The sequence below is a fragment of the Ixodes scapularis genome, unplaced genomic scaffold (genome assembly GCF_016920785.2).
Source record: "Ixodes scapularis isolate PalLabHiFi unplaced genomic scaffold, ASM1692078v2 PGA_scaffold12__126_contigs__length_90152505, whole genome shotgun sequence".
Classification (NCBI taxonomy): Eukaryota; Metazoa; Arthropoda; class Arachnida; order Ixodida; family Ixodidae; genus Ixodes; species Ixodes scapularis.
In genome coordinates, this window is record NW_024609838.1 from 4742839 (window position 1) to 4887017 (window position 144179).

The 144179-nt window shown below is 47.9% G+C and overlaps 2 protein-coding genes and 1 pseudogene across 4 annotated transcripts; all 3 read right to left on the reverse strand.

Moving 5' to 3' along the window:
* Positions 1 to 27470: 27470 nt before the first annotated feature.
* Positions 27471 to 79812, reverse strand: LOC8036023 (receptor-type tyrosine-protein phosphatase kappa). 3 transcript variants are annotated; one of them, XM_040205556.2, is made up of 30 exons: positions 79634 to 79812; positions 76466 to 76536; positions 71393 to 71618; positions 68779 to 69084; positions 65174 to 65470; positions 64751 to 64995; positions 60343 to 60415; positions 58156 to 58262; positions 57189 to 57393; positions 56126 to 56222; positions 54021 to 54273; positions 52686 to 52725; positions 51282 to 51387; positions 51115 to 51194; positions 49715 to 49890; positions 48497 to 48584; positions 48338 to 48414; positions 48083 to 48119; positions 47756 to 47853; positions 47545 to 47661; positions 46765 to 46913; positions 46498 to 46633; positions 46199 to 46348; positions 44478 to 44577; positions 43444 to 43520; positions 38524 to 38652; positions 36813 to 36941; positions 35762 to 35913; positions 30024 to 30159; positions 27471 to 27604 (listed from the first exon to the last, which is right to left on the reverse strand). In XM_040205556.2, the coding sequence occupies exons 1-30, from the start codon at positions 79791 to 79793 to the stop codon at positions 27530 to 27532; spliced, it is 4092 nt and encodes a 1363-aa protein (XP_040061490.1). In that variant the 5' UTR covers positions 79794 to 79812; the 3' UTR covers positions 27471 to 27529. The 3 variants fall into 3 exon arrangements, with proteins under 3 accessions (XP_040061490.1, XP_042145319.1, XP_040061491.1); XM_042289385.1 differs by having other exon boundaries at positions 47545 to 47679; XM_040205557.2 differs by lacking the exons at positions 71393 to 71618; positions 76466 to 76536 and having other exon boundaries at positions 47545 to 47679.
* Positions 79813 to 80407: 595 nt separating this feature from the next.
* On the reverse strand, positions 80408 to 119201 carry LOC120836583 (tyrosine-protein kinase receptor Tie-2-like). The gene is made up of 12 exons (XM_040205554.1): positions 118832 to 119201; positions 113716 to 113794; positions 104494 to 104560; positions 103550 to 103692; positions 99837 to 99886; positions 98790 to 98954; positions 97636 to 97764; positions 90457 to 90723; positions 88983 to 89114; positions 87381 to 87539; positions 83836 to 83988; positions 80408 to 80556 (listed from the first exon to the last, which is right to left on the reverse strand). Exons 1-12 carry the CDS (start codon positions 118878 to 118880, stop codon positions 80408 to 80410), a joined length of 1542 nt encoding a protein of 513 aa, XP_040061488.1. The 5' UTR covers positions 118881 to 119201.
* Positions 119202 to 142119: 22918 nt separating this feature from the next.
* LOC115329603 overlaps positions 142120 to 144179 on the reverse strand; it is a 14112-nt pseudogene continuing 12052 nt past the window's right edge.

A 144179-nucleotide genomic window follows, 5' to 3' on the forward strand; every position in this document is an offset into this window, starting at 1 on the left:
CCCGATGATATAGACTGCGGTCTTTAATGTGCAGCTTTGCGATTTTTTAATCCTACACGACACGATCGCATCGACCCGGGGGATCGAAAGCATCTCCACGATCGGCCATCTACGATCCACGATCATATTCGAGGGCGCTGTTTAAAGCGCATGCTCAGAATGATATCACAAAATTAGGCTGCTGAGACCGGCAATCTTGATGGTGTGGAATGGACATTGCAAAAGAGCTGCGGAAGCTCGCCAAGAGCACGCGCTCAGCAGTCGCGCACACAGCCATGGCCGCCACAAAAGCGCCTTCATTGCTGCGTCCGTGTGTTATGCAGGAGCACTCTCTGGCTAACTGCAATATACCAATATACCAGGGGAGAAATTTATCCTCTGCGGCCCGATGATATAGACTGCGGTCTTTAATGTGCAGCTTTGCGATTTTTTAATCCTACACGACACGATCGCGTCGACCCGGGGGATCGAAAGCATCTCCGCGACCGGCCATCTACTATCCACGATCATATTCGAGGGCGCTGTTTAAAGCGCATGCTCAGAATGATATCACAAAATTAGGCTGCTGAGACCGGCAATCTTGATGGTGTGGAATGGACATTGCAAAAGAGCTGCGGAAGCTCGCCAAGAGCACGCGCTCAGCAGTCGCGCACACAGCCATGGCCGCCACAAAAGCGCCTTCATTGCTGCGTCCGTGTGTTATGCAGGAGCACTCTCTGGCAAACTGCAATATACCAATATACCAGGGGAGAAATTTATCCTCTGCGGCCCGATGATATAGACTGCGGTCTTTAATGTGCAGCTTTGCGATTTTTTAATCCTACACGACACGATCGCATCGACCCGGGGGATCGAAAGCATCTCCGCGACCGGCCATCTACTATCCACGATCATATTCGAGGGCGCTGTTTAAAGCGCATGCTCAGAATGATATCACAAAATTAGGCTGCTGAGACCGGCAATCTTGATGGTGTGGAATGGACATTGCAAAAGAGCTGCGGAAGCTCGCCAAGAGCACGCGCTCAGCAGTCGCGCACACAGCCATGGCCGCCACAAAAGCGCCTTCATTGCTGCGTCCGTGTGTTATGCAGGAGCACTCTCTGGCTAACTGCAATATACCAATATACCAGGGGAGAAATTTATCCTCTGCGGCCCGATGATATAGACTGCGGTCTTTAATGTGCAGCTTTGCGATTTTTTAATCCTACACGACACGATCGCATCGACCCGGGGGATCGAAAGCATCTCCGCGACCGGCCATCTACGATCCACGATCATATTCGAGGGCGCTGTTTAAAGCGCATGCTCAGAATGATATCACAAAATTAGGCTGCTGAGACCGGCAATCTTGATGGTGTGGAATGGACATTGCAAAAGAGCTGCGGAAGCTCGCCAAGAGCACGCGCTCAGCAGTCGCGCACACAGCCATGGCCGCCACAAAAGCGCCTTCATTGCTGCGTCCGTGTGTTATGCAGGAGCACTCTCTGGCTAACTGCAATATACCAATATACCAGGGGAGAAATTTATCCTCTGCGGCCCGATGATATAGACTGCGGTCTTTAATGCGCAGCTTTGCGATTTTTTAATCCTACACGACACGATCGCATCGACCCGGGGGATCGAAAGCATCTCCACGATCGGCCATCTACGATCCACGATCATATTCGAGGGCGCTGTTTAAAGCGCATGCTCAGAATGATATCACAAAATTAGGCTGCTGAGACCGGCAATCTTGATGGTGTGGAATGGACATTGCAAAAGAGCTGCGGAAGCTCGCCAAGAGCACGCGCTCAGCAGTCGCGCACACAGCCATGGCCGCCACAAAAGCGCCTTCATTGCTGCGTCCGTGTGTTATGCAGGAGCACTCTCTGGCTAACTGCAATATACCAATATACCAGGGGAGAAATTTATCCTCTGCGGCCCGATGATATAGACTGCGGTCTTTAATGTGCAGCTTTGCGATTTTTTAATCCTACACGACACGATCGCGTCGACCCGGGGGATCGAAAGCATCTCCGCGACCGGCCATCTACTATCCACGATCATATTCGAGGGCGCTGTTTAAAGCGCATGCTCAGAATGATATCACAAAATTAGGCTGCTGAGACCGGCAATCTTGATGGTGTGGAATGGACATTGCAAAAGAGCTGCGGAAGCTCGCCAAGAGCACGCGCTCAGCAGTCGCGCACACAGCCATGGCCGCCACAAAAGCGCCTTCATTGCTGCGTCCGTGTGTTATGCAGGAGCACTCTCTGGCTAACTGCAATATACCAATATACCAGGGGAGAAATTTATCCTCTGCGGCCCGATGATATAGACTGCGGTCTTTAATGTGCAGCTTTGCGATTTTTTAATCCTACACGACACGATCGCGTCGACCCGGGGGATCGAAAGCATCTCCGCGACCGGCCATCTACGATCCACGATCATATTCGAGGGCGCTGTTTAAAGCGCATGCTCAGAATGATATCACAAAATTAGGCTGCTGAGACCGGCAATCTTGATGGTGTGGAATGGACATTGCAAAAGAGCTGCGGAAGCTCGCCAAGAGCACGCGCTCAGCAGTCGCGCACACAGCCATGGCCGCCACAAAAGCGCCTTCATTGCTGCGTCCGTGTGTTATGCAGGAGCACTCTCTGGCTAACTGCAATATACCAATATACCAGGGGAGAAATTTATCCTCTGCGGCCCGATGATATAGACTGCGGTCTTTAATGCGCAGCTTTGCGATTTTTTAATCCTACACGACACGATCGCATCGACCCGGGGGATCGAAAGCATCTCCGCGACCGGCCATCTACGATCCACGATCATATTCGAGGGCGCTGTTTAAAGCGCATGCTCAGAATGATATCACAAAATTAGGCTGCTGAGACCGGCAATCTTGATGGTGTGGAATGGACATTGCAAAAGAGCTGCGGAAGCTCGCCAAGAGCACGCGCTCAGCAGTCGCGCACACAGCCATGGCCGCCACAAAAGCGCCTTCATTGCTGCGTCCGTGTGTTATGCAGGAGCACTCTCTGGCTAACTGCAATATACCAATATACCAGGGGAGAAATTTATCCTCTGCGGCCCGATGATATAGACTGCGGTCTTTAATGTGCAGCTTTGCGATTTTTTAATCCTACACGACACGATCGCATCGACCCGGGGGATCGAAAGCATCTCCACGATCGGCCATCTACGATCCACGATCATATTCGAGGGCGCTGTTTAAAGCGCATGCTCAGAATGATATCACAAAATTAGGCTGCTGAGACCGGCAATCTTGATGGTGTGGAATGGACATTGCAAAAGAGCTGCGGAAGCTCGCCAAGAGCACGCGCTCAGCAGTCGCGCACACAGCCATGGCCGCCACAAAAGCGCCTTCATTGCTGCGTCCGTGTGTTATGCAGGAGCACTCTCTGGCTAACTGCAATATACCAATATACCAGGGGAGAAATTTATCCTCTGCGGCCCGATGATATAGACTGCGGTCTTTAATGTGCAGCTTTGCGATTTTTTAATCCTACACGACACGATCGCATCGACCCGGGGGATCGAAAGCATCTCCACGATCGGCCATCTACGATCCACGATCATATTCGAGGGCGCTGTTTAAAGCGCATGCTCAGAATGATATCACAAAATTAGGCTGCTGAGACCGGCAATCTTGATGGTGTGGAATGGACATTGCAAAAGAGCTGCGGAAGCTCGCCAAGAGCACGCGCTCAGCAGTCGCGCACACAGCCATGGCCGCCACAAAAGCGCCTTCATTGCTGCGTCCGTGTGTTATGCAGGAGCACTCTCTGGCTAACTGCAATATACCAATATACCAGGGGAGAAATTTATCCTCTGCGGCCCGATGATATAGACTGCGGTCTTTAATGTGCAGCTTTGCGATTTTTTAATCCTACACGACACGATCGCATCGACCCGGGGGATCGAAAGCATCTCCACGATCGGCCATCTACGATCCACGATCATATTCGAGGGCGCTGTTTAAAGCGCATGCTCAGAATGATATCACAAAATTAGGCTGCTGAGACCGGCAATCTTGATGGTGTGGAATGGACATTGCAAAAGAGCTGCGGAAGCTCGCCAAGAGCACGCGCTCAGCAGTCGCGCACACAGCCATGGCCGCCACAAAAGCGCCTTCATTGCTGCGTCCGTGTGTTATGCAGGAGCACTCTCTGGCTAACTGCAATATACCAATATACCAGGGGAGAAATTTATCCTCTGCGGCCCGATGATATAGACTGCGGTCTTTAATGTGCAGCTTTGCGATTTTTTAATCCTACACGACACGATCGCATCGACCCGGGGGATCGAAAGCATCTCCACGATCGGCCATCTACGATCCACGATCATATTCGAGGGCGCTGTTTAAAGCGCATGCTCAGAATGATATCACAAAATTAGGCTGCTGAGACCGGCAATCTTGATGGTGTGGAATGGACATTGCAAAAGAGCTGCGGAAGCTCGCCAAGAGCACGCGCTCAGCAGTCGCGCACACAGCCATGGCCGCCACAAAAGCGCCTTCATTGCTGCGTCCGTGTGTTATGCAGGAGCACTCTCTGGCTAACTGCAATATACCAATATACCAGGGGAGAAATTTATCCTCTGCGGCCCGATGATATAGACTGCGGTCTTTAATGTGCAGCTTTGCGATTTTTTAATCCTACACGACACGATCGCATCGACCCGGGGGATCGAAAGCATCTCCACGATCGGCCATCTACGATCCACGATCATATTCGAGGGCGCTGTTTAAAGCGCATGCTCAGAATGATATCACAAAATTAGGCTGCTGAGACCGGCAATCTTGATGGTGTGGAATGGACATTGCAAAAGAGCTGCGGAAGCTCGCCAAGAGCACGCGCTCAGCAGTCGCGCACACAGCCATGGCCGCCACAAAAGCGCCTTCATTGCTGCGTCCGTGTGTTATGCAGGAGCACTCTCTGGCTAACTGCAATATACCAATATACCAGGGGAGAAATTTATCCTCTGCGGCCCGATGATATAGACTGCGGTCTTTAATGTGCAGCTTTGCGATTTTTTAATCCTACACGACACGATCGCATCGACCCGGGGGATCGAAAGCATCTCCACGATCGGCCATCTACGATCCACGATCATATTCGAGGGCGCTGTTTAAAGCGCATGCTCAGAATGATATCACAAAATTAGGCTGCTGAGACCGGCAATCTTGATGGTGTGGAATGGACATTGCAAAAGAGCTGCGGAAGCTCGCCAAGAGCACGCGCTCAGCAGTCGCGCACACAGCCATGGCCGCCACAAAAGCGCCTTCATTGCTGCGTCCGTGTGTTATGCAGGAGCACTCTCTGGCTAACTGCAATATACCAATATACCAGGGGAGAAATTTATCCTCTGCGGCCCGATGATATAGACTGCGGTCTTTAATGTGCAGCTTTGCGATTTTTTAATCCTACACGACACGATCGCATCGACCCGGGGGATCGAAAGCATCTCCACGATCGGCCATCTACGATCCACGATCATATTCGAGGGCGCTGTTTAAAGCGCATGCTCAGAATGATATCACAAAATTAGGCTGCTGAGACCGGCAATCTTGATGGTGTGGAATGGACATTGCAAAAGAGCTGCGGAAGCTCGCCAAGAGCACGCGCTCAGCAGTCGCGCACACAGCCATGGCCGCCACAAAAGCGCCTTCATTGCTGCGTCCGTGTGTTATGCAGGAGCACTCTCTGGCTAACTGCAATATACCAATATACCAGGGGAGAAATTTATCCTCTGCGGCCCGATGATATAGACTGCGGTCTTTAATGTGCAGCTTTGCGATTTTTTAATCCTACACGACACGATCGCGTCGACCCGGGGGATCGAAAGCATCTCCGCGACCGGCCATCTACGATCCACGATCATATTCGAGGGCGCTGTTTAAAGCGCATGCTCAGAATGATATCACAAAATTAGGCTGCTGAGACCGGCAATCTTGATGGTGTGGAATGGACATTGCAAAAGAGCTGCGGAAGCTCGCCAAGAGCACGCGCTCAGCAGTCGCGCACACAGCCATGGCCGCCACAAAAGCGCCTTCATTGCTGCGTCCGTGTGTTATGCAGGAGCACTCTCTGGCTAACTGCAATATACCAATATACCAGGGGAGAAATTTATCCTCTGCGGCCCGATGATATAGACTGCGGTCTTTAATGCGCAGCTTTGCGATTTTTTAATCCTACACGACACGATCGCGTCGACCCGGGGGATCGAAAGCATCTCCGCGACCGGCCATCTACTATCCACGATCATATTCGAGGGCGCTGTTTAAAGCGCATGCTCAGAATGATATCACAAAATTAGGCTGCTGAGACCGGCAATCTTGATGGTGTGGAATGGACATTGCAAAAGAGCTGCGGAAGCTCGCCAAGAGCACGCGCTCAGCAGTCGCGCACACAGCCATGGCCGCCACAAAAGCGCCTTCATTGCTGCGTCCGTGTGTTATGCAGGAGCACTCTCTGGCTAACTGCAATATACCAATATACCAGGGGAGAAATTTATCCTCTGCGGCCCGATGATATAGACTGCGGTCTTTAATGTGCAGCTTTGCGATTTTTTAATCCTACACGACACGATCGCGTCGACCCGGGGGATCGAAAGCATCTCCGCGACCGGCCATCTACTATCCACGATCATATTCGAGGGCGCTGTTTAAAGCGCATGCTCACAATGATATCACAAAATTAGGCTGCTGAGACCGGCAATCTTGATGGTGTGGAATGGACATTGCAAAAGAGCTGCGGAAGCTCGCCAAGAGCACGCGCTCAGCAGTCGCGCACACAGCCATGGCCGCCACAAAAGCGCCTTCATTGCTGCGTCCGTGTGTTATGCAGGAGCACTCTCTGGCTAACTGCAATATACCAATATACCAGGGGAGAAATTTATCCTCTGCGGCCCGATGATATAGACTGCGGTCTTTAATGCGCAGCTTTGCGATTTTTTAATCCTACACGACACGATCGCGTCGACCCGGGGGATCGAAAGCATCTCCGCGACCGGCCATCTACTATCCACGATCATATTCGAGGGCGCTGTTTAAAGCGCATGCTCAGAATGATATCACAAAATTAGGCTGCTGAGACCGGCAATCTTGATGGTGTGGAATGGACATTGCAAAAGAGCTGCGGAAGCTCGCCAAGAGCACGCGCTCAGCAGTCGCGCACACAGCCATGGCCGCCACAAAAGCGCCTTCATTGCTGCGTCCGTGTGTTATGCAGGAGCACTCTCTGGCTAACTGCAATATACCAATATACCAGGGGAGAAATTTATCCTCTGCGGCCCGATGATATAGACTGCGGTCTTTAATGCGCAGCTTTGCGATTTTTTAATCCTACACGACACGATCGCATCGACCCGGGGGATCGAAAGCATCTCCGCGACCGGCCATCTACTATCCACGATCATATTCGAGGGCGCTGTTTAAAGCGCATGCTCAGAATGATATCACAAAATTAGGCTGCTGAGACCGGCAATCTTGATGGTGTGGAATGGACATTGCAAAAGAGCTGCGGAAGCTCGCCAAGAGCACGCGCTCAGCAGTCGCGCACACAGCCATGGCCGCCACAAAAGCGCCTTCATTGCTGCGTCCGTGTGTTATGCAGGAGCACTCTCTGGCTAACTGCAATATACCAATATACCAGGGGAGAAATTTATCCTCTGCGGCCCGATGATATAGACTGCGGTCTTTAATGCGCAGCTTTGCGATTTTTTAATCCTACACGACACGATCGCGTCGACCCGGGGGATCGAAAGCATCTCCGCGACCGGCCATCTACTATCCACGATCATATTCGAGGGCGCTGTTTAAAGCGCATGCTCAGAATGATATCACAAAATTAGGCTGCTGAGACCGGCAATCTTGATGGTGTGGAATGGACATTGCAAAAGAGCTGCGGAAGCTCGCCAAGAGCACGCGCTCAGCAGTCGCGCACACAGCCATGGCCGCCACAAAAGCGCCTTCATTGCTGCGTCCGTGTGTTATGCAGGAGCACTCTCTGGCTAACTGCAATATACCAATATACCAGGGGAGAAATTTATCCTCTGCGGCCCGATGATATAGACTGCGGTCTTTAATGTGCAGCTTTGCGATTTTTTAATCCTACACGACACGATCGCGTCGACCCGGGGGATCGAAAGCATCTCCGCGACCGGCCATCTACTATCCACGATCATATTCGAGGGCGCTGTTTAAAGCGCATGCTCACAATGATATCACAAAATTAGGCTGCTGAGACCGGCAATCTTGATGGTGTGGAATGGACATTGCAAAAGAGCTGCGGAAGCTCGCCAAGAGCACGCGCCCAGCAGTCGCGCACACAGCCATGGCCGCCACAAAAGCGCCTTCATTGCTGCGTCCGTGTGTTATGCAGGAGCACTCTCTGGCTAACTGCAATATACCAATATACCAGGGGAGAAATTTATCCTCTGCGGCCCGATGATATAGACTGCGGTCTTTAATGTGCAGCTTTGCGATTTTTTAATCCTACACGACACGATCGCGTCGACCCGGGGGATCGAAAGCATCTCCGCGACCGGCCATCTACTATCCACGATCATATTCGAGGGCGCTGTTTAAAGCGCATGCTCACAATGATATCACAAAATTAGGCTGCTGAGACCGGCAATCTTGATGGTGTGGAATGGACATTGCAAAAGAGCTGCGGAAGCTCGCCAAGAGCACGCGCTCAGCAGTCGCGCACACAGCCATGGCCGCCATAAAGGCGCCTTCATTGCTGCGTCCGTGTGTTATGCAGGAGCACTCTCTGGCTAACTGCAATATACCAATATACCAGGGGAGAAATTTATCCTCTGCGGCCCGATGATATAGACTGCGGTCTTTAATGTGCAGCTTTGCGATTTTTTAATCCTACACGACACGATCGCGTCGACCCGGGGGATCGAAAGCATCTCCGCGACCGGCCATCTACTATCCACGATCATATTCGAGGGCGCTGTTTAAAGCGCATGCTCAGAATGATATCACAAAATTAGGCTGCTGAGACCGGCAATCTTGATGGTGTGGAATGGACATTGCAAAAGAGCTGCGGAAGCTCGCCAAGAGCACGCGCTCAGCAGTCGCGCACACAGCCATGGCCGCCATAAAGGCGCCTTCATTGCTGCGTCCGTGTGTTATGCAGGAGCACTCTCTGGCTAACTGCAATATACCAATATACCAGGGGAGAAATTTATCCTCTGCGGCCCGATGATATAGACTGCGGTCTTTAATGTGCAGCTTTGCGATTTTTTAATCCTACACGACACGATCGCGTCGACCCGGAGGATCGAAAGCATCTCCGCGACCGGCCATCTACTATCCACGATCATATTCGAGGGCGCTGTTTAAAGCGCATGCTCAGAATGATATCACAAAATTAGGCTGCTGAGACCGGCAATCTTGATGGTGTGGAATGGACATTGCAAAAGAGCTGCGGAAGCTCGCCAAGAGCACGCGCTCAGCAGTCGCGCACACAGCCATGGCCGCCATAAAGGCGCCTTCATTGCTGCGTCCGTGTGTTATGCAGGAGCACTCTCTGGCTAACTGCAATATACCAATATACCAGGGGAGAAATTTATCCTCTGCGGCCCGATGATATAGACTGCGGTCTTTAATGTGCAGCTTTGCGATTTTTTAATCCTACACGACACGATCGCGTCGACCCGGAGGATCGAAAGCATCTCCGCGACCGGCCATCTACTATCCACGATCATATTCGAGGGCGCTGTTTAAAGCGCATGCTCACAATGATATCACAAAATTAGGCTGCTGAGACCGGCAATCTTGATGGTGTGGAATGGACATTGCAAAAGAGCTGCGGAAGCTCGCCAAGAGCACGCGCTCAGCAGTCGCGCACACAGCCATGGCCGCCATAAAGGCGCCTTCATTGCTGCGTCCGTGTGTTATGCAGGAGCACTCTCTGGCTAACTGCAATATACCAATATACCAGGGGAGAAATTTATCCTCTGCGGCCCGATGATATAGACTGCGGTCTTTAATGTGCAGCTTTGCGATTTTTTAATCCTACACGACACGATCGCGTCGACCCGGGGGATCGAAAGCATCTCCGCGACCGGCCATCTACTATCCACGATCATATTCGAGGGCGCTGTTTAAAGCGCATGCTCACAATGATATCACAAAATTAGGCTGCTGAGACCGGCAATCTTGATGGTGTGGAATGGACATTGCAAAAGAGCTGCGGAAGCTCGCCAAGAGCACGCGCTCAGCAGTCGCGCACACAGCCATGGCCGCCATAAAGGCGCCTTCATTGCTGCGTCCGTGTGTTATGCAGGAGCACTCTCTGGCTAACTGCAATATACCAATATACCAGGGGAGAAATTTATCCTCTGCGGCCCGATGATATAGACTGCGGTCTTTAATGTGCAGCTTTGCGATTTTTTAATCCTACACGACACGATCGCGTCGACCCGGAGGATCGAAAGCATCTCCGCGACCGGCCATCTACTATCCACGATCATATTCGAGGGCGCTGTTTAAAGCGCATGCTCACAATGATATCACAAAATTAGGCTGCTGAGACCGGCAATCTTGATGGTGAGGAATGGACATTGCAAAAGAGCTGCGGAAGCTCGCCAAGAGCACGCGCTCAGCAGTCGCGCACACAGCCATGGCCGCCATAAAGGCGCCTTCATTGCTGCGTCCGTGTGTTATGCAGGAGCACTCTCTGGCTAACTGCAATATACCAATATACCAGGGGAGAAATTTATCCTCTGCGGCCCGATGATATAGACTGCGGTCTTTAATGTGCAGCTTTGCGATTTTTTAATCCTACTCGACACGATCGCGTCGACCCGGAGGATCGAAAGCATCTCCGCGACCGGCCATCTACTATCCACGATCATATTCGAGGGCGCTGTTTAAAGCGCATGCTCACAATGATATCACAAAATTAGGCTGCTGAGACCGGCAATCTTGATGGTGTGGAATGGACATTGCAAAAGAGCTGCGGAAGCTCGCCAAGAGCACGCGCTCAGCAGTCGCGCACACAGCCATGGCCGCCATAAAGGCGCCTTCATTGCTGCGTCCGTGTGTTATGCAGGAGCACTCTCTGGCTAACTGCAATATACCAATATACCAGGGGAGAAATTTATCCTCTGCGGCCCGATGATATAGACTGCGGTCTTTAATGTGCAGCTTTGCGATTTTTTAATCCTACACGACACGATCGCGTCGACCCGGGGGATCGAAAGCATCTCCGCGACCGGCCATCTACTATCCACGATCATATTCGAGGGCGCTGTTTAAAGCGCATGCTCACAATGATATCACAAAATTAGGCTGCTGAGACCGGCAATCTTGATGGTGTGGAATGGACATTGCAAAAGAGCTGCGGAAGCTCGCCAAGAGCACGCGCTCAGCAGTCGCGCACACAGCCATGGCCGCCATAAAGGCGCCTTCATTGCTGCGTCCGTGTGTTATGCAGGAGCACTCTCTGGCTAACTGCAATATACCAATATACCAGGGGAGAAATTTATCCTCTGCGGCCCGATGATATAGACTGCGGTCTTTAATGTGCAGCTTTGCGATTTTTTAATCCTACACGACACGATCGCGTCGACCCGGGGGATCGAAAGCATCTCCGCGACCGGCCATCTACTATCCACGATCATATTCGAGGGCGCTGTTTAAAGCGCATGCTCAGAATGATATCACAAAATTAGGCTGCTGAGACCGGCAATCTTGATGGTGTGGAATGGACATTGCAAAAGAGCTGCAGAAGCTCGCCAAGAGCACGCGCTCAGCAGTCGCGCACACAGCCATGGCCGCCATAAAGGCGCCTTCATTGCTGCGTCCGTGTGTTATGCAGGAGCACTCTCTGGCTAACTGCAATATACCAATATACCAGGGGAGAAATTTATCCTCTGCGGCCCGATGATATAGACTGCGGTCTTTAATGTGCAGCTTTGCGATTTTTTAATCCTACACGACACGATCGCGTCGACCCGGGGGATCGAAAGCATCTCCGCGACCGGCCATCTACTATCCACGATCATATTCGAGGGCGCTGTTTAAAGCGCATGCTCACAGTGATATCACAAAATTAGGCTGCTGAGACCGGCAATCTTGATGGTGTGGAATGGACATTGCAAAAGAGCTGCGGAAGCTCGCCAAGAGCACGCGCTCAGCAGTCGCGCACACAGCCATGGCCGCCACAAAAGCGCCTTCATTGCTGCGTCCGTGTGTTATGCAGGAGCACTCTCTGGCTAACTGCAATATACCAATATACCAGGGGAGAAATTTATCCTCTGCGGCCCGATGATATAGACTGCGGTCTTTAATGTGCAGCTTTGCGATTTTTTAATCCTACACGACACGATCGCGTCGACCCGGAGGATCGAAAGCATCTCCGCGACCGGCCATCTACTATCCACGATCATATTCGAGGGCGCTGTTTAAAGCGCATGCTCACAATGATATCACAAAATTAGGCTGCTGAGACCGGCAATCTTGATGGTGTGGAATGGACATTGCAAAAGAGCTGCGGAAGCTCGCCAAGAGCACGCGCTCAGCAGTCGCGCACACAGCCATGGCCGCCACAAAAGCGCCTTCATTGCTGCGTCCGTGTGTTATGCAGGAGCACTCTCTGGCTAACTGCAATATACCAATATACCAGGGGAGAAATTTATCCTCTGCGGCCCGATGATATAGACTGCGGTCTTTAATGTGCAGCTTTGCGATTTTTTAATCCTACACGACACGATCGCGTCGACCCGGGGGATCGAAAGCATCTCCGCGACCGGCCATCTACTATCCACAATCATATTCGAGGGCGCTGTTTAAAGCGCATGCTCAGAATGATATCACAAAATTAGGCTGCTGAGACCGGCAATCTTGATGGTGTGGAATGGACATTGCAAAAGAGCTGCGGAAGCTCGCCAAGAGCACGCGCTCAGCAGTCGCGCACACAGCCATGGCCGCCACAAAAGCGCCTTCATTGCTGCGTCCGTGTGTTATGCAGGAGCACTCTCTGGCTAACTGCAATATACCAATATACCAGGGGAGAAATTTATCCTCTGCGGCCCGATGATATAGACTGCGGTCTTTAATGTGCAGCTTTGCGATTTTTTAATCCTACACGACACGATCGCGTCGACCCGGAGGATCGAAAGCATCTCCGCGACCGGCCATCTACTATCCACGATCATATTCGAGGGCGCTGTTTAAAGCGCATGCTCAGAATGATATCACAAAATTAGGCTGCTGAGACCGGCAATCTTGATGGTGTGGAATGGACATTGCAAAAGAGCTGCGGAAGCTCGCCAAGAGCACGCGCTCAGCAGTCGCGCACACAGCCATGGCCGCCACAAAAGCGCCTTCATTGCTGCGTCCGTGTGTTATGCAGGAGCACTCTCTGGCTAACTGCAATATACCAATATACCAGGGGAGAAATTTATCCTCTGCGGCCCGATGATATAGACTGCGGTCTTTAATGTGCAGCTTTGCGATTTTTTAATCCTACACGACACGATCGCGTCGACCCGGGGGATCGAAAGCATCTCCGCGACCGGCCATCTACTATCCACGATCATATTCGAGGGCGCTGTTTAAAGCGCATGCTCAGAATGATATCACAAAATTAGGCTGCTGAGACCGGCAATCTTGATGGTGTGGAATGGACATTGCAAAAGAGCTGCGGAAGCTCGCCAAGAGCACGCGCTCAGCAGTCGCGCACACAGCCATGGCCGCCACAAAAGCGCCTTCATTGCTGCGTCCGTGTGTTATGCAGGAGCACTCTCTGGCTAACTGCAATATACCAATATACCAGGGGAGAAATTTATCCTCTGCGGCCCGATGATATAGACTGCGGTCTTTAATGTGCAGCTTTGCGATTTTTTAATCCTACACGACACGATCGCGTCGACCCGGAGGATCGAAAGCATCTCCGCGACCGGCCATCTACTATCCACGATCATATTCGAGGGCGCTGTTTAAAGCGCATGCTCACAATGATATCACAAAATTAGGCTGCTGAGACCGGCAATCTTGATGGTGTGGAATGGACATTGCAAAAGAGCTGCGGAAGCTCGCCAAGAGCACGCGCTCAGCAGTCGCGCACACAGCCATGGCCGCCACAAAAGCGCCTTCATTGCTGCGTCCGTGTGTTATGCAGGAGCACTCTCTGGCTAACTGCAATATACCAATATACCAGGGGAGAAATTTATCCTCTGCGGCCCGATGATATAGACTGCGGTCTTTAATGTGCAGCTTTGCGATTTTTTAATCCTACACGACACGATCGCGTCGACCCGGGGGATCGAAAGCATCTCCGCGACCGGCCATCTACTATCCACGATCATATTCGAGGGCGCTGTTTAAAGCGCATGCTCACAATGATATCACAAAATTAGGCTGCTGAGACCGGCAATCTTGATGGTGTGGAATGGACATTGCAAAAGAGCTGCGGAAGCTCGCCAAGAGCACGCGCTCAGCAGTCGCGCACACAGCCATGGCCGCCACAAAAGCGCCTTCATTGCTGCGTCCGTGTGTTATGCAGGAGCACTCTCTGGCTAACTGCAATATACCAATATACCAGGGGAGAAATTTATCCTCTGCGGCCCGATGATATAGACTGCGGTCTTTAATGTGCAGCTTTGCGATTTTTTAATCCTACACGACACGATCGCGTCGACCCGGGGGATCGAAAGCATCTCCGCGACCGGCCATCTACTATCCACGATCATATTCGAGGGCGCTGTTTAAAGCGCATGCTCACAATGATATCACAAAATTAGGCTGCTGAGACCGGCAATCTTGATGGTGTGGAATGGACATTGCAAAAGAGCTGCGGAAGCTCGCCAAGAGCACGCGCTCAGCAGTCGCGCACACAGCCATGGCCGCCATAAAGGCGCCTTCATTGCTGCGTCCGTGTGTTATGCAGGAGCACTCTCTGGCTAACTGCAATATACCAATATACCAGGGGAGAAATTTATCCTCTGCGGCCCGATGATATAGACTGCGGTCTTTAATGTGCAGCTTTGCGATTTTTTAATCCTACACGACACGATCGCGTCGACCCGGGGGATCGAAAGCATCTCCGCGACCGGCCATCTACTATCCACGATCATATTCGAGGGCGCTGTTTAAAGCGCATGCTCACAATGATATCACAAAATTAGGCTGCTGAGACCGGCAATCTTGATGGTGTGGAATGGACATTGCAAAAGAGCTGCGGAAGCTCGCCAAGAGCACGCGCTCAGCAGTCGCGCACACAGCCATGGCCGCCATAAAGGCGCCTTCATTGCTGCGTCCGTGTGTTATGCAGGAGCACTCTCTGGCTAACTGCAATATACCAATATACCAGGGGAGATATTTATCCTCTGCGGCCCGATGATATAGACTGCGGTCTTTAATGTGCAGCTTTGCGATTTTTTAATCCTACACGACACGATCGCGTCGACCCGGGGGATCGAAAGCATCTCCGCGACCGGCCATCTACTATCCACGATCATATTCGAGGGCGCTGTTTAAAGCGCATGCTCACAATGATATCACAAAATTAGGCTGCTGAGACCGGCAATCTTGATGGTGTGGAATGGACATTGCAAAAGAGCTGCGGAAGCTCGCCAAGAGCACGCGCTCAGCAGTCGCGCACACAGCCATGGCCGCCACAAAAGCGCCTTCATTGCTGCGTCCGTGTGTTATGCAGGAGCACTCTCTGGCTAACTGCAATATACCAATATACCAGGGGAGAAATTTATCCTCTGCGGCCCGATGATATAGACTGCGGTCTTTAATGTGCAGCTTTGCGATTTTTTAATCCTACACGACACGATCGCGTCGACCCGGAGGATCGAAAGCATCTCCGCGACCGGCCATCTACTATCCACGATCATATTCGAGGGCGCTGTTTAAAGCGCATGCTCACAATGATATCACAAAATTAGGCTGCTGAGACCGGCAATCTTGATGGTGTGGAATGGACATTGCAAAAGAGCTGCGGAAGCTCGCCAAGAGCACGCGCTCAGCAGTCGCGCACACAGCCATGGCCGCCATAAAGGCGCCTTCATTGCTGCGTCCGTGTGTTATGCAGGAGCACTCTCTGGCTAACTGCAATATACCAATATACCAGGGGAGAAATTTATCCTCTGCGGCCCGATGATATAGACTGCGGTCTTTAATGTGCAGCTTTGCGATTTTTTAATCCTACACGACACGATCGCGTCGACCCGGGGGATCGAAAGCATCTCCGCGACCGGCCATCTACTATCCACGATCATATTCGAGGGCGCTGTTTAAAGCGCATGCTCACAATGATATCACAAAATTAGGCTGCTGAGACCGGCAATCTTGATGGTGTGGAATGGACATTGCAAAAGAGCTGCGGAAGCTCGCCAAGAGCACGCGCTCAGCAGTCGCGCACACAGCCATGGCCGCCACAAAAGCGCCTTCATTGCTGCGTCCGTGTGTTATGCAGGAGCACTCTCTGGCTAACTGCAATATACCAATATACCAGGGGAGAAATTTATCCTCTGCGGCCCGATGATATAGACTGCGGTCTTTAATGTGCAGCTTTGCGATTTTTTAATCCTACACGACACGATCGCGTCGACCCGGAGGATCGAAAGCATCTCCGCGACCGGCCATCTACTATCCACGATCATATTCGAGGGCGCTGTTTAAAGCGCATGCTCACAATGATATCACAAAATTAGGCTGCTGAGACCGGCAATCTTGATGGTGTGGAATGGACATTGCAAAAGAGCTGCGGAAGCTCGCCAAGAGCACGCGCTCAGCAGTCGCGCACACAGCCATGGCCGCCACAAAAGCGCCTTCATTGCTGCGTCCGTGTGTTATGCAGGAGCACTCTCTGGCTAACTGCAATATACCAATATACCAGGGGAGAAATTTATCCTCTGCGGCCCGATGATATAGACTGCGGTCTTTAATGTGCAGCTTTGCGATTTTTTAATCCTACACGACACGATCGCGTCGACCCGGGGGATCGAAAGCATCTCCGCGACCGGCCATCTACTATCCACGATCATATTCGAGGGCGCTGTTTAAAGCGCATGCTCACAATGATATCACAAAATTAGGCTGCTGAGACCGGCAATCTTGATGGTGTGGAATGGACATTGCAAAAGAGCTGCGGAAGCTCGCCAAGAGCACGCGCTCAGCAGTCGCGCACACAGCCATGGCCGCCATAAAGGCGCCTTCATTGCTGCGTCCGTGTGTTATGCAGGAGCACTCTCTGGCTAACTGCAATATACCAATATACCAGGGGAGAAATTTATCCTCTGCGGCCCGATGATATAGACTGCGGTCTTTAATGTGCAGCTTTGCGATTTTTTAATCCTACACGACACGATCGCGTCGACCCGGGGGATCGAAAGCATCTCCGCGACCGGCCATCTACTATCCACGATCATATTCGAGGGCGCTGTTTAAAGCGCATGCTCACAATGATATCACAAAATTAGGCTGCTGAGACCGGCAATCTTGATGGTGTGGAATGGACATTGCAAAAGAGCTGCGGAAGCTCGCCAAGAGCACGCGCTCAGCAGTCGCGCACACAGCCATGGCCGCCACAAAAGCGCCTTCATTGCTGCGTCCGTGTGTTATGCAGGAGCACTCTCTGGCTAACTGCAATATACCAATATACCAGGGGAGAAATTTATCCTCTGCGGCCCGATGATATAGACTGCGGTCTTTAATGCGCAGCTTTGCGATTTTTTAATCCTACACGACACGATCGCGTCGACCCGGAGGATCGAAAGCATCTCCGCGACCGGCCATCTACTATCCACGATCATATTCGAGGGCGCTGTTTAAAGCGCATGCTCACAATGATATCACAAAATTAGGCTGCTGAGACCGGCAATCTTGATGGTGTGGAATGGACATTGCAAAAGAGCTGCGGAAGCTCGCCAAGAGCACGCGCTCAGCAGTCGCGCACACAGCCATGGCCGCCACAAAAGCGCCTTCATTGCTGCGTCCGTGTGTTATGCAGGAGCACTCTCTGGCTAACTGCAATATACCAATATACCAGGGGAGAAATTTATCCTCTGCGGCCCGATGATATAGACTGCGGTCTTTAATGTGCAGCTTTGCGATTTTTTAATCCTACACGACACGATCGCGTCGACCCGGGGGATCGAAAGCATCTCCGCGACCGGCCATCTACTATCCACGATCATATTCGAGGGCGCTGTTTAAAGCGCATGCTCACAATGATATCACAAAATTAGGCTGCTGAGACCGGCAATCTTGATGGTGTGGAATGGACATTGCAAAAGAGCTGCGGAAGCTCGCCAAGAGCACGCGCTCAGCAGTCGCGCACACAGCCATGGCCGCCACAAAAGCGCCTTCATTGCTGCGTCCGTGTGTTATGCAGGAGCACTCTCTGGCTAACTGCAATATACCAATATACCAGGGGAGAAATTTATCCTCTGCGGCCCGATGATATAGACTGCGGTCTTTAATGTGCAGCTTTGCGATTTTTTAATCCTACACGACACGATCGCGTCGACCCGGGGGATCGAAAGCATCTCCGCGACCGGCCATCTACTATCCACGATCCTATTCGAGGGCGCTGTTTAAAGCGCATGCTCACAATGATATCACAAAATTAGGCTGCTGAGACCGGCAATCTTGATGGTGTGGAATGGACATTGCAAAAGAGCTGCGGAAGCTCGCCAAGAGCACGCGCTCAGCAGTCGCGCACACAGCCATGGCCGCCACAAAGGCGCCTTCATTGCTGCGTCCGTGTGTTATGCAGGAGCACTCTCTGGCTAACTGCAATATACCAATATACCAGGGGAGAAATTTATCCTCTGCGGCCCGATGATATAGACTGCGGTCTTTAATGTGCAGCTTTGCGATTTTTTAATCCTACACGACACGATCGCGTCGACCCGGGGGATCGAAAGCATCTCCGCGACCGGCCATCTACTATCCACGATCATATTCGAGGGCGCTGTTTAAAGCGCATGCTCAGAATGATATCACAAAATTAGGCTGCTGAGACCGGCAATCTTGATGGTGTGGAATGGACATTGCAAAAGAGCTGCGGAAGCTCGCCAAGAGCACGCGCTCAGCAGTCGCGCACACAGCCATGGCCGCCATAAAGGCGCCTTCATTGCTGCGTCCGTGTGTTATGCAGGAGCACTCTCTGGCTAACTGCAATATACCAATATACCAGGGGAGAAATTTATCCTCTGCGGCCCGATGATATAGACTGCCGTCTTTAATGTGCAGCTTTGCGATTTTTTAATCCTACACGACACGATCGCGTCGACCCGGGGGATCGAAAGCATCTCCGCGACCGGCCATCTACTATCCACGATCATATTCGAGGGCGCTGTTTAAAGCGCATGCTCTCAATGATATCACAAAATTAGGCTGCTGAGACCGGCAATCTTGATGGTGTGGAATGGACATTGCAAAAGAGCTGCGGAAGCTCGCCAAGAGCACGCGCTCAGCAGTCGCGCACACAGCCATGGCCGCCATAAAGGCGCCTTCATTGCTGCGTCCGTGTGTTATGCAGGAGCACTCTCTGGCTAACTGCAATATACCAATATACCAGGGGAGAAATTTATCCTCTGCGGCCCGATGATATAGACTGCGGTCTTTAATGTGCAGCTTTGCGATTTTTTAATCCTACACGACACGATCGCGTCTACCCGGGGGATCGGAAGCATCTCCGCGACCGGCCATCTACTATCCACGATCATATTCGAGGGCGCTGTTTAAAGCGCATGCTCACAATGATATCACAAAATTAGGCTGCTGAGACCGGCAATCTTGATGGTGTGGAATGGACATTGCAAAAGAGCTGCGGAAGCTCGCCAAGAGCACGCGCTCAGCAGTCGCGCACACAGCCATGGCCGCCATAAAGGCGCCTTCATTGCTGCGTCCGTGTGTTATGCAGGAGCACTCTCTGGCTAACTGCAATATACCAATATACCAGGGGAGAAATTTATCCTCTGCGGCCCGATGATATAGACTGCGGTCTTTAATGTGCAGCTTTGCGATTTTTTAATCCTACACGACACGATCGCGTCGACCCGGGGGATCGAAAGCATCTCCGCGACCGGCCATCTACTATCCACGATCATATTCGAGGGCGCTGTTTAAAGCGCATGCTCAGAATGATATCACAAAATTAGGCTGCTGAGACCGGCAATCTTGATGGTGTGGAATGGACATTGCAAAAGAGCTGCGGAAGCTCGCCAAGAGCACGCGCTCAGCAGTCGCGCACACAGCCATGGCCGCCATAAAGGCGCCTTCATTGCTGCGTCCGTGTGTTATGCAGGAGCACTCTCTGGCTAACTGCAATATACCAATATACCAGGGGAGAAATTTATCCTCTGCGGCCCGATGATATAGACTGCCGTCTTTAATGTGCAGCTTTGCGATTTTTTAATCCTACACGACACGATCGCGTCGACCCGGGGGATCGAAAGCATCTCCGCGACCGGCCATCTACTATCCACGATCATATTCGAGGGCGCTGTTTAAAGCGCATGCTCAGAATGATATCACAAAATTAGGCTGCTGAGACCGGCAATCTTGATGGTGTGGAATGGACATTGCAAAAGAGCTGCGGAAGCTCGCCAAGAGCACGCGCTCAGCAGTCGCGCACACAGCCATGGCCGCCACAAAGGCGCCTTCATTGCTGCGTCCGTGTGTTATGCAGGAGCACTCTCTGGCTAACTGCAATATACCAATATACCAGGGGAGAAATTTATCCTCTGCGGCCCGATGATATAGACTGCGGTCTTTAATGTGCAGCTTTGCGATTTTTTAATCCTACACGACACGATCGCGTCGACCCGGGGGATCGAAAGCATCTCCGCGACCGGCCATCTACTATCCACGATCATATTCGAGGGCGCTGTTTAAAGCGCATGCTCACAATGATATCACAAAATTAGGCTGCTGAGACCGGCAATCTTGATGGTGTGGAATGGACATTGCAAAAGAGCTGCGGAAGCTCGCCAAGAGCACGCGCTCAGCAGTCGCGCACACAGCCATGGCCGCCACAAAAGCGCCTTCATTGCTGCGTCCGTGTGTTATGCAGGAGCACTCTCTGGCTAACTGCAATATACCAATATACCAGGGGAGAAATTTATCCTCTGCGGCCCGATGATATAGACTGCGGTCTTTAATGTGCAGCTTTGCGATTTTTTAATCCTACACGACACGATCGCGTCGACCCGGGGGATCGAAAGCATCTCCGCGACCGGCCATCTACTATCCACGATCATATTCGAGGGCGCTGTTTAAAGCGCATGCTCACAATGATATCACAAAATTAGGCTGCTGAGACCGGCAATCTTGATGGTGTGGAATGGACATTGCAAAAGAGCTGCGGAAGCTCGCCAAGAGCACGCGCTCAGCAGTCGCGCACACAGCCATGGCCGCCATAAAGGCGCCTTCATTGGTGCGTCCGTGTGTTATGCAGGAGCACTCTCTGGCTAACTGCAATATACCAATATACCAGGGGAGAAATTTATCCTCTGCGGCCCGATGATATAGACTGCGGTCTTTAATGTGCAGCTTTGCGATTTTTTAATCCTACACGACACGATCGCGTCGACCCGGGGGATCGAAAGCATCTCCGCGACCGGCCATCTACTATCCACGATCATATTCGAGGGCGCTGTTTAAAGCGCATGCTCAGAATGATATCACAAAATTAGGCTGCTGAGACCGGCAATCTTGATGGTGTGGAATGGACATTGCAAAAGAGCTGCGGAAGCTCGCCAAGAGCACGCGCTCAGCAGTCGCGCACACAGCCATGGCCGCCATGAAGGCGCCTTCATTGCTGCGTCCGTGTGTTATGCAGGAGCACTCTCTGGCTAACTGCAATATACCAATATACCAGGGGAGAAATTTATCCTCTGCGGCCCGATGATATAGACTGCGGTCTTTAATGTGCAGCTTTGCGATTTTTTAATCCTACACGACACGATCGCGTCGACCCGGGGGATCGAAAGCATCTCCGCGATCGGCCATCTACTATCCACGATCATATTCGAGGGCGCTGTTTAAAGCGCATGCTCACAATGATATCACAAAATTAGGCTGCTGAGACCGGCAATCTTGATGGTGTGGAATGGACATTGCAAAAGAGCTGCGGAAGCTCGCCAAGAGCACGCGCTCAGCAGTCGCGCACACAGCCATGGCCGCCATAAAGGCGCCTTCATTGCTGCGTCCGTGTGTTATGCAGGAGCACTCTCTGGCTAACTGCAATATACCAATATACCAGGGGAGAAATTTATCCTCTGCGGCCCGATGATATAGACTGCGGTCTTTAATGTGCAGCTTTGCGATTTTTTAATCCTACACGACACGATCGCGTCGACCCGGGGGATCGAAAGCATCTCCGCGACCGGCCATCTACTATCCACGATCATATTCGAGGGCGCTGTTTAAAGCGCATGCTCACAATGATATCACAAAATTAGGCTGCTGAGACCGGCAATCTTGATGGTGTGGAATGGACATTGCAAAAGAGCTGCGGAAGCTCGCCAAGAGCACGCGCTCAGCAGTCGCGCACACAGCCATGGCCGCCATAAAGGCGCCTTCATTGCTGCGTCCGTGTGTTATGCAGGAGCACTCTCTGGCTAACTGCAATATACCTATTGCTATATTACCCAAGCATCAAGGAGAATGCAAGGAATGGTGTTCCACGCGCCGCACGTTCTGGCCTCAGCAGTAGTAACTGTTCTAAAGCAAATGCCTAAAACAAATGGCATCTTGCACGCGCCTTCGTCACCCCTTTATTTTGGTTACTTACTTCAGATCTTTTATACGAGAAAGCCGTGCGCGTGCAGCGCGTGGAACACCATTCCCTGTATACTCCTTGATGCTTGGGTAATTTAGCAATATACTCTGTTTCATACTTAGCGTGGAACGCTGTCAAAGCTACTGATGCGATCATGGGGCTTCATCTCGTTGATCATTTGGACGCGTTCTCGCGCAAACAAAACAATAAATGAAGCCACGTGCTCGCGCCAGTAGCTTTGACAGCGTTGCACGCTAAGTATGAAACAGAGTATAGGTCTATTGCTCACGAGCGCTGGCTGGACATGTGATTTAGCACGTGCGGACTGTATTATTTTTGTTTTGTTTTGCAAGCAGTCGAACGTTTATAGCTGTTTTCTCCCGGAGAATCCTCAACGCTAACAACAACAACGCACGGAGTAAAACAATGGTAAAACCCTAGGGCGAATCCCTAGGGAAAACCCTAGGGTGAATTAACCTTTCTTTTTTTTAGACACTCGTGTCATCGTTGCTCGGCCGACGCTTTTCGACCTCCACTCCGCGGTGGTGTGTGTTGGGGTCGTTTTCGCCGGCCGAAAACTACCTTGTGTACCGCCGGAAATACCGTCAGCCTTTATATCATGCCGGCCGCCGTCGTCCTCGGCGGTTGTCACGTCTTATGTCGCACGACCACGGGATCGCACGCCTGTACAACGTGCTCATGCAGGTGGAAGCGGGCAGGGGTCGGAACTGAACCTGCAGGATACGCAGGTTCGGCAGCGCGAGCCGTCGCCCCACACGCCCCATGAGCTGCTTTGCGCTGACACACTCGACCACCCAACCGTCGATCAACGGGAGGGGGGAGGGGGGGGGGGGGGGGAATTGTAGTTCGGTGTTTATGGCGAATAGACCTCTCCGGAAAATTCCAGATCTTGCACCGAGGGGAATCGCGGGGGTGTTCGGATGTATGCTTGTGCCGACTCGAACGTTTCGTATATCCTCGTAGCGGCAAGAATAATTCTTTCTTATCACTAAAAGCTCAGAACACACACGCACACACAAAATAATAATAATAATAATAACAATAATAATAATAATAATAATAATAATAATAATAATAATAATAATAATAATAAAATGAACGAAACAGAAGGCCATCACAAACTCTATTTTGCTTTCCTTCTTCTTTCTCTGCGTTCTGAAATAGCGAACTGTTAAACCAACGCAGGCCCGTAGTCCGGAATTTTTTTTGAGGAGAGGGCACTTGTTTATGCCACGACTTCCAAGAAAGAGCGGGGGGGGGGGGGGGGGGGGGGGTTAGGGATACAAGGGCATTACCGGGACTCCGAGGTCTTTCTCAGCAAAATAGGCGATGATCCTATAATTTGCGGGCTCGTTACCATTCCAGAGGCTTCTATAATCGTCTTCCCGACACTGCCACGAAGATTGACCAGCGTCCTCGTGGCGGCGAAGTCGGAAGCGCAGCAGCGACATTCCCGTCTTTGCGTGAGTATCGGGTGCCGACTGTTGGGTGCGGCGCTCCTTTGTGATGCTCCCGGAGCCGGTCGTTTACGCAGCGACCCGTTTGGCCGTTGTATGCAACGCCGCAGGACATACGCAAAGAAAGAGGTGTTCTGTCTTGCTCGTGGTGAGCCTGTTAGCATGTGTTTCTTGGTGCAGCGGGGTGGAGGGAGACCCTCTCTGTTTACCGACTTGCACAGGTCTCCCAGCCTCGGTTTGCATGTGAAAACTACATCTGCGTCCAATCTGGAGGCTATGGACTGAAACCGGTCGACCATCGTGTGCGTGTACATAGCTCGAACCGACGTGTTTGTAAACAGCAAGAAAAAAGAGCCTCCCGCTTGACAACCGAGAGCCGTCCTGGAGCTCCCCCTCCCACGCACACACACACCAAAATTCCGGGGGGGGGGGGAGGCGATACGATAGGGAGTTATCGTAGATCGTTTTCGCCGTCCGGTAACGGCCTCCGCAACCCGCGGCGGTACACGGAACTCTACAGTCAAGGCCATCGGCACGAAGGCGCAGTATCGGCTTCTTCGTTGCGGAGGGCTTAGCAGAGGGAGGAAATGCGGTGTACCGAAACTTCAGAGTCCCCACAGGTAGAAAATATTCCGTCAAAGTACTCGTAAACGTTTTATTTGAGGATTCCATGACGACGAGTGTATCTTTTGTCGAGAACTGAAAACAGCAAAGTATGGGCCTATTGCCGGAGCGAGTTGATCTATGATTAAACCATTCGATATCGATGCATCAGCATGTTTCAACTTTCAGCAGCAGAAATTCAAGCTTTCTTTCCAGCTACACTATCTACTAATTTTGAAAATAAAAAGAATCTAGTCCCGTTGTGATGGCCAACATAGTTTCACGGCCCTCTGGTATCGCGCAGCAGATGGCGATGCAGGAAAACCGACAGAACTAACTTTTCATCGATTTCCAGCCACACCGGCGGCGCAAACGAGCCTTTGACTAAGCGTTGTAGATGACAAAATCAAGTCAGTGTTACCACTGCAAGATATCTGTTTTGTCCTTGATACGTAAGAACTCAACTTTATGTAGAGTATGCAAACCAGCCCGTGTCGCTGGCGGAGATGGTCGCTACAACACTTGGCAGGGACGAGCGCGGTCTCGCGGAGGCGTAGGGTCCGCAGGCGCGCAGGGCACGTGCAAACGAAACCTGACACGTGCCCGGTTCTTTGATCTCCGGACGCGTGATCCCATCTGGTGCAACTCGGGGGGACCCCAATGTACGCGACTCCTCGGTGAGGACCGGGGCGGGAGAACTTGAATACACAACAATATCAGCATTATGATAAATTAGGTTACGAAAAGTTACGAGCGGAAACAGCTATTCTCACGAGAAAACTTGCCCTAACCATGCGAACGTAGCCCATGTTCATCGACGGTGTTGCGCTAAGTTCGGTGCGCGTGCTCTATTCACAAAATTTCCCTAGCACAGTTGAGAGGATGGCGTCCGGGACTGTCGCCTACGAAGCCAGTGGCTCTAATTAAGTTTGGGAGTTTAAAACAGGAAAGAGAGCGCGAACGAAGTTTGGGGCAAGGGCACCCGACACCGGCGAAGCCTCTCATCCGGGACTTTGACTCTAACGCACCAGCAAGGGGGAAAGCGCAAGTAGCCCTTTCTTTTCCCTCTCCTCTCTCGCCCTCAAAATGGCGCTACCCACGATAAAACGGTCTGCCAGAATATGGCGGCATTGTTGCCTACTGTATACATAAGAAATTTTGCTATATAGTGCTGTATACGATTGCTAACCTGGAGTTTTTAACGTGCATAACGGCCGCACACCTGCACGATGCTCACCACGATCGAAACGGTCAAGGATGGAGATTGAACCCGGGATCTTATGGGTTGTGCTGCGCGAGCTTACGTGCTCCGACCGGCGTTTCATCGCCGCGATTTCATGATCGGAAACATTGAAGACGACGAGAGGAGTCCTGCAGGTGCGCACCTTCGTGACACACGCTTACCACCACCGTCAAGCATCAAGGAGAATGCTGGGAATGTAGGTACACGTGCCGGACGCGTTCGCCTTCCCCGTACAAAAGATTACAAGTAAATAACCGAAATAAGGCTTTGGCGATCGTGCGAGCAAGATGCCATTTGTTTTTCGACTTTTGCTTCAGAACAGGCACTGCTGCCGACGCCAGCACGAACAGCGCGCGTGACCACTCACAGCACGCTCCTGGGTGCTTGCGTAATTTAGCAAAAGGTCTATTCATGAGCGCCACCGTGTAAAGCCACCGCGTGCCTGCGGTGCCACGCTGGCCACGCGCCACGTGCAGACCTTCCATGACGCTCGTCCCGACAGCAAACTTCTAGTCGCAGCCAGCCGACGACAATCGCAGTCTCAGCAGCGGCCAGTCCAAAACCTGGAGGCATCGATCTCCAGGGTCCCCCATGCAGTGTACATCTCTTCGTCTTCCGAAGGGGCGCCCCTGCAGACATCTGTGTCGCGGTTCTTGGGCCAGCTCGCTCCGCTCCCGGGAGTCGAGCACGGACTCGGGGAGGTCCTGCCGTGGGCCGTGGACCACTGGTGCAAGCCCCCATCGTCGCCGATTCGTGGGAACGAGCATTCCAGGGGAACTCGACGCTTTCGCGCCCGAAAAAGAAAGCCTTCCATTTCTCCCTAAGCGTCTTTCACGAGGACATGAAGAGGTCGAGGGCCCCCTTCGCCACATCAGAAGAAACACAATGCCTGCACGTCTAATAGGCGTGCAGCGTGGAGCAAGACTCCCGCACTTCATACCTGTTATGTCTATCAGCATCGGGCGGGAGTAGCAAATCTTCAGCATTTCTAATGGGGCTTCAAAGGCCTCGAACTACCAAGAAGGAAACACCACGAGCCCAGCGTGACTATACACGAAGACTGGCCCGCTCCTGGACAATGTATATGAGGCATGATTAGAAAGCAGGCCGGCCTCGAAGTCACACTGTCTCGACACTTTAAACATGCTTCACAATAAAGCTTTTTTTATTTTTTTTTTTATTTTTTGTGTAACATGGAATGTTTTTGGAAACTGTGACACACAGATTATACGCATATTTCCGCCGTAGCGTGTTAATAAAAAAAGAAAATGCTAGGTTAAACTTATAAAATGTACTGGTGATACCCAATGACATAAATGAGAAACGCCCCCCCCCCCCCCCCCCCTTAGCCCCGATTAGTCAATTGAAAGAGGGAGGAACTGGAAACAGAGCGTTTATTTAAAGCGCGTCGCTTCGACGACAGGAAACGGTGCCCTCTACTGGAAGTTCGAGTAGGTGTCAAAGGTGTCCAAGAAGGCAAGCGCCAGGTCGTAGCAGAAGGCGTACTGGTTCTGCAAAGACATCAGGGATCAGAAGGTCACTACGCAAATCGTTGTCACACAACACAAATCCAGCCTTCCGTGAATTTTTTTTTTTCCTCCACTTGCGACGAATTTGGTGGTGACAAGAAGACTATGCTCGTTCTTCACACGTGCATCAAGAGACATGACATTACGGATTCCGCACTCTTGAAGGCTAGCGTTCTGTTTGGCCCCTCGTGTGCAATCACGTGTCGCGTAAGTACTGTAGCGTAAGCAAGCATGAAATTAGCTTTGTAGAGGAAATATTTGGACTTGCTTCCCCCTTCCCCGCTTTCCACCCTTTCTCCCTCCCCTACCGTCTCCTCATAGAAAACATTTGAGTGATGTCAGTTTGGTCATTTAGCCGCCCCGATTCACACGCTTCACTGCATGCTCCACGGGCGGTATCTCTCGACAAGAGTATGTTTCGATTATAATGCAATTAAATGCTAAGGTGCAAGCGAGCTGGACAAGAAGGACCAAAATAATCCCTGGAGAAGGGGAACAAGAGGGACAAAGGACAAACACAAATCTTCAAACACAGCTATGTGACTGGTGCGCGACCGAAAAAATCCGCCTGGTCCGGGTATCGAACCCAGGACATCTCCACTACTGCGTTTTGCGAAAGTGACATAATGTTAAAATGACATTTGTTTGCCATGGCACGCGCTGACAGCTTTCGGTGCAACGGACGACGTCTCGGCCTTGAGACCGGCGTGGCGCAGAACCAGTCATGGGCACGTTACCAGTAAAAAGTAACAGAGTTACAGTTACAGTTACCTAAGGGGAAAAAGTAACCCTGTTACAGTTACAGTTACGTAAGGGGAAAAAGTAACCCTGTTACAGTTACCGGCTTCAAGAAGTAACCTGTTACAGTTTTAGTGACTGAAAAACAGTAACGTGGTTACTTTAACGTTACAGTACAAAAATTGGATAAAAAAATCACGAACCAAAACAATAATATTTTATTTATTACACTATAGTGAAAAGAGAGGTAACCTGAGAAATTATAAAAAATTGAACCGAAAGGCGTTTCTTTTTTGCGTCATTCGCAGTTTCAGTATTTTGATGTGCATAATTTATTTTTAATAATTGTTATATCTAAGGATCAACTGTTTTTTTCAAAATTGTCATCGGCCCGCGTCAACAAAACGTTTTCGTTTTTTTTGTTTTCTTTTTGTGTCTTTTTTTTACTCCGAAACGAATGCTATGACACAGATGGTCACATAACTACTTTATGGGATATACTCGGAAGCAGGCCTAAACATAGCAGGTCACACAGCTTCGAAAGAATAAAGGGAGAAAGGGAGGCCTTCTGACCCGTCTGTGTCCGAAACGCCAAATGCAGAAGACCAGGGGGGCTATGTTGCGCTTTTTGCACTCCCAGGAGACTAGGGAGAGGGAAGTGACGTCAACAACGCAGCAAATGCAGATTGGATGTTGATTTTGTTTTCTTCTGTCAACATCCAATCTGCATTTGCTCTAGTCGTTGACGTCACTTCCCTCTTCCAAGTCTCCTGGGAGTGCAAAAAGCGCAACATAGCACCCCAGTCCGCATACACGCATCGAAAACAGCTGTTTCTTTCACTCAAGACACGTGTTTTCCGGAAATCGCTTCAGCTGGTGCACTTCATAGGTTCCACCACAAAGCGTCCTTCCATTAGAGTGTTTCTTGAGGCTATCAACGAAAAAGGCAATTACACTCGAACCTGCCTTCCTGTTTACTCGAGCGGCTTTGAAGAGAATGAACAAGTAAAGCAACGCCGGCTCTCTGCACAATATGGGGACGGCTCCCTTGAAAACTAATAGGGAAGAGGAAACAACAACCGGCTGGGAGTAAAAACGACAGCACGGACATATCCGTCAAAGGGGAAGGGACAGGGGGGGGGGGGGGGGGGGGGGGAGGGTGCTGACACAGCTCAGACGGAAAACTCGGAGACATATTGTACAACCACCGACACCCGCAGATGGTCCTACCAGGTGAAAGAGACGTTGTTTGCCGCCCCTAGCACCGCGGGCGCCGCCTCCTTTATCTCCCGGTTTCGTGCCGACTCGCCCGTCATCCATTCTGGGTCGTGGGCTAAACCAGGCAATTTGTTGTTTGTTTGATGCGTGGCCACACTTCTTGTTGTTTCTTTTTTTGTCAACGAGGAGTTTTGAGAAAAATACTTCGAGATGGCGATTTCACCATGTCCGCGGCAGTGGGATCTGATAAATATAGTTAAAAAAAAGTAACTTTAACGGCCTAAACAGTTACAGTTACCCAAAAGAAAAGTAACAGTGTTACAGTTACAAGTTACCATTATTAAAGAGTAACGCGTTGCAGGTAAAAATTACCGAAAAGAGTAACTAGTCATCGGTAAGGCGTTAGTTGTTAACTAGTTTTTGCCCAAGACTGCGCAGAACTTACCGAGTCCACGATGAACTGGGGCCGACTGGCTCGGATGGTCTGCACCGTGCGAAACACGTCCAGCTCTTGCTCGAGCTTGAGCTGCTCACAGACGATGGCCGATGCGCAGAAGAGCCCGGACGCCCTGCATCCGTCCCTGAAACACACACAGGCGATGCACCGAGCGGTTTATTATTATTTTAGGGGTAAAGTAAAAAACTATTCAATATCGTCGTACTCGGATAGACGAGCATTTTGCTGTTTCGCCGTCGTCTGTGAATGACGCCATTACGAGCAAAAAAGGACACACACCGTACAAAAAAAAAAGTAAAAAAAAAAAAAGCTTTGTTTGTCGCAGGACACGTCCCAGTGCATGGTCGAAGCACATGTTTGCTTCATACTTGCCCGGAACATGTCTGCAAACAGACTTTTGTACGATGTTCAAGAAATGTAACCGTGGCCTAAAGCTTTTTTTTATTGTTGTTTTATTAAAGATTTTTATGCTCTGCTTAAATTTTCGTTCGGCGGTTCCTGTTACTCGCAGGTGTGCTGAGTGCACTATTCGCGACTCCGACTGTCTCTATAGACCTTTTCCACAAGGGCGCCGCCATCTTGAATTGTCGTCATTTCCGGTATGGGCGAAAACATTGTTTTGCCGTCGCCACGCCAATAGAAGAAATTTAGGATATAAGCCTAACCATCACACATTCTCGTTTTGACTCCCCTCTATTTTTTTGCTAGATACAGGTTGAAACGTTTTATTATTTTGTCGTCGCCCATACTGGAAGTGACGACAATTCGAGATGGCGGCGCCCCTGTGGAAAATGTCTATAGGTGGCGCCACAACTTTTCTAAAAGGGCGGATATAGTGAGGGTCGGAGATTCGCGCTGGTATAGCAGTCGTTTATCTTGTTTGGTGTGTTGGGTTCGCTAAACGACACACGTATTCTCGCTTATGCGAGGAAGCTGGGAGTGACACACGCAGGTCGTCTCTTCTTCATAGGCTCAAGAAATAGACCCTTTACTGTTATGGTCAAACTACGTAACTTCGGGATAATATGGCGCTTATTGGGGCTATACATTACCGCCATTTTTATTAATACCAATAAAGTAGAGGTGTGTTAGTGCGTAGGTTTTCAAGCTCTAATACAAAACGTTGCTTACGTTTTGCATTCCAAACGCGCGAACATCTATGGCAATCCAAAGTTTCAACATGATCATCGCGGGAACCAAGTGTAGTATATTTAATTGACGAGTTATAAAGTCGAAATAGTCTCAAATAAAGTAAAATTCTCCAGCTATATAGTTTGACAGATTCACGTAAAATGACATCAATTTTCTGGCCGAGTGGGCTAACGCGTCTCAGCTCGGAGCGTGGAGCCAAGGATGCAGTACCCCCTGGGTTCAATTCCCGCCCGCTGCCCGTTTCGATCTGGATGAGTTTCGCACCGGCACGCGATCGTGGGGTCACTACTGCGTGGGGAACGTTAAAAGACCCCAGGTTAGCGGCTGTACTGCACTGGCACGTCCTAATCGAGTGGCCGTGGCACTGGCTACATTTCTCATCTACAGCTAAGAGACAGGTCACCCGTTGAGGCGTACCACCATCAACGCTGTATTAATGCAACTCTGTTTTTTTGTTTTGTTTTCGCGGAGATTGGTTGCAAGTGAGAACTGCGTTTTTGCCTGGCGAAGAGGAAAGCGGGCGGAAAGGCGGATACATTTGCAGACGATCAACTCTTTCGGCACCTCCTCGCAGCTCGCATACCAAATGCAGCCCCTAAACCACGTGACCCCCGGCTGAACCCAACGTTACTAGATTACCTCAGTTGTGGAACTCCCGCCGAGGGGGGGGGGGGGGGGGGGGTACCACCAATACCACTTAGAACACTTCTGAGTGGTATGGGTACCACACCTTCACTCACTTCAGTCCGCTTCCCGTCGTTTGAAGCGCCATCTAGATTTTCGTTTGCGAACTGTGATCCCGAAGCGCGCGCGCGAAGAAGCGTTCGCGCGCTTCGGGATCTCGGAGGCCATGTCCTTAGCATGCCTTCGCGCGCGCGCTTCGGGATCTAGGAGATACTCCGAAGCTATGTCCGTAAGGGGTATTCACACGAGGGAGAAATCCCGGGGATTTCTCCCCGGCATGCGCATCCCACGACGAAAACGTTAGGCTTTGCGATGTGCAAAAGCCTCGCGTTTTCATCTCGTGATATGCGCGTGCCGGGGAGAAATCCCCGGGATTTCTCCCTCGTGTGAATACCCCTTTAGAGTACGGTGGAACGCCATCTAGACGCTGCGCCTCGAAATGTACGTATTTATTTACAGAATACCTACATCGCCTCGTGGGCATTATCGTAGGGGGGGGGGGGGGGGGGGGGGATCACGAAATAACAAATAACAGTGATTTTCACAAACAAGAAAAAAATACATCATTGTCTGAGATACTGACCAGCTCCTGTTGCAGCAGGTTCCAGTCTTTGATTGTTTGAACAAAAAAAGAACTACCAAAATTGTTTGTTTTATAACAGTACTCAAAAACCTTTTCAGAGTTATCGAACCGCGCTGACATGTTACTTGGTTTATACAAATACTCATTTCTATCAATGCCAGTTTCATTATAATAAATCCGATGAAAAAACTTCAACCTTAACTTATACCTTCTAGTGTTTAATGATTCCCATCCCAGCATGGCTTTTATTTCAGAGATACTTGCATAAGGCTTATAGTTATTGCTGACAAATCGTGCCGCTTGATTCTGTACCTTTTCTAATTTTTCGATAAGATAATCTTGGTATGGGTCCCAAATGATGCATGCATAGTCGAGTATCGACCTAACATGCAAAATATAAAGAGTTTATTTCACATCTGTTGAAGCGCCCTTAAAATTCCTCCGGATAAAATATAACATTTTGCTTGCCTTTGCTATTGTATAGTCAATATGATTGTGCCATTTAAGTGATTGGGTGAAATTAACTCCTAAGTATTTACAGTCGCTTACTCTGCGGATTATTGCATTTTTAATGGTATAGCTGGCGGGAGACCTTGATACATTTTTTGTGAAGCTGAAATAATTACATTTTCCAATATTTAAACTCATTTTCCACTTATCACACCAGTGTTCTATTTTATCTAGGTCGCTTTGCAATATTTCTATGTCCATTGTTGAATATATTTGTCTATAAACAACGCAATCGTCCGCAAACAACTTAATCGGCGATTCAATGTCAGTTACAATATCATTAATATAAATTAAGAACAATAATGGTCCCAAGACACTGCCTTGGGGTACTCCTGAACTCACAGTTATAGGTAATGACTTGCTACCATTTAAAACCACGCACTACTCTCGGCCACTTAAGTAATTTTTTATCCACTTTTGAATATTGTTAGTTATATTTAAAGATGCTAATTTCTTCAGTAGTAGGTGGTGTAGTACAGTATCAAAGGCTTTACGAAAATCAAGGAAAATTGCATCTACATTAGTATTGCTGTCAAGTGATTTTGAAATGTAATGTTGAAATTCTGCCAGTTGTGTGTTACATGAACACCCTCTGCGAAAGCCATGCTGGGAAGGGGCAAGAAATTTACAGGATTCCAGGTAATCAAAAACTTCACTATATATAATATGTTCCAACAATTTGCAACTAATTGACGTCAAAGATATAGGCCTATAATTTTCTACAAGTTTTTTATCCCCTGACTTGAAAACAGGAATAACATTTGCTACCTTCCAATCGTGTGGAACTGCCCCAGTTTCAAGGGAAATTTTAAACATGAGACATAAATACTGGGCTATAATATCTCGACACTTACAAAGAACAATCGATGATAATCCATCAGGTCCGGTTGCCTTCGAGGTATTCATTTCACGCAAGAGGCAAGTAATACCGTTAACATCAATTTCAATATCTGCCATTGTGTTACCAGAAATAACAGATACTGGTGATTCATCGCTGGTTGTTTCTTGAGAAAATACTGATTTGAAGTAAGAATTAAAACATTCCCAGTGTATCCCATCGAATACACTGCAGTTACCAAAGCAGCCGTCCGACCCGTCCAACGACGGAAGCCGAGTCGTGGTGAGTGACGGGTGGGTACTACTCGCGCAAGCAGCGTCTAGTAGCAGTTCCGGAACTGAACTAATCTAACAACGTTAGCTGTACCCTTCATAACGGGCGGTAGCTTGCGCCACCTAGCCTAGAAATTAAGAACCAAAAGTATGATTTCTTTCTTTCGACGATTTCCCGATCGATTAGTTGGAAAACAAAACAAATTTGTCGTTAGTTGTTTATACAGCAGGAAGTTAGTCTGCCAGAACATGGCGACATTGTTACCCACTGTAGATGAGCAATTTAGCCGGTGCAGTACGACTGCTAGCCTGAGGTTTTTAGCGTGCACCACGCAGCAGTGATACATGACCGCACGCCGGTACGATGCTCATCCAGTTGGAAACTGCCAGGGGTGGGGATTGAACCCAGGATCCCTGGGGTCTGCAGCGCGAGTTTGTGCTCCACGTGCTCTGAGCTGGTGTCATTAGTTGGAAACTCTCTTCAATACAGGCTCCCTACTGCAGGATGCCCCAAAAAAGAAGAAAAAAAAGAAGAAGAGGCACCGCTGTCTAATTGAATGAAACATGTCAACAACAACGCGTGTGGTCCAACTTCAAACCAAGTTTGTTTTGGAAGGCAGGCGGGTGCATATCCCCCTTCGGGAAAAGAAGTGCCCCTTCGGGGGTGACAAGACAAAGGCGATCGTCTCCGAGTGGAACCATTGTCTTGAATCCCCTTAGGCGGGCGGTGGCGTCGCGTGAACGTGAGGCCACTCGCCTCTCTTTCCCAGACGTCCTCTTCGCACATCTAGCCCACCAAGAAGAAACGGCGAGAGTGACATTGCGGACAAAGAAATGGCGGCCCATTTCATCCTCTCCTTGTCGACAGCAGCTTCATTGCCGTGGAGTTGCTGTCGGCACGGCGCAGTAGTGTTCATAAATTTCTGAGTGATTCCAACTGCTCGATCAGGGTGACACGCTCGATGGGCCTGACCGGTAGCTCAAGTTGTGAGCAGCGCCCCTCGCGAGCAAATTCGAATATTTTTAGGTCGCGTTTCGACTGAGCGTTTTTACGCTCCCTCACGTTGCCGAAAGGAGCTACGAAATAAATAAATCAAGAACAAAACAGTCGAAAGGAATGCATTCTTGAAGTACCGTAGGACGCTAAAATCACAAGCTGCCGATTCTTTTTTTTTTTTTTTTGTAAGTTTTATTTTTGCGTTTGAACAGACGCTATCATTCGAAAACGCATGATGAAACGCTACATGCGGAACGCTCGTGCATGATGGAAGGCTACAGCGCCCCTGACTCGCACCCCCTGACCGAGTCAGGGGCGAATTCAGAAAAAGGGAGAGGGGGCGACCCCCCCCCCCCCCCTAAGGTTTTCAAGGTCAACTTTGGTTTTAATAAAACGATCTATCTACACAAGCCAAAAGTTAGTCTTTGGTGAGATATCAAACATTGGGTGTACAAAGTAGATATGGGAAACGTTTTCCCCGTTCTTCTCCTCTCCACGCGAAAACGCAGCGCATGCGCACTTGCGACCAATCTCCGCCATTAAATTGCAAACGCTCTAGTTTCTGCGCACGCGCAGTGCTGACACCTGGTATGAACAAAGGCAAAGCCGCCGATCCTTCGAAGCTTTGAGTGACTTTCGTGGCGATCTACAAACACGACCATCCCGTAAACGTGCCCCCCAAATGCCCACCGACACTGGACGACGACCGTCTTGGAGTCAGTGTGCAACTGCCAGCGATCCACGTGCTGCAGGACTTCGAGGACGAGGTCGCAAGAGGGGGGAACTGTCCTGGACTGCGTCCAGGTGTCCAGGTGGAACTGCTTCAGCACCTGTGGCGTGGTCTGGACCAGGCAACCATTCCCAACGTGAACAAAACGGGACATATACGAAAAGGGCCAAAAGTATAGTCTACAAGTGTATAGATAGTATGCAGCACGATGCCTGGACCGCGTCTCCGACTGGTGTGTTTCGCATCCTATTCCACCCACGCGTCGAAAAAGGTCCCGAAGTGGCTGCAAACGACGTCACAAAAGCCGCAGTGTCACGCTGTCGGATCTCGCGATGCCGATGCTTGCTCGTAAAAGACGCTTACCTTAGCGTCTTCACTCGGTGTGGCATCATCGGCAATAACTTTGTCTCCAGAACGCTTTCAAGCTCCACTGCTTCTTGCGCGCGCAGGGGTGGCGTCACGTCAGAATGTAGAACTCTGATTGGCCCTGATTGGAAGGATAGTGGGTAGACCTCAAGGCAGCTAGCATTGAGCTCTACCGACTATCCTTCCAATGAGAACCAATCGGAGTTCAGTCTCCAATCGGAGAAGCAGACGAACTGGCGCTCCGCTCTAGCTTTATGTGGGCCTTTCTTGCTCGTGCTGGTCTAACCGCATGACATCAGTGTTACGCGATTCAGTATGTGACGTCGGTTTCACTTGACATCACGATGTCATGTCATCTGACGTCATCGTGCCATGTGACGTCACAGTTTCCCCGCTAAATTTATTGGGAAAACATCTTAGTTAAATTCCGAAAGAAAGTGATACTCCCTGAGGAACCCGATCATGTTCTATCGCACCTTCGCTGTATGATGTGACAAAATAACTAAGCCAAGCGTTTTTTTTTTAATTTTTAAGTGAAATGTTAGGTATTTCTCATGATCCGTCGTATCTAGGGAAAGAACATACTCACAGGCTTTGTGCGAACAAAATTCAACACTTCGGTTTCAGTTTCTGGAATGTGCTTACCCCCGTCTCTGCAACCTTGAGTGTCCTCACGATGAGGCTCTTGAGGTCTTGAGATCCGGCAAGTTCCACGCTGACCTTCTGGTACTCCTGGACGCTTCCTTCGGCCTTGGGCCAGAACACTGGACAAGTCTGCAAGCGAGAGCCCGGTGAAGCTAACACAGTTTTCCTCGTGGTTCATCTTGAACATAGTTCAATGTTTACGCGATAAAATGCAGTAAGTCGTCAGATCAAACTGTATGCTCACACGAAACATATATACCACAGAAGTAATAAAACAAATGGTTTCTGAACACAATTTCCCAGGATTATTATTTGCCCCGAGCAATTAATTCGACGGACCGCTTGGTGTTTTAACCATCGCAGTTTTCTGTAAAAAACCTAAACGAAGGCGAACGTAGCGCTTGACTACGTTTTACACCCTTAAAGAGTCTTCCTTTTAGGCACAACTGCGAGTTGCCATGGCAACTAAATGTTTAATGAGCTTGACTGCTGCTGAAGATCGGAGTCATATCTAGATGTAAGCTCTTGCAACATTTCTGAACGAAGTTAACTGCTACACTTTGTGGGGGGCCGGATCTAAAAAAAAGGGTGTCGTCTTACACCCTTTTGCTCCATATAATGCACCCTTAAACTTCAGTGCGACGTAGAGTTCACTATAGTCGAACAGACGTCCCAAATTTTACGAAGGGCTTGATAGCGGTACGATATAACTTATTAAGCAGCCAAAGTATGTATTAAAGCTCACATAAAGAAAACACCAAAGTTTTGCAGTAGGGCCGCAATTTTTTTTTGTTGTTGTAGTCAGTAACGCCTACATTAGCTATTTTAATAAGTTGTACCACACGGCTATCAAGCCCCTCGTAAAATTTGGGGCCGTCTGTTCTACTATAGGGCGCTGTACGTCGAATTGATGTTTTGGGGTGTATTATATGAAACAAAGGGTGTAACAATACACCCTTTTTTATGAGAGTGTATTTAGCCAGTATTTTATTATCATATGTCGCTCTCTCGCAGGCGCTTTCGCTCGCCCTTTTGGTTGCCTCAACATAGCAGGTGGTGTTCTCCAAACGACGGAGGGGCTTGATTCAATAAGACCTAAAAGATAAGGCCTCCTGGTGACGTCATCGTTAGTGGCTCCCTGATTCCGCACCGAGCGGCAAATGCGGGACGCAAGCTCGTCTGCTTCTTTTGCATGGCTTCAAGTGAGGTAATAAGGCCGAGCTCTGATTGGCTCCGATTGGAAGGACAGTGGGTAGACCTCAAGGCAGCTTGCTTTGAGGTCTAACCACTATCCGTCCAATCAAAGCTCGGCGTTCTGACGTCACCACCAAGCGCCGCAAAAAAAGGCAGACGAAAAAGCGCTCCGCATAAGCTGAAGCTCAAGTGGTATTGGTTAAAACCTCAGACACACTGCTAATACACCATACAAAAATAGCCTGCAGACGCTGGCTGACGCGTGTTTCTTCCTTTCATGACCACCCTGTCAAGATTGGCCACACAAAAACTGCTTGCAGATACGTTCGAAGCATGCATACGGTTGGAGCGAACTTCGAGCATGCTTGAGGCTGGTCTGCTGGTAATTGTGTCTTCGTGTCTGCAGTCAACAGGGTGTCTTTTGTACGATGTAGGAGCAGTTCAACCGTGGATTTAGGGGGGTTGAGTGGAGAGGGTAGAAGGGTAGCGGCAAGATTTGTTTTCTTTTTCATCTGACCTCGTCTTCTAGTGGGCCCAGCGTGACGAGGGTCTTGGCGCCGCTCGCAGCCACCATCTGCCAGAAGTCGTCCACTGTTTCCGGAAGTGGCATCTGTGTCACCAGGTAGGCCTTCCTCCTCTTGAAGCCCTGCAAGGCCACGCCGAGTGTTGCGTCATACCAATCAAGAGCTGCCGATGAGACGCGGTAAAGAGAGTGTGCACGTCTCGACCAGATTATTTACTCCTAATCGAAGCTTATTTTCAACTCAAACCGAAAAGATTATTTCTTGGGCAAGTTTTTATTCGAACGCCCAGTTTTATTTAGTCAAATACAACTGGGCGTTCGGTTATCCTTACCGAACGCCCAGTTAGGCAGAAATCTGGAAATTAAGAATATTCGTAAGCAAGAGCCTGAAAATTAAGATATGTGCCAATCATGAGCTCAGAAAGGTCTACAGCAGTGTTCTTTAAATGAGGGTTCGTAGACTCTTGGGAATTCGCGAAAACACGTTTAGGGTAAAACTATGTAATAAAACGATTTCTGTTTTAACACTAAAAAATTATCACATTTTGGTGTGTCAGTTTTTTTTTGTACGGGACAGTAGAACAGGTCTGTATTACACTAGCGGTTAGTTTTTTTTTCGTATCTATGGACGTTTTTGTTGCTTTTGTTATGGGTAGGCTTATAGACGTTTCGCTTCGTAAAGGGAGCCTCCATCTTGAGAATTGCGGCACCGACGATGCCGTATAGCGGTTTAATTCTTGAAAATACCGGCTGGTATTGGCAGAACAGTTGTGTTGGATAGTAAAACCCGCTTATATCAAACTCGCAAAAAAAGGCTACCAGTTTGATATGGCGGGTAATTCGATATAAATGTTTTAATGAATTTGACTCTCAAAAATCCACTTTCTGCAGACATATTACACAATGAAATAGTCCTGCATCTGCTGTTGGTTTTTCTTAATTGCATCCGCGATAACGATATTTTTCTGCTCTATCGACGGACTCCAAAATGCTGAGGCCGCTGCCTTCTATATTCGCGCATTAGCGCCGAACTATGCCGAGAGCACGGACCATATCCGAGCAGGAGCCCCTTCAACGGTGCTCTGCAAGTTGGTTTTCCCCTAAGCATTCAGCTGCGTTGGGGGAAAGCCAGCTAGCAGAGCAAGCAGGCTTTTTTTTCTTCTCCAGGGTGGCCGCGTCAACCGCCCAGGAGAAAAAATAGGGAGTTTTAGTAGACCGTGTTTCCCGCTCCGCTAGCCCTCCGCTACGAAGAAACCGCCACTGCGCCTGCGCGCCGATGGCCTTGGCTGTAGAGTTCCAGGTAGCGGAGGGGCTTAGCGGAGCGGGAAACACGGTCTGCTAAAACTCGCTCATAGTATTATCTTTTTCGGACGGAGTGGGGAGAGGGGGCACGGAGCACCCGCTTCCCGGTCCCTCCGCAAGATTTTTCTTCCAAACAATCAACGAAACCGTCCGAAAAAAAAAAAAAAGGAAGAAAAAACAGCGTGTTTTGCAAGCTGGTTTTCTCCCAATGCGGCCGTCGTGTTGGGGAAAGCCAGCTTGCAAAGCACAACGGCGTTCTTGTCAGTTCGATATATCGGTAGTGACTGCTACTTTGTTCAATCTAACCATACTTTTTGTTGTATATTATCACTGTAACATTGCTGTGCACAAATATTGTTCAATATAAGAAATAATTCGATGTAAACGGGTTCAATATAGTCGGGTTTGACTAGGTTATAGTGTGGGTAGGGGAGGGGGACTTAGACTCGGCTAATATGGGCTGCAGTAACTTGGCTAGAGCTTGGCCGGTTGAATCGAGCTGACTAATGCCAGGCCATTCCCTTGCCTCCTAGAAATAACGGGAATGAAGACGGAGGAATGTTTTGATTGAGTTTCACAACGAAGGAATATATATGAGCAGATGAGTGTAATCTATGCAGGTAAGCTCTCGGCATTTGATAGCTGCATCTTGAGCGGTGGTACGTTGACGCTTTCGTACACCTCACACGCCCTGGAGTAATAGCTTGGACTGATAACCTAATCGTAACGCGGGCATCAAGTTGCAATCGGTTCGCTTAACTTAGACGAGTTTTGAGCAGAAACGCGATGATGACTCTGATACAAGGCCCTCGCTATTCACTCTCGCAATCGACTTACTTCATAAATCAGGATAATTGGGAAACAGATGAAGCTCAAAAACATTGCAGCCACACTTGCGCTGTAGCTTCTTGTGCTCATCGCACACTTTCCGTGATTGTCCTTATACTTATTGAAGTCATTTGTGCACCCAACAACGATGCAGTGATAGCCGTAGATTTTCAGAAATTATAACACGGTTAAAAAAGTACTCGTAGCTAACTCGCGCACGACATTCGTATCCGAGCCTTTTTACCCGTAACCTCGGCGGTTGCATACACAGGGGCGGATGCAGGAATTTCCTGAGGGGGGGGGGGGGGGGGGGGGGCAGGTGTCGGTCAGCGTACCATATTTTTAGTAAACCCCTCACCCTCTCCTTCGTTTTACGCCCTAAAATTTACACAAGCAGAAATCAAGAGGGGGGTCAGGACATCCAGACCCCCCCCCCCCTCTAAATCCGCCCCTGCGCATACCTTGTTAAGCGGGCAAAACTGGCCACTCCTCGCCCAAGCGAAAAGGCGGAAGTAATGTTTTCAGTTTCGTTTTTGACCCGATCTCCTGAAGGTCATTCTGGTGGTATCCCACACCACCTGGTAATAGTCACGAAATTGCGGAGGCAGAGCAAATTGGCTAAGAAGGGCAAAGGTAGGAATCATACTTTTGGTGTTAAATTTCTAGGCTAGGTGGTGCAAGTTACCGCCCGTTATTGGAAGTACAGCCGTTCCGTTAGCATCCATCCATCCGCACCGGGTCGAGGGGAGGGTACTTCAGTTGCGCGCTGACATGAGGTTATGCGAAAAGGGTCTATAAATAGCGAGCAAAATTACCGGTTCATTCGAGCCAACCGAGATGCTCCCGCGGTTCAGCCGCTTCTCCGAGCGCACCGGTGCAAAGCGGGGAAGCTTGAAGCACAGGCCGATGCAAAGCAGTGAAGCTTGACACGCGTGCGCAAGAGCCATGCGGTGAAGCTTGACGCGCTTTGCGCCGGTGCCATGCTGTAAAGCTTGATGTGTGCGCGCCGGTGCAGAGAGGCGAAGCTTGAAGCGAGGCATGCGGGACGAGTGTCATGGCTTGGATTGGATACTGTTGCCTAGAAGGGGAAGGTGTGAAACCCTTTTTGAAATTTCGAAATGACGCATAGACTATCTTCCATCAGTTGGTCATGCACCATGAGCACGCATTCATGACAGAGTGAGGGAGCAGGAGCACGCACGTCGGTGCAGGAGTGTTGACGATTGGGCTAGTTGGTCATTCATATTAGCGGAAAACAAACAGCGCAAGGACAAGGACAGAGTAGAAGGCGGTAGACACACACAGCGCTGACGCAGGGATGGGCACCTTGCAGTCCATTGCCCCACGTGCGGGTGCAGGCCAAGCTTTAGCAGCGTTTCTATTTTTAAAAGACACAGAAACGTCTTTGAGCGCGAGACTCTCGACACCCTGGCCATTGAGGAAATCGCCGATGACTGCGTGAGCATGCCGTCCGTCACGGTCAGCAAGAAAGAAAGGCAGTTTTTGCAATGAGGCACGGACCCTGTGAAAAGGAATAAGAGGGATATATGTCGGTGGTCGGTTGTGGGTTGGATCAGGGAGGTGTAAGTGACTAAATTTAATATTTTAAATTGATTTAACTTAGTAGTGTCGTGTAAGTATTTAGGTTCATTGATTGACATTACTTTAGCTGCGATTCTTCGAGGTAAAGTGATGAAGAAGTATAAAGTCTCGGTAGACATTCAGCGGAGATGGCTCCTGCTTCCCGTTGTGGTACTTTGACCGATGACGTGGCTTAACGCGCCAATTGTAGCTGGCATGATCGGGGCCACTGTTTTAAGCTTAAGTTTGAAACTTAAGTAATTGACAACTTCTACTCTGAACGAATGCGTTCCACTTCAGAGCATACGCGAGTGTACTTGATATAGTATGATCAAGTCGCCGTGAGTATTCACAGCGCGCGATTTGTTTAGTTGATGTTTGATTGATTGATTGTTTGATTACTACACTCGAATTGTGCGTGGGTGCCGCTCAGACTTGAAGTGAAACGAAGTGTTTAGAAGTTTTCTAGCCCCTCCCGGTTAGCGCTCCCTTTCAAGAGCGACCTCTGCTGTCCACTTCTTAATGCGAAAGCATTAACTGCCCCTTGGAGCGAAGCCGGCGTTGTCTGTAACCGTCTGTAGCAGAAGAACAAAACTTAAATTCCCATCCCCAATAAAACGCAAAGAAAAGCACAGCAACGCAGATGCCTCGTCATGGAAGCCGTCATGAAGCCGGCAGGGCTCACCGCGCCTGCGCAGTGGACGGAGTGCCGTGTGCGATAGGACGACGGGGTGCGCTGCTAGTAAGAATGCGAAAGCATTCCTACAGTTGAGCAGTCTTAGGTGCCTGCCGAATTTTACTTTTCGTTTTTTTTTTCGCTCAAAGAGGGAGATTTCTTTAGCGCACACTTTCGGAATGAAACACTCGACGAGCAGGATGTCTCATGACCCACGTGATCACAAAACGCTGCATATATAACCTGACATCTACGTGTATAGACCTTTTCCCTATACTCTCGTCCCCATGTCACCTAATAGGCATATCTGGTATGGGCGACGAAAAATTATTAAAACAATTCATCCTGCAAATAGTAAAAAAACAAATAGAGGAGGGACAAATTGAAAACGTGTGACGGTTATGCTTTTATCATAAATGTCTTCTATTGGCGTGGTGACGGCAAAACTATGTTTTCGCCCATACTGGAAGTGACGACAATTCAAGATGGCGGCGCCTTTGCGAGAAAGGTCTACTGAGGTCACTCACGTCGACGTAGACGGCGTTGATGTAGTCCGTCTGTCTTCCGTCGGCTGTGGGGCGCAGAAATGGTCTCCGCGTGTCCGCTGCAAGTGAACGTTTGACGGCGTGCAAAGGCATTTACAAGGTACGAGTGTAATGCGGAAATAGAAAAGAAAAGGCTATTTCTCATAGCGTCACAAATTTTTATCGCTTCTAGAGTAGAAACGCACCCTTAAGTTGACGAATTGGGCTGGTGAATAAAATAAATATAGTAGAATATTCTTTTATGCGAGCCCATTGTTTTGTACAAAAGAAGATTTTGTATGCAGCTTAGCTGGCTGATAAACTTTTTTTGTTTTGTTCAGAAAGTGGAAATTGAAAAAAAAAAAACAGAAAAAAAACAAAAAAGGAATCCTATTGTTTCACGGTTTGTCAAAAATTCCACATTGCATGGAAAATGTTATCTTTTTCTAGCTGTAATTTGCAGCCCGATACTAAAGTAGTATAGTACTAAAATGCAGCGCGAATTAATGAATCTAGCGATCGTCAAAAAAAAAAAAGTTCTAAAAAAAAAAAGGAATGAGCGATTTGCATTTTTTGGAACACCTGTGAAATCATAAAAACAAATTTGACGACCGTTAGTATCTCATTCATTATAATACAGCGCCAACATGCCAGACGAAAGCTTTTCGGAATCTCTGCTTGGAAAGGGGGAGGGGTATTGATTTCACTGCGTCATATGATCCCCTGACCCACTAAATGAGCTCATACTGACCTCGAGACTGTACCCGCGATAATTCATTCAGTTCTTCAACAAAGTGAAGCCTTGATCTTTATTTAGCCAGGGGCTCTAGAATCGCCGAACAAGAAGTTGTAGCCAAAAGTTGGCGGAGCACATCGTTTACGTAGACCTTGGAGAGATAAGTGCGGCGGCGTCGTTGCAAAGAGTCCAGTTGGCGCGCTCCGTAAACTTCGGGCCCAACATTCTGTTCGACGAGCCAAGGGCCCCAGGAGGTTACATCCTCCGGAAGAGTTCACGACACATATTGCTGGCCACGTACCGGCAAGAATGTCTGGAGATCGGTTTTTGGACGCGTTCCTCGGATCCATGGCTCCCTTGTAGTCATGGTCGCCCGAAGGAAGGCATGCCCTGGCCAGTTCCTTTGGAGACGCGGTAAACGATTTCAAAAGATATTAAAAAAAATAGTTTTTAAATTTATAACTATAATGCGATTCAATGCAAAGGTGCAAGCGAGCTGGAAAAGAATGACGAAAATAATCCCTGGAGAAGAGGAACAAGGGGGACAAAGGACAAACACAAATCTCCAAATACAGATAGGTGACTGGTGCGCGACCGAAAACATCCGCCTGGTTTTATCAACTGCCTTTCACCCTTGTTGGTGTTAGACTGGTGGCAGCTGATAAAGCTTGTTTGCTCTACTGACTTCTAACCCCTGGTTAGCTCAGTTGGTAGAGCGCTCCCCTGGAAATGTAGAGATCCCAATTTTGATACCCGGACCAGGCGGGTTTTTTCCTTGTCGGAAACCAGTCGCCTAGCTGCTTTTGGAAATTTCTCTTTTCTCTTTGTTCCTCTTGTCCCTATTCTCCAGAGATTATTTTCTTAGTTTTTTAAACAATTTCGTTTTATATATTGAGGGTGTTTCAAAATCATTGTTTAGTTTGCACTATTTTATCAATGACAATTATGAATCAACTAACCCAATCAAAAATCGTGTTTTAAAGAGCAATGACCAAATCCCTCCTGTGAAAAACACGCACCACACAGAAAAAAAAACTGAAATCATATTGGTCTTTGCCAAAAGGCATATTAAAAAATAACGTTCAATAAAATTATTAATTTTTTATTTAGTAAGTTAAAAGGTATGCCTTCGATTAGAAACTTTGATGAGATAATAGAAATTCACTACAGTCCGCTGCAACTCAAGAAGGTAGGGCGAGAGAAAGAAAGGCTGGGGAGGAGGAAGCAGACGGAACGCTAAAGAGAGACGGAGGTTTCTTCCTCTCTTCTCCAGCGTTCCGTCTGCTTCCTCCTCCCCGGCCTTCCTTTCTCTCGCCCTACCTTCTTGAGTTGTAACGGACTATAGATCAATCCACTTTGCCAAAGTATTACGCACGCAAAGCATTTTATTGCATTCCCTAGAAACACTAAAATTTGAAACATGTTTGATAAAAATCAGCTTCAAAAAACGGGTGCGATTTTTGAACCTGATTTTCATCAAATACGTTTAATTATTCCCAACTGGCCCAGTTTGCTTCTTTTGAATTTGGACGCGTTTTTAAGTTTCAGTTTGTCATCAAAGCTCATCTCCGCGTCAGCAGTCCCGCTCCCTGTGGCCAAAGCGTACAATTGTACCACCTCGCTTTTCCCTTGTGTAACAGAGAAGGAAGAATGGTGCGAGCCGGCAGAATAAAGCGCCGCGCTGTTCGAATGACATTGCAAGAACAAGCTTTGATTCTTGAGTTCACCTCCGTCATGCAAAGAATGCGCGGCTGCGCACTCTATAGTTGCGTGCTTTGATCCCAGGGCAGCACGACCGCCGGCGCGGAGATAAGTTGTTTATTTAGGAATTGTATCTAAAGAACATTTGAATTCATCTTGGGCAGCTTCACACTTATAACCTCTGATGGCGCTTGCTTGGTTGGAACTGACGGCATCTACCCAGCGAGGATAATTTCCTCAGACAGCGGCCATTATCACAATACAGTTGGACAGATCGCTGAAGAAATCTGACCATATTGAAGCAGGAGGTGTGAGGCTCACCTCCATCTCTAGGTCAAGGATGCTTTTCTTCGAACCCGGGGCTTTGGACTTGAGCTTGTGGTACGAGCTGACAAAGTCTTTGACCGCGAGCTTGTGGCTTTTGAAACAGAGGATCTCCACCAGAGCCATATACGCAAACACGTACTGCTCCTGCACGACCAAAGTCGGTCCGTTACCAAATATTTTTGAGCACATAGACCATTTACGGATGAAAGGTTGGCGGTAAGATTTACGGTATACATGCACACGGTGAACTGAACAATGTACGCCAAGCATCCCGCTGTAGAGGGCAAACTCACCAGCGACTCCACGAGGTTGATCCTGTTCTGGCGCATATGGTGAAGCTGGCTGACCAGGTTTACTTCGCCTTCAGCTTCAGCTTGCGCCAGCATGCTGTCTACCAGGATCAAAGTACCTGTCCTACCAATGCCTCCACTGTCCGCAAAAAAAAAAAATTCATAATTTAATTTTAAAGGCAGGATCTGGGGAGTGTCGTACAAGGAGGCATCAAACATAATAAATCTCGGCGGTTAGCAGTTTGTAAGACGTGCAGTAAAAAGCCTGACCTGCAGTGAACCACGATGGGATGGTCATCGCGGGGCTCGAAGTCCCAGATCCTTCTCAGAAACGGCAGCAGGGCGTCCGGGTACAGAGGGACGCCATGGTCCGGCCACGTCATGAAGTGGAACTGGACCACGGTTCGACACTTGTCCTCCTACAAGAAAGAAAAGGGGAACCCGAAACACAAGGACTACGATAATTAACCTTGCTCAACATGGTTATTTAGGGTTAGCGACAAGGTCACTATAGTCAAAAATGCAAGTTAAAAATGTGCCAGAAGGTCCTTTCACAACAGCATTACCGCAAGCCACTGTTCCTCCGCGATGCACAAAGAATCCGCTACCGAGGATATTGCGCATTTATACTTCACGCTGACGTCATATGACTCCCTATGGCTACTGCTTTTCTTGGTTGGTCCACGGGGTGAATCGATGCCCTAGCTGTACGTGGTGATGTTTATACGGCACATTGTGAACCTGTATCCCACTAAGCTCACACAAAGAACAAGTCCGTGTACCGAAATGCCTCAGCGAATATGAGACAGGTGCAGAAACACATATTTACCCTTGGTTGCGTTTTGTATTTTTGTCCGTAAGAATTCCACTAACAAAGTCGTTACGACCTGACAGCGGGTTCATCTTAAGCGCCCAGTTGGCAATTCTACTCCACCAACATGCGACAAAAACTATCACTTAGACATCCGATGCATGGGAGGCATCTTTTGGGTGGTATAGGTCAGGTACGTGTTCAGAAGGTGAAGACGCGTTTCATTAAACGGTACTGACCAGAGCGAGTTGGAACTCCCGCACGATGAAATCCACCTGCATGTCCGTCTTCATCAGGGTCACCGTGTACTTGCCGTACTTCTGGCTGGCGTCCGGCCAGTACTTCTCGCATTTCGTCTGAAAGTGACCGTCGCGCTAATTTGGGTATACGGTCGTACAAAAATCCGTCGCGAAAACGTTAGGAATTGCCAGGGACAGAATGAATGCTCGCCTTTTCCTGTTCCTTGAGGTTGGTGAGCATCACGACCTTGCAGCAACCTTCTTCCCAAACCATCCTCCAGAAATCGGAGACCGTGGACGATTTAGGTCCTTGAATAGTCAATATGAACGTTTGTCATCAGGAACAAAACGTTATTTATCTCTGCCGCTGGATAAGATTTCCGCGTACAATCGGACACAAACCAAAGCGACACGGATCCGGTATGCACGAGTATACCCGACCGTTGCCGGACAACCAAGCATGGTTGTCCGGTAAATTTAAACATAAGCTCGTGTTGTTTTTGTTCGATCCGTGTTGCATGAAAAAAGATTTACGAACCTTGAGTTGCGATGTATTTACGTGAGCACTTATATCCCTGCAATGTGAAACAAAAACATTAAATTTTACGGTGCTGCTTCATCACGTAATTATAACGTGACATATACTCGACGCAAACCCGCGCGACACTTCTTTTTTAACATTAAAATTCGCGCAAAATAACAAGATTGTTTGAAATATAACTTAAGTTATGTTAAGTTCGGTAAACGCTAAAAGCTCAAACATCAGGTCAAAGGGCTAAAGAATCAAACTAACCGGCACGTAGTTAGCATTGATGTAATCGCTGTGGTCGACATCGGGGAGCTTTGACAAGATCACTCGCGAGTGATCATCTGTAATTCATAAAAAAAAAAAATGTGCATCCCAGCAAGACAATAAAAGATAACAAAAAAAAAAGAAGGAAGTTATTCTTACATGGCAGAATATTTCCGTATCGATTCTTGGATTTATTTTCCTGTTTCTTGGCAGTGTCCCATGGATGAAGCTGTCCTCTTGGCGATGTCTGTGCTCGAGAATTAAAAAAAAAAAAAAAAAAAAAAAAAACTAAAATTCTGATTGTTACGAAATTTTTCTTTATTTACGTTGTTTTTTAGGTATTAGTTTCTTAAGGAATCTCTCGTGTGGCACAAAAGATATCTTAAACCGACAAGGGTAGACCCTCTAAGGTCATGCAGATAGCTCTTTCAAGCAAGCTGAATTAGTCGACACTTTCTACAGGAAGTTTCAGAACGTTATTACGTTGAAAAAAAGAAGCACAAGACGTACACACATGCTAATGAACGCAGTGCAAGTGAAAGTTTCTTGAGAAACAGTGCAAGAAAATACGGACTTATTTCCTATGCGCGGGAGGAAAACAGTAGCAAACCGCCGGATTGGCGCTGCGGCTCACATATGACACCACATGGTACAAAAGTTGCAAACTTCTTAGAAGCGAACACCAGAAAGTATATCCAGCACATCCGAGCGTGTGTAATGCTATACAAAGAGTTTTTTTTTTTTTTCTTTTTTTTTTTTACAGATTTGTTTAAGAAAGGCCGTGAAAGTTACACTTATGCGGTTGGTGCAGGTGAGTTATGCGGCCAGGGGGACATTATGTGAACGGCTAACCTTTGCGATAAGTGAGCTAATTAATTAAAATTTGTTCATTAACTTTTTATTTAGTGAAAATAGATAAATGGTTTCAATTAAAAACTTACTGAGCGTCATCGAAAGCCACTAAATCAACTTTCTTTAGAAGGACTTGAAGCTCGTGGGAAACTCGGGGGCGCGCCAAAGTTACCACTGGTGAAGCAGGCGCAAAAAACTAGCTGTAGTGCACAAACCGCATAAGTGTAACTTTCACGGATTTGTTTTTTAAACAAATCTCTAAAGCGTAAAACAAAAAAACAAACGAACAAACAAACAAATACCTTGAATGTGAGTAGCACAAGGAGTAGCTTTGCACGCGACATACGCAACACCAATGTCCGTACGCAAACGCCCTTGTGTGAACCGACCGAACTCTGGAAGCTTTCGTTCTGTTGTCTGCGATTATACTAGTTCATGAAGACACAATTTGTTATACATATTTGCAAACTACATTGAAGACTACAAAAATGAGGGAGCAAATATTTGGTACAAGGTCTGCGTTACCGCGTATTCGTCCTTGAGCGTGTCCTGTGCCTGTGCGTAGATGACGTGCTCCTGAAGCTCCTTGACGGGCACTGGTTTAGAGGGCAGTCCCCCGTTCGGAACCGCCGTCATGTTCACGCAGTCGCCGTTGTCCATGTTCAGGGTCATGCGGGACTCGGAAAGGCTGTTGTCGTCCACTGAAGAAGACGGAAGGGTGAAAACAATCATTGGCAGTTTATTATTTCCTCTACCGTTCCTTGCCGCTCCCCCCCCCCCCCCTTTTTTTTTTCCCGCCCTTTAGAAAAAAGCATAGACAAGATAAAAATAACAGAAAAACACGAAACAGTACCCGATGATTTTTTATGCTATATACATTATATGAGAAAATTACCGTCGTGTCAATCTGGCTAACCACAACTTGTTAAATATATATATATATATATAAAGCTACGTTGCAATTCCAGTGTAGACAGCACCTCCAATTATGTGCTAAACTAATTAAAAAAATTAAGAATGTAAAGGAATTTGAGATATATTATCAATTAGTTTTCGCATTTTTTGTAGCCCGATTTAGACACTGATTGCAGAAAGAGGATCGGAACTTCCGTCCACCATGATGTGCCGAAGTGTGACGTAAACGTTTCACGCACTTCGTCATTATCCCGGCAGCGTGTCCTAAGCGGAGAACCTGGAGAATTGGTGGTTAAACGTTTCGTCTACGTTTCAAGCGGCGGTTAAAGCGGCCTTTGTACATTATTTGCATAAACCGGAAGTTCTCTGGCACATCAAAAACTGGAGCACCACCTGGCGACATTTGCCATAAAAAGGGTCTATAGTGCAGTGGGCAATCGTTGCAGGCGATACCACAGCCTCGCTGTCTAACCACCTTCACAGCGTGGATTGGGGCCTTAATTTTTCTTCCCCAAACGTCATCGCTAGTGGATCCACGCAGTGCTACCTATGCGGAGCGCAAGTTCGTCTGCTTCTTTTGCGGGGGTTGTCATGACGTCAGAAAGAAGCCGAGCTCTGATTGGCTCTGATTGAAGGATAGTGGGTAGACCTCGAAGCAAGCTGCCTTGAGGTCTACCTACAATCCTTCAATCAGAGCCAATCAGAGATCGGTGTCTTTCTGGCGTATGTGCGACCCCTGGGCAAGAAGCAGACGAACAAGCGCCAGGAACGGACAGGTGTGCCGGTTTGCGGCGTCTCGTCGAACTTCAGCGCGTTTGCCACTAGGAGGCGCGTCGGGATCCTCCAACGACGTCATGCGCAGACTTAGTCTTCTAGAATGTATTGGGGGAACAGGTTCTGGGCACGTGTAATTGACATCTTCAGACATGCCACGCATGCTCCCACACCCAGTGATTCAGCATTTTGCGCCCGATCTATAATAGCTGGGAAGGTGTATATAGGATACAGACGTTTCGACAGCCTTGACAGACGATCTTTGAGGCTCGTCTTCGTCTGCGAGTTGGACCTGTAGATCACCCCAGAACGCTTCCTGCAAAACGCGAAGAGGGGTCCTGTTGATCCAGTTACTCTATACCCTAGTGCTTTCAGAGTACGACGAAGGTGACTTGGAACTCACTTGAGGTAGTAGTAGGTCAGAGCGGTGGCCACAAACACCAGAACCAGAAGCACCAGCAACGCCACCAGGATGGTGCCGATCCCGGCAGCCCCTCCTGTCTTGCCGACTAAGAAGGGACGGGCTGAACTGTGTCAACCCCGCTTTGCGGCAGGTGGCCTAGTCAACGTTTCCTGATAGCATGGCTGCAGTGCTGAATTTTTTGCGTCACTTACAGGAAGCCAACGCTACGGCACAGGAGAACTGTGTCAGTATTTAGTTAAAGATGCTTTGTGCCGCCTAAGTCAAGACGCAGCCGACTTACGTGCTGATGGACCGACCAGACAGCGTCAAAAACGCACGTACGCGTGTTCCATCATCGCTGAACAAATCATAAACAGCAAAAAGGCCTAGCGACTTGTGCTTTTGACACTGCTTGATTATCTCGTAGCGTCGGCTCCGTCTAGCTTAGGCTGCGTCTGAAGCAAAGCATAGTGTTCATTCAGCAAGAACACGACCCCCAGCCGGATGATGACGCAGCACTCGTGCCCCATATGTGCCCCGCTTTGGCTTTCTGTAGGCGACGCAGAAACTTCAGCATAACTGTCTTTCTCTTTATGCTACAGTCACCCCTAACCTGACAGTGTTGTTGAAGCTACGCGCCCGCCGGTCCAATCAACAGCCTCCCTTTGATCATCTGACCCCTCTCTTTCTCCGAATCTGGTATATGCACCCTTTCAACAAGGGCGCAGCCATCTTGTAAGTCGTCACTTCTGGTATGCTGTAAAACAGGGTTCTGATCTCTCCACACCGCTGGAAGGTGTTTACGCAAAAATGTGTGATTGTCACACATTCTTGTTTTCCCTCACCCATATTTTCTCGCATATTCCAGGTTGAAACGTTTTATTATTTTTTTGTTCCGCATAGCAGATACGAAACCCAGGTAACTGAGAAAAACAAGAAACATGCCATGGCGAACCTCCTGCGACATACCGAGGAATTAAACGTTTTTAAGGAAATATCGCAATTCTAAGTGATTCGCGTTGTATGACACCAAGACAACTACAGTCCTCGGGAACATTACGATCTTTTGTTCCATTCAGTTGAAAATTACGCCGTGTCCTGTCCAGTTCTGCCTTCGTTTTCGTCCCTTAGTTTTGTCGTAATACACCATGCAGAAGCTGCGTTAAGGGTTTATTCACACGAGGGTGAAATCCCGAGGATTTCTCCATGTTGCGCGCATTCTGCGACAAAAACGTCAGGCTTTTGCGATGCGCAAAAGCCTGGCGTTTTCGTCTCGTGATGCGCGCGCCGAGTAATACCTTTCGTGTGAATATCTCTTTACTTGTAGAGCGTTCCCTAAGTCTGCTTAGGGGCGAACGGAGTGTAGGAGCTGTGTTGGCTTAGCCTATTTGAGCGTCAACTCACCCACCACAGGCTCAGACAGTCGGTATCCGTAGCGGACTTCCTGGAAATGGGCACAAGAGCGTATCTTATCATCGGAACTGTCGCCGCCCGTGCGTATCGCAGGGGCGGCGTACGATATTTTGCAGAATGCGGCTTATCTTCCTATTCATTCTACTCGTACCTCCCGTCAGGATCATAAAATGTATTGCTAGAGTCCAGACGCAGCGGACGCTACGAGCAAATGGGACAAACCGAGCAGCGTCAAAAGTGCAAGTCACTGGGCCTTTTCTGTTTATTTGTTTCAGGGATGATAGAACACGTAAAGAAACAGAACCGAACACAAAGATGGTAGGCTTTTGTCGCTGTCTCGTAGGTCACATCAGCTCGTTGCGTCGGCATGCACATAGTGTTGTGATTTGTAAAATAATACTGAGCATAAACCTTTTCCACGGGGGAGCCGCCATCTTAAATGGGGTCACTTTTAGTATGGATGAAATTTTTTTTTTCGTCGTCAAGTCAATACAATACATTCGGGATATAAGCGTAACCGTCGCACATTCTTGTTTTGCCTCACCTCTAACTTTTACCGCGGAGCTGTTAAGGGCTAGTTTCCCCAATATCGTGTCCCCCGCAAACAAATGAAGACACCAAACTCTGGACACCTACCGCCATCTATGAGCGACGGCGGCAAGCCACGCATCTGGTTGCCGCCGTGGCTCATAGATGGCGGCAGTCTTTTCACTCTGGCTTGCCGACTTGCGGCAGGCCATTAGTTTCCATTGTACAGCTCCGCTGGTTTTCCTTCCTCACCAGAGTGAAATGGCTGAAAGTTTTTTCTTCTTTTTCTACTATTTGAAGGGTTTGTTTTATGTTTTTACCGTCGGCCATTCCGGATATGTGTACCAGGTGGCTGGGTGCGAGAGTAAACGAAAAAGCAGGTGCATATATGCTTTTGACAGGGAGAATGTAAGCGTAAATAAATAAAATCTACAAGCACAATCAGTGATGATATTAGGACCCAGTCCACTGTTCATGCATCATTCAAAAGGCACGTCGTTCCCTGCAGAAATATGCACCGAAGACGTCTGCAGACAGTGTTGGTATGGCCAATGTGACCGTCACACAAGGAAGGGAAACGCCTCAGACAGTGTCCTCAGTCTGGATGTATGGATGTGAATGGCTATACCATTTGTAAAGGGCGGTAGCTTGCGCCACCTAGACTGTCTTTCGTATGATGTAATCGCAATGTGACTTAGGCTTTAAAGATTACGGCCGAGATGATGCACCTGAATAGTGTGCTTCTGTGACCGGGGAGAGTTTTCGCTCATTGACTACTTTGTCGGCTTTCCGTCTTACATCGGAGAAGCTGCTCGCCAAGAGGAGGCCGATGCGGTACGGCGTCGCGTCGCTCAGCGGCGGGTTCTCGAAGCCGCCGACGACGTTGCCCGCGCCCACCACGAAGTCGGACGACAGCTGCTTGACCTCGTCCGGAGTGAACATGGCCGCCGTGTAGTAAGCCAGCTGCATCTTTTGGGCGTCGCTGAAGTTGACCGGAACCACGGGTCCGTCCACGTCGTGCGTGCCTCGTACCACAAGCAGATAATATGCCCTGGAAACAAAAACATTTATATATTTAAAGTCGAGATGTCTGACAAAGTCGTCATACGAGAATATGCCGGTTCCTTTGGGCCAGAGGGCGAGAGCACGTGAGGGAGACGCGTCCATGTAATGCCTGCATCGGGCACACAACGCCACCGCAGCGTTCGATCATGCACGAGCCACGATCGTTTGCAAGCGTCTGTCAGCATCTGCTCACGCGCGCTAACGAAGCGTCTGAAAGAACAAAACAACCTTATATAAAGAGAACAAAAAAAAAAAAATGGAAGAGGCTTACAAATCTTTGTAATGCGAAATTAGAGCGCAGCTCTTGAGGAGGAGGAGGGGAGGGTACGGAGGGGAGGGTATGACCCTCCTTTTCTTCCGTACCCTTCCCTCCTCCTGCCCTCCTCACAGCCAAGTAACGTGGTCACGTGACCGTGTCACGTGACGTGAATTTCCCTTCTGAACTTAGCGAGGAAACTTAACCCGCTAAATGTAGCGGAAAAATTTTCCCGCTAAATTTAGCGGGGAAGTATTATTTTTAAATTTAGCATCGCCGCAAGATTTAGTGGAGAAATTGACTCACGTGACCTCATCACCAATTCAGTTTCCCCTCTAAATTTAGTGGGGAAATTGTGACGTTCCGGAATGCAACGCCCGCGTTTACGCCGACGCCGCTCCACCCGGAAATGGGCGCCTAAAAGCTGCGCTCTAAAATGCAGCGCGCGCTGTCCTATAAAATTAAAATATTCTTGTAGCTTTCTTGTTCTTGTTATCTCTATCTCTCTTTCTCTCCCCCCCCCCTTTCCTCCCCCCCCCCCCCCCCCCCCCCCCCCACCTCCGCCCACATTTTTACCCACCAATGAAATTCTGCCAGCTTAGCGTCCGCGAGCAACGTGAGAAATCGCATCGACGCGCAACCAAAACGCGACCCAAAAATACTTGATTTTGCCCGCAAGAGGCTCTGCCCAAACGTGAGAGCTAGAGGCCCATACGTTTTTGGGTCGGTACATCTAGATGCAATCGTTTACGTAACGAGACTAAAACCGCGACCTCAAACGTGAACGCCATTGGTTCTCGCTAGCGTCACGTGATCGCTTACACCGGCCAATGGGAACGAGGCGCCACACTCGAGTCAGTCCTGATGCATCGGTGACATTTGTTATCTCGGTCGTAAAACTTTTCCGTATCTATTTCGCGTCTCGCTTTTGAGTATTACGTGCTCCCCATGCTACCTTTAAAAAAAGTATTCTCCACTAAAAGATGCAGTAAGAATTATTAGCCTCGCAAACATCACCCCTTCTTGTTGTTATTTTAATGTTCTTGAAATTTCGGCCTCATATGCGGATCGTGCTTGTTTTTTATTATGAAAAAGCTCGAAGTTTATATGCACTACAGTATTTTGAGGAAAGCCAGCCGGACCGCGGCGGCAAGAACTCGTGATATGATTTTCCCGTGCTCATATTCAGCAGATTAATGTAAGTCAACAAACACACTTGTCACTGAGCAAAACGCCAAAAGTCCGATCTTTCTTTTTTTATTTTTATTTCGCCATTACTCAGGGATGCACATTCAAGGCCACACATTAGCATTCGTGATCCACTGGCCAAATCGTCTTTCTGCAGATAGGAGTCAAGTTACCTCATCGGATGGCAGACGACATTCACGCTTTAATTAATATTAAATATTCAGCCATCCACTTTACGCGTGACCTTATAGCGTTTTAGTATATCGTTTCGTTGTCCCCGATAACGATACCCGATACTACGCCGCCGCCTTTGCACATTCACCCTCTGGTTATCGGGGGTATCAGAGTCATAGGAACTACCCACAAAAAGTCTCTCTCCCGACAGTCAGCTTACGTGATGGGACCCTTCGCGAAGTCGACAGGATCGAGGGCTACGCTGACGGTGTTGTTCACGATGCCGTTCACCCTTGGTTCGGTTAGCACCACGGGAGCTGCGAAGAAATTGTGGAACATTCGTGGCTGAACGATCCATTACTGGCACCCAATATTTCCAGCTGTAGAAGGTTCTTTAATGTCCAGGCAAATTAACAACAAGTATGGCAGTGACTGTAGAAAACTAACTTTTCATTTATAAAAAAGAACACACGATTATAGATGCGTTCAAAAATAAAGTATACACTCGCAAATACATGTACGAGTATATATGGAAGTATATACTCGTGCATGTATCTAAATACTCAAAAATCTGTCTTATCGCTTGCAAAAATGAGTGGAACATGAATATATTCGTCAACATAAGGAAAAGAAAAAAAGGGCACAAGGAAAATTGAAACGAACAACGTAAGTCTGTTTTAGTTTGGCCGTCCTTTCATGCAGTAAGCACCGATACCCCGTAAGGGACTGGGACCCGGTGTAAATGGTTCTGGAGATTCGTTGCCAGAACGTAGTTCAGTGACTGTTAAAGGAGAAAAAAAAGAAAGAAAAAAAAACATTGTACTTAACCATTTGTAGCAGACAAATCTCCAACAAATAATTGAACTTCTTTTTTTCTAAGATCTTTCATTTAAAATAATTTGCAGATCTAGCAGCATTCTAAAAGAAACTGAGCGAGAGAGTTCTGATTGAAAGGGCGCTGGGTAAGCTGCCTTTGCCTCTCCTCACAGAATGAACGCGTTCGAACGCCGAACACAGGCGTCCGGCGTTCGAACGCGAGGCACCCCGCGAAGGGCAGGCGACGCCCAATTGTTTGCTCTGATTGGAGGGACACGGTGGGTAGAGGCAGAGACAACCAGCCTTCGGATCTACCCAGCGCTCTGACGTCCACGTGCGCTCTCATTTCCTCCTCCCCTACAGTTTCTCACCGCATAGTACGCGTGAACGGGACTTGGCAAGAGTATGCAGACAAACATGCTCGCTCTGTCGAGTGCAGGACACAAGCTCCGCGAGGCGGGCCTCACCTGCGGCCCTCGTGGTGATGCTGTCGCAGACCGCGTCACCGAAACCGGCGCTTGTGCTCGCTTGCACGCAGACCCTGTAGGTACTTCCGGGGTAGAGGTCGCGCAGGTAGTACTCTCTCATGGTGACGTCCTGGAGATCCACCGTCCTGGGGCGAGCGGAGGCGCTCACCGAACTGCTGAATGAATGCGCTAGAGATACATTCACCTGGACAAAGGAGAGCGAAAAGAACAAGAGAAAACGAGGATGTTTGACCCCATATAAGACGGTCATCGCACGAATCAAGGCGCTGCAGTCACTATCAATACAAAAGACCTCCGTACACGGTGGAAGGGAGAGGTGCCTGAACGGCACCGCCTTGCCATGAGCGAAGCACGAGGAAACGCTTGCCGCTTTGGCTGGCCTTGTTCAGGGACTTCTCCTTTCTTCCACCGTGACTCCGACGGAAAAGAAGGCGCTTCGTCAGTGCTCGCTGATTCAGTTTGGCTGCGTTATCGAGTATCACTCTCCTTACACCGATATGGAACTATCAACAAAACGCGCGCCACTCCGAGTGGGTCTTTTGGTGACTTTACTCCCTCAGGCATGTTTAAATATGAGCACATCTTATCCGTAGTAAGACGCAGCTATACACCAACGGATGTCACAACCTCAATTTTCTTTCATCAACACAAATGAAATGGAACATGCATCACTGACTCTGTGTCAAAATGACGGCGTTAGCTGTGTGTGGTATACAAAGCGCAAGCAGATGGTCTGCTCGTTAAAAAAACTGTATTCCTGTGTATCTCGGGCAGTACCCGCAATACTTGTGGGTGTGTAATTGTCGTTGTACGTGCAATAATCCAAACACTCTTCGAGCTTACAATTACTTAAGACGACTGTACGAGAAGTGAAGAAAACACGCCAATGAGCACATCACAGTTCACGGCGAACACAATCAGAAAACAAAAAAAAAAAAAAACTTACCCTGTAAGACTTTAAGTTTCCGTTCTTTCGCAGAGGCTCGTCCCACTGAATCCTGAGACTGTCTTCCGCCCTGTCCGTGCCGTGGACGCTGGCGGGTGCATCCGGCACTACAAGGATCGCGTGAAAAGTCAATCAATGCTTGCAGAGAATAGTGCAATGACGGCTCCTAATTCGAAAGACAGCGCCATAGACGTTTGCAAGCTGCAGCCGCGCTTCGAGACCTAGTCTGACCACTGTGCATGAAAAAAACGTTTCGCTTGGGTGCCAGTCTGGAAACCGTGGGTACGCCTCAGGACTGCCTGCCTGGCTATCAGACGATCTACCCACACCGGCAAAAGGATGGCGGTGCCTAGAGGTCGTACTTGCAAACGTCTATACTGCAATAAAACTTTGGTTGGGGCTGGTTGGTACATATCGATTAAAAGGTTACAAGGCGCGAACAGAAAGAGGACGAAGAAAGACGCGTACGACACGGACAAGCGCCAGTCTTTCTTCGTCCTGTTTCAGTTCGCGCTTTTTAACCTTATAGTCTATAGGGAGCGCAAGTTCGTCTGCTCCCCGCGCACCTCGTGCGTTTGTTTACCCCCAACCTCAACCAATGACGGCGCGCGCTTCGCTGCCACGTCATCGAGCGCCCACTGGGCGTTCTCTATGTTGCTCTTTGATTGGCCTGCTCCCCCTTGCGTTCCCAAGCGCCGAAGACGCGTTTTGGAACACTTGCTCGCCGTACAGTCACTTTAAAAGAAACGCAGGGCGTGTCGAGTCCCCTGCATCTCATTATGGCTCCGCAGCCAATCAGATCGCAGCATCAGCCGATAAGGATACCGGAGAACTAATCAGAATGCGATGAGGGTGAACATATGATAAGCCGCGTCCTGCTTTTCTCAGGTCGTCAGTGACTATTGGCGTTATCATTCTCAATGTCATCGTAATTATCACCACCTGTTTATTTTTTGTGCTTACGATCAAGAACAGCTATAGTCGGTGAAAGGGTGCTCCGTCTTCAGCACGTACTGGTTGCTCTCCACCGAGCTCTAATTGGTTACGCGTGCGACGGAACTTCATGAAAGGACAAAAGTTCATGCCGGAGGCGAAGTGTCCGGTGAATTCTTAAAGGGGCTGTGCAACGTTATTAACGTTGAAAGAAATCGCAGCCTGTAATTTTTATCCCATTTGACTTGCCCTAAGTAACAAAAAACATCCAACCTTCCTCGGAAATGTTGCGATTTCACTAAGTAATTAGACATTTTAAAACTGTTTTTTTACTGGCCTGCAGCCGCATAGTGGTGGTCGTCGGAACTACAGGGCCCGGCCGGCGTGACGTGGACGTGACGTGACGTGAGCGTGACGTTAAATGGGGAACGTGTAAAGCATTGGCCAGTTGCGCAATTATGTGCTAAACATAAGGTCTATTATTAGAAATCTGGTCGTACTGACATTAACAAATGCATCGAAAGTATCCTACCATTACGAAATATTATTAATCGTATTTTTAGTGGCGCCATCTATCAGAGGTCAACAAAACCATTTCTGCTCTGTGGCGTTGCTCATTTGCCGATAGTCCCGTAGCTCTCAAGTTTCCAACAACGCTCCAGGGGAGCAAAATAGATTAATTGGGCTCGCGTTTCGAACGTGCGTCATTACGCTTCCCAACTACAGCTTTTTTATCCTCCGTTTCGTTCTAAATGCCAGCGTAACTGAGGCTACAAGAGCGAGCTGCGAGCTTTCAGCGTCCCTGCCGGGCCGAGCCAAAGCCTCCTGCGAATCCGGAAACCTACCTCCCCATTAAACGTCACAACCACGGGACAACCACATTAACAGAAAGACGGTGTGAGAGTTGAGAGGGGCCGCGGGGGGCACATATTTCAATTTGTTTTTATTCTGTTAAAAAAAAAGAAGAAAACTAGCGCACGTATCGAAAAACGGATTTGTGTTCCATATTCCACCGGTGGTAGGGATTGACTCCCACACCTATGGACCAGAAGTCCGAGAATTGTTGCACAGCCCCTTTAACCCGTCACCAACTGAGTGCCTGTTTTGTTTCAACATATTGTACAACGCGCGTGAAACGGACAGAGGAAACGGACAGGGGCGTATGCGGCTTATCCTGCTTTCGTTCTTCGAGCCGATAAAGGTGTAAAGGGAAGGTATACTCTCGCAAAAGTCGAGGAAAGGACGGAGTCTCACCCATCTCCCTGGTCTCCACCTCCAGCTCGACCGAGTAGGGGCCATGCGTTGTGCCCTTGTTGAACGCCCTCACCTAAATGGATATAAGGGTTTTACGACAAGCATTCAGCAGGGTACTATACATCTAAAAGTATTTGAGATATAGTAAAAGCGAATGAGACATCATGTACTTCAAGTAAAGTAATAGATACACCGGGCGCAATGTACTTTAGGTAAAACACTATAAATGCAACGTACTTTCGAATAAAACTACAAGTAGTTTTCAACACATTTTTTTATGAAGCCCTTTCATTCCCCTATACAGTGGTTTTTTAACTGATACGCATTGCCCCATGGGGTAATCGGTTTGAATCAGTTATTTTAAAAAATAGGGGAGAATATTGAATAAAGTGAAGGTGGCCACTGAGTAGTTAGTTGTTTTACCCTCGTTGAAGAACTATACACAGTAAACTTATAAGGCATTTATTTCTATAGGTCTTGTAGCCGCCTTAACTTCACTCAAAGAAATGACCAGATGACGCCTCGAAAGACGATAGCGCAATTTCACATTAAAATACGCGAATATTTCGTTTTTTTGTTTTCAAATTTGGGGAATGTATTTTGAAGTGAGGAGTTGTACTTTCCTCCGAAAGTAGCAGACACAAAAATACTTTAAGTAAAGTACATTAACTCCCTCAGAAAATGTACTTCAAGTAAGGGATACGTTTTCTAAATCTGCTTGAAGTAATACTTTAAGTACAATGTACTTCAAGGGGTACTCCGACAATCTTTTTAAGCCGCCCCAACTAACTATAATTTCTAAATCCCCGACCTTTACTCCTTCCGGTATGGTATTCATTATCGCGTAATTCAGAACAAATGTTGTGATATCGGCAAATGAAAATAACGCACAAACAAATATTCAAACATACCGGCCCTTTTCAGTGCTGTGACGACAGTGGCTTGCCAATCGAGCAGGCAGTCTATAAGTATACTATGCCAAGCATTTGGTTTGTGGTGGTGCGGAGGTACTTGAGCAAGCTTCCAAAGCTTTCATTCACCATCATGAAGCTGCTTGGAGTTACTCGGGAACAAATTCTACAATCCAGAAAGTGAACCCTTGCTTGCCGCTGGGGTCAGTTCTTTATTGTTGTCAGTAGAGGCTTTCAGTTTGAAGAACACGGTGAGGGGCAAAATTGTACATTCAACAACTCGATAAAAAAAAAGTTTTTTTTTTTTTACCTAATATTAGGGATACTATTTCAGCAGTGTTCTGCCCGTTACCGAAAAAAAAGTAACGAAATAGCGTTACTCGTTAGTTTGGTAAAAAGTAACGCGTTATCTAGCTACGTTACTGTTTTACAAACGTAACGATATACCGTTACCGTTACTTTTCAAAAATAACGAACGTTACTTTTACGTTACTTTTCTGTTCGAGTACATATGTTTGGCAGAGATGTATGATAAGCCTCCTTAACAAGCTTGGATAAAAGATAAAAATTTACAAATGGTTTCATAGTGTTTTGATGCGCGAAGCAGCTAAATTTTCGGCATGCAGATTAGGCTTTGAAACTGTAAATTACCCGATTCTGTCTCCTTTAGTTGATATATTTCATTCAGACCTGCTGGCCATGGCGGCGGACGTTCGTTATTCATATGCCCATCTCACGCGCAGAATGAGTCGGAGATGTTAGTCAATCGGCTTTTATAAACTACAGCATGCGAACGAGGACTGCTGGAACTCAACCAGCAAACCAACACCCCTCATCTGTACGCCGGTTTTAGTGACAGTCCGGTTCATATTACCAGAAACTGATTTACTTCACTATCTGAAACAGGACATCGGTTACCAGCACACTGGCTATAATCACTTGCTGCCTCTTACCAGCAGTAGCTCTTAGTTTTTCTGTAAAAAAAAAAGTATTTCGTGTTTGTAAGTTTTTTTTTTCAGGTTTAAAACTTTTTTTAATTTTTTTTATTATGATTTTAGGGAATTAAAGACTAATCAAGCGAAAGATTCTTCTGTGTACAAAAGTGGGTCAGGAACTTTCAGGCATGAGGGGGAGAGCGAGGGAAAAATATTCCACAAAGGGTGTTTCTTTTCCCGCTGTCCACCTCTGCTGCACAAAGCAGGGCGGGAAGAGGAGGGAGGGGAGGGGGCTGTAACGCAGTCGTTCGTTCAAGCCCTGTGGGTGGTGAGACTATGGAAAAAAAAAACGAAAAAGGAAGATGAACGGAATTAGCTGGTAACCGAAGGTTTTTTTCGCCTTCGAGAAGTGAGTTCTTTTTTGGTTTTTTTAGCTTTACTGTGACGGATGGTGGTTCCCTGCAGCGATAAGCTGGTGCAGGATTTTGAGATAAGCTCGTGCAGGATTTCACCAGTTTTGGTCAAAAGTAACGAGTAACGAAATTTGACAGCCGATGCCGTAAAAAAGTAACCGAAATACTTTATTTGTTAGTCATTCAGAATACTAACAAGTACGTTACTGCCATTTTGTCGTTTACCCTGAGACTGGGGGTTTTTACGTTACTGCGTTAGCGAAAAATGTAACGCGTTACTAGTAACGTCGTTACTACTAACGCGTTACCTCCAACACTGCATTTCGGTGATGCTTGTTGGCCTGCTTATCAAATGTTCGAAGAAACCGGCAAGGACCATGATGAAAACGCCGGAGCACTCCTTTAAAGTATTTCTCAACATTGGTATTCAGTATACAAAAGCCAGAGGTGTGCATCAAAAGACCAGGCAGATAACATGATGAACGGATCGCTATTTTTTTCTCTTAATTTATATTGGAGCCCAAGGGGCATCTTTGCTCAGCAGATGATAAGGTGACTTTCCAATACTAAGATATATTCAAAACTTCGACGATCCTTAAAGCTGCTCTTCCCTCGAAGTAAAACAAAATTTATACAAATTAAAAAAAAAGAAGGGATGACGAAATGTTAGGCTGGGTGGCACAAGCTGCCGCCTGTTACAAAGGGTATAGCCATTACCATCCATCCATCTATTCAAGTGTAGCTTGTCCTCAACCAATCCTGCGATCAAAGATGAAACAGAACGCATGCCTACTTTGCCAACCCCGTTGGAAAATCTCGATGTTGGAAAGACGTTGGAAAAGGCTCAAAGGCGGCTCCAGTATAGTGGATTACGGCAGAACGATACAGGTGGCGGAACCATACAAGCGTGTCGTATTATGGGACATCCTATACCAGCAGATTGGATTATGGCGGAACCATGTAGGGCGGACGGAACCATACACGCATAACGTAATATGGGACATCCTATACCAGCGAAAAGGCGATACCAGCATTGGGGAGCCATATGGCTCCAGCGCGCTGGTATCGCTCTTTCAGTGTTGTACAGGGCGATTTAGTTTTAGGCTTTGCATATATGTTTAGAAAGGTCGTGAAAGCTAAATTAATGCGGTTTGTGCAGGCGAGTTATACGACCAGGCGTACGTAGTATAGGGACCTAATCGTAACGATCAGCCTGGTAATTACTTGATTTGAAAGGTCGTAACAGTCATAAGTAATTTCCCACCAGCCGAATTAGACACAAGTGTAAGCTGTGATCTGAGACACCGCGTGGTGTCTTTAATTTTTTTCTTCTTCTTCTGGTATCAGCTTTATTATGGGGCGAAATTCGTCGCTTGTTCTCAGCAGATTCTCTTTGTAGAGTCCAGCCCCTAGGGAGCCTACGCCAATTCACACGACCGTACCAAATTTCGTCCCATCTTCAGACCAATATGTAACACTAAACACATTCCTCCTCCTGTGTCGGTCATGCGCAGAACGTTCCTTCACTCTAAAAGAAAAAGGGTATCACCTTACACCCTTTTGTCCCATATAATACACCCCAAAACTTCATTTCGACGTAGAGCGCCCTATAGTAGAACAGACGGCATCAACTTTTACCAGGAGCTTGATAACGGTGCGATATAACTTATTAAATTGCTCCGTCGCCCTATTTTGGAAAAATAATTTGCTCGAAACTACGGCTAGATATTGTATATTCTTCCGTGCCGTAATTTACATTACTTTTTGCCGTCTAGACATGCACCGTGAAATTTAATCTTCGTTTCCACCTCTTAGTATTCCAGAAGGACCTCAGGACGTATCGACACGTAAAAATAAACAAAAGTTAATAGACCTATCCATGCAGACAGGCACTCACCTGGATAGCAGTCAATGTTTCCGACACGAGTGTCGAGATGACGTCATCTGACACGCTGATACCGAGTGAATTGGTCACAAGGTCAAGCGACAGGATGTGGCTTCACGGTTCCAAAAATCACAAGTCAATGTGACGCTGTATCTTATATGACTCCCGAGCCAAGAATAAATTAGTAACCGAAGAGAAACCCCCTCGTAGGCGCCTCCCCGTTCGAGTGAAAAAGAGCAAACTGGCCAACTCGTCTCCGCTCACCGAGAAATGGTAGAGTCTGACGGGCAGCAGGTTGGGGACCGTGAAGCAGTGCCTGTTCGAGTCACCGCTGGAGCAGCGGAACGTGTCGATGTCGAGCAGGGAAGGCTTGAGGCGGGTGTCGGTCGTCCAGAACTTGACCTGGTAGCGGTCCAGGACACCGTAGGGCGGGTACGGAGGCTGCCAGGACAGAGACACGTTCGTCTGGGACAGCTGGTACGCCATCAGGTTGCTCGGAGCCGGGGGAGCTGCGGGAGGAAAAACAACGGAGCACGTTTCCAACCACTGGCGCCTGCAGCACGATGCCCGAGGTCACGCCGCTAATATACATCGTACAAAACCCCGCGTCTTCTTGTACGAAGCGTGAGTAGTTTGGCTGTGGCTCGGAACTTCCTAGTCATTTAGAGGGAAAAAAGGGGGTCTCACCGGTCGGCAGCGTGGTGAAGTTGAGCTCGGCGGCGACCCTGGAGCGACCCGCGGCGTTCTCCGCGTACACCCTGGCCCTGTAGCGCGTGTAGGGCAGCAGGTCGCTGAAGCCGAGTCTCGTGTCTTTCGTGGTCTGGTTCCGCAGCTCGCTCTCCCACGGGTCGGCGCTGTCCAGTTCCAGGTAGTAGCGGCTCACGACGCCGTTGGCGAGGTCGCAGGGCACCTGGCCCCAGTAGACCACGTTCTCCAGTCCGGTCACCGTTGCGTGTTGGAGGCCCGTCGGGGCGCCCTCGGGAACTGCGGCAACGAGGGTACGGTGCGCTGTTTGCGTATGCAGCGGCCGATATACACGGACTTTTGCTCACCATGGAAGCCATGGACAGTCAATGGGGAAAACAGATAATAGCATAGACAACCAATCGGCAAAAAATAAATAAATAAATGAAACAGGGCTGCAATGTAACTGTTTGAGAGCAGTGTTTGAATAATCTTGTAACTGGTTACAACTTTAGCAACGAAATACTTCCACGTTAGAATGATTCTTTCGTGATTAGAGAGGTTTCTGACGGACACCATATTGTCAATATTTGTTCCTAGCGCATGATAGAAACTAGCACCCATTGATTTCTGATCGAGGACGCATATCTTGAATGAGAGGAATGCACAATTCTTATGCCCGTTTACCGAGTATTCCCTCCAATTAGAATCGCCATTATTGGCATATCATAAATGATATGCTACATACTCACTCACGAGGTTCAAACATTCTCGAGGCCAGATGCAAATAGCATGATCAGAAAAATTGGCCAAGAAATAACCTCGTCTCTTTGGGAAAACCCTCAATACCACTACAAATATATCTTTACAATATTGATCCTAAGCTACAGTTCCGGGCTCCACGAGGCTTACCAAGACCAACGGAGACCGTGCTACACCGCTTGCGGCTTAGAGTTGCGTACACCAACAGCTACCTTCACAAAATCAGAAAAGGTCAGTCTCCTGAATGTGCATCGTGCGGCGGCGTCCATAAAAAAGTTAATGAAGAAACACCTCAGCATCAAAGAGGAAGAACAAATAAACATCGACATCGTGTTTGGTCCCTGGATGACATCTTCTGACGGTTATAAGGCCACAGGAGCTCTCCTGAAGTGTCTGAAGAATACTCGCTTACAGCATAGACTATAGGGTTCTAAAGTAAACTGAAGTGGTAAATGACGCTTTGGCCATTGAAACACTCATCTACATTTATTTTAAATTTTTTCGCTTGTATCCTTTTTATATTCTCTTATACTTTCTCTATATAATATTTTTCTCACCTTTCTCTACTCCTTTTTATTTTTTGTTATTCAGCTCATTACACAGTGTAGCAAACCAGCATCAGGCGCTGGATTACATCATTGTTTTAATAAGTCTTACCCTCTCTCAAACGTCAGGGCGTCTCTTTCGAACACCCATGCCTCCAGAACGCGCTCGTTGCGTTCGGCTACGTGAGCCAAGCGCTGCGCCGGAGACACAAACAAACGCTTCCTGCTGTTGTAGTCCACACGGATTTAATTCTGAACTTAGCCACTAGGGGGCGGCAAAGTTCTAATTTCCAATAGGCGCGTTGCTCTCGGCCAGGGGGCGCGAGCGCGTCCTTAAGCCGCGATCACGTAATGCTTGTATTGAGGACACAGTGGCGCTGCAGTGTTTGATTACGCGCAAGTCGGGGTCGTTTTCCAGTGTGTGTCAGCCTCTGTCTACGCGCGGTAACAAAGAATATGAAAGAACTATACAATGTGTAAATAAACAACAGAAACATGCAGCCCGTGCTTTCAGTGTCTCATCGAAAGGATTTTCCTTGCCTGTTATTAATGCAAACGCATTAACTGTCTCATGGAGCGAGGCGACGCCATCAGCTTTGAAACCACGTCAAACGGCTCTTAAATCCTTCTACAAGTCAAGCCAGCTCTCATTGGCCGGTTAGCCACGACACCTTTTACACCACTTCAATCCCATTGGCTAGCGCGCGTCGACCAGACTCCGATTCACCGGAGACGCAGCGCCATGGGGTGGCCGGTTGTTGAAACTGACGGTGGGCGTCAGTTTCAACGACCGGCCACCTCATGGCGCTGCGCGTCCGTCAGTGCTAGAGTTCCTGTATGGGCTCCCTACGGGAGCCAGAGTTGCGCATTTGTTTTCCCCGCGCCGCCACGCCGCTATTCGCCGAGATCCATCACGTGAGGAGCAAAGCATCCGTTGGCGTGCAAGAAAGCCACCTTTACGGTCGCCCCGCCGACGTTTCTCTTGCCCCGGCGTATGTTTCCCTGCTTTCCGCCTCCTTTTCCTCCTCTCCTGTTTTCCATGCGCGGCGGCGCGCGCGGCGCCGCTATTCGCCAAATTTAGTCACGTGAGGAGCAAAGCATCCAGCTCGTGCGGGAAAGCCGGCTCTACGGCCACGCGCCGAGGCTGAATGCGCAACTCTGCTACCCTAGGTAGCTATACAGGAACTCTAGTCAGTGCTAGAGTTCCTGTGCAGGCTCCCTACGGGAACTAGAGTCGCACGTTCATCCCCGTGGCGCCGTCTTTCTTGCACGACATGTTGATCCCACTCCTCACGTGACTGAATTAGGCGAATAGCGGCGCCGCGCGTTCGAGGCGAAAGGCGCAAGGAGGATAGAAGGGTAGGAGAGGGCATGACGTCGGCCGCGTAGCCTCCACAAAGTACAAACCATGCTCCCTTGATGCCTCGCCTCTTTCTCATTTTCCTCCTTACTCTCCTCACTTACCATGCCAACGTGACCACATCACGTGACCGTAGCTAGCCTTGGTCTTACTATAGGCTACTAGAACACACCACAGTCTAGCCTTCGATCTGATAAAACCTACCGGACGGAGCGCGCGCAAGCCTGCATGGAGTCCTTCTACACTCAACCATCCATCTCGCACGTGACGTGTCACGCGAACCAATCGCCAGAGAGATCTGCGGTCACGTTGGGCAGAAAATCGTTTAAACTTTTTATGACCAGGCTTCACCAATATTGCAACGTGCCCCCTCCTAGTACTTATAACTTCCTCGCGCACGGCGCGCTCAAAAGCAGGGGAATGTACGCCGGGGCGCGCGCAGCGTGTACTTTCCTGGACGGCGCTTGATACGGCTCCTCATATGATCGGAACTCGGCGAATAGCGGCGCGGCGGCACGTGAAAAACAGACGCGCATCTCTGGCTCGCGTAGGGAACTCTCGTCAGTGCCAGGTCAGCGCCAGTCAGCGCGCCAACACGCGTAGAGCAAGAATGATGTACATGCTTTCGCATTCACAACTCATAAAAAGTGCTGAAGTGTAAATCGAACCTTTTTTTTTTTTTCTCGCTATTTTTGGAAATTTTTGTATCAACCGATGAAATTTTGTCATCTTGGTGCCCGCGAGCAATGTGCGAGAGTGCTATGACGCACAAGAGAAACACGCTCGAGAAGTGTTCGATTTCGCTCGCCAGGGTGCGCCGCCCAAACTCGAGAGCTACAGTCATTGAAATTCCAAAAAGCGCCGCCGTGATGGCAGTGGGGCAGAGGGGCAGGGGGGGAGGGGGGGGGGGGGTGGGGGGGGGGGGGGGCACGCTCACTTACCGGCTTGCTCCGTGGTGAAAGTCGTCGTCACGTTCGGTCCAGGTTTGATGGTGTTCGCGTGAATGGAGATCTGATGCAGGGTGTACGGGTGAAGCTTTTCGAGGCTGACGCGCTGCGACGACGCGGGCACGATCAGCCTGGTTTCGGTTTGATCGATGGGACTACAGGGGAGGAACAGGCGTAGTGGTTTGTAGACGACCACGTAGTCACGGATGAGACCGTTGGCGTTGGCCGGTGGTAGCCACGCGAAGCTCGCCTGCCGCGCGAAGCTCTTCGTCATTTGAAGTTCCCGGACTTCACTGGGGGCTGCCCGGAGAAGAAAACAACAACAAGAACCAACATATAGTCGTCGACAATTTAACAAATGCAGGGTCCCGAGTATTTTGTTATCGCACCGTTGTCGATGAGATTGTAGCGTCATCCGATGAAAGGACCAAAGAACGAATCAACGAGCAAGGTGAATTATTATATAACATTAAGCCTCAGGGTTTCTTAAACTGGCAGTTAATATAAGAAATACAGCATTTACACGAATATCGCTCGATAATTATAATCTGCTTGCCTAGAAAAGAGCAATGTTCCAAGCAATGTTCCAGCGTTGGAGACCCCACTTTGCGATAAAGTGAGAGAAAAGGAAATGTGTTATGATATCTATTTCACGTCACTCCTAGTCGCTATGACTAAATTCACTCGTCGACTCGTGTCGACCGCGCCGCCTACGTCGCCGTCAGGACTTTCGGATAGAACGACTCCTCGTCCAGCTTCGCCAATAGGCGCCGGCGGTTTGACGTCAGGTTGGGTGGACTTCCAATTCTACGGTAAAGCCTTAGAAAAAAAAAAAATACATAGTAAAAAGGTAGAAACTAGCAGTAGCAGTTAGTATTCCTTTATGGCCGTGACACCACTTCTTCACTAGCCTGTTCACTGTCTCATAAGCGATATGGTACTTTGTCTCGGATAATAAGTTGTAATCCGAAAGCAATTCCGAGTATAGCAGACCGGTTTGAGCCAACTCAAAAGCCTGAGGCCTAACAACCGGTTTCAGGGCGCTCGGTTGCAACCCAAAGCATGAGTGTGAGTGAGCCTTCAAAGCCAGGGTCGCACCGCTCACACCGTCGTACGAGAGACGCTGTGTTCGCTGCAGCATGATGGCAGAAGAAGCTGTGGACAGGCCTTAGACATACGTATAGCATGTCTACAGACAGTGTTTTGCGTGGCCACTGTGAAAGGACCGCCATTCAAGGGAGAACGACGCCTCAGTCATTGACTGCATTCGGTCTTTTGTACGATGTGTGAGAGAGTTTTAGGGAACCGTTTTTGCACTTCCTGTACGGTATACGATGGTCCCTCCGGTACTAACTGCGCATGCGCTACCGAGGAAGGCTCGCACATGCGCAGTTCGTTCCGGAAGGCCCCCATCGCATACCGTATGGGATGGGCAGAAGCGGTTCCCTAAAACTCTCCATTATCAATGTCATGGCGGCTTTCGACGTCAAACCGAACACTGCATACATCCAAGGTTACTGGAACAACTCAGTTTGGAAACTGCCACAGAAGCGCCAGGTTGGAAAGCTGGGCTAGTTGGTAATGGCTCATGATAAAATAAAAAGCGCAAATAAAACAAAAACAGTATATAAGTGAACAAAAGGTAAGGGCGCAAACGAGCTGGTGGTGGTTAAACACTTCGACAAAAACCCCGAGACTGGGACAAAAAGGGACGGACAAACACAAAGTCTGAGACTTTGTGTTTTTCCGTCCCTTTTTGTCCCAGTCTCGGGGTTTTTGTCGAAACAGTATATAAATAAAGAGAAAGCGCTCGTATATCGTAATTGTCCTCTTTCTTGTCCTGTTTTTTTTTTTTTTTTGTGTGTGCTTTCTTATTTTATTACGATGCCACAGGAACCTGCTTTGAATAACTGGCTTCAACCCCTACTTCAGCACTGAGCTCAACGAGATTCTATACTGCAGCCGTTTCTGCCGCTGCGGCCAATACGGGAAATAAACACACCCAAACTACCGGAAAGGAAAAAAAAAGTACAGTAGCGCTACGGTGCGGCTTCCTCGCTAACTATCCTATGGCAAAACGCGCACTAAAACTGTGGAAAAAAAAAAAAAGAAATCTTACCCGCGTTTCTGAAGTAAATCTTTGCTGAAGGCCTCCCCCCCCCCCCCCCCCCCCCCTCCCTTCTTGTCTCAGAACAGGTTATGTGCCGACAACTAGCCAACAGAATACGAACGAACTAACAGAACGGACTGACCGCAAAGGTGCGGCGCTGTCATCGAATCTGGCTCGCAGTGACTCGGTTCCTCTGAACGCGAGGGATCCACCACTCCAGGGCCGAGTTTCCCAACCAAGTTGTTCTAATAACTGTCAATGTACGAAGAGCAACTAAAGGAGAGGAAAACACAAAGATATCTACGGTACTGCCAGAGCGCCGAGCCTCTGAATGGACGGATTAGAGGGGGTAGACGTAAAGGCAGAGCTGCCTTTGTCCCTACCCGCTGTCTCCCTCCAATCAAAGCGAACAACCGCGCGCTCTTGTCGCCTCCCCGCCTTCAGTTTCTCTTCACCTCCCCGAAGGACAGCGTAGCCTCGCTCTCAGAAAAGACGTACCATCCTCGGCGGACGTGACCGTCCACGGCCACGTCCACTGGCTCGAAGCACCGTCCGGAGTGTCCAGGCGTAGACGCACGGTGACTCGCGTGAAGGGACGTGTGGGCACGACGAATCGGTCGGTGGGGTTCACCCCGGACTCGGTCAGGTTGAAGGACACCAGGGTCCCGTTCACTTCCAGGGTGACGTTGGCGCTCCAGCAGAGCCACGTCTCCCGGCCAGGGTTCTGGGGGCGCGTGACGACGGGCACAGCGAGTTCGAAAGCGATGTTCTACCGTGCATTACATACACCTTATGAACTTTACAATGGAGAGAAGTGTGAATCTACGCACAAAACTGGTAGGGTACATGGTTAAACAGGAGCCGGTCGTTGGGACACAATTTTAGGCGGAAGGGTACAAACGGGGCTAGGTGGCGCAAGCTACCACCCGATACAAAGAGTACAGCCATCAGCATCCACCCATCCGTTTATCCAAGGTGTTTTTTGGGCAGCCCCTTTGTTATATTCATACTTTGACGCTCTATTTTCTAAAATGTTTGAGAATAAACAAGTTGATGGCCTATGTAAAGCGAACATGGGCAAAAAAAAAATAAAAAAAATAATAATGAGCGCAGTATCTACGTTAGCAAGAGGTGCTAAGTGAAGATACAATGTGCGACACTGTTAGCGCGAACATGACATAGCTTTTTCACTTTGAAAGGCTTTCGGCGAGCAACAACCATTACTGCCTTAGTTTGCCAAGTGACTGTTTAAAGTTTCGTAAACTTCCGATGCAACTATGGCGCGAGAATATGTCTTCGCGATTGAAAAACACAAGAGTCATGTCTCGCTAACATGGTCGATCGTTTCGGTCACGCCGCTATAAATGTCATATTTTCGGGGACTGATATGTGTCCCCATACAATTCTAACTCGTCACGTTAAATAAAGAAACCCGAAGCACGTACTATGGACAGCTAGCTTGGGAGCGAAATGGATAAACACATGTTTCTTTTTTTCTTATCTTTCTTTTGTGGCCTCTATACATGCCTTGCAAGTGACGTCACACTAGGGAACATCTAGGGAACATCTAGGGAAGTACAGGGCCCCGCACCATACTGGTGGTTGACTTCACGCCGCGCGGATGCGCTTACCAAGGCGTAGGATGACGCTAACGGCCCGGACATGCGCTAACATGCACCATATTTTCAACAAAGGTACCGTGAACGTAGAAAAACGTGCTGAGGTTACGATAATGACGTTTATCTAGTACGTGCGGAAATTTTCGGTATTCGTGCGATTGCGCTACGAGCAGAAAGTTTCGAAATGCCGCCGATGAAGTTTTGGCGCGAAGGGATGCCGTGTCGCCAAAAAATGAAAAAGCGTAATTGCGGGCTTCATCATTTGACGAGCGGCTCTAGAAGTCGCTTGTAGAAAGATTGTTACGATTTTGCGAAATACTGGTAAACAACGCAATGTAACCGCCATAATCTGAACCCTGAGACAAGGATAAATCAAATAACGGACAAGAAACTCATTGTCTCGGGGTTTATATTATGATGTTTCCTAACCGGCTCGCCTGCATACTTTCGCTCCTTGCAAAGGTTATCGTATCGCGGGCAGCGGACGGTACAAACCGATGACCCGGCGGCGGCGGCTCGGCGAGCTTGCACATGGGGGCCGCCGCCGACCCATCGCAGTCGGGCCGGGCTCGCGGCGCGACACTCGCTCGGATTCGGCCGGCAGCCCCGAAGGTGCGCTCGAAGCGTGAAAACGGCGTTATGCAACGAAGGCCAAAGGCCATATACACTAAGAACGAGAAAACGCCGATGCAAAGGCGTGCGCGAACGTAAACAACGGTAGAAAAGTGTCGTCGTTCGCCGCTATGAAATGCGTCCCGCAAACTCGATAATCCGCGGCCGCATCCCTTTCCTGCCACTCGTACTTTATCTAACTTGACGGCGACTCTGTCTCGCGGGGCATGCCGACGAAACGATCGGACGATCATCGGGATGCGGGGTAATTGCTACAGCCGAGCGCGGCGCAGTTTACCATCGCTCTCGCTGCGAAGGGCCATCGAGTCAACCACCAGCATGGTAGACACGGGTGTTCGACGTCATCAAGTGACGTAGGTGCAAGGCATGTATACACCTTTCCAAAAAACGCTCCTAGGCCGCCGCCATGTTGCTGATACTGATGCGGCTGGTGCGACTCTCGCGCCCACTATCAGCTAGAAATTTTCTGCCACTCTCTGGGACTGTGAAGACCCGCTCAGCGCGGTTCTCTACCTACGTTTTTGCGGTTTTGCATTCGACGTTTTCTCGCCCCTCTAGCAAGTTTCCACTTAATTTTTTTTTATGCGTGCTGCGTACCCTTCTTGTGTTATCTTCCATTGTGAAAAATAAGGCTGGTAAGTGCCTGTCATTCAAGCTTTTCTGCTCGACATTCACGGGAAGCGAAGGAGGTGAAGGACGTCGAACGACCCTCGACGCGATTTTGCGAACATTGTTCTCCTCCCTCCCAGAGATAATCCGCGTAGAATCCTCAGTCATCTCCAAAAATAGTTGTCCGGATTGGGGTGAGAAACGGGTCAGTCGCGTTTGTTTCTTTGCCTTGGTGCGGTTGTGAAAAAAGGAAGCTCTCCCCAAAACGTGCCCCAAAACGAAGTCATCTCGGATTCCGTGCGATCGTCAAGATGTGACTGTAGTCGACTGTGACTGTGTTATTTGAGATCTTTCTCAAATAAATTCTTTTCGGATAACGCTGCATCGTGTGGTACGTACGATATATTGTTCGAATGTTAACACTTCCTCAATTGTATGTCCGTGTCCTGTCCATCGGTAAACACGTTATTTGTGAGCGTGAAAAATGCATGCCTTTCGGCCCTCTTCTGTTGCAATTTATTTTTAACAGCAAAGCGCTTTGTCGTTTCATATGCGGCTAATCCTGCGACGCCGTCAAAACTTATCGTAAGAAAAACCAAACAAATAACATTCCAGTATCATTCGTTCTGTCGCGCGCGTACCCAACAAAAATAGTTAATTTTTTTTTTTTTTTTTTTGCTTTTTGTGTTTTTTTAAGCGTGGCACAATGCTTTCTCAATGTCCTCGAGAAAATACATGTACCATAAAACACAAAATATAGCAGGAAAAGACGAGAATTTAGCCGCCAGCAACGTTTGAAACTGCGCCTACGCAGGCTGCGCCTATTGAAATCACAGTCCACTCGGTTAGGGTTAGGAAGGACGCCGGGGAGAGTCTAGCCTCAAACTCAGTGACTGGGCTCGAAAACGGTTTTTTGCCCCTGGGGTCGAGTGTTTTTTGGAAAGGTGTATAAAAACAAACGCAAAAAAAAAAAATGGGGGGAAATGTATTAGTGAGGCAAAAAAAAAAGTGAAAGCCGTTTACAACTTCCTGTAACGCCGAATTGGAGCGCAGCTCTTGAGGAGGAGGAGTGGAGGGTATATTCCTCCTCCTCCCTCGTGATGATGCCTGCTAGTCCTCCTCCCCTCCTGCTCCCCCTCCCTCTCCTTTACCACCTCCTCGTCCTTCAAGCTCCTCCCCTCCCCTCGCCTCCGCCTCCTCGTCTCTCCTCCCCCCCTCCTCCCCCCCTCCTCCACCTTCGTACTGCTTTCCTCCTCGCCGCTGAAGTCATGTGACCCCCTCCCCCCGAGGTCACGTGACCCCCCCCGAACCATACTAGACAATGAGGGGAGGAGGAGGAGGGGGGAGGAGGAGGAGGGCAGAGGTCCGGGGGGTCACGTGACCTCGAGGGGACGGGATCACATGACCTTGGGCGGGCCGTCACGTGACTTCGGCGGGGGGAGGGGAGTCACCCTTCGGGGTCACGTGACCTTGGCGGGGGAGGAGGGGGGAGGAGGAGGAGCGGAGGGGGAGGGGCGACGCCAACGCCGACGCCGACGCCGCACAGGCTGGAAACGGGTCATGTGACCCCCTCCCCCCGAGGTCACGTGACCCGCCCGGACCATACTACACAATGAGGGGAGGAGGAGAAGGAGGGGGAGGAAGAGGAGGAGGAGGGGAGGAGGAGGTGGAGGAGGAGGAGAGGGAGGGGCGCGGTTACGCCGACGCCGCTCAGGCTGGAAACGGGCCCCTAAGAGCTGCGCTCTAAAACAGGAAAACGTCACTTTGAGGATGCTAGTTACACTCTAGTAAACGCCCGGGAATGTACTTTTTTGCAGAGAGCATGCAAATCCAATCACAGCAATAAGTAAAAAAGGTTGGCAAATTGAAAAAAAAAACAAAAAAAACGTTCAACGTTGTTTTCCACGACACTGAGCACGATGTTTCGGATACTCTCATCAAGCGCCCAGTGTCAAAAGAAAGACCTCGTTTTTTGGTCGCATCGTTCTTGCAACTTTGTCATAGACGCCGAGCTTCCTCTGTAGACAGATAATAATAATGGTGAGTGTTCAGAAAAAAGTAAACCCATGTCATCTTTCAAATGACTCCATATGCCCCACCTGCTTCTTAGAGACGTTTGTTGCCGGCTCTTTTCAGCGACAAGGCCGCCATCTCGCGGATTTCCAACGAACCATTATAAAGGTTGTTTGCGGGCGCGTTCCTACGGAACAGACGTGAAGTCTACATTTAGTTAACAGTGTGCTATAGTGAGCCTCTAAAACAAAACGATCGAAGTAATAACAAAATATTTTACGTATACACGTCAAACTACCCGTCGCCGTAGCTCGAACTTTTTTCTTCAACAATGCTACCCGGAGGGCTTAAGTGCGAAACACATGTACGACGAAACCGTCCGATCCGACGTCCGACCACACAATACGACGGTCAGAGGCGAGGGTTTTCAGCGCTCTCCGATTCTACGGAAACCCTCTCCCCTCAAGGTCATTCCGGCAGTCCGCACGTCGGATCGGAAGGTTTCGTCGTACATGTGTTTCGCGCTTTAGAGTGTAAAAGATACGAACGTCACTTCTGGTCATAGGGAGCCCATTGTGTGGCATGCACTCGATACATTGGAATAAAACGGAGGAGGTCACTTGATCATTCAACTGCTTTGCTGTGTTTAATGTTAGCGACATGTTTAATGTTAGCGAGACGGGGCTAAAATACTCACCTGCCACGTTATTATCACGCTGTGAGTGCTGGAGTTGTCGACCTTGACGTTCTTTGGCGGAGACGTGGGCCCTGGAATCGAAGCAGGCCAGTTAGAAGAATGGCGGGTGCGCACGCAAGAATCCACTTTCGTAATATAACCTGGACTAAAAAAAATTGACGACACGAAAAGGGACAGAGTACGCATTACGAAAATCCTCATGGGTAAAGAGCACATAGACAGGGGGTGGAGGACGCGTTCTTGTAGTTGTTGTTCAATAAGTCACGTCATGTTCAGGTCCTTAGTTCACGCGAGCCCTTTACGTCTGTGGAAGAACGCCCCACATGTTGTAGATTTTATCAACGTGATTTCGACAAAGGTTGTACAAAAAGACTTTCAAATAGTACGCATAGGCATGACCGATTTAACGGGTCAACAACGAATTCGAGACTTCTTTCACAAAGCCCTATTTGTCAAGACGAGGATGCAAGACTGCAGTTCGAGTCTTCGAGAAAGGTTACCAAAAGGCTGGAACGGCCTTCGATGAGACAATGCAGAGCATTCTTTGTCATCTGCCGCCGCGTCTTCGCGTGTACACCCACTCACGTTTCTGACGGCCCATAAAAACGGCGGCGCTGGCTACACCACAGGAAATGAAAGACACCGTCCAGATGGCGCAAGCGACCGCCCGATTCGGAGACTTCAGTCGTATTCATTTATCCAGCGAGACACAGATGATTTCCTTTTCGAAAAACGGGTTTCTGCGCAAGCGTCACGTTGTCGGACGTCGTGATCCTGGCGGTTGGTCGTATAGAAACGCCGGCGAAAAGCACAAGCGAATACCAGTGCCTCTGTCGTCACGGCATCTCAACTCTCAGTCGCCGAAGCTTCCGGTGCCTGTGAAGCTGGAGAGCAACCTGCAGCAGAACAGGCGTCTGCCAGATCCACCTCCACTGCTGTTACGCCGCCAGGATCGCGACAAGCAAACAGTGCAACATAGAGAGCCTGTATTACAGTGAGTTTCCAAGTGCCGGATCGTGGTCACGTGGTTTATGGGCCGCGTTTGCAACACGACCTGCGAGCAAGGTGCCGAAAGCGTCGATCGTCTGCGAGCGTCTCAGCCTTTCCGCCTGCCTTCCTCCTTGCCACGCAGAAAGGTAGCGCAAGCGCACTTGCGATCGATCGCCACAAGAGGTGTCCGCCATTAAATTACAAAGGCTTCCCATGGCTTCAGTTGAACCCGCTCTACAATCTGGGCTCCCTAATGAGACACATCAAAGGCGTCATCGGCGGAAGTCGAGGGACCGCATTTTGGGGCGTGGTAAACATACCAGTTGGATATGCGTTCCAGCAACCGCAATAACTAATTTCATTAAAAAAACAAAACAAAAAGAAAACACATTAACTAACAAGGAAGAGAGAAAGAAAGAAATAGAGGGGGGAAGGAACGGCTGTACGACACGAGAGCGCACGACACAAGACTGGACAACGACCGGACCTCCCGAAGGCAATGAGAATCAGGAAAACCCAGTGATAGAGAAGCCTTCGGTGACATTTGTTCCTACTTTACACCTGGGGACCTTTTTTCCGGGGCGTTTCTTGCGGGGCATTTTTTTCTGGGGTCATTTCTTCCGGAACCCCCTACCAACCACGTTATTAGACGGCGGTATTTACAGTTGCAACAGGAACAATACAGCCATAAATTAAAGGGGTAATTAGAGACATTTAGTTGACTGCTCAACATAGTTTACCGCATATTGGTACCTCCAATGTCCACCAACCCTGAACAGTGCATATTGAAGAGAACATCCCCAAGGCACAAAGCCCTACTTTAAACAAATATCGTTTTGATAAAAGAAAAAAAACGCCCCATATGTTGCATATAATTTAAAATATATTGGCCAATTAATTTACGTGCAAAAAACTGCGCTATTCGAAAAAAACATGTGTTTGAAGACTCCAATATCGATCATTCCCACGGCGCGCACATGCGCTCTCGTGGCGCCCTTCCGGAAGGAACAGGGGGGGGGGGGGGGTGAGAGACACTTCTGCCTCAAATAAAAGTAACCGATTGGAAAGCATCCTGACATCGAACACCCGGGGACGATGATGTATAGCTACTTAAGTTTGTTTTTTCGTTTAAAGATTACGGCTCTCGAAGCGAGGTCTTTCCGCCGACACAGTAAGGTTGAGTGCATCCACTTGCACCAGCATTCGCAATTCCCAGACGCTTCCCGAGTATTAAGAGAAAGAAAAGATCGCCATGACCCGCGTCCTTGGTAGCTGTTAGTGGAGCGAACAGCTCGCACCACCAGCGTGCCGGCAGCATGTCGTAAAAGTGCGAAGCGCTAATTGACATATCACTCGAGGCCCGCTGCAGTCGTCCGGAAGCCAGCTCGATATATGTCGAGAAACTGACGGGGAGTAGTGGGTTTGCGAGCGAGGCGCGCTTCCTTTCAGCTGCAGTCATACTCCCCATACATCATGAAAAGACAAACAGAAAACAACACGGTGTTGGCTGCGGACATGTTGACGGAATTATCCTCTGACACGTCTCAAACATGTTCGAATCATGTTTGATTCATGCACGGGCATGCTCCAACATGTGTGCAGACAGCGTTTGTCCGACCAATCTGACAGAAACATCGTACAAAGAAGAAAAGCGCCCCGGACAATCTCTCCAGACTGTCTTTTGTCAGATGTATTAAGAGCATGCATGACCAAGGAAGAACGCGCTCTTTCCTATCGCGAGCGCAAGTTCGTCTGCTACTTGCATAGGGGTTGCGATAATATGTCAAAACGCCAAACTCTTATTGGCTGATTGAAAAAAAAAATAGTGGGTTGACCTTAAGGCAATAATCATTGAGGTCTACCCTATATCCTTTTCATTAAATCCAATCAGAGCTTAGTGTCGTTATGACGTGACCACAACTCCTGCGCAACAAGCAGACGACTTGCTCTTCGCATTGCCTGGTGTCAAGCAATGGCCGCCGGTGGTGCCACTGTTGGACTCCCTATCCGCGATCTAGCCTACTACAAAAAAGATCTGCGGCAAGAACGCCCAATCGCAACATGACCTAAAAATATTCTATTTTCATCGCAAGGGGCGCTGCTCAACACTTGAGAGCTACAAGCCTATAGTAGTCAAGTTAAGTTAACAAAAAAGAAAGTGAGAAAAATATCACTTGCTTCCGCAAAGGGTTCTAAACTCCGTGGTCAGAGCTCCTCTTTCCCGAAACTTCTTGTCCTTGTCAATGACCAGCACCCGGACTTCGTAGGTCTGGCCGCTGCGCAGACCCCTCAGGGTCCTGGAGTACGGGGCAGACTTGGGCACGGCCGCCACGACCATCTTGTCCCAGGACTCGTTCAGCTTCTGCATGAATGAGAAGGGAACCGATTGGAGATATGGGGAAATGTTAAAAAGTGTGTTGATGGTCCTTTGAGCTACGGCGACACTCGCTTAATCTGTAGATAATAAATTTAGCCCACACAGTAACGCTGCAAGCCTAAGGTCTTTAACGTGCGCTACGCACGATACGCGACCGCACGTCGGTGGTACGATGCTCATCCAGATCGAAACGGGCAGGGGGATTGCACCTGATCCCTCGGCTCTGCAGAGCGAGCTTTCGCGCCACCCGCTGTGAGCTGTGGTGTGTTTGCACAAAGCCCTATGTTGCGTTTTTTGGACTCCCACGGCGACTAGGGAGAAGGAAGTGACGTCAACAAAGCAGCAAGCGCAGATTGGATGTTGATGGGTGAGAGTCGCTGATGACGAATTTCCGCAGAAGAAACATCCAAACTGCGTTTGCTTCGTTGTCGACGAGACTTTCTTCTCCCTAGTCGCCGTGGGAGTCCAAAAAGCGCAACAAAGGACCCCAGGTCCGTCCCCCCGCCCCCTCTTCTCGGGTGAAATTCCCACCCCTCAAGTCATAAGCCCGTCCCTAACCTACAGTGGGGGTCAGTTCAACATGCACGCACCCGGTACTGGATCCAGTAGTCGGTCGCTGTTCCCTCGCCGTAATCTTGCGATGGGTTCCAGGGATTGAAGCTCACGATGGCTGATGTATCTCTAACTTCTGTCACGTTGGGTTTCGTTCGCAGCAGAGGGTAACCTTTTTAGAGGAAAAAAAAATGAAAGCCGTTTACAACTCCCTGTAACACCGAATTGGAGCGCAGCTCTTGAGGAGGAGGAGGGAAGGGTACTGAGGGTTACCTGTTCTCGGGGCGGGGGGGGGGGGGGGGGGTCATGTGACCTTGGGGGGTCACGTGACCCCCCCAGAAAATTTTTCCGCTAGATTAAGCGGGAAATTTTTTCCGCTAGGTTTAACGGGAAAATTTTTCCGCTAGACTTAGCGGGGAATTTTTTCCGCTAAATCTAGCGGGAAAATTTTCCCGCTAGATTTAGCGCGGATTTTTTTCCGCTAGATTTAGCGGGGATATTTTTCCGCTAGATTTAGCGGGTTAATTTTTCCGCTAGATTTAGCGGGGCATTTTTCCCGCTAGATTTAGCGGAGAAATTTTTCCGCTAAATTTAGCGGAGAAAATTTTCCGCTAGATTTAGCGAAGAAATATTTCCGCTAGATTTAGCGGGAAACTTTTTCCGCTAGATTTAGCGGGAAATTTTTTCCGCTAGATCTAGCGGGGAAAATTTTCCGCTAGATTTAGCGGGGAATTTTTTCCGCTAGATTTAGCGGGGAAATTTTTCCGCTAGGTTTAACGGGAAAATTTTTCCGCTAGACAGCGGGGAATTTTTTCCGCTAAATCTAGCGGGGAAATTTTTCCGCTAGATTTAGCGCGGAATTTTTTCCGCTAGATTTAGCGAGGAAATTTTTCCGCTAGATTTAGTGGGTTAATTTTTCCGCTAGATTTAGCGGGGCATTTTTCCCGCTAGATTTAGCGGAGAAATTTTTCCGATAAATTTAGCGAAGAAAATTTTCCGCTAGATTTAGCAGTGAAAGTTTTCCGCTAGATTTAGCGGGGAAATTTTTCCCACTAGATTTAGCAGGGAATATTTTCCGCTAGATTTAGCGGGGAAATTTTTCCGCTAGATTTAGCGGGGAATTTTTCCCGCTAGATTTTTCCGCTAAATCTAGCGGAAAAATTTTCCCGCTAAATCTAGCGGAGAAATTTTTCCGCTAGATTTAGCGGAGAATATTTTCCGCTAGATTTAGCGGGGAAATTTTTCCGCTAGATTTTTCCGCTAAATCTAGCGGGGAAATTTTTCCGCTAGATTTAGCGGGGAAATTTACCCATAATGCACCGCGCGGTTACGCCGACGGCGACGCCGACGCCGCTCAAGCCGGAAACGGGCCCCTAAGAGCTGCGCTCTAAAAAATGTGGAAAAATAAGTGAGCTCCAGTCGTTGCTCGTCACTCGGCAATAATCAGAACTGTTGCCTTTACAATTCACGCTCTATATGAGGTAAAAGACAATGCCGGATGCCTTTATAGGTACCCCGATAACGTTATCGTATATTCTGGGGTCGCGGTAACAGTTGCCCACACAACCACTCTAAACGTTGTTATGGTTTGAGAGGTTCAATCCAAACGATATGGCTCGAAATTGTCTCGTAGAGTTGACAAATCCATTTCTTGAAGCACGCTCAACAAGCCCGCATAAGTACAGTGCTAATCACACTTGTCTATAACGCGCGAGCGTGCGGCTTTCGCCGGGGAGCGCTAGACTGGTGGCATTCGCGGAAACTAAGCTAGTCACGTGGCGCAACATGGAACGGCCCGCTCGAGGGATGTCCTGCCCACTCTATCAGCTGGCGGCGAACGCGGAAGGCTGCTCGCACGCTTTTTACAAACATCATTGCTCGAACAATAAACAGACTAAAGCATGAAGACGTATCATTCATGTCGTCATCAAAAAACAAAAATATATCAAAAAGCACTTTACTTTTATCGCTTATCAAGCTGATAGAGTGGGCAGGACACCCCTCGAGCGGGCCGTTCCATGTTGCGCCACGTGACTAGCTTAGTTTCCGCGAATGCCACCAGTCTAGCGCTCCCCGGCGAAAGCCGCATGCTCGCGCGTTATAGACAAGTGTGATTAGCACTGTACTTTGCTAATGCATTTGACTTGCGTGTTTTGGCGAGAATATCGAGTTTGAGTTACATTGCCCATACGTCATACAAGGCACGCGGTGTTTGCAGCAAACACGATCACAGAGTAACCAACGGAGAAGCCTCACGAATCTCTGAAGTAACATTGCTTCATACATCCGTATGTTTCGAACATCTCTGCAAGCAGTTTTTGTATGACTGAACCGACACGCCTCTGCAGACTGTTTTTTTTTTTTTTTCTTTTTAATGATGTGTTAGAACTTAGCAGTGTCACTGTGGCTTCGAGGAACAGACAACAAGCCACGACATGCATCGGTACGGTCGGATGCAACACGAATAAAATATGACTTATCTCTGCAATTGTGTGAAGAATTACTTGATAGAAGTTTCAATTACTTTCTTACCTGAACTGGTATAGGGCGCTCGAAAAAGAAAGGAAAGTGAACCCTGCTTTTGCACCCATAAATTATGCGTCGCAAAGAAACTACCGGGACCTACGATAAGTAAGGTTCCAAGGTTTGATTGAAACGTTGAGAGTGATTGTAACTGCGTTTCGCGCTTGCTTATGCACAGGGGGAAGTCAGGCGGCACCAGTGGGCGTCCGGTGTCTCAGCTCTAGACGAGAAATATAGCCAGTGCAGTAGCACTCTATAGCGCTGGCCTGGTGTCTTTAACGTGCACCACGCTGTGGTGATACACGGCTGTCCACCGATATGATATGCTCATTCAGATCGCGAAAGGCCGGGGCGGCGACTAAACCCGCGGGCTCCCTGCGTACTACGAGCGATTTCATCTAGTGTTTATCATTAGAAAATGGCCTCTGTTAGTCTCCGCGTTCTCGTCTCCGAATATTCGCGAATACCGTTAAAATATTTCTCGGTGGAAAAAAAAAAGTTTTCGACGCGAATAACGCTAAATATTAAAACGATCGAGATATTATCGCCATTCCTAGCGTTACAATATTAAGGAGGAGGTCAAGCTAACCTCAAGCCCCAATGCGTAAGAGCTGGTTGTAAATCTTAGCTTGAATACTGTAAAAGAACAAAAAAAAAAAAAATTAAACACGCTCGATTATGTCGTCAGATACAGGGGAGCACAGCATGTGACATTATGACGTCAGGCGATCACGTGACGTCATGATGCTACGTCACTTGATGGCGTCCCTGTGGGCACTATGGGCCTTTTGACGTCAGTCCTTCGGGAGATTGTTCGTGACGATCCTATTCGTCCGATAAAGCACGTCTCCTGCTCAAACGACACCACCGAGAGAGAGAGAGTCTTGCGTCAATGATCGTGAGCAAAGATCTATACATTCCGACTCACTGATATCGCAGAAAGGCGAGTTCTTCCAGCCCTCGAGACAGACCCCTCGGTCCTTGGCGCAGGTGCCGGTGTGGATGTCGCAGCTGGGCTCCGTCTTGCAGAAGGACAGGCGACTTTGCTTGCAGTCCGCTCCGTAGTGGTGAGCGGGGCACGCTGCGTGAAACACGCGCGTGTTTCATCGTGTACCCGGCCGACGTCGTCATGAAACGACCGAGTACGCTGCAATGCACGGACTGCGCCAACGCCGCCTATAGAATAATCGAGGCCTATGAATCACGCATAGCGTATCCGCTGCGATCCTGCGCCTTTTCTTTTTTTTTTTTTTTGCAGCGGAGCTGTTAAAGGATATAGTTTCCCAGGATTGTGTCCTCCGGGTTAGGATTCATGACGCCGAACTCTGGACGGCAACCGCCATCTATGAGCGACGGCGGCAACCAGACAACTGGTTGCCGCCGTCGCTCATAGATGGCGACAACCTTTTTTTGAAGGAAGAGCGGGAGCGGAACGAGCGGCGATGTGCGCAGCTGCGCGAATGGTTCCGCTACCGCCGCAAAGCCGCTATCGCCTGAAGTTCCACTACGTCGAGCGCTTCAGATTTCTGAACCGGTTCGCGAACCGGTTCGGAAATTATAAATGACAAATTGCAACATCAAAATAACTTACAAATAAAACATCTGAGATCAGCACATACGAAACGGGATACATCGTAGTGTAAGACTCAGGGATTTCTACCAGGAATGGTTTCTTTATGTGCACTCAAAGGTTACCTCACCGACGTTTACGCATTCGGACTTAATTGAATCTAATTGAATCCGACGCAGTAGCTGTAAAATCCGCGACCTCCTTACAAACCCACTTACAAGTAGAACTCGCTAACTATCCCGCCACCTCGGCGTGTAAGCAATTGAAGGAACAGTGGGGAGAAAATAAGCTTTCTTTATTTGAACTAGCCTTCGGTAACTCAAATTAGACCCTTAAAGAAGTTTTCATTAAACAAGATACGGAATATGATAAACACTTCACCGAACGCAACACCAGAAGGACGTAATAGGATAAATATTAAAATAAAAGATTTCGCTGTCTCACAAATATGTTAGCTTCTAAGTGCCTATACGAAACCGGATGCATTATTATCAAACTCCACAGCCTTTTCTTTTCTCATTCCGATGGAAGCAAGCTTCAAGAACTCGCGCGTTCTAGAAACGTGTTATGAAATGAGCACACAGCAGCATTTAGGATTTACGAGATTGTAGAAAAATGAAATCCCGTGACGCGATTTTTTTTTTTTTTTTTTTGCACAGCCTTCCAATTTTCTTTCTTCCGTGCAAGCCGCGACCAGCGCAATGGACTTCTTCCAAAACCGACGCGCCCCATCGCGGCGAAATACCGCGCAGTGCACTCTGGGAACTAATTTGCCACTCAGTTTCGGTTTCGACTGAGCAGCTTCATCTCATGCTATCACGCCGCGACCGAACGCGCTGCTTCCGTTTTCGATTATCTGACTTTTCACGAACGTACAATACACTCATTATCGAGCGATACAAAACGAAGACCGGGGAACTTTCCTTGGTTCCCGAAACACCAGATATTGTGCGTGCGTATGCGAACGTAGTAAGTCGTGGCTTAGTCACCTCACCCGACGAATGCATCTTTGAGCTCAATGTCAGTAATCCCGTCTAGTACCAGTCAACTACAACTGAAATTTGTTCGTCTGGAGCCTTACACGCAATTTGTTTGCCAAACGTCCGCTTCTTGTTACTTCATTGAACGAAAAGCAAGCCGCATCCTCACGGGGTATCAAAGTTGAGGACAGCGTTTACGCATGAACTTTTAAGGAAACGCAATAAATTCGACCTCACTACTGCACAAAAGTTACTATGATGTCTTCCTCGTGTCATCATATATCTCCCACTCAAACTTTATGCTCATAGAAGATTAACTTTCCGCAAACGCTGAGATCGGCTAGCTACGACGGAGGCCCTAACAAGCGTCCCCTACTCCTCGCTAAGCCTTTTTGGACGAGCTTTTACTGACGCCCGAGATCTGTGCCGGGAACGGTGTGTCTGAAATTATCTCGGCATACTCAGGCAGGAAGAAAGCAAACACATAACAAATATAATGGCCATTAGCAACCGTCAAATACGCTTTGAATTCGTTCGAGCACTTGTCTGAAGAATGTCGCACCGTGCGCCGGACGGGCATGAACCCCAATGCGGTGCGCATAGGGGTTCATGCCCGTCTGACGCACTTCCGGCGAGCGGTGCGACATTCTTCACAGAAGTGCTCGACTTTTGCATTCTTAAAACGGTCTGTATGCGCAAATTCGCCTATATGATTGCAGGATAACTCTATGCGCATACGCGATGTTGAATATTAGTGAAATGCAAGCGGGTGGGGACTTCACTTCGTGCAGTGCTGCGGGTCAGTGCAAATAAGAGATAAGAAGTGTGTTAAAATTGAGTTTTTCAATGGCACCTCAGAGTTTTACCTCGCATACTCAGGCACATTAAGAAAAACAGTAATTGCAAAAAGTAATGTAAAGGCGCGAGCTTGATGTATGCATACTTATTGTTTGCTACAGCTTGTTGATTCGTTCACAAGCAAGATCCCCGAGCACCCGAGCTTCGCAGCGTCGAGACTCCCAGCACTGGCTCGTCCACATACCTCGATTGGAACGCTAACAGGATGGCTCAAGTACAAAAATACAACAAGCATGTGTTAAGACAAGCTATACATCTCGGGCTTGTGCTAAGGCTTCGAGGTCTGACCATTTAGGTTAGTTTAGAGACCACAAATGACGCTCTCGGGACCAGAAAACAATCTCTTGTCGACGTGTCGATCGAAACCGAAACCATGACACCCTCCTCCCTGGCCAACTAGTTCCCAGAGTGCAACGGGCGCCGTGTTGCATGCAGGGCTTTATGGAAGTAGTCTATACTGGTTCCTATGTCAAGATTCACGGATGCAGCGTTTGTCAAGATTCATGGATGCAGCGTTTATATTCCTAAGACTGAGTGGAGAAGAAAAATATGTAAGCCAGGTGTGTGTCAGTTGACAGCACTTAAAAAAACAAATGGCGTTGATAGCACATTCATTGTCAACAGCGCGTGGCCGAACCGTTTTGACATGAGCCGGTAACCGTTATTTTTTTCCGGTTCAGTTCCGGTTCGGGTTCATCGCGATAACAATAGAACGGTTCGGGTTCGGGTTCAGTTCCGGAAAAAATACCGGTTCGGTTCGGTTCCGGTTCGACACCCTGATATATATATAAATGTTGCTAAAGTTGAAGCCTGGGCGAGTTGGTATGACATTCTTAAAAGGTTAAAACAGCGCAAAAAACGACGGACAAGGTAAAGAAGGACACGGACAGCGCTCTGTCCGTGTACTTCTTTACCTTGTCCGTCGTTTCTTGCGCTGTTTTAACCTTTTAAGAATATATATATAGTTTTTGTTAGCCGACTTACATAATACAATGTGCCACAAATATATGAATCCGCACACCGCGAGGTATTTGTGACGCGAAATATGCGAGTATAAGCACTTACTCTCGTTGCAGAAGAATCCAGTGAAGCCCGTCCCGCAGGAGCACCCGTAGGGATCGGGTCGGCACATGAGGATCCCGCGGCAGGATTTCACCGAATGGTTGGGGTTGGTGTCGGAGCACCTCTTGCTGCAGTCTTGTCCGAAGTAGTCGTCTCCGCACTCTACGCACGACACAGAGGGAACCCGTCATCGACTGTCTCTCCACTGACTAATAAAGGTACCTATATAGTCACTGAGCCGCGGTCCCACTACTGCGCATGCGTGGTACAAAAGAGGCGGTTTCCGCCGCAGACACGATGGCAGAGCCATCTGCGGACACGCCTCAGGCGTGTTCGAATTATGCGGGTTTGCTTCACGCATAGGTATATGCCTCGAACATGTCTTCAGACAGTTTTTGTCCGACCAATGCGACAGCGTCCCGCCATACAAGGAAGACACACGCCTCAGACAATGTATGCAGACTGCCTTCTGTGTGCTGTCCGCGGTCCACGAGGCACCGAGACTGCGGAATTGGCCGATAAGAACGCCGGAGAACAAACTGTGAACAAATAGGCGTGAAATCGTGATTAAATAAGGGTGAATACATAAAAAGAAATAAGCGTGAAATCACGAAGAAATGAGCTTGAAGCCATAACGAAATAGGCGTGAAATCATGAAGAAAACAACTGTGAAATCGCGAGGAAATAAGCGTGAAATTACGAACAAGTAAGCGTGAGATGGCAAAGAAATAAGAGCGAAACCGTTAAGAAATAAGCGTGAAATCATGAACAAGTAAGCGTGAAATCGTGTATAAATAAGCGTGAAATTATGAAGAAAACAACTGTGAAATCGTGAGGAAATAAGCATGAAATAATAAAGAAATAAGCGTGAAATCGTAAACAAATAAGCGTGAAGTCGTGAGGAGATAAGAGTGAACTTATAAAGAAATAAGCGTGAAATCATGAAGAAAAAAGCGTGGAATCACGAAGAAATAAGCGTGAAATTATAAAAAAATAAGCGTGAAATCGTAAACAAATAAGCGTTAAATCGTGTAAAAATAACCTTGAAGTATGAAGAAAAAACTGAAATCGCGAGAAAGTAAGCGTGAAGTAATGAAGAAATAAACGTGAAATCGTAAACAAATAGGCGTGAAATCGCGGAAAAAATAAGCGTACAATTTCGAAGAAATAAGCGTGCAATCACAAAGATATAAGCGTGAAATCACGAAGAAATAAACGGGAAATCGTAAAGATATAAGCGTGGAATCGTGAAGAAATAAGCGTGAAGTCAAAAAGAAATAAGCGTGAATTCATGAAGAAATAGGCGTGAAGTCATAAAGAAATAAGCGTGAAATCACGAAGAAATAAGAGTGATCACAATTGTTCGCGCCCTGCGTTTCTTAAGATGGGGTCACACTGTTCATACATGATACAAAAGACAGTTTGCAAACACGAGTCACTGCAATATCCGTGGTTCGAACGCCGCTTGCCAAGTTATTATGCGGCATTCGAAGTACGGAGCTCGCGGTGATTCGCGTTCGAATCCGTATGCAGACTGCCTTTTGTATGATGTATGAACAGTGTGACCCCTGCTTTAGGTTGTCAGTCACTTTAGAAAATACTTACGCTGCTCGCAAAGTTGTCCCCTGAATCCCGGAGGACAGATGCAGTCCCCCGTAATGTCGTGGCACACACCGCCGTTCTCGCACATGGGACATTGAAAGTTGCAGCTTGGACCGTACAGTCCGGCACGGCAGACTGCGGGGGCAAAAACGAACGTTACACATTAACACCGAGAGATAGCCCACCTAAAAGCGAGAGCAAATTGGGTTAAAATGAGGAGTGGGCTAACTTCCGGTGTGCAATCAAGAAAAAAGAAATAAATAGCAGTTTTTGTGTTTTGTCATTTGCCAAAGACTTGTTTTCACATTGAGGGGCAATGGAGCATAGATAGCTGTCCTTTCCCACTCAGCAACGTTGGCTCATCCCCCGACATAGCTAACACCGTTTCGGCCGAGCTCACTATTGGCCAGGGCACTGCAATTACTAGAAAACAGCAATATTTCGGTGTTTGTTAAAAACAATTAGCAAATCATGTCAAAAATAAAGGTGGGCTATGCTTCAGGGAGTATAGCATCTTTAGGGAAAGTATGTGCACGGACTCAGTTGAGTCCGTGCACATACTTTCCCCTAGACAGGCTTTTCAGAATGTTCGATGGGCGGAGATATGTGACGAACGTCTTCCCAAGAACAGGCTGGTGCTTACAACCACGGGCTTTCCTTAATTTAGTATAACTAGGCACAGAGGAGATGCATCTGTATTTCAGAATTAAAAAGAAAAACTGAGGAAATAAAGTATAAATCATGATGGTGATTAGTAAAACACATTGCAGAAGAACTAGGTCTTGGTTGTTCAAAATCAACTGAAAAAGTATTGTCTGGAACAATACAAAAAGTGACCACCGTCAGTTGTTACCTGATGAGCACAATACCCCACGAAGGGTGCGGCGTACCAGTGTCCGGAACCCAATGTGCCTAGTTTCGAACTATATCAGATGACGTCTTCCAGCTAATTTCTATTAACCGGCGCAAGTAAGTCGAGACTATTGCTGTTGCATGCCACTAAACTGCTGTAATACGCTTAATCATGTATAACAAAGTAGTACCGAGGAATCGAAGGCTTCGTTATATTGCGAATTTCGTGACATCGCTGAGTTAGTTATCTCGCGAATTTCGTTATATCGCAAATTCCGTTATTTCGCGGTTTGGTTATGTGCGAAGCTCAAATTACATTGCCTAAGGTATTCACAGACTAGTATAGCACGCTTGATGCGGCAAAAGGGGCAAACAATATAATAGCCGGGGTCGCAATGTTAATACAGCGTACAAATTACACACTGCAGACACTCCTCGAGGAGTGTTTGTTCCTTGTGTGACAGTCGTGTCACAATGGTCACACAAAAACTGTCTTTAGTATGCTTCGAACATGCTTAAGGTGTGTCCACAGGTAATTCTGGCATTATGTGTGCAGCGATCAACGTGTAATTTGTATGATGTGTGAGCACTGGTGACTGCGGCTCATAGATTGTTCGGGTCTCACCTCTCACTATGACCCTGATGATGGCCCTGTTCTTTCCGGGTGATTTCGTGAATGGACCGTTAGCCACGTATATACCTCCGTGCTGCAGGCGAGCACTTGGGATTTCCATCACCGGACCAGGATTAGAAAGCTGTTCTGTTGCTTTGCCGTTCCAGTCGACCTTGGTCCAGGACGTGAGATGGATATCGCGGAGGGACGTTACAGCGATCGTGAGTTTGTCTCCGGGACTCGTGGAGACAGTGTAGTTTCGGGGCAGGAACGGCACCGCTGCGATGTATACCAAGTAAAGACAGAACAAAAGGCGTGCTTTACTATACTTCTTCGAAGATAACGAACTTACTAAAATCTGAAAAAGAAAAATGAGGCTTTACAGGTATGGTGCCTCGAACGCGTCTGCGACTGGTGTGTTTACCGCGTCACCGAAAAGGTCGTCCCTCGGTTTCTGCTCGATGACGTCATAAAACTGTCACGCTCTTGCCGGTCGCGATCCTGGCGGTGGTACACAGCAGCGGAAGGGGAGGTGGCACCAGACGTCTGTTCTGCTGCAGGTAGCTCTACAACTTGAGAGTCCACGGAAGCTTGGGCAGACAGGAGTTGCGACGTCGGCGACGCTACCGTTCGCTCATACTTTTTGCCAGAACTTCTAAGCCTAACCGTCAGGATCGCGAATTCCGACCTTACGACACTCTGGTTTCTGTGACGTCATGTGTCGCCAGTTTAGGACCACTTTTTGATGCATGTGCGTAAGGGGACGCTAACCATACCAGTGGGAGACGCGTCCCAAGCCCTGTGGTATGCAGGGAACAACTACACTATTAGAAGAACGTCAAAACCGTCAAAACATTGAGTGACACTATGGCCAAAACTAAGTCAACGCCCATAAAGGGGGTGTTGGAGGTGACGAAGGCTCCCCAATCATCGCAAATAACTGTTTTCTTTTTTTGTTTTTGAGGGGGGAGGTTTGCCTTTTAGGGTGGAGTTTAAGTCGAGGGGAAACAACAATGATCAATCACAAAAAACGTGTCACCACTTGAAATGCATCATAGTTATTGAACTATTGTTCATATTTCGCAGTGAAACACGAAAGGGGGACTTCGACAGCACGTGACAGACATTCTTTACTCGCACAATAGATTATCTCAATAAAATATACATGATATATGGTGTCACGAATAAAAACAAAAAGATGAATATACAACTGAAGATAAACGTTTCATGAGGCGAACTTGTGGCCTTCTTGAGAGAGAAAGCCGGTAGCTTCTTGTGCGGGCGACGGAAGGTGAATGCCCAGAAGCAGTGCGTTACCGCCGTTTCATACGCAAGGTACGTCAACTGATCTCTACTATACTCCGTTTCACCTTCCGTCCGAGCACAGCGGACGCTAGGAGCCATCCCAGCCAATGCGGCGTTGAGAGAGTGTCATGCGACCTTGAGCTCCCTGTGTCGCCCCGCCCCACCGGCAGGTCACGCGACTTTCTCCCGGCGCTGGATCGGCTGGGATGGCTCGTGGCGTCCACTGCGCTCGGACTGACGGTGAAACGGAGTATAGGGGGCTGGGTGGTGCTTTGAGAAAATAGGTATGAAGCCACAGGAAGTAAGCGGCATGTTCCGGAAGTGAGCGCTTGACAGGCTTTTCAAGCGCTCTTCCGAGCGCTGGTTCGAGCAGCGTCCAGGGCGCTGAAGGCTTTCTTGTCCTCTCAAGAAAGCCTGCACTAGTGCTCGTTGCGCAATAACAGCGCATGCAGACCCGAGAAGTCTCCTGGAACGCCATTGGATGTAAAAATTTCGAAATTCTCGATGATCGAGTGTGCATATGTCCCACGTTCAAGTGCCTCATTATCGGGATTTAATTCGAAACAGGATTATTAAAACCCACTCAAAGACACAAGAAAGCATGAACCACAACATCTACTGAATGCACTAGAAAGACCAACGAACGTCCAGCTTCCGGGCCAAGCATCGAACTTCCGGCGGCTTCGCCTGTGACAAAATGGCTAATTGGGCTAGTTAGTTACCGCCGAATTCAGAAACCTCACTCAAACTACACTCAAACTGAAGGGCCCGTCCACTTCCTCGAGGAAGGCGCGAGGGCCGGCGCTGGCCAATCGCGACGACGGATCCGTCCTCGCGATTGGCCAGCGCCGGCCCTCGCGCCTTTCTCGAGGAAGTGGACGGGCCCTTCAGTTTGAGTGTAGTTTGAGTGAGGTTTCTGGGAATTCGGCGGTTAATGTTCCTTCAGATGAAAGCACCTCAGAAAAACGGGGACAAGGAAGACAAGACGTCAACAGAGTGCTTTGTGCTGTCTTGGCTCTCTTGTACCCGTTTTCCTGAGCCGCTTTCATTGGAAAGCTTCACCCGCGCCAGGCTTACCGCTCATTCACACTGGAAGCGGATCCGCGTTCGCAAAGCGGTTGCGAACGCGGTTGTATAAAGATCCAGTGCAATTGCACACGCACTCGATGACATCAGGCTTACCGCTCATTCACACTGGAAGCGGATCCGCGTTCGCAAAGCGGTTGCGAACGCGGTTGTATAAAGATCCAGTGCAATTGCACACGCACTCGATGTCATCGAGTGCGTGTGCAATTGCACTGGATCTTTATACAACCGCGTTCGCAACCGCTTTGCGAACGCGGATCCGCTTCCAGTGTGAATGAGCGGTAAGATTGATTGATTGAAATCTTGTCTTTATTGATGCGAAAGGTTCGCCTGCCTATGGTCTGGTGAACCTGAGGCAGGAGGGAGGGGGTTGAGAGGGTTGTAGGTAAAGAGAGCAGCTGTGTGCCATCGTGCCCCCCCCCCCCCCCCCCCCCCCCATAGTAAAGAGATCAGTGGGTACGTCAGGCAAGGTTCTGAACCAGGACACACAATGACAGGCGAGGCTAAGCTTTCCAGGAGATGAGACTAAAAGAAATAAAAAGAAAATTAACCGAACCGAGCCGAGCCGAGCGGGGTTCGAACCCCGAACCTCCGCGTGTCAGCCGCCTGCGTTGTGAACTCCGCCACGCACGCGCCAATGTAAATCCAAAACAGTCTATCGCGCATAAATATTCCGGCCTCACATTCTCCCGCTCGTCAAAAGAAACGCGCACGCTAAAGCGCAAGTGCAATAACACCGATGGGACCTCGGCCGAGGCCTTTCTGTTTTGTTACGATATAAGCGATTCCTATCAGCGACTCGGCTCGGCTAGTTGATAATGATAATGACAGGGTGCCCCTTCCCCCGTTTCCACAATCTTAGAGGATAGCGTGCCTGACATCGAACTAAGCCAGAACGGGATTTTGAAACGGATAAATGGCTTGAATGAAAACAAAGCTACCGGACCGGACGGAATGCCTCGCCGCGTACTTAAAGAGTGTTCTGGAATTTTGTCATTTTTCTTGCACGTGTTATTTGATAGATCTTTGTCCTCTGGCAGCCTGCCCAAGGATTGGAAAACAGCCCATGTTGTGCTGGCTCACACAGGCGGGAAAAGAAACAAAGTTAAAAAAATATAGACCTATTTCCGTACTGTGTGTATGCTCAAAAATATTATTAGAACATATAGTTTACAGTAGCCTTGCGAAATTTCATCTTGACAGAAATAATCTTTTAATTCCCAATCAGCACGGATTCAGAAGTGATTTTTCATGTGACACTCAATTAGTAGAATTCTATCACGATATCGCTTAATCGTTTGATAAAAGTGTACAGGTAGACTGCGTCTTTCTGGATTCCCAGGAAGCATTTGACATAATCCCTCATAAATTAATTTTGCCAAAAGTGAAATCTTTGAACGTTCCAGACGTTGTTCTTAACTGGCTTACCGACTATTTAACAAAAAGAAAACAAGCAGTATCGATTAACGGAGTAACATCAACTTACTTAGGTGTAACGTCGGGCGTCCCCCAGGGGTTTGTGTTAGGACCGCTCTTATTCTTAATATTTATAAATGATATTTCTGCAGAAATTAGATCAAACATCGACTGTGTCCTATACAGTGTCATCAAGTCGGAGGCAGATTACGGGGTGCTGCAAGAGAACATCGATCGCATTTCAAGATGGTGTGCTCAATGGAAAATGAAGTTAAATATTAACAAATGTAACCTGATGACTTTCACTAGGACACATCAACCAGTTAATTTCTCATACATGATTACCGATGTTCCGCTAGAAAAGGTTAAACCAGTAAAGTATCTCGGCGTCCACTTCTCTCCCAGTCTTTCTTGAAGCTCACACATAGACTTCATAACGGCTAAACCAAACCGCATGATAAATTTTATAAGACGGAACTTTAACAAGTCTCCCCGGAATGTAAAAGAAACCCTGTATAATTCTAACGTAAGACCAATCCTAGAGTACGCCAGTGTTTTGTGGGACCCAAAAGAGCGCTGTCTCGCAAACAAACTCGAGCAAGTTCAGAACAGAGCAGCTCGATTTGTTACAGAAAATTATAACTACAGAGAAACTGTTACTGCTCTTAAAGACCAATTAGAATGGGAACCACTATGCTCAAGAAGAAGACGACTGCGCTTGAAGTTTCTTCATGCAATATCTCATGATCGCACGGGTATTAGTAAACCGAAGTTCATACAACCACCTCACTTCATCTCTCGAAGATTGGACCACTCTAAGAAAATAAGATGATACAGAGCCCGAACCAACATTTTTAAATATTCATTTTTTTCCTAATACCATTTTTTTCCTAATTCCTAACGAGTGGAATGAACTTTCTGACGAAACTGTTTCCATCGTGTCTGAGTCTCCTTTTTACGACAGACTGCCGCGCGATGGTTGGGCAGGTTGTCGCGACTGAAGAGAATATAATATGTAACCTACGTTTACCTTCTCTAGTGGAAAATGTGCCGGTTTTTATACGCTGCCGGCGTCTGTGGGTAGCACTGTATTGCACTGTTTGGCGACTTCTCTTTATTTTTTTTGTAATGTTATTGATTTCTGTGCTTCTTTTTCCTATTGTGGCTGAGGTGAGTGGAGGGGCTCGTGCCACTTTTTGGAACACTCAAACGTGTTTTTTTTTTTGTTTCGTCTTTGGTTGATACTGTGCAAGTGTATATTGACCGGTGAGCTTGGGTTTTTGCTTATTTGTACATTGTGTACGCAAGTACAAAGTCATCTTATATGCAAATGTACTACACCCCCCCCCCCCCCCCCTTCTATAATGCCTCTGGCGCTGCGGGGTAAACTGAAATAAATAAATAAATAAATAAATAAGTAAATAAATAAATATGTGCAAGCACGGCCGGGATAGACAGTCCGTGATTTTACGGACTTTTTTCTTTCGCTTAAAGGCAAGACTATATTTATAGCCGCGTGGTCCTCATTGCCAAGCTCTTGGCAATGAGGATGGTATACGGCGGCCTATTGTTACAGGCTATTCCTTTGTGTTTTTTTTTGTTTTTTTTCTAGAGTGCCTGCTGTCGGCATCGGGCACGCACTTACGAAAGATGGCATTACTTTAAACAGAAGGACACTGCGGCACTCAATCCTCAAGAGCTGTTCCAATCACCGTGATTGAAGCTGAGTGCCAATGAACTCGTAAGAAATAACTTCAGTGCACTGATTAAAATACTTTTAGCTTACGATAAACAAACGATTGTTTATCCCCAATATCTTTCTTCCTTCTTTTTATAAGATGAAGAGGAATGGAGGTTTTTTTAACTTAAGTTCTTGCAGGCAAGAGGCCTCAAAGCCTCTATAAATCTGACTTATAGACCTTTGCATCGCTTGTCACCCGGGCGAAAAAGGCTGAGTCACTAAGCTGTAGACGCACGCGCAGCGTCTGCACAGCATAGCAACAGCGCATGCTCAGAGGGCCTTCCACAGCCCAGCAAAACAAAGATGGCAGTGCGCAGAAGTAAATTTTTGCAAAGGTCTATATTCGAGCGATGTCTTCAGTCAGAAGACCAACCGCTCGGCGACGTCTTCGTGCAAAAAAGCTCGGTGGTCGGGCGTGTCGTACGGAATAAATCCTAACTGTTTTGATCGGTAAACGTTTTCTCTTTCCAAGCTAGACAGATTCGCCGGTACCGTGAACAACAGTTCCGAAGTAGAGGTCCCACGCCCACCGTCCGCCGCCATCGCTGAGTCCGCCTGGTTCAGCCGTCCAGCCCACGACTCCCGCGACACGACGCCATGTTGAGAATTACGTAGAGGGTGCACAGTGTGCTTCCGGTTGTCTCCGTAACCTTTTTAATGTGAAAGCATTAACTATCCCATGGAGCGAGCTGACGTCATCTGTTTGAAGCGCGAAAACGGCACCTAGTTTTTGCGATCGCCTTCGGTTTCATTGGCTGGAGCGCGTCGACGAGGCTCCCATTGGCCGCTGCGCTCGTCAGTTGCCAGGACCGCTCACCCGATGGCGCTGCGTGTTCATCAGCGCGCCGTTAACACGTAGCGTCCAAGGTCAGCGTGCCCAGGGGAGCACGCGCGCTCACCGGCGACGAAAAGTACGCAGCAGACGACAAAGGGAGCGGACGAGCGGCTTGCATGCTTTTGCATTCACAACTCATAAGAAGTGCTTAGGTGTACCCCGAGCTTTTTTTTTTTTTTTTTCAATCAACGCAATTGCAACTTTTTGGAAGCCACAAAAAATAGGTATCATAACATTAATCTATTTTTAATATTGAGTGTGCTTTTTCCATGACCCAAAATTTGGATTATCTTTGGTGGTTGTGTCTAAACCATAGAAAACGGCACGTGACCAGGAAGACGAGAGTCAGCGCGGCTCAAACCGGCCAAATCTCGATCGGCGGTTTTCAGGAGGAAAGATAACGAATTTCGAGCCGCAAGTCGCGTTTTGGGTTTGCGGGGCTCTCATATGTCACGTACAAATAAAAACCTCGGCGAGCATAAATACCCTGCCAGTGTCCCTTTAACCTGTCACAGACTTATAGTCTGCAAGTTCCTCCAATTCATCGTCGGAGCGAAGAGGCCCACGCGGTGAGGTTGGGGTGCCTCCTTAGGAGGAGTTAAAGCGTTCAGGTCACAGTGACGCCGCCGAGCTGCGATGGGAGCGGTAAGCTAACCCGAGTGAAGGACGTTAAAGTAGTGCGCCTGTTCACTTTAGCCCCGCCATGATATATATATATATATATATATATATATATATATATATATATATATTGCTACACTACTTCTTCACATTCCAAGTTCAAAAAGGGAGAAACAATGAATCTTACAATTATAGGCGTCGAAGAACATGGCTGGGGAGGCCACGGTCGAGAGTGGGCTGTTCTGGACCTGACACCAGAACACGTTGGTTCGAACGTGCGGATACTCCGCCTTCGGAAATGAGACGGCATAGTGACCTGCATAAAAAACAAAACAAAACAACAACAACAACAACAAAAGACATTATTTTCTTTTTTCATTACCTACCGTTGTTAAAAAGCATACTCATTTTTCGACTCTCAAAGGCAGACCACGAAATCAAGTTTTCGGTTGGGGGACATGCCATATATTAAACACATTTCTGTTCTTTTGCTAACTGCAGCTGAAAACCGTGCAACTCATAGCACTGATCCTGGAACAAACGCATTTTATGGCCTCCAGGAATACTTTACCTGTAGTCTCGAACACCGTGCTAGAAACGCCATGTGGGCTGCGCAGACATGATTATAGAATCACCTACGGACACGCCTGAAGCACGTTTCATTCACACGCACGCACATACATATACGTGTGCGTATATGTATGTGTATATATATATATATGCATAATGCTTGGAACATGTCCGTACGCAGTTTCTTCATGACCAATCTGACAAGACCACCATAATACAAGAAAGAAACCCGCCTCAGAAAGAGTTTGTAGACCGTTATTTGCATGATCTATCAGCGGTGGTATGGTGCCTGCAACGCGTATTCGACTGGTGTGTTTACCGCGTCCCAAAATGTGGTTCCTCGATTTCCGCCTGATGGCGCCATAGAAGTGTCACGCTGCCGCCAGTCGCGACCCTGGCGGCGTTTCAACGGCTGTGGTGTATCTGGCAGACGCCTGGTCTGCTGCTGGTTCCTCTCCAGTGTGGCAGTCCATGGAAGTTTCAGCAGCCAGAAGTTGGGACGCCGTGACGACAGCGACACTCGCGTTCGGTGGCGCTACTCGCAGCCTTCTCGTTAGCGTTTCTACGACCAACCGCCAGGATCGCGACGTATACAACAGCGTGACACTTCGGCTTCTGTGACGTCATTTGTTGCTACATCGGGACCAATTCTGATGTAGAGGGCAGCACAGGACGCTAAACACACCCGACGAAGACGCCCTCTGGCCACCATATATAGCCGTGAGGCGGCGGCTTCGGGGGGCGGTTAAATGCGTGAGAAACCGCGCGTACCCTGGACAGGACTCGGCGACATGTTCACGGTCCGTAATTGGACCTCCTTGATGGAGTAGTCGAAGCTGATGGCGTGCTCGGGCGGTCCGTGACACTCCAGGGTGTGCGTTGTGTCCGCGTCGTAGATGTAATTCCGATGGAGAGACGTCACGTCGAGCACCCTCTCTGCGCAAAAATATTGGGCGATCGGGAGCAGGCACCGAGACGGAAACAACTAAGTTACAACTCTTGAGTAAGGAGACAGCTAGCTTTGAAACGTTGACATCTTTTTCGAAGCGCTAGCGCTACATTTGTGATGGAAACAGGGTGTTCGGCGGCGCACATTTTACTAATCCAATTAAAGAAACTAGAAAAAAAAAATTAAGATACTTAGAGTAAGGTTTGATAGGAATGCAAATACTTGGTTCGAGGAACCGTCAAAAATAATTTTTGTGTGGACGCACTTCTGCTTCCATATTTACGCCTTGTCTCCTCCGAAAGCAAAACCTCGTTCTTAAAAAAAAAAAAAAAAAAGTTGAATATACGTTATTGTAGTAAACGCCAATGTATTAGGTGCACCAAATCTTGTCAGAAACCAACAATAAAAAGGCTCGAATAAGAGTAATTATGAACGACAACACTGGTCGAGAGACTGAAACGGGACTGCAAAGCTTTAGGTGGGGTTCATGGAGAGGAAGGGAAATGTAGGAAAGGGGGGAGGGGTGTCTCAAAGAAGTTTGGAGGTTTTTTAGTTTGTTTATTTTAAGCCATTATGGGGGGGGGGGGGGGGGGGCTGTTTTATAGAGAGCGCGTTGGCATTGAATACAATTTTACAAAAGAGTTACACATAAACGACAGAACACGTCCTCCGTGTTCTGCCCTTCTGTGTAATTTTTTTGGTAAAATTATATCTAATTATACTAGGCGTTAATAATTTTTCTTAATTGACCCTCTGGCAACCCTGTTTCTGCGGGATGCGTATTTTTCGCAGGGAACGATCCGATTCCCGTTTCGAGAAACACGCGCTGTGTAGATACACGATAAGGGAAAATATGTTCTTTTACTCACCTTTAACACGCGGTGAACTAAAGTAGAAAAAGCTCGATGAGTGATACCAACTGGAAGCAAACACACACAAAAAACATATTGGAGGACAATCTGATTTGATTACAAAGACAGTTAGGACTAATTGTACTACGGATTGCCGGCAAATCAAGAATACCGCCGCGGCTCTATCGGTAGCCCCACTTCAAAGATCACATCAAATCAAAATACAATGGCCATGGAGCCGACAGCTTCTGCGTAGTTAAAATGTTTGGACGCGTGCGACCTCGGGATTTTCCCCTCTATTTCCATAAAGCCCTGCATGCAACACGGCGCGCGTTGCACTCTGGGAGCTAGTTGGCCAGGGAGGAGGGTGATATGGTTTCGGTTTCGATCGACACGTCGACAAGAGATTATACACAGAGCGTGAACTATTAACGGCCGTTATCTCATGTTTTCTGGTCCCGAGAGCGTCATTTGTGGTCTCTAAACTAACCTAAATGACAAGACCTCGAAGCTTCAGCACCAACCCGAGACGTATAGCTTGTCTTAACACATGCTTGTGGTATTTTTGTACCTGGGCCTTTCTGTTAGCGTTCCAATCGAGGTATGTGGACTAGCCAGTGCTGGGAATCTCGACGCTGCGAAGCTCGGGGATCTTGCTTGTGTACGAATCAACAAGCTTTAACAACCAATAAGTATGCATACATCGAGCTCGCGCCTTTACATCAGTGTTGTTGATCAGGAAGTTTGTTTGATTTGTGCATCCATAGACGAAATATGACTTTTTGCAATTACTGTTTTTCTTAATAAGCCTGAGTATGCGAGGTAAAACTCGGAGGCGCCATTGAAAAGCTAAAATCGAACACACTTCTTATCCCTTATCTGTACTGACTCCCGCAGCACTGCACGAAGCGAACTCCCTACCCGCTTACATTCCACGAATATTGAACATCGCGTATGCGCATAAAGTTATCCTGCCAATCATATAGGCACATTCGCACATACAAAACGTTTTAAGAAAGAAAAAGTCGAGCACTTGTGTGAAGAATGTCACACCGTTCGCCAGAAGTGCGCCGGCCACGCGTGAACCCCTAAGCGGTGCGCCGAACGAACGAAATTATTCAAGCGCATTTGACGGTTGCTAATGGCCATAATATTTGTTATGTGTTTGCTTTCTTCCTGACTGAGTATGCCGAGATAATTTTAAACACACCATTCAAAAACAGATCTTGCGCGGCAGAAAAGCTTGTCCAAAAAGGCTTAGCGAGGAGTATGGGACGCTGGTTAGGGCCTCCGTCGTAGCTAGCCGATCTCAGCGTTTGTGGAAACTTAATCTCCTATCAGCATAAAAATTGAGTGGGATATATATGATGACACGAGGAAGACATCACAGGCTGTGTTCCAAATCTTACTCAAATGGATCCGAGTTACTCCGGCGGGTCATGTCACGTGACAACACAGATTCAAAAGCGCTGAACGCGAATAGGTTTTGGAACGCCAAGGTACCTAATTTTTACCCTGGAGCAAGATCGAGTAAATTTTGGAACACGGCCGTAGTAACTTTTGTGCAGTAGTCAGGCCGAATTTATTGCGTTTCCTTAAAAGTTCATCCGTCAACGCTGGGCTCAACTTTGATACTCCTGTGGGGATGCGGCTTGCTTTTGGCCCAGTGAAATAACAAGAAGCGGACATTTGGCAAACAAAATACGTCTAAGGCTCAAGGTGACCAAATTTTAGTTGTAGTTCACTGGTACTAGACGGGATCATTGAAACTGAGCTCAAAGATGCACTCGTGGGGTGAGGTGGCCATGTCTTACTATGTTTGCATACGCAGGGATAATATCCGGTGTTTCGGGAACCAAGGAAAGTGCTCCGGCCTTCGTTTTGTATCGCTCGAGAATGAGTGAATTGTACATTCGTGAAAAGTCAGATAATCGAAAACGCAAGCAGCGCGTTCGGTCGCGGCGCGATAGCATGAGATGGAGCTGCTCAGTCGAAACCGAAACTGAGTGGCCAACTAGTTCCTAGAGTGCACTGCGTGGTATTTTGGAAGAGGAAAGGGGGGGGCTGCCGATAGGGGAGGATCTGGTGCTGTAGGAACGCTGTTTATGATGCAAATAAGCGGAGTATAAAAATTAAATAGCGCAAAGGTGAGACAAAGGACAAGGGACAGAACACGTAGACAGGACAAGCGCTAACTCACAACTGGCGCTTTAATAGAAAAGAAGAGAAAACGCCACTTGGTGAGTTAGCGCTTGTCCTGTCTACATGTTCTGTGCCTTGTCCTTTGTCTAACCTTTGCGCTATTTAATTTTTATATCATGCATATCCAACTAGCCCACCTCAATATCTGAGCGAAGTGGTATCTATTTTGATAGTAAGGTATCTGACCGCATAACTGAAACTTCTGCGGCTACACGGGCTGTATGTAAGGCGAACAAAACAGACGAACATGCTGTGATGAAGTTAGTGCGGACGCGGGCTCTCAACCCCCTCTCCCTTTTCTGCGGAAGCGGGAGAGGAAGGGGTAGAGCGGCCGTGGTTCGGGCATTTTGTTCACTGTTCAACAAAATGAATCGACTTTTGTTGTTTAATTTTGAGGCGGGTAAGGTTCAGGTCGAACGAGTGGCTTTTTGATGCAAACTTGCTGAAGTTCTGGGTTCGAATCTTCTTCGGGATCACGTTTTTATTGCTTTTTCGTGTTTTTATTAAAATTTTAGCGCACGATCACGCAATTTAAACACTAACTCACCATCAAAAGGCTTATGAATTATCCCTTGTGTCTCCTTAGCTCATGCTCCGCGACGTCTGCAGCGTCCAGCGCATCACGCGTATAACGATATCTAGAAACTTCTTGAATATTCAAAAACTATAGTTTCGCAAACGACGTCCTAGGGCGTTTGATTTTTTTACTCTTTGTTCAGCACGGCGTTTTTTGGCAGTAGCTTTACATGGCCCATCTCACGCCAGCAGACATATTTCCAACCGCTTCCTACTCTTTTTTTTTCTTTTTGCGAGCGTATTGGCGAGTTTTGTTTTGTAATCAATGCGAGGATGCATTTGCGGCACAAAATTTCGCCATAATAGGGAGTTTTCGCAGACCGCGTTTCCCCCTCCGCTAAGCCCTCCGCTACGAAGAAGCCGCTACTGCGCCTGCGCGCCGATGGCCTTGGCTGTAGAGTTCCGGGTAGCGTAGCGGGTTGCGGAGAAAGTTGTGGGACAGCGGAAACGATCTACGAAAACTCCCGAACATCGGAACGGTGCTCGTGTAATCCGAGTTTCAAAGCGATTCCCTAAAAGTCAAGACGGTTAAATGAGGGCATAACCTCCTCTATATACTCACAAAGCCTGGCAGTTCATCGACGGAGCCATAAAGTGCCTGATCACAGATTTGGAGCACCAGGATCTGGTAGCATAGAGCACCAAAAAAACATTTTTCGGGGGACCTGGACGTCAGCGCACAGTTTTTGCAGCGTATACAGAGTACCCGAAACACACTTGTTCGCTCGGGAGAGGTGTGTTTCGGCGTCTCGCCGCAGCGGGGCGCCAGTCCCGTGGCTCCTTTCTCATCCGTTGTTTGCCGCTACACCTTTTTCATTTCGGCGGTAGCTCCTCGTGGCGATCTGCCAAGCTTTGTCAATATATAGGGGGCTATGGTGAGAGTTCACTCGCTCTAGAACGTGCGGTAAAGATCTAGCAAAGGTATATGGGGATAAGGAACGGTATGACTGCACCTTTGGGAGTGGATGCCATAGCGGAGTGACCCCGCAAAGTCGGTCGTCTTCCGCGAATCAAAGATGAGGGTGACAGTCCGTGCCGAAGAGTTCCACGACGAGATGCGGAAGTCGTGGAGGGCGCTCCTGCACACTGAAGACGACTGCGGAAACGGCCCACGTGATCGCGTCACCTTCTCTGTGCCACCAAAAGGCAGGACACGCGGTCGTAGCTGTCCGCCTACGCGGAGCGCGAGTTCATCTGCTTCTTGCACAGGGGTGGCGATGATGTCAGAACGCTGAGCGCTTATTGGCTGATTGAAAAAAATAGTGGGTAGACTGCAAAACATCTAGCATTAAGGTTTAACCACCATCCTTTCAGTCAAAGCCAATCAGAGATCGGCATCGTTCTGACGACACCGCAATCCCTGCGCAAGAAGAAGACCACTTGGTCTCCCCATACACCCCATGTACTCGAGAAGAGTACTTCTAAGGCCCTACGTTAAACACTCGGCGAAAAAGTGTGCGATCTCGCCGACTTTCTCGCCGAATGTTGGACAACGTTTGACTCGCAACGGACGTTGGACAGGGGAAAAAATACGCCTTAAAATCCCTCCAGGGCGTAACTCCGTAATCTGGAGACGCCTCTTTGGTTAGTATAGGATTCCTGAGACCGTCGGTGCCCTGGATCTTGATGTGGGATTTCAAAACCCTAATGCCATTTTCTGATGCGCGAAAACATACAGCGGCTACGGAATCACTCCTGAATATATTTTCTCGGTTTACAAACCTTTCCAAAAAGGAAAGGTTAAGACGTTATGGCTTTAGTCACTTATTTTTCTTTTACTTGAAAAATCCCACAAGACTGATGCAAAATATTAAGAAAAAAATCATTTCAGTGTTGTTTCTTTTTGTCTTAGGACACTATTATTACACGCAAAAGAATATAAATATGTGTACAGTACCAGGGTATAGAATTCGGTGCCGTAAACGGGATTGCTCGACGTGAGGCAGGAGTTCTTGCAATATACCCTGCAACAGCGAGCAAGAAAATACCACACTAAAAAAGATCAGTTCTTGAAAGGAGTTTTCGACGCCCCCAAGAACACTTGGAGCTTGTGAAGAACGGTTTTGCTTTAAGCACTATCGCCCCCTGGCGCTCTAGAAAGGCAAGTAATAACTCTTGCGCCAGAAAAAAAAGAGCTAAAAAAAAACCTATGAGGTTGTTTTTTTTTCACAAAAATATTTTAGGAGGTACTTAGAATAACTTTTTAGGGTGCAGAATATAGACACCCTGAAGGGCCCCTAAAAGTTATTTTACCATCAGATATTTTGGTATCTTTTAGAACGCTGTGTTTAAATAATATCGCAGGAATAGATAACAAATAGCACGTTAAGGATGGTGACGGTATATCCCTTTCTTTCTTTCCCCTCCCCCGTTGAAAGTCGTATGAACTTTCACTGTGTTATTCTACCTGGTATACAATATTTTGCTACGGTTTAGCTAATCAGGTACCACGCATAGTTTCCTGCTTTCCAACGAATTCCAAACAACTTCCCAAGTCACCAGCGCCAAATAATGCCTAATCTCAATATAAGTGATACCTCGGTCCAGTTGGTATACATTTCTTCCAAATGTGCGCTTTTACGCACAAACCATGCCGCGTGTCTTTGTTGTCTCTCCGCGTTTACTTGCCGAGGTCACACTGTTCGTACATTGTGCAAAAAGACACGGCCTTCGCGGCCAGTGTTGTCAACCTCCGCAGTTGTTTGTTCCCCAAACTTTATAAGATCATTCCCTAGAGTTACCTAGATTATCAGAAGATGTGTTAATTTGAGTCATAACTGAGATTATTCTTATGGGGTAGCTTAAGAATAGATTCCTGCAGTTGGTAGGTCATTTAAAGATCAAATTTGCTTCGTTAACACCGTTTTACATACCTAAACTTTGTTGCTTTGCCGGCACGGACAATATACAAAAAGCCTTTTTTTCCCACAGCGCTCGGCCGGCGCAAGGAAAAAAAAGGGAAGGAACGTGTCCCTAAAACTTTCTGAAACCCATTAAAATCAATCCCTAGATATGAACAAATTGATTTTTGCCCCTAAGCGATAACGAAAATCCCTACCTCTAGGGGAAAATCCCTAAGGTTGGCAGCACTGTTCGTGGTAGACACCATGACAGAATCATCTGGGGTACAGGCCTTACGCATCTGCCGAAGCATATGTTTGCTTCGAGTACGCTTCGAACATGTCTGAAGGCAGTTTACGCGTGATCAATGGGACAGGACAGTTATGCAGGGAAGAAACACGCCTAAGAAATTGACAGCAGACTGTATTTAGTACGATGTAGTGGCAGTAGTGACCACGACACAAATGTTGCGCCTAGCCTCAAGCCTTGAATCGATGTCGCAGCTTGATTTGTATGTACGTCTAACTAATATTAGCCAATAACCGTTTACCAGGAAACAGAGCGTTAAAAAAGCCCCCCCCCCCCCCCCCCCCCCCCCCCCCCGCCCAACCATTTGTTTTCCTCCATGCAGAAGTTATAATAACACCGATCCCAATTTCGAATACGCCATTCCCACTTTAACGTATATATCATCCCGGTTAGAGAGCTCGTGCAAAGTAGAACAATTTCAATCCCTCACTAAACTTTTTTTTTCATCTCTTTACCTTGTAGCGAAATAAATTGTCTAACCATGTAATAACCGATCGAACTAATTACTAACCAGCGCACACGGGGACAGTTAATCTAAAAATCCAAACACACAAAAAACACGCACACACGGCGCTGACCGATCACACCTCATTTGTATTTAGTCAAACCATAGAGTAATATAGTAAACGTAAAGAGAGGACACAGGAGCCGATTCGCGGCCCAGTAGTGCCTTTCATACCCTCCGCTACGTGGCGCTTTTCTGCAATTTGGTTAAAATTACTTAAAACTCTTTCCGTGAAAAGTATTTATTTTTTAAATCGCAATCATTTAAAATTGTTTAAAGTACTTAAAACGACTAAATAGTTTAAATTGAATACGTCGCAAAAACCACGTGATGAATGGCGCCTGCCATGGCCTGCCTGCCTGCACGCCGTCGCCTCTGCTCGTCCCTGCGTCGTTCGTCTGTGCCGTGCGTGCCGTCCATCTGTGCTTTCTGCTGCATCATGTTCGGTTGACTTTGCATCAATCAAGGTGACGCATGACCGCCCGCGTGCTCGCATGCTCGGCGTGAATTCGTGGAGCCGATCGGTTCGAGCTTCTCGCGCTGTTGTTTCTGCCGGGCTGTCTGGCTGCACTTGAACGTGTGTGCATGTTGATTTTCGATGAGTTTGATTTAAAAAAAAATATATAACTTACGACCCTGCACACGACATTGTCCATTGGTTCACAGATGACGGTGTTGAACGAACCTCTAACATTGCATATAGAGCCTTGGTTGTTATGCTGTCTGAAATTTCCAGGAGGTGCGTTTAGCCCCTTGCATACACTGTTGTGCACACTTCAACAACGTCTTCTGTTTAACGCAGTCTCCTCATTTCTCTCATTCGGGAGCTTAAAGGGGCGGTGCAACGATATTCACTTGGAATGTTTTTCACTTTACACGAGCTTACTGGCTCTAGTGGGACTCAAGGATACTCGCACGCAACGCCACTGACCAAGAAACTTCTTTGTTGCGCTGTAATTTCGAGGACAAAACCGAGTGTTTTCATTCAATCTCTCCTTAGAAAAACCTGATGACGTAGCTGGGCGGTAGCAGTACCGCCCAGTGACGATATTTGAATATGGCGCATAGATTGGACCCGAGCATGGCGTGGACACTCGATTTGGGCTCGTGATAACCAATAACTCGAGAAACATTCGGGTAGTGTCCTGTGTCCAATCGCTGCAATGACGACAACAGCCGAACCATAACAATGTATGGAACTCAGCGCGTGTCCTGTGCCATGCCAAATCCAGCGCATGGCTATGATCAACATTGGCGGCATATAATTGGCTCCAGATCACGGGGCCGCTTGTTCTGGCTGCGAGTTGAGGGGGTGAACTCTGCTCGTTTTTCTTTCTTTATTTTTTTCTGCGACTTCGATTGCGTGTGGTGAAAACGAACGGGTATTTCACAGATGATTAACGTCAGGGATTCGTCCTAAGCGGTATTTGAGCAAAATATAAATATCAGTGCATCGCCCCTTTAAGACTGTTGGCTTCACAGTAAAGGCTGTGGTCTGTGGTTAGAGAGCTTCAAACGTAAGCTTGGTGTGTGTGATGATAAGCCATTTTTGAAGTTGACAACGAACAGGTTTACTTTGTCTTTGATGTTCCGCACCTTCCCAAAACAGAGCGATCAAGCCCACAAACTTTGCATTGGAAATGAGGTCATTGAGTGGTCGTCTATTGTTGAACTTTATTGTTCTATCCATGAGATGAGCTTGCAATTGACTCCGAAACTTACTGAGAGACACATTTTTTCAAGAACCTTTCTATAACATGAAAGAAAATTGTGCCCCACAGGTACTGAGTGCCTCACTCTTTCTTGCAATCATATCCATTGTTTATGCCAAGGATCTTCCTGAGGCAGTCATGGCTACAGCCTATTTCTGTGATAGGATGTGCATACGTTTTGATTGTCTAAATAGCTAAAAAATTCAAGAAGACAGGGCAGAAGTTGCGTCATGCCATTCTGAAGGGAGAATCTGAAATACTTGATTTTCTCCACCAGTAACTCGGATGGATTTGAGCATGGCAGTTCCAAAGTAGGAGGCAGCCATAAGCCATCATTGGGTGGCAAGTTACTATAAAAAGTGTCCTCATGCTCTGGGATGAGCTTTCAAGCAGCCATCACTTTAAGTTCTTACTTACACGACGCCTGCAGCAAGACACACTCGATAACGTTTTTGGAGCTATATACGACAAATGCTGGGCTGCTACACAAACCCAAATGTGCATCAGTTCACCTCAGGACTAAAACACCTCCGGTTAAAGAAACTGTTCAAACTGTAGGACAATAAAAACTTAGAGGATGACAAGGCTGGGACCTCCTAAAGGAGTGGCAAATATCTTCGCACCATGAACGTGTAATTTCAGACATTGTGGAATGTCTTCCAATTGATAACTTCCCGCCACTAGAAGATATTTTTGAGCTGGCATCAGACATCAGGTCTAACATAATTGATGACTCGTCCACTTTTTTATTATGTTTGGGGCTATTTGATCAAGCTTTTGCTTAAACAGACAACTTACAGCTGTGGCTGTTGACAGCTGCTATCGGATGAGTCTAATAACTTGACCAGGCCTCACGAGTACTGTCTTGTTCCTAAAGCATACCACGTGCCTGGAAAATTCTTCGGGAACTTAGTAGTTCCATCACAGGCTGCCTTTCATTTCATTCAGCAACTAGAAAATCACTTTCTTCCCATAATAGAGAGTGCGACACATGTTCGAGGAGTGTGTGCCGCCTTGTATAGCACACTTTGAGGTCTGGGTGGTTTTAGCCTTTGCCCAGAGGAGTACCACAAAGGGTTTTTAAAATTGTTTTTCAGAATACGCTCGTGTTGACATGTTTGATGATTCATTTTCACGCCGAGTCGGCGTGAAAATGAATATATCATACAGCATGTTGTTCGTGGAAACTGTTTTGTTAACTTGGTTCCGCTAAGAATCTATTACGAAGTGTACGATATGCCGAAGTCCTTCATATTCATTTATTCTTGTGAGTATCGATCTCTTCCGTATAAAACATACAGAGCTTCTGAAGTAAATCATGTATACATGAATGTGGTCCAATAAAATGTGTTCGAACCACTTACTGCTGTTAACCCCAAAATGCTCCACCAGCCAGGAGTCAATGCGGCGATTGTGTAACTTTAATGCTTTACAATAGAAAAAGAACAAGAAATATATACACTTCTGCTTTGTGAAGTAAGTTGAAATATTGTTTGACACATTTTGCACGGACTCTATCGTAAAAAATAAAGCAAAAGTGCGTCAGTATAAAAAAAAAACACGAAAAAAAAAACGAAAAAAAAAAAACAGCAGCTTCGGGTGTCAAGGAGCTCCCGAGGGCCGAGCGAGGCAGGGAGGAAAGAGAGAGAGAAGGGTGTCAGAGAACCGGAGTAGAAACGCCCAAACCGAAACCGAAACTAACTTGACCGGAAACGGAATCAGATTATACTTACTACCGCCCGCTAGGAGCACTACCTGTCACTGGTCTATCTGGGCCGCTGGGGCCTATAGCAGTGTCCGCTCTTTACCTTGTGTATATTACTCTATGGTCAAACCGTCTTCGACCCCAAGCGGTAGGACGCCAGCCCAAAAACCAAAGGAAAGGAAAAGTAAAAGACAAGGCAAAAGGAGGAATTGTAGAATACAAAGAAAAAGAAAGAAGACTAGAAAAAATAAAATCAAAGACAAAGAAAAGGAAAAGAAAGGAGAATAATAATAACAATGCAAGGTTCGAGAATTACGAAAGTTACAAAAATTTTTACAAAACATAATCGCGAAATTTTATAAACCAGGTGATATTTGTTGCAGGGTCATTATTCCGGTGGAATCCGTCAATGTTTCTTATCCAGATGTTACTTGTTGTTATCAAGCGATAACACCGTTTTGTTGTGACGCCCCCAAGTGCGGGCTCTATCTTTGGGGCTCGTGGGAATAAACTTGGTTATGCACTGGGCACTGACTAGAGTGGTCGTTCCCAGCGCGAAGCGCAGACTGCCTACGCGACGGACAAAAACTTAACAATATTCTGGCCTACTGTCAATACACTCTTGGTATAAATAATCGTTGAGTTGAAAAAAAGTCCAAGAGTTAGAAAAATTAATTACAAACATAATCTCACAAATATAAAAAGAAACCAAGGGATAACCTGGCCTACTGTCGAATACATCCCGTCTGAATAATGCAGTTCTTTTTTTTTTCCCCGATAAGGTTAAAGACGGAGTGCTAACTCATTGGGTATCCCGACGAACAATGTTCTCCGCTTCTATAATTTCGCGGGTGAGCTGGTTTTTACTCTTGCCTAATACAGCACAGCTGTCCAGTCGCGCAGAACAGCCACAACAGCCACAGTGAACGCTTAAGTGACCAGAGTTGGCATTGGCAATGTTGTTGTGCTCACGCAGGCGGTCACTTGAACACCACCCAGTCTGTCCAGTGTACTACTCTTTTTCACGGGAAAGGGGAAATGAATAGACTGCCCCTTAAATATTGTTGAAAAATAGTGAAAGCACAATAAAGACGAATGCGAAGACGGAGAAGCAAACAGGGTCTGAGGGAATCGGAGTTAGAAGCCCGCAAATTCAAGGTTTAAATTTTTGCTGCAATCAATAAAGGAGCACAGCTTTTTGTTTTTTAATCAAGCAAATTGACAATATTGTCTTCCCTCTCTCTAATCTTCCTCAAGCCGACCTCTTTGCGGGAGTTGAAGACTGACTAAATTGCTTCTATTGCCTTATCACTATACGTTTCTATGTGTATGACCACAAAACCACCTTCTTCATTAGTTGGTATAAGAGAGAGCGAGTTCTTCTTTAAGCAGTACCTTCTTGATAGAAAGAGGCGAGAACGACGGTTTGTATCTAACAAGTAAGTCCACTCCTTCAGAGGCGCCTCTATCGACTTCAGGTGGCAACATTTGTTTGTTTGTTGTTTGTTGCAAAGGGAAGTTTGACTAAATTCAGATGAGGTGGTAGTTGAGCGCTGTGTAAGTTCTTTTTTTTGTGTGTTTGGATTTTTAAGTAATTGTCTACCGGTGCGCTGGTTCGTAATTATGCCTTACCAACTCGCCCAATCTACAGTATTAACAATCGAACTGCTTTGTTGTAGAAATAATTAAGCCGATTCAATTTGGTAAATTTTAGCTTCATAACAATGCATTGTGTTTGAAGCGCAAGTTCGCAAAAATACTAGGTTCTGCTTACTATAGTCGGATGCAACCTGAAAACAATCTTTTAGCTCCACCCACAAGCGCATTGCGCCCATCTGAAGTGCCTCCGCCGTCGAGAAAGTAGTTCGCTAGCAACGTTGCTTTTCCTTCCTCCAGGAAACCTGTCTTAAACTACTACAATATTTATTTAATTCATTCAGGACATTTAAATAAGTTAGAATACGTTTTTGTCAAAGAAATAGCTGTTTAGTAAAGAAAGAAAGTAATGTCCAATGTACCGTCTTCCGAATTCATTTTCTGTCCAAGATACTGTCTAACATACCGTCTAACATACCGTCTAACATACCTCTCAGCAGTGCTAAGCCTCGCGCCCGCTTCGAAATTTTCGTTGGCGATAGCGTCGCTGGATTCTCACGTTGTCGCGCAAAAACTGCTGCAAACGCAAGCCGATACCATTAAGATTTCGTGGCGTAACCTCGGGCACGTAAAACACGGTGCAAAAAAGCAGAATAATTGTCACGAGAAACTAGCGTCGCGTTGCTAAGGCCAGCAGCCATGTTGAGCTTCTTTTTTTTTTTTTTTTTTCAAAAGGATCGCGATTCGTTTACGGAATCGTGACGTCATAAAAACGATTGGCTGGCGTTTCTCGACGTAGGATTACATTTTCCTCTGAGAGGCATTTCCGGTTTTTTCTTAGCTTGCAACCGACTATAGCAGTTTGCTATTTTTTTTTTTTATTATTACCTATCCAGTTATATGCGTGAGCCCGTTCGTATAGCTTAATTTGTATGATAATCTATACCGGATCTTTGACAGTCGCTACTGTAGGTAAGCAACACAACATATTACGTTCTGATTAGTAGCAGTTTGCTAATTATTTATTAATTTCATTATCAGCTATTGAGTTATATGCGTGAATTCATTCGTATAGCTTCAATTGTACGATAATGTACAACGCCTCTTTGACAGTCGCTACTATGGTTACGCAGGACATTAGCCGATAAGAACACCGAAGAAGGAATCAGAAAACAAGAGCCCTGAACACAATAGGCCATGTCCTGCGCCGCTTTCCCTGGCTGCTGTAAACCTAATGCCTGGAACGCGTTTCCGATTGGTGTGTTTAACGCGTCCTAAAAAAAACGTCCGTCGGCCTCTGTGACTTCATTTGTTGCTTCTTCGGGACCACTTTCGTTGCATGGGGACAATAGGGAATTGTCGTCCAGCTTTTTCCCTATTCGGCTACGCTTTCGGCAACGAAATCGCCTCTAGTGTGCATGCGTGTGGATGGCCTTGACTGCACAGTTCCGGATATCGTAGAGGTTTGCGGAGAGCGTAGCGGGACGAAAGAAACGATTACACGAAAACTCCCTCATTGGAAGCTACACACAACTGTCGAAGACGCGTTCGAGGCACCGTACTATAACTCTATTTAAAAGTGTCCTCGGGAGGTTTTTGAGGTGTCCTACATGTGCCGAAAGCTCACGCTGCGGGCTCTAAGCATCCTAGAAATCCATAAATCATAACGATGCGCGGCCAAATTGCCTATTAAAAACAAAAAAACAAAAACAAACAATGAAAGATAAAACACGCCGAGGTCATCTACGGCGATGGAAGGAGCATTGTTCCGGTAGCGAGGACGACATGAAACCGATGAAAACACGACATTTGGTTGAGATTCCAAACGCTGTTATTACGAAATGTGTATGCTTTCGTAAATAATAAAAGCAAATAAGAGTAGTCGAAAAACGCTAATTTTTCATGGAAAACGAACATAACACTGGCAATATTCGTCTAAAAAACAACGCCCTATGTTGTTGTTGTTGTTGTTTTTGTGTGTTTTTGGCGGGAGTGACGTGTCCGGTCGTCAGCTCTCGAGCGCGCGCTCGTTGGGATTCGAGATATCACTCCGCGGTTCCACCGGAAGTGCGAGGATCCTTGGCTCGCTATTGGCTGGCAGCGGTCCTGGTTTCGGAACATGCTCCTCCCATCGCTGTAGATGACCCCAGTGTGTTGCGATCTTTGATGTATTTTTAATAGGAAAATCGGCAACGAATTGTCATGATTTGGGGAATTCTAGGATGCTTAGAATCAGCAGAGCGAGTTATCGCCATATTTAAGAGACCTCAGAAACCTCCTCAGAGCAACTTTAAATGAAATGAACTTCTGTTCTCGTCCCTCTTAAGTGGGAACGAGTCTCATTTTTTGAGCCCACACCTAGCAAGCCGAGCGCAAAAAATTGAGTGAGAAACGGAAAGGGTACTCAGGCACAATGTAGCAACGTGTCAAGCAACAATTCGTAACACTTACGTGCACCCTTCGCCGACAGTGCAGACAGAAGCAAGAGAATACCCGGTTTCCGCGCAGCCGATGCTGGTCCCCCTGGCGGCTGGAGGGAGATACAAAGGTGGCCAGAAGGCCGTTCCACTTCACAGCTCACTCCAGATTTTGTTCGTAGATGATTTGGAAGCGACATCGGGTGTACTACAGCGTTCGTCAAAACTTTAGAGCACACCGCGCGCTTAAAATGAGCAGACACGCTCCCACATGTCGGCGCTGCCATCGTCAGTGCTCACTGGGTGCGAGGGCTTTGAGAGTACCCTCGAGCGCCAGCGAGCGTTGAGAGCCCACGATTCATGACCCAAACTAATACCATGAAGGCGTTCGCAATTTAATGGCGGAAACATCCTGCGCTCGCAGACGATCTACGCTCTCGTTTCCTCCTCAATGATGATGATGATGATGACGATGACGATTGGGGGTTTAGTGGCGCAGTAGCGACGAGGGGGGGGGGGGGGGGGGCATTGTGCTCCAAACTCATCGGTTCCTCCTCAAAGTGCGCATAATAGACCAATGCACTTGTGACAAACAGTTTCAGCGTTTTCAGCACACACCTGGTGGGTGCATTGCGCATGCGCCGTGACGAATGCTGCGCCACCGTAACGTCAGAGCCGCTCGTCGGTGCATTGCAAACGCGGACCAGAGACCAAGTGACCTCGACCGACCTGGTTTGTGACACTCTGCAGTCAAGGCACGCTATAACGAGCGCCGACGATAGCAGCGCCGTCGCATGTGCGGTCGGCTCTAAACTTTTGACAAAGACTGTAAACACGCAACTCCGAGGGTACGCTGGCTCCAAAGCGCTCTAAAGATGCGCTCAGTGCGGAGTCTTTACATACTGCAGTTATAGGACTAACTCAATTCTCTGACATCACGCTACTACTGTGGCGCTGTTAGTCGGCACCGGGCATGCGCAGACGCAGGCTTGTTTGTATTCACAGCGTGTTATACTGTATCTTCATTTGTCTCGGTCTTTAGCGTTGCCTGCCGGGAATTCGATGCTCGGGAAGCCTAGCCGGATCCCCGTCATGCACGACTTGATGGCGTCGGCCATGACAGGCACGTTTGGACCCCAGACGCTCTTTCGTATACACACCGACTCCGTGATGCAGCCGCTATACACGAGCTCAAAGGGCACGTTGATGCAAACAGACACGTGATAATAAAATGAAGAGGACGAGGGACAGAATGCTCGCTTACGCGACGTAATATACACGGGAGAGGCCCCAATGTGGGCACGTGTGTTAAGCTTTAAGGACGATAAAAGCAGTCCAACCTCGTGTTGTATTAAAGCGGTTCTGGATTCTTTTTTTTTTTTTTCGATGGCAACTTTGCGGCTGCCTGCGGAGGGCGTAAAACTTGACCCTCGGGCACACCTCGGCTTGCCTCATTCATGAGTGCGATCACTCACGCACACTCGCACTCATCGCCAGATATGAGGTAATGCGAATGAGCCCGCGAGTCTCGAAAAATTGTGAGCATGGACGTGAGTTTTGAGGACTCATGAGTGTAAGGGGAAGTGTGAGCGTGAGTTCTGAATGCTCACGAGTGTAAGTGTGAGTTTTGAGAAGTCATGAGTGTTAGAGTGAGTTTTGAGAAGTCATGAGTGTGAGTGTGAGTCCCAAGAACTTATGAGCGTGAGTGTGATGATCCTTGATGAGCTGTGAGTCTGATGACCGTAATGACATGTGAGTCTGATGACGCACGAAGAATACTGGCTCCCTGCTCGCTCAAGTGCGTCGTGATTCTGAAAATGGCACTCACTGGTGGACATAGTATGCCTCTTTCTTCGCAAAGGCGCAGCCATCTTGAATGTCGTCACTTCTGGTATGCGGTAAAACACCGTTTTGATATCTCCACGTCGCTGGAAGGTGTTTACGAAAAATGCGTAATTGTCACACATTCTTGTTTTGCCTCGCCTATATTTCCTCGCATATTCCAAGCTGAAATGTTGTTGTACCGCGACACGAACCTTGCGTCACACGATGGTCATGCAGCTAAACACAAGGGTTGCCATCATGCTGAGCCGGTATAATTTTGGTTTCGCCGTAGGCCTCGGAAACAAACCTTTGAGATAGGATATCTACAAAACTACACAAAGCATCGGGAAAAAAAAAACACACACACAAAAAAAAACACCGTCGTAGCCCTAAAATTGAGACAATGTACCAGAGTTTCCCTTTAAAAGACTTGGCCACCGAACGACACCACGGTCAGAAGCTAATGAAACTAAATCGGGAAATTCACTTATAACGATACCAGATATGACGATGTGGTGCTCATAACGATCAGTTTCTGGAGTTTCTAGACTAGAAACGCTCAGTTTCTAGTCCACATATAACGACAATCGGTTATAGCGATAGAATTTTCAGGTTTTCTCGCTATCGTTACAAGCGGATTGCACTGGTAATTATAGTGAAAGTGCGCTCAGAAGTCGGACACCGCGAAGTGGTTGCAGCAATCCATGCAAGTGCGTTTGGAGCTCAAAAGCGTTCAAATGTCGTTGTGCATCCATCGGCGATATCAGCTCGTAATCAGCACACGGCCCTGCCTTGTATACCGATGGCTCACAAACAACGGCACACCAGTTTCCTTTTGCAGTAATACAAGCCACTTATAGCGACACTTCAAATATTGTCACTGTTACATTCTAAGAACTCTCTCTTAATTTCCAGAAAATATTTTTTTTTTTGCGGTTCGAAACAAATGACGGGTATGGATGAACACGTTGTCTTCAAACAAGTGAGCGTGGTGGGTATTGCGCATGCTCAGCGCTAGCAGCAGCGCCACTGCAGAGGCCTGACGTGAGAACCGCGTGTTGGTGCATAAGTGGCGCCCCCTTCTTTCCTCCGATGTTGTGCTACAACGACCACAATGAATGAAACCTAATTCACACCGTCAGGTGTGAAATTCTGTGATAGTTACAAAATTTGTGGAGGGGAAGCAAACGGGTTTAGAAGGGCGAAGGAAGGAATCGTACTTTTGGTTTTTAATTTCTAGGCTCTATAGGTGGCGCAACCTGCCGTCTGTTATAAAGGGTGCAGCTGTTAGCATCCATCCATCCACCCATCACTGCGACCCGATTGTGTATCGTTGCGTTGGTCGCCGGAGCGCGCCAACGTTGTCGGAGAGAGTGGAGGACGATTTACACACTTGCGTCGAGCGAGTCCGACCAAATGCCAAATGCAACTGAAGCGGATTGCGACGCCGTCGCAAGACGTGGCAGTTGCAAGCTGTTGCCACAGCAACGGCGTACGTTGCAAGCCGTCGCAGTCGCACTCGATCGGACTTGACGCAAGTGTGTGAATCGCATCCTTCATGCTATGCAGCCGAGACCAACCAAGAACAATTTATTTGCACACTTATTATACTCTTTGTAAGGAGCCCGGCAACGACCACGATCTTTCTAGAACAGTGACCTCGCTTGTGGGTGATCGGATATCCTTTCAAGTGCTGTGCGTCCAGCTAACACCACGGTTGTCCGCACTGACCTCCTAATAAAAAATGCACAAAACTTGCTTTTTTTTTTTCGATGAGAAAACGAGTATAGAGGTTGGTACGCGCTTAGCGAACTGATTCTGCTTGGCAACGTTTTTGTATTTTTTTGACACTTCATCAAATTAAAGCTTGTGTCGAGCAATTCGTGTGTTGCCTTTTTCGCAATGAGAAGTTATCCGAATAGTGAGTCACGTCGCAGCTGACTCCAACGTACCCACCGTGTTTCTCAAGTCCCACTGTGTGGTCATCCTGAAATTTAACGTTACCGAAGCCAGTACTTTAAACACTCGTGCCTCCGACGGTTCTTAACAATGTAGTAGTAGAAGTATTGCCACAAAGTTCCACTCATAATGACGCGATTATATGGTTATTGTAATGCAGTGAGCTCAATAAAAAGTTAACAATGTAAGCAGCAGCGACGCTAAACATAGTATATGCGTTTCAATTTTTTCACTTGTAGTTCTTAGAAGCCCTTTACACATACTTTGGTACATCTTACCACTCAGCAAGGGCACTGGAAAATGTCGCTGAGCGTTTTGTTTATTTACCTTGCTTTCGTCAATTAGGCAGTCAGAATAGTTGATATGACACCCAAGTTTACACCCAAAGATATCGTAAAAAGAGCATAGTGAATAACTTTAAACAACACAAACAAAAGCTGAAATAACTTATCGCTTGGTGTCGACTTGGCTCGAGGCTTTGGCTGCGTGTCAGGCTGCATTACTACCACCCAGAGCCGTTTATACTGTGAGAGTTTGCCCGATGGGCGGAGCTTGTTGGCCGCTAGAACAAGCGGATTTCGCGATAACACAATATGGCGTTACTTCTTTGTCTTGTTCATTCCTGAGAAATCGCGTAGAGTTCGTATGAGTCAGAGCCACAATATGGCGGACGGAAGTAGTCATCCCCCGGTTGTCAGACTACGCTGCTGTGGTTGTCAGACTGTCAAAATCTCCTTAAGAAGGCCAAACTCTCTCAGTATAAACGGCTCTGCTACCACCAGAGCGCTACCGAATAATGGTTTCGGTTTTATTGATAGGTTTTTTTTTCGAGCGCCCAAGCCTAATGAATGATTTCTTTTTTCTCTTCTACACGTTAACAGGAGATGGAAACCCTTACAAAACTTATTTCCATACTTCTTATTCCTTGCAGTTACGTTATCACACCTAATTTGATTGTTTTCGGTTCGACTGTTAAACATATTCCGCCTTTTTTTCTCTCTTAATGCTAAACAAAATAAGAGCTCTATAGTTTAACAGTCGCTTTTTCCCTCACTCTTTGTTCCCTCACAAGCAGTTATAATATTGTAAAGTAACCCTATGTGTGCTATACTCACTACTCATTATTATGGACACCTTCGTTTCCCACAAAAACTCTTCTCCAATCTGTCTTGTCCACAAAAATGCATATATTTCCCCAGTTCGTCCTCAAAAATGATGTCTATAAGCAGAGTAATCGTTTAGTGTAGTCCAGATTAAGCAAACATGGCTGGATCTGAAGAAATAGCTGGATCCAACTCATAGACGTGTCAACTGCTAGGTACCTCCCTTCAAAACAACCCAGCAAAATAAAAATTAAAAATACTCACCGCTTACGCCGACTGCGAGGATCCAGGCAGAGAGTACCAGGCCGTTCATCAGGACAGCGCAGAAGACATCGTGGAACACCGAAAGAGGAACTAGCGGGATTGCCACACCGCCACGCAACCACACACTCGCCGAAGAGGTCGGGGTGCACACCCAGCCAGGAGGGGCCCAAAACCGTCGACGATTGCACCCAAAGACAATGGCCCCGCTCGAGGTCCCACTTGAAGGAGGGGTCCCCGCAGACGCGCGATGAGTTGTAATTGCCCTAACTGCCGCGGGGGTGGGGGAAGAACCGCTGGCGGGCCTCTCGGTCGCCTCGGAGTCGCGTGCAACAGAGAGCCGAAGCGCGCGGGCACGGACAGATAGACGCGCTCGGGGGAAGTGACGTCATCCCGACCGCGCGTCCTGCCCGCCGAGCTGCCAGTAGGGTTGGTTGTGTGAGGACGTCGACTTCCTGGATTGCCGCGGTCCTCGTTGCTATTGTGTCTTCGAGGAACGAACACATTCTGATCCGGTTGTCTTTGAGGCGTTTTCGCTATGATGGGTTGCGGTTGTGTACAGTCGCTGACCGGTTACGAGTTGTAGCATCTCAGTATCACTCCGCGACCAATGAGATCGCGGCATTACTCGATAAAAATGCCGGGCAACCTATCAGAATGCTAGAAGGGGGAATATAATAGTGACGTCATCGTGACTGTAGCCCCTATTTGGCGGTGTCTTTTGCGCCCGTCGTTGGGCAAGCATTCCAATGGCTCCAACAAGGGTCAGACTTTGAAGAGGGGTCTCAAGGCGTCGCGGATATGTCTGTCGATACAAAATGCGTGCAGTGTGATCCGTAGTTGGCTTGTGGTCAGGTCGGATGCGCGACTATAATATGCTTCGTCATCACTCTAAGAAAAAAAGAAGACTTGCACCTTTACTTTTTCGAGGAGCACCTTGTGAGCCAATAGCTACGATGTACGGAGCAAATCCAAAAAATTACAAAATATTTTATTTGAAAACTCGAATTGACACAGCGCTTGTGGCCAATATGTGCGCCACGTTGGCGTCCAATAGGCGACGCAGGAACACCAGCTTAGCGGCCTTGTTGTCTAAGGGGTTTTGAACCGCACCTCCTACTGATGTGGTCGTTATAGCGGTCTTATTTCAATAAATCTCGACGAATTTCTAGTGATGCAAGCTTGCGGTTTATAATTTAAATGCGCGCCGTAAAGGTGCACGTATGATTTTTTGTATATGTGTGTGTGTGTGTCTTTTTTATATTTATTTTACTACGGGTGTGCCACTCTCGGGATGCCGCTTCTACAAGGTGTCAACATATTGTTTCACATAAAAAAAATACACAAATGTCGCCAATTGAAAACAAGTAACCAAAGCGACAGGCTAGCCAAAAAAAACAAAACAAAAAAAACGTTGTTATCTCGAGGCAAGTCCTTATCGACACAACGCCCGAGGGACGCGTACAGTTTGGCAGCAAAGAATCGCATGAACACCTATAAGCCTTTTATTTAGTACGGGTGCGCGACTAGGTGTTTCGTATCCAATAGCGCAATCTGTAATCCCTAACTTGAAGCCCTGCAAAGAGAACCGACATTCCTCGGCTGCCCTCGCACCCTGAAGGTTCTGAACGAAACGGCACTATTCGATTCGCACCGACGTCCACACACTGCTGTTATTCGGTCATCGAGCATCGGGCACGTTTCGACAGGAACGACTATGGATCATTCGAAGAAAGTCCACCGATCCTGTAGAAGAGCGCCACGAGTGACCTCGGTCCTTGGTAAAAGTCCCGTGGAGGCCTCGCCACTTCCGGGATGTTCCTCCGAGTCCAGCACCATAGAGGATCCTCGTCGCCCCTTCCGGAAGACCGCGTCTTGCAAGCAGCGTGTGCAACGGAAGCTCCGGCCCTGCTATCGGCAACGGAACTGGAAGTCGACGCCGCGAGTCGACCGTTGAGACAAGAACAAAAAATATTAATAAAACGTACACCGTATACGCAGACACCATTCGTTCAACTGTCGTCTCGATCTATAGTTTTGCAGCATTTGGACAGCTGACGCATCCAATGCTCGGGACATGCGGAGTTATACTATTACGTCTCGGCTTCCTGTGCCTGCTGAGCGCCGACGCAGGTGAGGCGTGGTTTCGTTTTGGGGCTATAACCTGGCTCGATGGCTTTTTTGGGGGGATTCCGACTCGCTTAAGAATGGAATTCATTCCAGACAGTGTTTGTATAATGTATGGTCGCTAGCAGTTTAGAGCCACGGACGCACTGCTAGAACAAAGGGAAGTCTGCAGAAATGTTGGAAGCATGTACTATGTATGTATAAAGCAGACGGGCTTCGATCATGGCCGACACGTGTCCGCAGAGAAATCTGTCATCGTGTCTGCATCGGGTAGTCTTTTCTATGACGTGGGAACAGTCCGTTCCCGAACGCGAGCAGCTTTCAGCCTATGATAGCAGCACTTAGTCTCAAGCACTGCAGCCAGTGATCTGCGGAAGGCTACGAGCGCGTGTTGGAGGCGGAAGATCTTTTGGGTCTTTTTTTTTTCACCTTTCACAGACTATACGGAGAGCAAGTCGTCTGCTTCTTGGGCAGGAGTGGCGGTGACGTAAGAACGACGCCGAGTTCTGATTGGCTGAAGGCACAGTGGGTAGACCTCAATGCTAGATGCCTCGAGGTCTACCCGCTATTTCTTTCAATCAGCCAATAAGAGTTCGGCGTTCTGACATCATCACAATCCATGTGCAAGAAGCAGACGACACTTGCGCTCCGCATAGGGACTATTCACTGGCAGTCATATTTGTGTGCGCGACTGCCGTGCGCGTGCTGAAGGCGAGCTTCCTCGCAATTCTTTTGCAACCTGCATTCTGCACCATCAATACTGCTATGTCTTAGAAGGCTATTAATGTGAGCTCGAGTTCTGAGCATGCGCCCTTGACATCGCCCTCAATATGGCGTGTGGTGAATTCTGCCTACATACATTGGTCCAAGTTTGACACTCACAGGCACATAATGGCCAAACCTGGGCCTAATAATATTTTGCTCCTGGGCATTATTATGTTAGGGTCAAAGTACTTTTCTTCGGCCTATGACTAGCCAGAAAAATGCCAATGTCTCGCGCATTTTTTTTTTTCTGGTTCGCCTCGTAATTTTCCCAAGTGCCAGACATGAGCCAGAAATGCCACGTGACAACCGACCAACCACGCACCCAAGCATGCAATTCTAGCATTTGCTCGGGACTCTGAGGGTAGGACCAAAGAAGCCACGTGACAGACGTACAACCGTGAGCTAAAGCCTAACTCTGGAACTTGCATTTGGAAATCTCGATCCCAAATACCCAATATGGCGGCCAAAGAACGTCAAGTTTGGTTCTACGCCTGACCGACACACGGGTCATTGTCAAATGAGCTACACTGTCCTATCGAAGTTGTACTGCTTTTATGACCTCGACGTCAAGGTGTCTTGGGACATCCTGACGTGACGTGTCCTTATGACGTCACTAGACTCCGTTACTTCAGCTTGACGTAACACACACACACACAACGTGTGTCCAGCTCCATTCGTAACACACTCTGTGCGTCTCCGATTTCTTCGGATATAATTAGGGTGTGCAAAAACATGGGCGGATCATTTTGTTCTTAGCCCGAGACTGAGGCAGGAAAAGAGGAAAGTTTCGAAGTAGAAGAAAAATGAACAGTCGAGGACACGTCTCTCGCCTGCTCGCCAGCTCGCCTGCGCAATCACTACATTATCATGGGCGGATGTTTTTCGGCGTTTACTAGTTTTTTTTAAACGCCAGCATATTTTGGTTAGACGGCTCGTGACGATGCTAAAAAGGGGTGATTATCGGAGAAGCAAAATGCGTTTGGACACAAACACTTCAGAGCTGCAATTTCCCATGTTTCGAACGCTCTTATTCTTTCCGTGGGAACATCCATTCTTACACTTGGTCGTTCAACGACCTTTTCTTTTTTTTTTTTTTTTTAATATTTAGGGCGAAGTTATTTAACCACCGGTGTTTTTTTCGGTTTTAACAGGGACGAAAATTTTCACCCAGCGGTGTTTTTCGGCTTTAACCAATTCTGTATTTTTGTCGCCGCCGGATGTTCATTGGCGTTTCTCGGTTAAAACCGAAGTGTGCAAAAACTATATAATCGAAAGGAGCTTTTTAAATGATTTATATTTTCCTGGTTTCACGATCTTCACACGTGGAATACCGCCTACAGCGCTCCAAGTGGTCAACAAAGGAAGCATTAGCTGCAGCAAAAATCCCTACACGGCCGGATGCGACTACGGTGTCCTCTGCAGGTGAGACAGACCCGTTCGAAGAACAGCACCTCACGGTTTACCGTGTTCCGCAAGCAGACGTTTTTTTGACGCAGGGTGACCTGCTCTGCGAGGTGCTCAGGAGATGGCGTCTATCTTTACGGAACTTCCAGGTACACGTGGGTGCGTACGCCATAATTTTGCTTGTTTTCTTGCCTCCGATAAAGCCCAGTAGCGAATTCAGGGAGGGGGGGGGGGGGGGGGGGGGAGGATCAGGATGTCCTGACCCCCAACCCCCTTGATTTGGCCACCGGCGTTTGGCTGTGCCTCACTGTTGCTCTCTATAGGATGGTGCCACTGTTTATAGTACCCGACGCGGGCAACGCGCGACGTGTTCCAGAGAAAAGAAGAGCAACGAGCATCATGCCACAAGATTACCCTAACTCACCACCTTAGAACAGACACGTACAGTCAGCGGAAATATGAGCCGGCCCAGTGTAATGCTGCCGATAGGGGCAAAATGTCGCATTTGGTGCCTCCGACATGCGAAGTTATCAAACTGACTGCTACTCTGCCGACTAGAGATAATGTAACACTTTATTTCAACTTTTTTTTTTTAATAAATCGACGTCGCCGGAGTTTTTTACAAGGCTTTTGTGCCTAATCGCCGCTGGGTCAGTTTATATTTCGGCACCCTGAGCGTATCAAGGTATAGTATTGTTCTAACCCGGTAATTAAGTGGTGAAGTGTATAACAAGAATACTAAAATTTGGACATGGTTCACAACACGCACACAAAAAAGAAAGAACCATCATAATACAAAATGTACCGATGTAGATAGGAGAGGCTGGCACATATTGAGACATCTACGGGGGTAGATTGAAAAGTTTCCGGAATTAATATGAAAAACAATATATATCTGATTCAAGTTATACTTTTTTTTTCGGCATAATCCCCGCAGAGTTTGACACACTTCGTCTAGCACTTCTCCATCTTTTCGATTCCCTCCCGGGCATGACTTTCTTCGAGATTCCCAATATAACTGTTGACAGCCTCTATCAGGTCTTCATTCGACAGCAGTCTCCTTCCAGCCGGGAAGGTCTTGAGCTTCGGGAATGGGTGGAAGTCCGAGGGAGCCAAACCAGGTGAATACGGTGGACGCGGATGGAGTTCGAACTTCAATTCTGTCAGTTTTTGCTGAGCGACTGCATTTGAATGGTCGGTTGCATTGTCGTGGTGGAACAACACTTGTTTCTTCACCATGCCCGGGCGTTTGTCTTAAATTACTTGCTTCAGCTTTGTCCAGAAGTGTTATGTGGTAGAGGACAGTGACAGTTTTGTTTTCCTTTTCAAGATAATCAAAGAGCAAAATTCCTTATGGGTCCGAAAACGCGGATGCCATTGCCTTGTCAGCCGACTGAATGGTCTTTTCTTTCTTCGAAGCTGATTCACTGGGCCGTTCACTGTTTCAAATGACTTTCTGGTTTCTGGCGTGTAATGGTGGAGCAAGGTATCGTCGTTTAGTTACAAATCATCGCAGATCCGCTGGAGTTGCCTGAAACACTTGCAAACTGTCGGCTGACGTTTGGGCTCAAATGCGATTTTGCTCCGCGGATTGAGCAAATGCGGCACCCATCTTGCAGAAAGTTACTTTAGTCCCAATTCATTGTGTAAAATATGAACAACTCGTTCAGACGAGATGCCAACTGCTTCCTCAATTTCAGCATTTTTTTATGCGGCCGTCTTCCAAAACCAAGTCATGGTATTTATCCACAATTTCTGGCATGGGATAGCTGTTTTCGGGCGTCCCGAACGTGGTTCATCACTTGTGCACGTACGATGACCCACTTGAATTTGGAAACCCCCCAAAAAACACTCACGGTGGAAAACGAAGGTGATGAGTCCCCGAGAACAGAATTCATACTAAATTTATTTTCCGTCACAGTTTTTTTTTTTTTTTTCACCCAAATTTAAAACATTTGATGACCACTCGAATTTCGTTTTTATCCACCATTGAATATGTTCATGGTTGCTCGACTTGAATGCTACTCAAAGCCAGCCATTTTGAGATATCAATCTGACATTTGTTCGTTTCATACGAAAGGGGTGGCCAACACAAAGACATAAAATATTTTGAAAAAAAAAAGTCCCCCTGATGGTGATTCCTTACACTTTTCAATCAAACATCGTATGTACCTAAGGATGCCAGCATTGGAATGGCGCAATGGTGACAAGTGTGACGAGAATGTTGAAAGGACAATGACGGAAAACGCAGGTTCACAAAAAGAGTAGAAAGCACCACCTACACACAAAAAAAAACAGACACATACACACACGCAAGAAAACCCACACACATGTACACGGATATACACTCACAAACACCCACACGCGCGCACACACAGGTTCACTGTGCATGCAAACATATACACTGACACCCATGCACACACACACATATAGAGTGACACACACACACGCATACGCACACCTACTACGCACGTACGCGCACGCACACACGCGCACAGATACAAACACCCACCGTCTCACACAGTGCACAAGCCGAAAAACCCGGGTATAGGTATACAGCCGAACTCAAATGGCGGACCGCTCGAGAGCAGGACTCGCCGATCTGCGTGGCTGCCGCCCACGACCGCCGACTGTCGCCCTCGGACACGAGGACGTGGACCGTGGACCTGGTGCGACATGCGACCGACATCGGGGACTACCGCGGATCCACGCACCAGGGAATACGCTCGTACAGGTGGAACCCGCTTTTGAAACTGCGCTCGCCTTATCAAAATCAGCGTAATTAGTATACTTATTATCTAAGTGCCACACAAAACGTGCGAAGGTTCAAGAAGCATCCCTGCTGCTCCTCGTCGTACCTCGGTGCAAGATCTACATTTCACGAACGCACACAAAAACGAAACGCACGTCTCGCCCCCAAAACCCGGCGCTCCACAAGGCCGCTTCACCGCGAACCATTTGGGCCTAAATTTGGTGCGTTTGACCCTTTCTCCCCCAGTAAAAAGGTGCCGGCAAAAAATAAAAGAAGGAAGACGATACTTTGGCTTTGTGAACACACATTGGAGCCATCTAAGCCTGGAGGATAAAAATTACCAAATTTCCAACCGGCGTTTCTTTTTTTTTTTTTTTTAATTAGGGGGTTTGATTTATTTTTTAGAATGTTTTGAGCGGCCATTTCGCGTGAACATTAGCGTAGATTTGATCTTCCAAATATTGCGAGGCCTTCGGTCCATTTATATGCCGTCCCTGAATACCTATAGAACAACGCCAGTGTGCAAGTTCTTTACTTATTTTTTTTCGGTCTGGAGGTTATTGAATTGACCGTAAGACTGGGACGATAACCGGGCTATAAGGTTACTGACAAATTAAAAAAACGCGCGGCGTTGCTTATTATGTTGACTCTTCAGCATGGCTTTGTGACTGGTCTTACGCACATTGAGGGACATTAAAGGAAATATGCAGGGTGCTTTTTTTTTTTCTTCACTTTTTTTTAATTTTTGTTTTTTTTAGCCGTCAAAGTTCTACAAATGCGGTCTGTGCAGGTGGGTTGTTCGACCTGGGGGATGTGATGTAGAGAGTTAATCGTCGGTAAAAGTTTGTGAATTAACTAACATTTGTTCATTATTCCTTTTTCTTTTAATTAGTTGAGATAAACATGTAGTTTTAGTTACAAACTTGCGGAGCGTCATAGTAAACTAGTGAATCAGTCTTTTAAAAAGACTTGGAGCGGCCTGGGAAGTGCAGCAGAGTGCCAAAGTTAGCATACGTGCAACAGGTGCAAGACGCGTGAATTCAAAAACGTGCCCGAGCGTTTTTGTTTTTTGTTTTTTGTTACATTTTTTGGCTTGATGCACAAGTGTTACCTTTAGCGCAGTATACCGCGTTTTCCGTAGGCTCCTCGATTTGTTTTCTCTCAAATTTACCGATTTAGTGGTTTTTAAATGACGCTCAGCGAGTTTCTAATTGTTCACATTTACTAAGTAAAAAAAAAGTTATTAACCACCTTTTAGTTATTTATTTGACTTTTCGTGACAATGATTTCTCTGTATCACTCTGAAAAAAAAAAGAGGGTGTCGCCTTACACCCTTTTGTCCCTTGGAATACACCCCGAAATTTCAGTTGGACGTACAGCGCCTTACAGTCGAACAGACGGCCCCAAATTTTACGAGGGGCTTGCTAACGGTGCGATATAAATTATTAGGTAGCTAAGGTACGCATCAAAGACCACAGAAAGAAGACACTGAGGTTTCGCAGTAGGGCCAAGAAAACCTCGATTTTTTTCTCTTTTGCAGTCAGTAACATCAACATTAGCTATTTTAATAAGTTGTACCACTCGGCTATCAAGCCTCTCATGAAAGTTAGAAACGTCAGATTGACGTCAGTGCGTTGAACGTCGAACTGAAGTTTTGGTGTGTCTTACATGGGACAAAGGGTGTAATAATACACCTTTTTTTTTTAAGAGTGTATTGTGTCCACCTAAACATAAAACTCACTTTCACAAATCGATAAATCTAACTTTGTGGCTTTAAAAATGAAATGTGTAAAGCCTAAACAGAAGACAACATGTAGAGATACCATCCTGTAAGTTTGACCAACAACCTGCTGCTATGTGCTAGAGAGGAGTACCATGAAAGAGTACCATGAAAACATGATAACGACGAAGTAAATGGTGATGCTCGTTTACGTATCACCTCCGCACAGGCACGGACGGGGAAACTGTCCCAGCAATTTTAACCACGTTCACTTTTTTTTACGATGTTTAAAGCGGTATTGCTAACCAGAAACCTTTAACGTACAGCGGATATCGATAAGAGCTAGAACGCGCAAACGGGGACCAGGCAGCACAGACCACTCTTTCTATAGCAGGCAGCGAGTGGATGGTCAGAACGGCATTTAAATCTGTATACTCACTCGCCTCCAACCCCCCCCCCCCCCCCCCCCCCCCACCGTATAGCTTCTACTGCCTGGTAGCAACTTGCGCATCCTAGCTCATATTGCTAGTCACCGTACATATCAGGCAGTATTCAAATGTATTAATTAATTTAATCACTCATGAGAATATTATTGTACTAACATGTAAATTGATAAAGCCTCCGTGCAAACTCTGGTAGTTTATTACAACCTGCGACCAATGTAAACCACTAGTATTTTTTCTTCATGTTTAAATTAATTTATTTGAAAACTGCACTTCCGGATACTAGAACATTGAGGACGTCAACATCTCAGATTTATTTTGTATGTGTGTGCGTGTGTAAGAAAAGTGTTGTTTACAAATAGATCCTTGATGTCGTTTCTCTTCCTCTAGCTACGGGAGCTTGTCGAGGGTCTTTCATCGAGGGTGGTACGAATTCCTGTCACCGCGCGTCTCAGGTAAGGTATCTTATATACAGTTAAGAGGAAAAGAAAATCTGTCAGCCTTTTCACTCTCGTGAAGAAGGAAGACCAGCGGAGCTGTACTCGATACACTGTGTGCTTCTTCGTCGTCGTGTGTTTTTCGCGTTGTTTCCTACGATGAATTCCCACCAACGCGCCCAACTCTGCATTCTTCTATTATACCTGGAAAAGTTGCCGCCATCTACGAGCGACGGCGGAAACCATGCTGCTTGTGTAAGCTTACCGCCGTCGCTTATAGATGGCGCTAGGTGTCCAGGTAGGTTTGTGTCGACATACACGGACACGATCCTGGAGAACCTAGCCCTTTACAGCTCCGCTGTAAAACACGTTTAATGGAAAGGTGAAGAGGTTATCCCATCACATATACAGGGTGCGGCCGTAACGATTTGACACGCTTTGCAAAATTTATCAACGTTTGCGTGACTAGGCACACAAACGTCGTTCCATAATTTTTTTTTTTTAGAGCACAGCACAAAACAAGTACGAATTGTCACGAGCATGGTGCTACAGGACGTCACGTGCGAGTCGAGTATTGATTTCTTCATGTGCTTGTTCTGAGAACGCTCTGAAACCATGTCAGGTACTCTTAGCTTCAATAGTAACAAGAACAATATTCTTAGTTTGATAACCTTATTGTGTTCGTGAGAACCATTAAAAAGATAAACCACAAAACAAAAAAGAACATACGTGATGTAGCCATGCTTCTACACAAGGCGACAAAAATTACCAATATGTGGACAACTCTTTCAGTGCCCAGCCGCATCCCATTGCATTCGTACATGTGGACATTGTAAAGTTTAATCCTGACGAAAGCAGCACACTCTAGTATTCTGTACGTCTGTCTTGCGCCACCGCAAAATCTGACATTGCAGTCATTGCGTTCCGTGTTTTTTGATAGGTGTCTTCCGTTCTCAATTTTATCATCTTTCTTATTCTTTTCTCATGAAGCACTCAACGATACAATACGGATGTTTTCACCTAACCTATTTTTAAGAAACATGTCCTTGATTTAAGAAAAACGTAAACTCAAAAGTTAAAAAGAGCTGTCTGTCGAGGCAAAGTTCCTAAATTTCGCGACTGCTGGTTTCAAAACCTTCCAAGAACTTCTTCCGACCACGTGTACTTTCTTTCACCGGATTAGAAATATCTCGTGCCCAGTTAAAATGAGCCTCTCCTTTTTTATGACTAGCTTCAAAATAAACGCGACTCCTACCACTTGACTAATACGAAAGCTTTTTCATGCGAACCTCCCCAACAGAGCCTCTCGACTTCCTGACCTCCGTGCATGTCGGTTACCGCTTCGCTCCGGGCCAAAACCACGTGCAGTACTGCTTCTCGTCCTCCAATCAAAGTGTAGTCTTCACGGCTCCCAAAAGTCTCGTCAAAGTGAAGGCTCCGGTAGACCTGGGCGACGGTGAGTGTTCTTCGCAGCCACTCCAGTTCATATCCATCCAGAAGGCGCGTCTCGCTGATTCTCGTTCCCAGCGCGACGCTACCACGCGGAGACGCGCGCGCAAGGAGGTTAGAACCACCACGAGGGGGCACGTTGCAATCTTGGTGAAGCCTTGTCACAAAAAGTTTAAACGATGTTGTGGCCAACGTCACCATAGATCTCTCTGGCGATTAGTGCGCGTGACACGTCACGTGCGAGATGGATGGTTGATTGTAGGAGGATTCCTTGCAGGCTTGCGCGCGCTCCGTCCGGTAGGTTTTATCAGATCTAAGGCTAGACGAAGGCTAGCTACGGTCACGTGATGTGGTAAAAGTAAGGAAGAAAACGAGAAAGAGGTGAGGCGTCAAGGCAGCTTGCCTTGTGGAGTCTACGCGGCTAACGTCATGTCCTCTCCTACCCTTCTATTCTCCATGCGCGCGCTTCTGCCGCTTGGCGGCAACCTTCGTCGAGTTTCAGGTGTGTGCCGCTTGGGGCGCGCGGGTCGGGGATCCAATAACAATGACGTCACGCATGCCCGATTATCTAGATGATTTATTACTTCGATATACCATTTTTATATGTGCGCGGCACCTAGTAGCTGCTGCACCAATAGAGTACTGTCGAGACCGCTTATAACGAAGTCGGTTATGTATAACAACACAGCAGCTAAGCGAAGCGATCAGGATTTCTCATTCCCTTTTGTACTTCGTTATAGCCGAAGTCGGTTATAACAAAATCTCGGATATAGCGAAGTGATTTCCGATTCCCGTTAACTTTGTTTTAACCGGTCTCGACAGTACTTCCAAAGATCCCTGCACGCAACGCTGCGCGCGTTGCGTTATGGGGCCTCTTTGGCCATGGAGAGGCGTGGCGTGGTTTCGGTTTCGATTTGCCCCGCTGACGAAGGTGAATCCCGGCACTGCGTGAAAATAAAGTCAACGCTCGCTCGCGTCGCATCCATCCACCTTCGTGAGAGCTCCCCGTTAAAACACGGACCTCAAATGGCCGTAAGGACCTGACTTAGCGAGGAGTAGCAGCATGGCCGGCCTCGTCCCATACCTTTCTGGTGGCCTGGCTACCAATATGGAGTGCAGCAGGACCCTCCCTGCCCGTGAATCGTTTAAGAAGCTTGGGACATTGAGGAGACAATGGAACAGGATGATCGGTCCTCTATACTCCTTCTTCAATCTCCTATCGTAGTCCTGTGCAGGGTGTAAGATAGACAGGTGGGGAAACGACAGCCAAATGAGCGACCGGATTGTGTCCCCCTCGGGTTTCTCTTTTTTTGTGGCGCCATCTATGTGGAGCACCGCGAACTCTCACTCCGGGTGGGCGACCGGTGGCGACCGGCTAAACTGACGGAGATGATTCCTCGTGGATTTTCAATGGAGGACTGTCGTGCTCTAGGTTTATTTTGTGCACTCTCCCATAAAGTTCCACGCAAATCCGATTCCAGTTTTTTTCCTCTCGCCGGAGCGCCATCTCTCGCAAATCAGGGGTACCCGCAAGCAGACGAGTACACAATCCGGTCACGGCGCTGCGGTAGGCTTCTATGGGCCGTTTCCCCACCTGTCTATCTTACACCCTGGTCCTGCGCTTAATCTAATGCGTTAGCAACACTATTATAAATTGAAGGAAACTCGCATATCCTAAAATGCAAGCTCTGTACTTGGTCGTGACTGGATGCCGTGAAGTGAGATTGGGAAATCGAAACCGAAACTGTTGCCACTAGCGTCCCAAGATGCTTTGCGCGGCAATACGCCGCTAGGGTCGCTTCTATTTTGCAAGAGGTGTGTGCGGAGAGCAACGGTCGTCTGCTTCTCGCTCAGGAGTTGCGGTGACGTCAGAACTACGCCGAGCTCCGATGGTCTTTGATTGAGAGTACAGTGGGTAGACATCAATGGCTAGATGCCTTGAGGACTACCCACTATTCTTGTTCCAATCAGCCAATAACAGTTCGGCGCTCTGACATCATCGCGACTCCTGTGCAAAAAGCAGACGATCTTGCGCTCCGCAATATATCGGGCGTAAGAAATGCAGTGCACGGCGAGTCCCGAGCATCTCATTATCGCTCCGCAAACCAATCAGATTGCGGCATTAACCGATCACATCGTCCCAGAACCAATAAAAAAACAAGGAACGCGAGCACAATAACCCACGTCCTGCGTTTCTTAAACTGTCAGCGACTACATTTGTTTACAAGATGTGGGTTTGATAAACTTGCTCGATGAACGAATGGATAGATTGGCGCAATCTGAGTTATGTATACAGAGATTTTGGTCAATGGGAGGCGCGGGCAGAGCCAGGGCGTGCACCAGACGCAGAAAGTGGGCTTGACATGCTCCCTTGGCCAACTAGAAGCCGAAAAGAATCCCCTAGGGGTGGTAGCGAGAAACATTTTTTGGTCGTTTTAATAAGCGCGTAAGAGTTAAATGTAGTAACCCTTTATGGTTGAAAATAGGATGCACGTGATACTTCGATCATGATCATGCAGAAAGATGCAATAAATGAATGCACCGCTCAATTCTGTCTTGCTCGCAGAGAATGTAAGCGCTCGGAAGGCAGATTCCCGGTTCTTGGCACTTGGCGTACGGATTATGTCGATCGTTCCGCTAGTCGCTCTCTTCCATTATGATTTTGAATGGCCGTGATTGAAACATCACGTGCACCCTATTTTCAGTCACCGAGAGTTACTCCGATGCAGTTATCAGGTTTGTTTCTCGCGGCCACCGCCAGGGAATTATGTACGGCTTATGGTTGGCCACATTCGAATTTCTGAAGACGCCCTGCAACACGCCCAGTCCGCTTTTGGCTAATGGCGCCTACTCATTTGTCTCCTATACTTCCCAACGAATGGCCAAAGCCCTACATAAACGGCTCTGGCACTAATGACTGCACCATTTATAACGGGCGGTAACTTGTGCCACCTAAAAAAAAAAGGAAAAGAGACAGTTAAAAAAATACTGAACCGAAATTTAGAGCTCACAAAACAAGGCTGGACGGATCGGCGGGACGCTGCAAAACACAACAGATCGCCGTATTTGTGGAAAAGAAGTGCGCGATGGAACACGGCCGACGAGGTCGACGAGACAAGTCACGTCACGATTCCCATTTTCTCTCCTCCTCGCTACGTTCAGTCGAGCTGCTGAACCGAAGCAAGGAGGAGAGAAGCGAGGCCGCTTCCCCTCATTCTCAAATTTTACAGGGGGACAATGATGTCAAATATTTCGCTTGATCGCGCCCTTTTCGCAAAAGGGCGGCCATCGGTTTGCGACATCGATGTATGAGTGATGTTTTGGAGTTCCTAGCGTCCCGTTCAAAGCTTCTGCGGCCTTATTTTGCAAAATCCAAATTTCGGTTCAGTAGCCCTTTAAAGCTTCTTTTTTTTTTTTTATACTAAAGGAAACGTTTTCTCAAATATTGTAATTACTTTTTTTTTTCCAGGGGCGTACAAGCAAATCTGGCCCTCGAGCACCGAGGACGCGGCTGGAATCGGAGGCTTCTCGTGTTCGGTCCGGGGAACCGTCCTGTCGTGGGTGACGTCCCTGGCTATGCCCCGGAGCGGTGAGTATATTACCGCGGTCCCTAGGCCGAGGTCACGCTGCTCATAACATCGTACAGCAGGCACTCTGCAGAACACCCTGCGACAGGCACGTAGCAAGGGGGTAGGGGGGGGGGGGGGGGGGGGGGCGGGGGGGCCGGGGCAAGAAGAACGCCCCCCCCCCCCCCCTCTCCGAAATTTTTCATTTGGCTGGGGCCTCCAATCCCTCCTACCCCTCATACAGCATTTTGTCATGGGCCCTAGGCCGCCCCCCCCCCCCCCCCCCCCATCCCCCCCGAAACAAAATCATGGCTACGTGCCTTCCGCGCGAGGCGTGTTTTTCTTTCTTGAACGACGGTCCTGTCACACTGCTTGTACAAAAGACCGTCTACGGACATGTTCAACTCGTTTTGGCAGTTCCGTGTGATCTTATACAAGACCATACACGCCTCCGGCGTGTATAGTCCGGAGACCACGAAACCAATTTACTGGATTCCCCACGCAGTGCTGACTCCCGATCTGCTGAGCCGGACCGTTGACTTGGGCCAGCCCGCGTTCATCCTCAGTCCCAGAGGAGCACCCATGATGTGGCTCAAGGACGGCCTGCAGCCTTCGCGACAGGAGGTCGTGGACCGTGGGTCGCGGCTGCAGGTGCGCGAGGCTCAGCTGGGAGACGCCGGCGTGTACGAGCTCTCCTTCAGGGACCAGGCAACGCAGGCCACCAGGCTCGTAGTTCGCGGTATGACAAGCTTGGATAGTCTGTTGTGGGTTTATAAGAGAATCATAAAGACAAAGCTAGTGCCACAAAGGCCTCCGCCCATCGTGATTGGAGCAAATAGCTCATTGTTCCCTGCTGTAGGTTAAGAAAAAAATGAAAGACGTTTACAACTCCCTGTGACGCCGAATTACAGCGCAGCTCTAGAGGAGGGGGAGGAGGGAAGGGTACTGAGGGGAGGGTATACTCCTCTGCCTTGTCCTTTTTCACCCTTCCTCCTCCCCTCTTCTCCCTCCTCCTCCTCCCCGCGCGGTGCATTATGGGACATTTCCCATAATGCACCACGCGGACGTCGACGGCGACGCGAACGGCGACGGCGACGCCGCACAAGCCGGAAACGGGCGCCTGAGCTCTAAAATCAGGACAAGCTAACCCTGAAAAGTACTCCACTCTTTCCATTTTAACAGAGCGAGCACTATAGAGAGAGTAGACTCGCCTCCTGTCTCGCCCCCTCTCCAGCGTTCGCTCTGCTAAAGAGGAACGAGTCAAGGGCCTTGCGGGCTGTGATTGCCCTGCTTTTCTTAACCTTTAACGGGATATCGGAAATTCATCTTACCCCGCGAAAATCCAATGGCATTGGCGTCGACAGCTTTTGCGTAGTTGAAACGACCGGACTCGCGCAGCGTCGGGGTTTTCTCTCGTGAATAGAGCGATCTCACCGGTCAGTCTGACTACGCCACCACTGCCGCAATGCATCGAGGGGACTTTAGTCTTTCAGCACGCGCCGCAACCTCGCTGGAGCGCTGTGCGTGTAGAAAATAGGGTGCCTCGATGTGTGTCTGTCATAGGGTGAAGACACCCATTGTTGCATTGAAAACTGCCTGCGCGTGCCAAATGGGCCTTAAAATGGCGCCAAACCACCGGGCGGAGCTAAGCGCTCGCTCCGAACGAGATCGAAGCGCGTGCATTCTGGGCACGGAAATGGCCGAGATGGCATCACCCTAAGACAGACGTGGCAAAAGTGTATGAAGGCACCCTAGTAGAAAACTAGACGTGACGAGCCCTCTCGTGCACCGCCGTCTGCCTCCTGTGAACTAAAGCATAGCCTCCTCTATACTGACAAAGCCTGCCAGATGGCCACGAGACGCGGCCACCGAAATTGAAAAGGTAGAGCGGCAGACAACGGATGAGAAGATGGATGGATGGATGAATCAGGCTGAGCCCTTTGGATCGGGCGGTAGCTTGCGCCACCTAGTCATTTTGTTTTACCATTTAAGTTTAGAATATTTAAATGTGAAATCTATATTCACTCCGCACTGCAAAGAAAGTGAAGCTATAAAACCCCATCAGTTAATAAGAAAATACCTAGTTTTCCCTCGCTTTCTGCCACCATTCACTTAATCTTTGCTTGGTAACCTCTGCAGTCTTGAAATTTACTCTCCCTTCGCTGTCTCTAAATCCCAATAACTTTATCAAATCTATGTTGTCTTTGGTAGGCATAGGGTGAAGCACTTTACAGTAGAGTATCAAGTGCTTAGTCGTCTAGTCCTCCTCTCCACAAGCAGTCCTCCTCTCCAGAAGATGGATGGATGGATGGATGAATACGGCTCAGCCCTTTGGATCGGGCGGTAGCTTACGCCACCTAGCCATTTTGTTTTACAAGTTTAAGCTGAGAATATTTAAATGTGAAATCTATATTCACTCCGCAGTGCAAAGAAAGTGAGGCTATGAAACCCCCTTGCCATCAGTCAATAAGAAAATACCTAGTTTTATCTCGATTTCTGCCACCATTCACTTAATCTTTGCTTGGTAATCTGTACAGTCTTGAAATCCACTCTCCCTTCGCTGTCTCTAAAACCCAATGACTTTATTAAATCTATGTTTTCTTCGGTAGGCATAGGGTGAAGCCCTTTACAGTAGAGTATCAAGTGCTCAGCCGTCTCGTCCTCCTCTCCACAAGCAGTCCTCCTCTCCAGAAGAGAGCCACGTGACGGGCGCCCCGCTGCGGCGAGACGCCGAAACACACTTCTCCCGAGAAGTGGAATGTCCGCTTGTGCTCCTCGCGTTCCTCGCGCTACTGCTTCTTTTCTCGTCGGGTTTGAAAACGATGTTTCCGGTCCTCGCCCCTGCAGAAGCTGTGCGCTGACGACCAGGTTCCCCGAGAATTGCTCCGGTCTAGCAGTGCCTCGCGCTCCAAATTTGCGACCGGGCACTCTATGGCTTCGTCGTCGAAATGCCAGGCTTTGTGGGTATAGAGGAGGCTATATATGACTAAAGTCATGGCGGCGTGACGCATCCGCCGAACTCTTAGTGAGATCGGTCTGCTTGAAAAATGGGAAATTTTCCCGTCCCCTATCGTCATGGAAACCCGACGTGGAGACAGCCGTGTCCGATGTTTCTGTGAATCCGTTACCTCGGTGCTATGGCGGCAGCCTTCTCTCTCGGCACTTCGCGCAAGCGGGACAGCGTGGATGAGGAGGAGGAAAAACTTTTATTGACGGAATATGGAGAATTCCTCAGAGTGCGGTCCTCGTTGTGGCCTTGGTAGTGGCGACCTCCTTAGCCCTTTCTACCAAGGCGCGCTGCACCTCAGGGTCGAAGCTTTGGAGCGAGGTCTCCCACTCATCATGTGATAGATTGGGGGAAAAGGGTCTCGTGGGCAAGCCCAAATTATGTGGGGCAGAGTGGCTTTTTCGTCAAATAGGGGGCATTCCGAGGTGAGGTACAGTGAGGGGAAGATATGGGTGAGGTTGGCTGGGTTGGGAAAAGTGCCCATCTGGAGTTGGCGCGAAGTATGGGCCTGCTCCAGGGTGAGGATCTTGTCGATTGGCCGATAGACCTGACGGGAGAGGAGGTATTGTGTGGTGATTTCATGGAAGCTGGATTGACGATCCCTGGTGGATCTGGCCCCGTGGTAGGAATAGAGGCTATAGGCCCAGCCCGAATGCTGTATCCTCGGGCTTGTTTATGAGCTTCCTCGTTTCCCTCGAGACCAGCGTGCGCGGGTGTCCATACCAGCCTGACGAGGGTCTGGGGCGCGTTTCTGTCAAGAAGTTTGAGCGCTAGCTTGGCAATGCGGCCAGCTGCGAAATTTTGAAAAGCGGTTTTAGAATTCGGGGTGATCACAGAGGGGGTTGGGATCACAATAAAGGCGAGGGCTATGGCCACCTCCTTCACTGTCTCCGGGTCAGTGGTCAAGACGGTGACGGCGTCGATGGAGGAGTGTAAGTTGTCAGTCACCGCCGCCGTGAAAGCCCCTTGGTGCTAGTATTCTGCTCTCACATATAGGACACCCGGGAAACCGGGTTAGCCCCGTAGGTTCTTTGCAGGGAAATAGCTCGTCGTGTCCTACGAGCAAGGTGGTGAATGGGGTGTACGTTTCGAGGTAGCGGATTAGCTATATTATTGTTGCGGATATTGGGCCTGGTGGGGCCGGGATTTGTCTTGGAGGAGCTTGTGATATCCAATGTTTAGGCTGGCGAGTATGTGCCTACCGGTGGGGGTGCTAAAGAGCCTAGTCGGGCAGCACGATGTGGTTTTATTAACTTGTCTAGGTGATTATGCAGACCGAATTCTTCCAGTTCGGCAGTAGGAGTGCTAGGCGCTAGGCGTAGTACTATTTTGTTGGCCTTGCGGATCAAGGTATTAATCTTAGTGATGAAGGCCGGCGTGAGACGTATACGTAGGGGGCCGAGTATGTTAGCCGGCTTAGAACGAATGCCTGTAGGATGCTTATGCGATCCTGTTCGTTGAGGCCCTTATGTTTGTTAGTCACCCTTTTCAGTAGGCCTATCGTTTCATTAATCTGACTTTCTATTCGTTCAAAGAATTTTTTATTGATCCTATTCGCCTGGATCTGCAGTCCCAAGATTTTGAGCTCCGGGACCACTGGGATTGGTCTGCCATTGATGTGAAGTTTGATGTCAGCGTTATTTTGTTTCCTAGTGTAAGGATCTGAAGTAATATCAGTTCGGATTTCGTTTAAGAACAGGCGAGACTTCCTCTCTCCGTCTCTTACGTTACTATCTCGACCCCTTGTAGTAGTGTTTCTTCTATATGGGCCTCACCCCCTCTGCCGATCTAGAGGGTAATGTCGTCCGCATATAAACTGTGTCCGAGTTAGGGAATTAGGCCTAGCCTTTTGGGGATGCTGATGACAGTCAGATTGAAGAGAATGGGTGAAACCATCACCCCTTGCGGGGTTCCTCTGCTGCCCAGTTGGGTAGTGTCTGACACGAGGTTGCCAACGTTGATTATGGCAGTACTCCCGGAGAGGAATGCATTGATGTAGTTGTATATCCTCTCTCAGGGGTTTATTAACCCTAGACCCCCCCCCAGATAGATTCATGAGTGACATTGTCGAATGCCTTTGGAAGGTTAAGGGCCAGCATATGGCTGCCGTGTCGAGATTACCTGTGGATTTGATTATTTGTTCAGAGAGCTGTAATAGTATGTCCTACATGGATAGCCCAGCCCTGAAGCCTATCATGGTGTGCGGGAGTAGGTCTGTGTCATTCATGCGGCTGGTCAGCCTATCTAACATTATGTGATCCATCAGTTTACTTAAGCAGAATGCTAGCGAAATAGGTCTTAGAAGTTCTAAGGCGAGGAATTTCCCCAGCTTGGAGATTAGAATAACTTGTGCGTGTTTCCACGGCTCAGGAATCCTTCACTCTCTCCAGCATGTGTTGATGCAGTCGGTGATGTCTGTAATGAATGAGTCATCAAGGTTGTGGAGGGTGCGGTTGGTTTTCCCGTCCGGTCCTGGCGCCGAGTTGAAAGCGCGACCAGCACAAGTTCTCTCGGACGAAGGGTTTCCACTTCGATAGGGGAAGATTTGGCGCTGTAGACGCGTTGCGTCTAATGTAAATAAGCGGAGTAGGATGCATTCCCCTGGTAACGTATTTTATTTAAGATTTTATACTTTCCATCTGCCTCCTCTCCAGCGTTCGCTCACCTAATGTGGAAAGAGTGGAGGACTTTGTGGGAAAAGTCTGTTCTGCCTTTCTTACTCTGCGACAGGTTATAAAAAAATTTGATGGAACCTGAGTGCTAGGCTTTGAAGTTTCAAAAGTAAAATACGTTGTCTTTTTTTTTTTTTTTTTCGCGAGCCTAACTTTGCGTGAAAAGAAAAAAAAGCAAGACGCAAAAGCGAGAAGCAAAAACGTTACGACCAACACCTCCTAGGTAAGAAAGCCCAAGTGCTAAATTTTCCTGCGTCACCCACAAGAGGCCACCGCAGGGCACGAGTACTGTGTCAACGTTCGGCTCGAACAGAAGCCCCAGCCGAACGCTGATGCCGCAGTCGAACGCTGTACTTCATGTTGGCCTCCTTTTGTGACGCATGAAGATTCAGCACTTAGGCTTTCTTTCCGACGAGTTGTTGTTCAGGCCGAGACAACAATACGCATATAGTCGGTGACAGTTTAAGAGTAAATTGGAAGCCCCTCCCATTTCTTTCCACTTTAGCAGGGTGAACGCTGGAGAGGAGGTCACCTCCTCTCCAGCGTTCGCTCTGCTAAAGTGGCACGGGTGGGAGGAGCGTCCAGTTTACCCTTAACCTGTCATCAACTATAGTGTCACCGTCAAGGCAGGCACTTGAAGCTGCAGAGGGCCTCAAAAAGAAATTTAGGGGTGCGGAAAGAAACGTTCTTGAACGCCAAAAAGTAAGAACCGCTGTAATGCCTTACATTCACGCAGTGTCTCATAACTTAAAAAAGGTGGCGGAACGTTACGACGTTCCTATCGTTTTTTCAGCCCCTAAAAAGCTTTCTGCGTTATGCAGGAAAATCAATGATCCCGAAGGGAAGAGTGACGAGTGTAAGACAAAACACCAGAATAAGTTTGTAGAATGTCACACTGGTATTGTGTATGACATTCCGCTTTCTTGCGGTAGGTCTTACGTAGGCCAAACTGGGCGTTGTGTAAATGATCGCGCAAGAGAGCATGCTGCTTCCTTAAAACAGTCACCTTCGGGGCACCTGGCTGTGCATTGCAACCGATGTGAGTGCACACCAGTTTTCAATGACGTGGCAATCCTGGGGCGATACAGCAAAAAGATTACAAGGGAAATTCATGAGGCGTATGCAATAAGGAAGGGTGCAGATAAGTGCATAAGCGAGCCTTCAGTGACTCTGTCAGAAAAAGAGCGTCTATTCTTGGATAAAGAGTGGGCACGTGGAAAGTGACGTGGGTGTTTTTCAAAAGTGTATATGAGACTATGTTTTTCCATAAATAAATCTTCAGTTGCGAGTGCGCCTTGTGTCGTCGTCTTCTTACCTTGTCCTGGTCTTTCGGCGCTTGTCTTTTTCCGTCAAAGCAGGGCTTCTTCACGGGTGCCACCTCACTCCCGTTGGCTGGCGTAAGCGATCACGTGACCGTAGCGACAACAGCCAATGGCGTTCATGACGCAAGTTGCGGTACAAGATTCTACATCAACGATCTCACCTAGATTTACCGACCCAAACGCGCATCCTATGCGCACGAGTATTTAATCAGGAGTGATCGGAGCACTGCCACAAACGTTTTTTGACGTACCTCCTCTTCTGTGCAGCGCAAGTTCTTCTGCTTCTTGCGGTTGCGGTGACGTCAGCACGCCGAGCTCTGATTGGCTACGATTGAAAGGATACTGGGTAGACCTCAAGGCAGCTTGCTTTCAGGTCTACCCACTATCCCTCCCATTGGAGCCAATGAGAGCTCGGCGTGCTGACGTCACCGCAACTCCGGCGCAAGAGTTAGGCGAACTTGCACTCCGCGTAGCAGTTCTTTAATAGACGCTTCCTCGTCTATTCTTCCACAACGCAATGGCGTTGTTCAGAAGTGTTTCAACTGTTGCTCGTATCCTTGCAGCGTGTCCCAGCGGTCGTTACGGACACCAGTGCCGCGACACCTGTCCGACCTGTCTCAACGGAGGCGTCTGCCACGACATCACCGGAGTGTGCGTGTGTCCCCCGGGATTCACCGGCCAAAACTGCGAACGAGGTGGGTATCCACTACATTCAGTTTCGCTTTCAATGTGTTTACCTCTCGGGGGCGGGGCGGGGATTCACTAACGATGCCGTCATACGTAGGCCTTACTCTTAAAGGTGGTATTGCGTGCCCTATTGCACTGTGTGAGGGGAGGCGCAACGACGTATTTTTGTGTCTATTTTCAGCCTGCGGCGAAGCGCAGTTTGGCCATAACTGCACTCTCGACTGCACTGCGGTGGCAGACGACATCGAGACGAGCCCCAACTGCTCGGGGAAGCTGTTCTGCATGCCGGACCCGTACGGGTGCTCCTGCTACCCGGGCTACTCGGGCATCGACTGTGATAAAGGCACGTTTCAAAGGGAAAAGGAAATTGCAAACGACCACACAAAGTATACTGCGATTGAGAGGGGCAGCTGTTCCGTTGTTGGGATATTGGCTTTTATTCGATGTGCTTAGATATTCCCTTAAAGTCGATCAGCATTATAATATTTGCTTTCAGTCGATGTGCTTGAGGATATCTTCTTATTCGATGTGCTTTTGGGTATTTGCTTTTAGTCGGTGTGCTTAGATATGTGCTTTAAGTCGATGAGCTTTATGATATTTGCTTTTAGTCGATGTGCTTTTAGGACATGTGCTTTTAGTTGATGTGCTTACCTATTTGCCTTAAGTCAATGAGCTTTATAACGTTTGCTTTTAGTCGATGTGCTTGAGCATATTTGCTTAGTCGATGTGCTTTTGGGTATTTGCTTTTAGTTAGTGTGCTTAAGGATATTTGCTTAGTCGATGTGCTTTCGGATATGTGCTTTTAGTCGATTTACTTGAGGATATTTGCTTAGTCGCTGTACTTAAGGATATTTGCTTAGTCGATGTGTTTAGGATATTTGCTTTTAGTCGATGTGCTCATAGATTTACTTTAAGTCGATGAGATTTACGATATTTGCTTTTAGTCCATGGGCTTGAGGATATTTGCATAGTCGATGTGCTTTGGAATAGTTCGTTTTAGTCCATGTGCTTTGGGAACTTTGCTTTTAGTGGAATTGTTCTTGATGTGCTTTATGAGATCTGTCCTTTTGCGGAATGCCTTTGTGAGATGTGATTTTACGAGATGTGCGTCTTGCACGCCGATATGGCGGCCTTGATGCTTTCGTATCTTACGCGCTGCACCTCGTGCGTTATAGTCGGGGTCTTGTGCACTTTGTTGTTGCGGAGCTCCGACTGCTCTGCTAAGCGCGGCGCGCTTACTATCCCCGCTCCTCAGATGAACGAATCTTGCATGGTCTGGTCAAATACTTTATGTCTGGGGACGGGAAAAAGAGAAGTGAACGAGCGCCGCCCGGGGCCACGCCTTTCTGCAGACGCGTTGAAAAAACCTTCCAGAAATCAGAAGTGCCGGAAGCGGCGGCAGCGATTTCGTAGCTGCTGCTGCAAAGTGCGTCATAGCGGAAGAGGAGGGGGGGGGGGGGGGGGGGGGGTGGAAGGAGGAGAGAGTGGGAGCGATAGTGTATATTTTATTTTTATTTGACAATACTATTAGTTCTTACAATGGGGACCGTAATAGGGGTTAGCAACAAAAGTGAACATAAAATAGTTACGCAGAACATGGTGTACGTACAACATAACATTACCAGCGTACTTTATGGTTATATTATCAGACACAACGGAAACACATTAAAAAAAGAAATACACAAAGCACTGTGAGCAACAGATTTAGATACATAATTTTTACAATAACTTCTGCAGACCTCTCATAAATTCAGAAACGGTGTTGGCAACAGTGCTTTCTGGTAGCGCATTCCACTCCTTTATCGTTCGAGGGAAATATGAATTTTTAAAGCAGTTTTTGGCGGAACGATATTCTTCAAGTGTCCTAGTATGCTTGTTTCGAGTAATTCTAGAGGTATGGTGTCTTATCAATCTATCTTTGTCTAGCAGAAGTGTCCCGTTTAAAATTAAGTAAAGCATTTTCAAGCGTTTATTACTCCGCCTTTCTTCCAGTAGACTGATTCCTGCCCTGGAATACAGTTCCGTTGGTGAATCTAGCCTCCTATACTTTGAAAAAATAAAGCGCCACGCCAATTTCTGAATCCTCTCTAATTTTAATACTAACTACTTTGTGTACGGGTCCCACACTTCACTAGCATATTCTAAATTTGGTCTTATCATCATTTTAAAAGCTAACAGTTTAGTTTCCGGAGTGGCCACCTTTAACGACCTTCTTAAGAGGGCGCGGTACCTCTATTTATTCGTCCGTTTCAGCCACCAGATGGCGCGCGGCTCGAAACGTGGTTGAACGCGCAACTTCTAGATGGCGCCAGTATCGAGGTGTGAAAAGGCCCGCGTTATCCGCTGCGTGAAATAGATCCCGAAATCTGCCGTGTTCTCCCGGCGGAGGAAGTTTCTGCATCCCTCGCGCGCGCTTGGTATGTACGCGCGGTGACCGAGTCCGGCCTCTGCGCTGTGTGATGCAGTGGGTGGCGCTCGTTTCTGTTCGGAGGTAGGAATAAAAATGCCGGTCCCCTTTTTTACGACGCTCGTTTCTATAGCTTGTTTTTCTTTTTTTTTTTATCTCAAGTGACCTACAGTACCGCCTGTTCGAAATCGTCCTTTGCGGTGAGCGATTGAGAGTCAGGTTAGCATTTTATTTGGGTCAGCACTACACGTTTAATGGAGACCTCGGGCGGCGATGTAAATATGCATTGCTTCCCAAAGTGTGTCCAAGGTGCGCAATGACAATTGGAAAGGGTATTGAAGGCGCGCGACCGTCGGTTGGTAAAATACGTGCGTTAGATTGACTTATTCAGTCTAATCATTTTTGCCAACGTCTTTTATCTGTTTCGACAAATGACATGGTCGAGTCTATTGATAACCTTAGCTAGATTGGACGTACGGAGTGTCCGGGCTTTAAATAAATTTGCTTCGTTTATGTGAATGAATAACTGTTTTCTCTTTTCCGTGCTCGGTGCTATGCAAAAATCGCTGAGATGTTATGGTAGCTCAGTGTGG

Excerpts from the sequence above, each read along its gene's own strand:
- LOC8036023 (XM_042289385.1), bottom strand. The coding sequence starts at position 79,793 with ATGGTCGTGGCGGCCGTGCCCAAGTCTGCCCCGTACTCCAGGACCCTG. Across the intron at positions 65,471-68,778 it reads TTTCACCACGGAGCAAGCCG|TTCCCGAGGGCGCCCCGACG; the intron begins GTAAGTGAGCGT and ends TCGTTGCCGCAG. Across the intron at positions 48,415-48,496 it reads ATACGGAAATATTCTGCCAT|ATGATCACTCGCGAGTGATC; the intron begins GTAAGAATAACT and ends TATGAATTACAG.
- LOC120836583 (XM_040205554.1), bottom strand. The coding sequence starts at position 118,880 with ATGAACGGCCTGGTACTCTCTGCCTGGATCCTCGCAGTCGGCGTAAGC. Across the intron at positions 104,561-113,715 it reads ACTGTCGGCGAAGGGTGCAC|GGTATATTGCAAGAACTCCT; the intron begins GTAAGTGTTACG and ends TCGCTGTTGCAG. Across the intron at positions 97,765-98,789 it reads GTCGCCGAGTCCTGTCCAGG|GTCACTATGCCGTCTCATTT; the intron begins GTACGCGCGGTT and ends TTTTTTATGCAG.